This window comes from Talpa occidentalis, unplaced genomic scaffold, assembly GCF_014898055.3.
Source record: "Talpa occidentalis isolate TD23 unplaced genomic scaffold, MPIMG_talOcc4v2.1 talOcc4.9, whole genome shotgun sequence".
Lineage (NCBI taxonomy): Eukaryota > Metazoa > Chordata > Mammalia > Eulipotyphla > Talpidae > Talpa > Talpa occidentalis.
In genome coordinates this window covers 42,429,498-42,573,676 of record NW_023605305.1, presented here as the reverse complement: position 1 = coordinate 42,573,676, position 144,179 = coordinate 42,429,498, and the positions used below count along the sequence as shown (strand labels likewise).

The following is a 144,179-nucleotide window of genomic DNA, read 5'->3' as shown; positions in this document are numbered from 1 at the left end:
TTGCTTCTCTCAGCAGTGTATTTCAGTAGATCTGCCTGTTCTGCTCCCCACTTTCTCTGGTGGATCCTCTCACTATCCCCGCACCTCTAGCCTACACCCCAGTTTTTCTATGCATAAATAAAGATTTATTTATTTATACAAGCACTGGGTACAGTCAGAACAGGGAGGGTGAGAGAATTCACCAGAGCCAGAGCGGGGAGCAGAGCAGGCAGAAGGACCGAGGTACACTGCTGAGGGAGCAGCGGGTGGCAGGAGAGGTCTGCGCTCCATGTGGGACCCTCCTCGGGTGGCCAGGGAACAGCTGGGGATCGAGCGGGGGCTGCAGAGGTTGCGAGCAGTTTCGCAACCCAGCGCTCAACCGCTGCGCAACCGGGGAGGTCCTCCCTCTTCCTTCTTAATTGGACTCTTTTCTTTCCACTTGGCTCATCTGTTTCTAATATTGCTTGTTATTTGTTGTTGCTGTTGTTTCCTCGTTTTTGCTGCAAAAGTTTCTGAAGGAAATGTTAACTGTATTGGTGATATATGAATGAATTTAATATGCCACCCCACTTAAATTTGGTATGGTGTACAGTATAACAGCTCTGGAGTCACACAGCCTACCTTTGAAACTTGGCTCTATGGACCTTGAACAATTATCTGCTGTGTGACCTTGAACATATTATTTAACCTCTCTACACCACTTTCTAAACTGGAAAACAAGAATGGTAATCATAGGAATAAGATAATCTACGTAAAACAGTGAGTACCTAGCACATAAAATTTTCCCATATCTTCCATTTTAAACTATCAGAATAATAAATATTAGCTATATTAATTAATCTCATTAATTCAGAGATTGAGGAAAAAAGCAAATGTTCTGTCTGTACCACATTCTAACAACTATTTGATTCTGTGAAGAGATCAGTCTAACAGATTGCTGTAACAGAAATCAAATATGTAAAGAAATCAAATATGTTATTTCTTTGAATTGTTCCTTTTCTCCATGGTGATACAGTTTTTCAATAACAAATAAAAGTTAGTCATTTTTTTCTTCATCTCACACTTGAGGAATCAAAAGGAAATGAGATGAAGAAATATTCTCAGAGAAGAAGGTAGAGGCATAATAAGCCTTACAGATATCCATGAGGTATCTTTACAAATGCTTTCAGTACAAATGTTTCTGATACCTCAGTAAAAAGCAGACTAAAGGGCATTGTTGCACACTATTTGCACAACAAACAGGCATGAAACCCTTCCTGAAAGCAGGACTTTGGAGTTTTACATTCCCTTTCTGCCAATTCCCATGAGGCCTCAGGTAATTTATTAAGGCCTTTAAAGTTTTGATTTCCTCATCTGTAAAGTGAAGAAAATAAAGAAAAATAAAAGTATAGTTCCTTCACGGCTGAGCAGGTAGTGTCTGTTAGATCCCCCACTCCCTTGGGTCATTGTTAGCTAAACAGAATTGTGTATTCTGATCAGAGTCTCTAGCTGCTTTATTTATAGTGTACATGGTGCTTTGGTACAATGTAGGACTTTGTATCTGGATATTAGGCAGGCGGGTAGTCAATAAATATTTGATCATTTGTTTTGGCTCTCATGGAAGTACTTTTTGTACCAGTTACCTTGTCTAATATCTTCTTCATAACTTTTGTAGGTAGAGAAGTCACCAACTTCCTAAGTCTGCAGCATCCTAAACTAATCCCAAGGTCCTATTTCATTCACCACTGCTTTTTCATTTCCTGTAGTCTCAGGAGGTTTGCAGTATTTTGGCAGGAGAGCTATCTATGAAGGCGATCTTTTTTGATATAGTTGGACTGTGTTAAGCTTTCACTATATTTAATTATCACCTAACAGCTGGGAGGTATTTCCAACAGAATTGAAGGAAAAGGAGTAATTTAAATAACTGTCCTAAACAATATATTGATATCAAAGTCATAAATCTACAACCTTCTGAAAAAGGGGCGGTCTCCTTTTTTTTCCATTTTGGCTGAGAAGAGTAGGTGAGAAGATTACTAATTCATCAGTAAGATGGGGAATGTATGTCTGAATGATTATAGTCAATCAAGTGACTTTGGGTGGGTGGAGTAAGGTCTTTTAGAGAGTCAGGGGTCAATGCAGGAAAATGGAAATCCCACTCTTTTGATGGAGGACAGGAACAGAAAAAAAAAAAAAAAAACTGAAAAAGGAGGCACCACGAGACCAGAAACCTGGCTCACACTAGGAGGTGGGGGCAGAAGAGATTAGCATAACTATCAACACAGTTGCAAACTAGTATCCGCAGGCGCTGTCTAAAGACGTGGAGATTGAGCCCAACAGACCCCAAAGGTGAAGATTGGAGATTGAGCCCATTGTAGACTCTACAGTCCCTTTCAAAGTCTACATAGTTATCCAAAATTAGCAACCAACTGAAGCTCACAAGGGATGACCTCTCCCAAACAGAAGAATACTCTTACCAGTGCAGTCTCTGCACTGGCTCTGGGCAGCAATCCCACTGCCCAGCTGTGCCTCTGCAGGTGCCTCTTGTCATCAACTTTCTCCTCAGCAGGGCAGCAGCCTTCCTGCCTGCCCCCATGACCTGTCAAGGCTGCCCACTTGCAAGCACGCAGGCCTCTCTCAGCAAACCTGTCCCTTCTGGGGCAGTTCTTCCTGCCCGCTTGTGTCTATGCAAGTGTCTTTAACTGTTGTATTCCTTCCCTGATAAACTTGCCCTTTAAACGTAACTGTCTCTGCCTTGTGGAGAAACTCGCCTGGGAAACTCTCCATGTGCTGCTGAAACAGGAGCTCTGGTGATACATTTTCCAGATTGAACACAGGGACCCCTCACTCCAAACCCACTGACTCCAAAAATGACACTTTGATGCATAAGTTATGGAGGAGAAACATAAAATCAATTTTCAAATAATTTTATTACACAGATAGTTTTGTTTTGTTTTTTAAGATAGATTTATTTATTTATTTAAGCGCTGGGTACAGTCAGAAGCGCAGGAGGGTAAGAGAATTCACCAGAGCCAGAGCGTAGAGTAGAACAGGCAGAGTGATGAAGTACACTGCTGAGGGGAGCAGCGGACAGCAGGAGAGGTCTGGGCGCCAAGTGGGACCCTCCTCTGGTGGCCGGGGAGCAGCCGGGGATCGAACCGGCGCTGCAGAGGCCGCGGGCAGCTTCGCAACCCAGTGCTCAACCGCTGCTCCACCAGGGAGGCCTTCACAGATAGTTTTTTAACATAGTTTTAAAATTACCTTTTTCTTTTGAAATCGCTTTTTTGTTGTTAAAAAAGGATATATGTTTATTGGAGAATATTATAATAAATAGATAATCAAAAGGAAGAAAATTCAGTTTTTCTGCCAGAAAGCAGATCACTGGTTTCCTGGGACTGGAAACCGGGGTACAGGGAATTGATTAAAAGGCAACTGAAGAAAGTTTTAGGTGAAGATGCAAATGTTTTCTCTTGGTTGTGATGGTGATCATAGATGTACATACACTGTTAAAATTTATCAAGCCGTATACTTAAAATGGTTGTATTTTACCATATGTAAAATATACCTCTATGAACTGATGAATACTTCTCAAAATACTTCTATCATCTCCCATACAAAACCACTGTTACTATCCAATTGTGCATTTTTTCAAGTGATTTTCTATGTACCTATGTATACACATATTTACTTGCTTACACCGAAAGTGGCATGATTTTTTTATGAAATGTAATTGGTTTCATTGATTTCATTTACTGTCTTGTCTAGAAGTAGATTTTACCACCATAACCAACTGCTCCCACAAAGCTTATTAGATAACACCCAAGGGAAAAAAAAGTACTTTGGAGAAAAACAGGAAGTTATTTTTACTTTTACAGCCTCCGGGATCTCATTATTAATGATTTAACAATAACTACACACTTAATTGGCAGTGTCTTGCTACATAAAGGTTGGATAGATAGAAACGTTTGCTGTTGGCAATTTTATGGCAACGGACTGCTAAGAAGTCCACTGGTGATTCCTGCTTAACTATTCTATCAGCCTTTGAAAATATAATTCCACCTCTCTGCCCCTGACAAACAACTAGAGACCCCTGTGCTCCTGGGGTTTTACTAGACATCTTTAAAGAAGAGGACAACAGAAAATTCTGTCCACTTCTTCCCAGGCAAAGCCATCATTTCCCACAGTTGATTGTAAAGAAAGCAAAACTTTACCTCTATTCTCTTAGAGTCTCCACTGGAGTCTAAGAATTAAACTGGCATAAAATAGTTAACAGCAGAAAACCACACAGGTTTTATTTAATATAAGTCTTACATGGCATAGGAGTATCATAACAAGAGTTCCAAAGCTATGAAACCCAAATGGTATTACACTAGGTTAAACCAAGAGGCAATGGTGCAAAGCAATTAAAATATAAAGGTGGTTAAAGGGAAAAAAAGTAATTTTGACAAAGTCTGTTTGCAAAGAATTCTCTGTGCCTCAACTCCCAGCTCTGGTGGTAAAAATGTTTCTTTCCTCCTGGTACAAACAAAACCATCTTTCACTGAGGAGATTAATCTCCTGCTTTTAGGAAGAAAGGAGGAGATTGGACAACTCTTGTACCCACTATTTTTCAAAAATTTTTAGCAAAAAATAATCCTTGATCCAAAGTGGCATATTTTGGGATGACATAACCCTGGTTTCCTTCATATTTCTGAACCCTTGAGAAACAGCTCCCTCTTATCTATGTGAGACCTCAGAGATGAAGGAGCCAAAGAATATAAACTCAGAACCATCCCTTGAAGTTAATATGAACATTGGAGTAAAAGTTGATCACAGGGGAAGCAGTGGTTACCGCCTGGCTTCTGTCTCTGCTCTCATGGGTACCTGAGTGCATGTTTGTGCAGGTGGGCTATTTAACTGGAGAGAAAGGGGTACCCCCTCTGGGAGAGTTAAACAAAGATTCTCCCTACAGAGTAATCTGTCCCTGGCGTAGTTGGTTCCTAGAGTGTAGGAGAAAAAGCTATAAGAATCCTGTCACTTTTACTAGGAACAAAATAATTTGGGTCCCATGGACAGAAACAGAAAACCAAAATAAAACACTGGTCAAATTTCATGACTCATTTATAGCAGTGCCTGGTAGCTCAGGATTAAGTACAGATAAATGTTTAATTAGAGCCTCGTGATGACTCACATCACACACCTCCAGGAGAGGGAAGAGTGCCAGGGGGTGACCACAGAGAGGCCGGGCCAAGCTGCAGGGCTTGCCAGTTGTGTCTTTATATCCAAGAAGTCAGACTTGCAGTTCTCTCACCCTACTCCTGAAGCCCAGTCAGGGACCTGCAGGCAGGAAGGCCTGAGTTCCTCTGGGCAGGCTCTGCATAAAGGCACCCAGGAGACTGAACAAGCTGTCCTGTGTCTGTGTCTGCACTTTGGGGGTGCTTGCAGCCACTCTGAGGCCCTCCCACACCATGGGGTACAAAGTAAAGGCAACACATGAGAAGCAGGGAGTCGTGATAAGCTGATAATAGAAGGGAAATGATAAATGACAGGGCAGGAAGACAGGAGGACTCTAAGTGCACAGCTGTCTGCAGCCATTTAGCATCGGGCTAGCAGTCCTGAGGGCCTCAGCTGCTCCTGAGGGCACAGCGCTATTATAGCCTTGGACAGTGATTGATGTTCAAAGTGAGTCATCAAAAAAGGTCACATTATGTTCAGAACATTTTATTTAGGAGGGCAGAGTAAAATATTTTGGAAAAATCATTTTCCAAAGTAGAATTTTTTAATTGATATTTAAGTTTGGGTTTTATTAATTTAGCTAAATAATATTACCATCACTTAAAATATTAGGAATATCCCATATTACAATATTAAAAAAATCCCACCTAGAGAGAACTGATTTTTATCTATATAGTTTAACTAATATATAAATACACACACACATATAGACACGTTTTTAAAGATTTATTTATTTACGCATACATGAGCTGAGGTGTAGGTCAGAGGATTTACCAGAGACAGAGTGGGGAGCAGAACCAGCAGAGCTACTGAAATGCACTGCTGAGGGGAGCAGCAGATGAGACAGGAGAGGTCTGCTGCGCCATGTGGGTCAGCAACCTGGCCGGGCATTGAACAGTGGCTGCCAATGGCTTCATAGTGCTGAGACTTGCCCTTGCGCCACCAGGGAGGCCCCTATATACATTTTTAAATAAAATCTCTTATCTTCCTACCTCTTCCAGGACCTGACACCATTAAATATTTCCTCCCACATCTTCAGCCACTTATTCTCTACTAGGTCTTCTCTTCAGCTTATAAACATGCTCAATTCTCTCCCATCCTGAGAACAACAACAACAACAAAAACCCAAAAAACCTGTCTGGGTCCAAAAGCACCCCACCTTCTCCCAACACTGGCAGATGCCTTTACTTTACTTTCCTTCACAATCAAACAGAAAAGCTCTGAATCTTGTGGACTTTTCTCCAAGAAATCTTTTCTTGATAATTTCCAGTGCTCTCTTCTTTTAAGTCTTGGTCTTACCTTTTGCACATTTGCTTTGGCACATTTGATTACGCCCCTCCCCTTCCTAAGTCATTCTTTTCTTAGGTCACTGATACTTCCTACTTCTGCCACAACCAGTCTCCTTCCAAGTTTCCTTTGCCCCAGTGTAAATATTTCTCAGAGTTATATCCCTGTGTATCTTCTCACTTGAAACGTTCTCCCTGGGCAATCTTATCTTACTAATGCTTTGGTGAGAACCACATGTATAATTATGACAACATTCTTAATTGTGTGTGAATGAGCAGTGAACATCTCTACCTGGATGGCACTGGAAATGCCTCACATCCAAGCTTTCCTTGTGTCCATCAGACCTGTTCCTCCTTAGTTTTCCCTGTCTAGGAATCACTCTTCTCTTAACCCAACTTCAGAGACATCAAAGAAGGAAAGGGAACTTTCCTTCATTCACTCATCCAAACAATCCCTATCTCCTTTTGATTGCTCTTTCTTATATCCCAAATCTGTGCCCTCCTGCCTGCCTCCTGTGTCCTGCTTTAGCTGCACACACGGTCAGGGTATGCCTTCAGTCCTTACTTTTACATATTTATCCTCCTTGATTCCTGAACCTTTCGTTTCTGTTTCTTTGGGCTCCTCTCTGGAATTTTGTTTTGTTTTTTGTTTTAAAGATTTATTTTTTTATGCATACAAGAGCTGGGGTACAGGCCAGAGATGCTGGGGGTGACAGGATTCACTAGAGGCAGAGTGGGGAACAGAACAGGCAGATTGACCGAAGCACACTGCTGAGGGGAGCAGTGGGCGGGTCAGGAGAGGTCTGCTGTGCCTCTCTGTGGAATCTTGGATTGGATAAACTAGCTGTTCCAATTTGCCTCACCATCACTGTCCTGGAAATCTAGATTTAATCTCACTAATAATCCATGACATGACATTTTGTTGCCAGTGTACAGTCCTAAGAGACCATTTTTCCCTTCTCTTTCTACCCAACCCCCAAATAAAAAGGAAAGAAACAGGGCAATTTCTCTTGACTGAGGATACTCCCCAATTGGTTGTCTCTTATTGATGGATAGTTTTGCCTTATTTAGATGACATTTCATTCTCTAGTCTCAGATCTGAGTAGAAATAATAATTTGTTGGACAACTGATTAGTTAGGATTAAGGGATGTGTCTGTGGCCATAACAATGAGCAAACCTAAACCTCACAGGAATTAAATTTACTACTTTGACTTCATTAACACCTCCACTTGAACCTCCAGGTTGACAGTCACAGATCAAAAAGATCAAATTACACTTTACTGTGTAAGACTGTATTGGTAAAAATGAAAACATTCTATGTCCTCAGAATTAATTACTTAAAAAAAACAACAATCTTAATTTCATGTGTCAAATTATCTGTTGTCATTTAGGAAAAAAGATTTACTAAAAAAAAATCAGTCATTTTAGAAACTAAGGGCATAAAATGCACAATTTTATTGAGCTGAATTTCTTTTTATTTAGAGACCTTTTTATTATTTACTTTTTAAATTGCTTATGAAAATATTTTGTTGTCCTGCTTCCATTCAGGGTACAAATGAGACAAGGGAAAAGTGAATCAGCAAAGTGTTTAATCAGGTATATTATCAGAAAAGGGTGGGTGTGTGTTGTAAGCTTTAGTTAAAAGTATCACCTCTAATTCTTTCCTTAAAAAATGTGTATAAGAGATGCAAACAACTCCTCACCAAATAAGAATTTTAAGAAGTAAACGATTATCAATCGATTCCTAGATACTTTATTATTTCTGCCTGTAAACTATTATTATTCTCCATGAGTGAATAAAATAATTATTATAATAATTATTATTTTAGAAGGGATTGTTTTTACCTGTTTACCTCCTGTATGTGCATAGACTTCTCAACTAGATTGATATATATAGATATAAATATAGATATAAATATATAGATATAGATATAAATAGATATAAATATATCTATAGATATATTTATATAGATATAAATATATCTAATAAGATACAGACACACATATACATACAGACATCGATATATATACACATAGGATATATATACATCCATAGCCTATATGTATACAGACATAAATGAATCAAAGCAGGCCTTTCGTGTAAATTCTTATTTAGCTATATCCTGACATTTCAAGGTGTTTTCAAATCTAATGTACCACTTTTGTGTTTATAAAAAGTGTGTGATCTTAATAAGAGAAAAAAAAATCATGCTGCAAATGTTAAATGTTCAGTCCAAGATCACAGAGCAGAACTCATGTAACAGCCTAGGTACTTGGTTGTCCCTTTACATGAAACCACCACCTTTGCATGATAGGCTCCACTCCAGCTGAGCCTGGCTAGGACACCATGTCCCCATTTCAATCTCCTTGGATCAATTCACTGACACAAAAGATCATTTTAGACAAAAATCCTGTTTAACTGATTTCTTGCACTGTATTGACCAGTTTAAATAAAATGAGCAAATCAATGCCTTTGTTTCTATATCAAATAGAAACTGGCCTGTGCTGTAACACTAGCCTCCATGACCCATTTTGAACACTGTCTCCTGGATTAAACGAAACCTCTCTCTCTAATTAGAGTGAGAGGAGAAGACAAGACAGAGAATATGAAAAGACAGCAGATGACCCCTTCGTAAGCAAACATTATTGAATTGACAACGGCCAAAACGCTATTTTTAAAACTTGCAACCATAAGGGAGCACATGTATCGATCATATCACTGTTTTTTTCCTCCTTGTTGCTAGGATGTGGTTTATATTAAAGATAGTTGTTGCCTAGGTGAAACTCCTCCCAGAGTAAAGTAGTAATGCTCCCCCTGCTGGCCAAGAATCCATGTTCTGGTGTTTTGTTTTGTTTTGTTTTGTTTTGTTTTGTTTTGTTTTGTTTTTTCAATTTAAAACAAAGCAAAACATTACTAGGTAATTAGACATCTTTTGGTATAGCTTTGGGCTTCACCTGAAAAATTGCACTCCAAAGATATTAAAAATGTATTAAATGACACCAAAAATTCCTTCCCTGTTATACATGAGGAGAAATAAGGCAGAGTCTGGCCAGGTTTCTCACTGCTTGGAGTTATTTCTTTAGCTCTTCTCATTTAACTCAGGGTTAAGACCGTTCTCACCTTGATAACTTTTGGGGTGTTGTTTGAATTTTTTGGAAAGGCCCAGGGTAAGAATTTGCTTATAACACTAAGTAGTGATATTAAATATTGATTTCTACTAATCACTAGATACTTGCAATGAAGTGAAGGGAGAAGGAAAGAGAATTCTGAAAGCATATAAGATTAAAGCTGAGAAATGATAGAGATGAGGTGGTCAGATTATAGAGGGGCAGATGAGGCCCACTGAATTTGAGATACTTTCAACCTGCCAGTTAGATATTACCAGGAAGAGCAGAGTCTTTTTGGTGACTGTAACCATTTGCTATCCTGGGCAAAAGGATCATGGAAAAAAAAAAAAAAAAAAGAATTTGGCACAGAGAGAAGGGGTGGGGTGAAAGACAGAGGGGTATGCTTGACTATTTGCAAAACTAAGCAAAGACTCAGAGACCAGGGACACCAAAGGAACTAAAATGCCTATTTAGCGGAATAGTTACTTGGAAGTGGTGGTTAAAAGACACAAGTTAGAGTCTGGAAGGGATTTTGAAAATTTGGAATATCTGAAACTGAGCAACTCTTGGTCTATGGGTTGCTGAAGAGGAATGTTCACAAAGTTTACTGAGGTAGAATGAAACTAAGAGTCAGACACCAAAACCCTCAGAAAATACCTCATAGAATATGGGGAAATGAACTTAGATATCACATTATAATGACTACAATATGTTCCCATTTTTAAGCCCCTACTGATACCGGAATTGTCAGGCCTAGTCTCCCAGCCAAGAATGGATCCCAGGCTGCAGGGGCAGCGCTGAGCCCCAGCCACTAGACCACCATGGCTTGGTGTCTCACGGAGCCACAACTTGCCCTCGGATTCACTACTCTGGGCTGGGAACTCTTTGGAGGTAATTTGTATATTCTCTCATTTATCTCTGGCTTAGTTGTTGCTACTCTCTAAGTAATTACTATTACTATTATTGTCAAAAGATGAAATTGAAGCTCAGAGAGATGAAGGGATTTGCCCCAGGTCACCGAGACAATAAATGGCAAAGATGGACCATGAACCCTCCCCAGGCTATAAGCACCCAGCAGTATAACTTAGTGTTATGTCCTTAACAACTAACAACACCAAGCACATTTCAGGAACCTAAAAAAAAGGTCAAGAAAAGAAGGAAGCAAAAGCATAAATTAATGACAAAATACAGAAAGCAGGATCTACGAGCCCATATGCTATCCTCTATCTGCTCTTTGCTTCACTAGAAGGTGAGTTCTAACAGGATGGTAAAATCTAATTACCAGCAGTAAAAAAACAAAGGAGCCTTCCAGCTGCTCCCCTCCTCTTCCCTCACTACTAAGCATTGGTTTTATTTTAAATCAGAGTCCAAATCAAATTAAGTTTCCTCCACCAAGCCTTCCTGATTATCCTTTATCTGTCCTAAATTGTTGTGTGGGACCATGTAAAATATAAGCAATATGTTTTCTAACACAGACCTTCTCTCCTCCCCCACCCCAAAAAGGGATTACCATCAGCTTCATGCCAATCCTCCCTCTACTTCCATTAAAGCAATAAAAGTGGGCGTAGATCACTCCGAGGAAGAGACAATTGAAATGAGGGGAAATTCAGCTGGATTTTGCTGGTCAAAAGCTGAAGTGAGAATGAGAAATGTCTTGTGTCTTTGCAAACTCACAGGGAAGTGCTTTCTCACCACAGTCACTGGAAAGGAGAACATTTTCACAAGTCTCTATTTTTGCTAAATATTTTTAAGAGTGTAATGTTGTAATAAGAGAAAACTTAACACTTGTGTGCAGGATCTTGGAATATTTCAAGGACTCTTATCCATTAAACTTAGCCTCGTGACACTCATAGCAGTGTTTTTTGTGTTGTTTTTTTTTTTTTTCCCCAGCATGTGATTGCCAGAGGGCCAGGGGGTCAGCACTTCACCCTCCTAATAGGCAACAATCTCAAGTTCATGAGAACTGAGATCAGATCACTCTAGAGCAGGAGGAAGTACAAAATGAAGCCCCTGGGCAATCCTCACCTAGCAAATCAGGCAGTTGTTAGAGGTCTTTATAGATTAGTGTTTCTGTGGTGTCCTCAGGATGCTCTGGGAATGTGGAGGGTGAGAAGATGGAGGATGGTCCAAGACACATTGCCCCTCTCTCTTCCCAACCCTCCTCAACTCCCCCCTCCCCCCACCTATCACAGCTCTACCTTTACTTGGTTTATAGACTGGATTTCCAGATACATTCTCTAATTAAAAACAAACAAAAAACAGATAAGCTCTAAGATTCTTTCTAGTTCTAAAAATATGCTCTGATTATACATCTATTAAGCAGCAATCCCAAATGTGGATGCTATTATTTGCTGTGGTTTGAGAAGATTTACAAGGATTCAGTTGCTCTAGAATCTCTCCGATAAAATTCAAGCTGGAGGAGTGAAGGAGAAAGGAGAAACCCAGAGAGCACTAGACTGAAGGGGGCCTCCGGGGTGATTCTGAGGGTTCCACAATGAGCCTAGGATACCTGAGATCCCTCAAGGAGAACGGCCTTGAGCAAGGCTGCAACCATCTGGGAAAATACCATGCTTTAACTAACACTGGCCCTATTCCCCTTTTTGTCAAAAAAGCTTGAATTTTTTCAGTATCCAAGGAAACCTAATTACAGGGACACAGGTGCTAGTCCCTCCTAGAATTGACAAAGAAATTCCTCAAAGGCTTGAATACTGGGCTTTATTAAACAAATAAGCTTGTTTAATCACAGAGAACCAGCAACTATGATCATATAAGATGAACTAGATGTTTACGAACTTTGACCTTGAATGGGAAGTGGAAGAATAAGGAGCTGAATGTAGGTCCTTGTCTGATCTAAACCTGAGGAGGAAGATAGTCATTCTCAAATTGATGGTCAATACAGAAATGATAATGTTCTATATTTAGGATATGTTACAGGAATAGGAGTTGGTTTTAGTTTATGAATAGTAATGCTTTATGACAGGGTGAAGTTCTTAGCACAAAAGTATACATTGAAGCTAATTCACATATTAGGCTATTTCTTTTGATTTTTAAACACCTGAATCTTCCCACAGCAGCTTGTGCATAGGTGTTTAATAAAAAGATGTTGACCAAAAGAAAAAAATAAAAAGATTTTTGTGAGTATTAAACTTTGGGGCAATTGAAGAATTTTCTTAATCTCAGGACACTGAGAGCATCTTCTGGAAGATATGAGGTGGATATTGAGAGTTCCCACATTTTTATAAGCTGGATGTCATCAACACTATTATATACTAGAATATTCAATTTAAAGATTCCTGTGTGGATCGGTGATGTAAAAGATCTCTTTTAAATATAAGTATGTACTAAGCCCTTTACCAACAGTGTATATAGGATCCACAGTTTGCTTTCAGGGACTAGCTTTGGGGACAATGATGTTAAAATTTTCTAAGCATTTATTACAAAAATAAAGTGAATTGAGTACAATCACAAAATGATGCATTTAATATCATTTCAGGGAAACACAAAAAGTTGCAATCTAAATACAGACTTTGCGGGAAAGTAGGAGTAATGAGAAAGCTGATTTTCTTTACATAAAAGAAAAGAAAGCAAGTTTTTATTCTGTTTCTTGTCAAAAGGTGTTTTTAGTTGAAATTTTCAGACTAACTCTACACAGTCAAGAAAGGGTTACTCTCTCAAGAAATGAATATCTTCCTAAATGTTGTAAATTTCTTTCTGGTTAAGTCACAATTTTGCTAATTGCGATGTTTCTATCAACAGAATATTAATTGAGATCATGTTTGCACAGCTAGTCCCAAATCTAATCATTTGTTTGTCTAAATAAAACTCTCCTGGATGGTTACTGTTGAGTGAATTGTTAAATACTCTGTCCCCTGCTTAGTGCTCAGTGTTTTTATGACATAGTAACTCATTATTAATAAAAAAAAACAAATTAAATCATAGCAAGTACCCCTATACAAATTCTTAGTTCATTAGGTATTTATATTCCCAAATAGATGATAGAATGGTTATAAAATCAAAATCAGGTCTTCTAGCCATCTACTCAATTTTCATTCACTTTTGCCAGCCTTCTTTCTATTCTATTTAAAAAAAAAAAGTCAGGGCCTCCCTGGTGGCGCAAGGGGTTAAGACACAGCACTATGAAGCTCTCTGCAGCCACTGAAACAGAAGTTCAATCCCTGGGCAGTACTGTGACCCACATTGTGCAGCAGACCTCTCCTGTCTCGCCCGCTGCTCCCCTCAGCAGCATATTTCAGTCAATCTGCCTGTTCTGCTCCCCAATCCATCTCGTGAATCCTCTCAGTCCCCACACCTCTAGCCTGTACTCCAGTTCTTGTACGCATAAACAAATAAATCTTAAAAAAAAAAATCAGGGAGTTACTCAGTTTTCTTGGGTCTCTGCCATGTACACTAGATGTTATTAAATTTTTGTTTTTCTTTTGTTAAAAAGTAAAATAAGTAGGTGGGGTGGGGGAGATTAAAAAATGAAATTAAAAGAAGTGAGAAGGGGCCTCTCTGCGGGCACAGGCGTTAAAGACACAGCGCTGTCAAGCTGCTGCCAGCCACTGCAACAGGAGTTCAATCCCTGGCCAGGGAGCTAACTCACATGGCGCAGCAGACCTCTCCTCTCTTGACTGCTGCTCCCCTCAGCAGTATATCTGCCTGTTCTGCTCCTTTCACCCCCCACACCTCTGGCCTACCCCCCAGGTCTTGTATGCATAAATAAACAAATCTTTAAAAAAAAAAAAACAGAAGTGAAAAAATTTCACTCTGCTGTTTAAAACCCTACAATGGCCTAAAATCTCAGGCTTTGGTGTTATCAATGTAAACTATATCAAGTGGGAAAAAAACTAAAGTACTTTTTTTTCAATGAGGTTTGGGTTGCATAAGTTACTGAATTCAAATCAAAATACTTTTAAAAAAGACTAAACAGACTAATGAAGTAGAAGGTTGTTCTCATTACACCAGGAGGCAGTGTTGCTCAGAAAAACTAAGATGCTACTTCCTTAGCGAATCATAGGTATGAATCAACATCATACACCAAAACCACAGCAGAAAGAACCAGTGTGGTTTTTGATATGACTACTTATCCAACTTCTCCAAAACTCTGTACAAAAGTTGATGTGGCAAGAAACCTAGCATTATGTATTCATAAAACCCCACTGGAAAGTTGTATATTTATTGAGTAAGGTTGGATGTATTGAGTAATACAATCTTGCTACAGATCAGGATTTTTGCTTGCCATAGATCTTCTATAAGATTTTCTTTCAAGTACATTTTTTAAAAGGTAACTTAAATGAAAAAAGCAACCAATTAAATTCTACAGCTTTTGGGCCTCCCCTGGTGGCACAGGCGGTTGAGCGCAGTGCTGTGAAGCTGTCCACAGCCTCTGCAGTGCGGGTTCCATCCCTGCCAGCCAGCGAGAATCCCACATGGTGCAGCAGACCTCTCCTGTCTCGCCCACTGCTCCCCTCAGCAGTGTATTTCAGTCAATCTGCCTGTTCTGTTCCCCGCTCTGTCTCTGGTGAATCCTCTCATCCTCCCGCACATCACATCTGGCCTGTACCCTGGTTCTTGTATGCATGACTAAATAAATCTTAAAAAAAAAACAAATAAATTCGGGCCTCCCCGGTGGCGCAGCGGTTGAGTGTTGGGTTGCGAAGCTGCCCGCAGCCTCTGCAGCGTTCGATCCCCAACCACCGGGCGAGGGTCCCACATGGCGCGCAGACCTCTCCTGCAGCCCGCTGCTCCCCTCAGCAGTGTACTTCAGTCCTTTTGCCTGCTCTGCTCCCCGCTCTGGCTCTGGTGAATTCTCTCACCCTCCCACGCTTCTGACTGTACCCCAGTGTTTGTATAAATAAATAAACAAATCTTTAAAAAAAAAAAAAAAGAAAACATGCACCTCCTTAGCCACTACATCTTAAAAAAATAAAAAAATGAAAATAAATTCTACAGCTTTTGAAGTTGTTTCAGCAGGATGTGAAGTCTTATTTCATTTAAACTAAGTCCGCAGGTATACATGTTTTTTTGTTGGCAGTGCCAGTGCTAATGACTGAAGATTTTCCTTCTCTGCTCTAGCAGTATCTTATTAATTCACTCTTAAGAGATAAAGGTATTGATGAGGTGTGCTATGGAGATTAGAGTTGCAGCTGAACAAAGTCACAAATCAACTAGAGTAATGGATTTCTCTTGTAAAATCAACTCTCAGGTACTCCTTATGTATTATACCATTTGGCAGATTTCTCAGATGGAATGTTAATTCCATGGCATTCTCTTGCTAGCAGCATTCTCCATATATAACCTGTTCAACCCACCCCCAATCCCCACTCCTACTGGTGGATGCTTCTAGAAGTAAAGTCATTTAAAATGTCACCCACCTAAAGCAAAACATAATTAGGAAGGGCCATCCTCTACAGGATAACAATGCAATGCATCCCCAAATCAAAATGTTCACAATCTTAAAAAATTTTAATTAAAAGTTAGAACCACAGGGCCTTCCTGGTTAAAGACAAAACTATCAAGATATTGCCAGTCACTGCAGCTCGAGTTCGATCCCAGGCCAGGGAGCTACCCACATGGCACAGTAGACCTCTCCAGCCTGGCCCAACTGCTGCTCCCCTCAGCAGTGTATTTCAGTAGAGCTGCCTGTTCTGCCCTTTCTGGTGAATCCTCTCACACACACTCCACACACACCTTTAGCTTACACCCCAGTCCTTGTATGCATAAATAAATAAACCTTTCAAAAAAAAATTAGAACCACAGTCCTGTTTCCTATGATACTAAAATACTAGTTATTAACAGAATTGTACCATTTCTGAAAACATTATATTTTTAGTTATTTTTCCTAAAAACCTAATCCAAGACCCCATATGTTCCAAAAGCTTGCATTTTGATGAGTTGGTTCTGGAAAAGCACAGGATTCCTGGAATTTTAGCAGTAAATCCAAGGAGCATTCTTCAATCATTGCATTCTTCCTGCTTTTCAGTCCTCTCCTCTATTCCAAATCAAGATTGACATGTGTTTTAATTTGATGTAAAATGCTTTACAGAAAACTTTCCCAATTTCCGGATAACCTGGGCAGGGCTTACTATTAAAAAGTAGATTTTTTAAAAATTGAACACCAAGATGAAAATGCATACATTGTACAAAAATGAAAAATGATGTAAAAAATATACAAAATAATTAAAAATAAATAAATACATGAATAATTGAACACTCAAGATGCTATAAATCCATTGAGACCACATATGGCCTTTTCTATCGTGCATGAGTAAGAAAGCTTAAGGATGTACCCTTCACTAACTTAGGAGCAAAGGGGAAATTTTCACCTCTTCAGGTTCTTCTCAGGTTGGTTGAATAATCAAAACAGCATCAGTCAGATTAGCAGGTGTAAAAGATGAACTGAATTATGCATGTTCAGGATTGTATATTCAGAATAAGTTTCCAATGTCAGTGAGGGACACAAGGGTATATATCCTGAGCTAAGGAATGGAATGGAGACCGCAAGCTTCAAGGAGAGAGGAAAGGGAACTCAGATGATAAGGAAAGGGTGACTCTTATGTCAAAGATTCTCTATAATTATATATCTGCCTGCCGTATAGATAGGTTTCTCTCATAGAAAGGTTATTTGTGGAGATAACCCTAAAGCTGGAAAATGCCCCCAATTTTCATTCTTCTAGGTATTTAAGTTTCTCATAAGGCTGCACAGCTTCAGTTGACCTCAGCTTGAAATAATCCACATACCAAGTGGCACATGTGCTGAACACCTTGGGCAGACTGTTCTGAGATCATTTGCAAACAGCAAAGACAAGGAAACTAGGGATTTATTAGGAGACTTAATGCTTTGTTTCAGCAAGTGAATCAATAAAATTCAAGAAATGAATCTTTAAACACAAGAACATCCTAGTGATTAGTATGTGAGTCTAGGTTGGGTGCTCCAGTTTTTCTTAGAGATTATTATTGTTGCCCTGTGTGCCCTGACCATCAATGAATGTGTATCTGACCATGAATACAATATTATTTGCACTCCAGATAATTTTCAGAAACATAATTTCATACTTACTGCAGCCACACTGGCAGCTCACTGACCAAAAACAATTTTAAGGAGAGTTGCTCCCAAAATGTGCTGTCCATTTATTTCTCTACATCAGTGATTTTTCACGTTAAAGGAAAAGGTATCTTTCTTCAAAATAAATCCTGTTTAGAATCTCAATTTTTAAATAGATAAAACAAGACTATCCTGGCTGACATGAAAGTGAAGACTCAAAGCCCTTTTCCTACAAACCACTCTAGCTCTTGAATCCCAGAAAAACTACTGTGCCCCCTCAACTAGAGCTCTCAAGCTAAACCACCAGAGTGACACACAGTGATTTGAACCTTTATAGGATTAATTCTGATATTATTCAAATTTATTAAAATTGCATTGAGATATTATATTTTTAAATTAAATTTGATTTACTTAAAAAGTAATCCAAGGAGCAAGAGTCATATTCAGTGGAATGGCTCAAAGTAGAGGCTTTCCAGCTAGATTGCCCAAGTGTCTAATCTCAGCTCTACTGTTCATTAATGACTTGATATAATACAAATTATTTGACCTCCTTGTGTCTTTATTTCCTCAGCTGTAAAAAAGATGTGAAAAGTACCAATCAGAGAATGGAACAAATAGAAGTATATAAAGTAATTAGAAGAATTCTATTTATGAAGAGCTATGAAAAATTCTTTTCCTTAGCACTCAGTATTAAGAACATTTATATTTTACCTTGAAACATTTATGTTTATTATGAAAATATTGTGATTTAAAAAAAATTTCTTCATGCACACAAGAACTGGGGTATAAGCTAGAGAAATGGCGGGGGTGGGGGGTGGCGGGATTCACCAGAGACAGAGTGGGAAGCAAAACAGGCAGATCTACTGAAATACACTGCTGAGGAGAGCAGAGGGCTAGACAGGAGAGGTCTGTTGTGCCATGTGGGTTAGCTCCCTCGCTGCCTGGGGAGCAAACTCTTGCTGCAGTGGCTAGCAATAGCTTGATAGCTCTGTGTCTTTAGCCCCTGCGCCACCAGGGAGCCCGCAACATTGTGATTCTTATAAATGACTATGACCTCTTCTTTACTGTGGCAAAGGATGTGTCTCTACTTCCCCCTCCAGGGCCCAGGGGGGCACAACTAGCAGATCTCACCCACTGGAACCATCTAAACCTTCAGAATGTTTTTGCAAGTAACACAGGTAGCAACTACTACTAAGGCAAAACTGACCTGTAAGTAAAACCTACTATTTTCCCTGGGATTCAAATACTTTTTTTCCATTAAATCATCCTGAGGTGATATGGAAGGGATGGCAAGAACAAAATATGCAATGCATGTTTATGAATAATAAATATAAGAAGCCAACATAGGTTTCACTTCTCAAAATTAATATTGACTTATTATGTGTCAAGCACCTTTAAATATTAACTATTGATAATAAGTAACATAAACCTCATAATAACCCTTTGCGGTAGATACTATTCCTATTTTACAGATGAGGAAACAGAAGTTCAAGATCACACAGCTAGTAAGTGATAACTCAGTTGATAGTCCAACTGCAGATCAACTTTTAACCACCCTTCCATGAGGCCTCTCTGTAGGAATAAGGAAAAGGAAAGAAAAGCCCAGCATGATGAGGATTAACTTGCCGGCAGGAAGTAGGCTGGACTGGGAGGGATGAGCAGTAGTAATCACCATTACATATTGAACACTTAAGCACTTAAGCACTAGGAACTCTACTGAGTACAAACATACTGTCATCTAATTCTCACAACTTTCTGAGGTTAATACAATGGGATCCTTATCTTGCAGGTAAGATAACTGAGTCTCAAGGAAATTAAGCAATGACACATAAGTATTCATGACAAAACCAGGACTCAAACACAGTTCTGCCTGACTCCAAACCTGTGTTCTTAACTGTTTGCAAAAGATGACTTTATTTGATATATGTGGAAAAATAATAGGAAAGAAGAAGGAAAACTCTTGTTAGAAATATTGCAAAGAAGAAATCTATGGAGCTTAGCTACTGTTTCAATGCTTCAAAGAAAGGGAAAAAAAGATGACATAAGTTCGAAGTGTAACATGGAGAATAGGGATACTGTTCAAAGAGACTGAGAAGTCAGGAAGAGCTGCTCTGGGAGACACAATCAGTCCGTTTTCACACAACTCTCAATCGGAGAAGGAAATAGTGTGTAGAGCAGAGTTACTATTTTGACAGTAGTAGATGTTACTCATCTATCAGATTTCCCAACACCCATACAGAGGTTGGGCTGGATCTGCTGCTTCTTGCCAATCTGAACAGATTTTTCTGACTTCCTTTACTATTTGAACAATGATTGTAAGACTGATATTAGAACAAAAAGTGGAAGAAAGGTGTTAGTTTTTTTTTAAAAAACGGTGTGGCCTTTTTCTCCAGGAGATTCTGGCCTGTGTTTAACCCTAAAATAAGCAACCCTCAAAATGCACAGTAGCCCCTCAATATTTTGGCATGAGCTATACAGGGAATATCATGTTAGTCAAAGCTATTTTAGCAGAAATGGGAGTTCCACTCTTTGTGGAAATTTCTATTCTTCTACACCCACCACCACCAGCAAGGATTTTTCTGAGGAAAAAAATCATGAGTAATAAAAATGTGAAGTTTCTACTATTAGTTGGTATGAGTAACTTGACTTTTCTGTGCTCACTTAGTGGCCTCTTCTATAAGTAGATTTTTATAGATTCAAGGTAGCTTGGGTTTAACATTTACTGATCTGATGTTATGGTGCTCTCCAATGCTTTATATTCCGTTATTCAAAAAAGGTAGAAATGAAGGATAAAATGTTTTCAACCCAAATAGAACATTAGAGCCAAAAGTGCTTCTATAGTTCAATTCATTCTTAGTTTTGTAAGTTTAGAAAAAAATTTCTGAGTTTATAAATTACGAAAATGAGGCATAGGGCGCTCATTCTGTCTGAATAAAGAGCTGGTTAGCAACAAAGTCCAATCTAAAACTGTAATTTTTCCATTTGCTTCTTTTCTAATTGGGTGACTTGTAATTCACTGAGAATATTAAGAACATTTAAGTATTGGGCCTCCCCGGTGGCGCAGCGGTTGAGCGCTGGGTTGCGAAGCTGCCCGCAGCCTCTGCAGTGCCGGTTCGATCCCTGGCTGCTCCCCGGCCACCAGAGGAGGGTCCCACATGGCGCGCAGACCTCTCCTGCTGCCCGCTGCTCCTCTCAGCAGTGTACTTCGGTCCTTCTGCCTGCTCTGCTCCCCGCTCTGGCTCTGGTGAATTCTCTCACCCTCCCGCGCTTCTGACTGTACCCAGTGCTTGTATAAACAAAACAAACAAACAAATAAATAAAACATGCCTTTATTAAAAAAAAAAAGTTTTAAAAAAAAAAAAGAACATTTAAGTATTCACTGAGAGTGAATTACACCCACATGTACATACACACACTCACACACACACTTACACACAGCCTTGCTGACCTAAGAGAGATTTATGTGTTAGACTTCAGGTACTTATAAAATGAAATCCCATAATACTTCGACTGTAACATAAAAGTATTAGACTGTATTATGTGCTTTTTATAGCACCATATAATGGTGAAAGCCTCAAACTTAACTTCTGGCTTCTCCACTGCAGTCACAGCACAGACTTGGAACATTCACTCTGAAGTCTCAGCTCTTGAGACTACAAAAGAGTAGTGCTGGTGTCTGCCTACCAGGGGAGTGCCCTCAGCCAAGGCTGTATTTGGCTCCCACTTTGACCTTGCTGCTGAAGGAGCAAAGAAGAAAAGCATGTTCTGAGCTAGGTAGACATGAAGGAAAGTGGGTGACAGAAGATGCTGGCTGAGTCCCCCAACCAACATCCCAGATTCCCATCTTCAATTCCCCCTCTCTTTACTGGCCCTAAGAAAGATACAGAGAGTAACAGAAAATATAAAATTAAAAAACTGAAACTCTGTCCACCCCAAGGGCTGGCTTTGCTCACAATCTTTGTGCTGAGTTGCGAGGTTTAATATAACCATCAGGTTGATATTTGGGAACACCTTAGAGAAAGGCACTAAATGAACACTGAAAATGCTAACAAATAAAACTAATTTATTTTTTTAATAGACCTGCCTGAGTCTATTTATCTTCTAAACAAGAATGAAAATGAAAAGATGAAAGGAACTACGTGCTTCCTTTAAGGCAAAAACAATCTGGAACAAACAATAGCTGTCCAAGGAACATAAAGGTATATCCCTTTTCCAACACTCACAACCTTTCCTGAACAATGGGCTTCGTGGTATTCACAGTTCCAGGTCCAATGAACTTTGCGTATCTCTTACTCTAACATGAATTTCTTTAAAAAAAAAATTACACTCAAATTCATTCATTCATTTATTCATTTATCAACAAGATTAATTTAGTGTCCCTACGAACCAGGGTTTGTTTTGAGTGCCAGGGATAGGGCAATGAACAACTAGACAAAAATCTTATAAACCATAAATCTTATAAACGAAGAAATGAGACACACACACACACACACACACACACACACACACCCTCTAGCTGACCTAGGAGAGATTTATGTATTGGACTTAAGGTTCATGGAAATTACAATCTGATTGAAATCTCTCCATTTTTATTTCCTGAGTGTCCAATTTGGTTATTTTTGTTGAGGGAATGAATGATAAGTAATATCTGGGGTAATCTATGAAAATTGGATGACTTCTAGTATAAAGATGGCCACTGAACTGTATAAGACCTAAAATAAAATGTATATATTTTATTAATCAGTCCTTGTACTTTATCTCCATCCTCTTTACTTTCTTCTTTACTAGACTTCTTCACAATAAAATAGAAGTAGTTCCTTACAAAGTGGTGCTCTTAAGGGACTGAGAGTAAAACATCAACAAAGGGAAAAGAGGTTCTTACAAAGAGACAAGAAGAGAAAGCTTGCTAATTATACCCTCAGCCAGGGAAGTCCTACCTTTAGAGACCTCATGTTTCTAGTGAAGCATCAAATTTTAAAACCCCAGATGAAATGGCATCATAAAACCAACACTGAAAGAAATAATAATTTAACAGAAAACTTACTTCAAGGAGGCGCAGAGATGACCCTCTACAGTCTGGCCTTTGAGGTTCCATGAGGGTTTAAGTTCATCTGAATTCAGCAGCCTACTGCTGACTTCCAGTGGCAACTTCATTTTCATAGTGTCATGGGTGATGCAGCCTGTGATGGGATGGGTTAGACAAACCAGGTGTTTCATAACACAGTCAGGCACAGAGCATGTCCTGTACTTCTGGGAAGTAAAGTTACGAGAATAAAAGGTTATGAGGGAAATCACCTCTAGCATCAAGGAATAGCAACAAACATGGAAACATAGACATCAAAGTCTGAGTAATTATTAAAACAAATCTGTAAAGAAGGAGATGCCATCCTTGGATGAAGCCACCTCTCAACCTCCCCTTCTAAGTTGACTGGATGAAAGAAGAAAGACGTTTATTAGGAAATATTAGGAAGTAAAAAAAAAGAAAAGAAAGAAAGAAATACCAGAACACCACAAGCACATGACATTTGCTGCCATAAATAATGCTACTTTCATCTCAGTATACCCTTTCCTTAAAAGGCAAACCTATAATAAAAGGAATGAGCCAGGCTTTCTTTGCCATCACTTTGAGCAAAGTGCCATTTATATTATATAATGCAAAGTGCCATTATATTAGCTATGTTAGTATATCCAAAGAAAATATTGTGGAATGAATAAATGACAAACAATATCTAGGTGAAGTAAATTTTTTTTTTCAAATAAAACCAAGGATATACAGGGGGGGAATTATAAAAGTAACATGTAAACATAAACAAGAATGGAAAATGACTTTCTGAGGTCCAGAGTACAAGGACCTCCGTCAGAAGATAATAGTCAGAGGAAGGTTCAAATCTTGATTCTCTTCTTGAGTCATCCTACCAGGGGGTCCCTTGGAAGAAGGAGTACTTCACTGCTAGTAGTGATAAAGCAGTTAGAAATACTTTCTGTTTGATTAGAGGAACCTAAGAAATCATGAGCAATAGCTCTAAGACATATATCAAAAGAACATGTTCAAAACCATTGTGACATTTGTCAAGTGTCCTATAGCAGCTGAAAGGTCCTGTATGGGAAAGGCCAGGGGAAGGAGAGATGGATGGTGGGGGTGCAGGTAGAAAGGAGGAAAGAGGCACAAGTGGTACTTTTTTAGTATATTTGTTCACTATTCTACTCTTGCTTTGGAATACTTTCAAAATACTTTAAGTGTGTTAGTTCTTTTCTTTCAAAATTTCATTCTTTTCTCCAGCTTCCATCACTGAATTTTTCTCCTTGTATTGTCTTTTAGCTTCCTTGTATTTTCCTTTTAGCCTCCATCTTCTCTGTACTGACATCTCCAAATTTCTGTAGTAAAGGAATGATATGAGAAAAGAAAAATGAGTGTATGATCAAAATTACAGAAGGAACCATTTTCTCTCCCTTGAGCTCTGATTCCATGAGAATGTCTATACCACCAGGTGAAAATTATCAAAGAATTTGGCACAACTGGAGACTTCAGAAAGAAAGTTTACCATTATAAATTCTGGTTATGAAACATGTTAAAACACTCACAGTCATTTACTGCATCTCCATACATTCCACCCTCTGGATGTGATATATTACATAAGAGCATTTAGGAAGCTTTGAATGCCAGAGGTCAGAAGGGATACATAAAAAGGATGACTCAGGACAACACCTTGCCAATGACCCAAAAGCCAGTGTTTGGATGAGCTTTGTCCCAACCATTCCAACAGTGTGTGGCTTTCAAGAGCCCTTTCAGATGATTTGAAAAATGTACGAAGATTCTTCATCTTTGCTGGCATTATATTGACTAAAAAGAGTGATTAAGTACCCAAGAAAATAACCTGATACATCTAGTAATAAATGTATACTCTCTAGCCAAAAGTAAAATATAAAAAAAAAAATAAAGGATGATAATAAAGATATCTCAAGGTATCATTATTTTTACTATTAAACTATGGGGGCATTTTGAAGTATTACTTATTTTCTTTCCCTTTTTTGTGGCTTTTCATTTTTCTTTTACCTTCAGCCTGCTTTCAATTCAAGCACATAGATAATTATGTATTTATTGCCTCTGAGTAGCTTTGGAGTTCGGTGGAAAGTAGAAGAGGTTTCCAAATCTTTTTCATTACTCTTGCAGGATGTTAAGAGAACATAGTGGTTTTGTGAAAGGATACATATTACTTATACTAACCAAATAAATATAAAGGCTATATTTATATAACCTGTGTCCTAGGTTGAAGGTTGGGGAGAGAAGAAAAGGAGAGAGAGGAAGGTCTGCAAGTTCTGAGGTCAAAGCAAACCTGAGTCCAGTTCTCAGCAGAACTGAGCAATAGCAAGATCCAGAGAGAAGAGGGCTGCCTGCTAGATCTAGGTTAGTAGGCTTACCATCACGTAAGTACATTTCCAAGTGATTTTAATAGACAAAGGTAAGTAGAACAACCCAAAAGTGATAGAAATTAAGGTTCTTTAGCTTAGAAGCAAATGACACCAAGTTTGAGCAAAAAAGACTCCTACTGTTCCTGAAAAATCAGATGTGGCCACTTACAACTCTCCAGGCAAATGCAAGAGACAAAATAGACAAGAGGTGGGGCTAGGAAAGTGAGGTTTATTCAAGAAACTAGTGTTGTCAGATGACCAGACCATTGTCCAAAAGAAGCCATCTTTAATCATGGACAATAGAGCAAGGTTTTTATATGGGACTTTTGAATCAGAAAAGGTGAATTTTTTAAAATAAGATTTATTTATTTATGCATACAAAAGCTAGGGTGTAGGCCGGAGATATGGGGGATAAGAGGATTCACCAGAGACAGAGTGGGGAACAGAACAGGCAGATTGACTGAAATACACTGCTGAGGGAAGCAGCGGGCAAGTCAGGAGAGGTCTGCTGAGCCATGAGGGTCACCTCCCTGGCCGCGGATCGGACTTGTGCTGCAGTGGGTGCTGATAGCTTCATAGTGCTGTGTCTTAACCCCAGAAAAGGTGAATTTTCTGCTGGTCAGCATGACTATTCAAGTTCCCATTTTTAGTTGTTTTTTCACATTTTTGAAATATGGCAATTATTATGTTGGTGTCATCTGGCAGAACAGGTGGTCTGGATTGCATGAGTGTGTGTCCCGTATCTCTGTGATTCATCAGTAACAAACACTCAGCATGTGGTGGGAGTGCAAACTGGTCCAACCACTATGGAGAGCTGTGTGGAGATTCCTCAACCTGCTAAAGATGGAGCTTCCATATGATCCAGCAATTCCACTCCTAGGTATTTACCCAAAGGACACAGAATCATTAATTCAAAAGGGCACCTGCACCCCTATGTTTATAGCAGCACTATTTACAATAGCTAAGCTTTGGAAACAACCCAAATGCCCAAAAATAGGTGGCTGGATCAAGACAATGTGGTACATATACACAATGGAATATTACTCAGCAATCAAAAAGATAAACTCATGCAATTTGCAGCAACATGGATGGAGCTGGAAGGGATCATGCTCAGTAGAATAAGCCAGAATGAAAAAGAAAAATACTGGATGGTCTCACTCATAGCAGGAATTTAGAAAACCTAAATAAGGGACCAGGAGAAAGACTAATTATAATAAAGTAAAAATCAAAATCAACAAGCAACTATAAACCAGAGACACAATATGGGGGGGGGAGTCGGGAGGAGGGTCAAAATAAGGAGGGTGGAAATTGTATGGGGAATATAACCAAGATGAAAATGTATTCATTGTGCCAAAATGAAAAATGATGTAAAAAATTATATAAAAAAATAAAAATACTTCAAAGACTTGAAAAGCAGCAAAAAAAAAAAAAAACCACTCAGCATGAATGTGGGTAGAGTCTTGAAGTTTACTTAGGTCCTAAACTTGCATTAGGTTAGTATTTTAAAGTCCACAGAAAAGATAACTGAGAGAGGGTTTTTTTTTCTTGGATTGGATTTTAATAACTAGGCCTGGGTTTAATATTATTATTACACTACCTTTAGCACAAAGAGACTTTAATATCCTACTGCTGAAATTAAATATCTGCCATTTCTGGGAAATAAAGCCAATCAGTGTCAAAATATCAATGTGAATAGCAATAAAAATGGTCTAAGATCCACCTGAGCACACCATACTGTCAGATTCTTAACATTATGGAGAAGTAAACATAACTTTGTAGTCAGTCATTTATCTCTTTTGTTTACCAGAAAGTGTTGATTAAATAAATATGAGCTTTACCAGCATTGCTCATTATTTTTTTATGGTGTGTCCATGAGAACATTTGTTGTAATAATTTTTTTGGTATCACCTAGTGTGGGAACCTAGACTTTCTATATGCAGACATGGAAAGAGACCAACCTGGCTTACCATAGCCACTAGAGAAACAAGCCTTAAATTGTCTGCTTTAGATATCAAAAGATAACAATAGATTATTATGTTGGATTATTATGTTGACCACCAGTCAGATAAGGTCCTGTTAAGTCTCATTCCAAGTCTTCTGTGCAAAGGTTAAGAACATGATATAGGGGCCTCCCTAGTGGCACAAGGGGTCAAGACACAGCGCTCTGAAGCTATCCACAGCCACTGCAGCACAAGTTTGATCCTCAGCCAGGGAGGTGACCCACATGGCGCAGCAGATCTCTCCTGACTTACCCGCTGCTCCCCTCAGCAGTGTATTTCAGTAGATCCATCTGTTCTGCTCCCCATTCTGTCTCTGGTGAATCCTCTCACCCCCCACACCTCTGGCCTGTACCCCAGTTCTTGTATGCATAAATAAATCTTTAAAAAGAAAAAAAGAACATGATATATATACCCTCCATTTCCTCTGATAATCACAGTCTGTTTTCTTTTTTGCTGTGCTTTGTCAATTTGTTTTCCTTATTTATATTCTACAAACGAGTGAAACTATCCAGTAACAATTGTTCATTTTCTGACTTATTTTACTTAGCATAATCACCTCAAGAGCCATCCATTTTGTCCCAAACGATACTATTTTATCTTTTTTTCATATCTGAGTAGTATTCCATTCAGTGTACATATTCCACAATTTTGTTACCCAGTTGTCGTAGACACTAGGATTGGTTCCACAAATTAGCATTGTTCACAATGCTACTATGAACACAGGAGTGCATAAATCTTTTCATGTTAGAATTTTCCTTTACTTTGGGTAAGTACCTACCAGTGATATTACTGAACCATATGGTATTTTCATTTTCATTTTTTAAGGAGTGTCCATAGAGATTGTACCAAATTACAACACCAATTGCTAATGAGTGTTCCTTTTTCTCCATATCTAATTCAACATTTGTTGTTTCCAATCTTTTTGACATAGGCCATTCTGATAGGGAAAAGGTGATATATCACTGTGATTTTCATTTGTATTTCCCTTATGATAACTGATGTTTAACAGTTTTTCATGTGCCTGCAGTCCATCTGAATGCTTTATTTAAAGATCAGTTTATTTAGGTATTTTGCCCATTTTGATTGGATTGTTTCATTGTTGAGTTTTATGCAATCATTTAAAAATTTCTTTAACAATATTAATATCATTATAAACCAATCATAAATTTTTGCCTGAAACAAAGCCTCTGAATGAACAATAGAAATTTATGGAGGTGAAGAATATAACACACATATTTTTCCAGCAGTGTTTCTCAAATTATAATGTGTTTATGAATCATGCAGGATCTTTCATTCGGTCTGAGATTCTGCATTTGTGTCAAATATACAGATATGCCATCACCTGTGATCCATGGATCATACTTTGAATAGTATTATTGGCCTTTTGCAAGGTTCACAGCAAATAAAACAAGTTCTAGCACCTAGTGATTCCTGGAGAACACTGCATGCCTCTGTCATAAGAAATGGTGCCTTTGAGTAAGGCAGACTTTGGAATATACTCATCTGTATACTCTAAACTCTAGATTTTAGAATAGAGAGGGGATAAATCTCTCCAGTGTGTACTGAGACAAGGTGGGAATTTTTGAAACCTGATCACTTACTGAAGGTCCTTTGTCAAAATGAATGTCCATTTCTTTACCCGCTAGTAAAGAGGAGTGCTACCTTTCAGTCACTCTAGTAAATAGGACTGGCACAGGAAGAAATATGGAGGATAGGAATTTATTCCAAATCTGCAGTTATTGCCCATATCACTAGTATTAATGCTGACCTCATAAATACATCTTCATTTCCTCCAGTTCCTCCAGTTCCTCCAGACTGTTCTTTTTTTCTTTTTAAAGATTTATTTATTTGTGCATACAAGAGCTGGGGTACAGGCCAGTGGTGGGGTGGGGTGGGTGGGGGTGGGGTGGGGTGGGGTGGGGTGGGGTGGGGTGGGGTGTGGGGGGGTGGTAATGTTAGGGGGAAAGGATGTCCTGAGCTAATTCCATACAGGTTTTGTGGACTCCACCCCTACTCCAGACCAAAGCCATCAGGACATTGGGAAAGACAAATCCCATCACCACCAAAGGGAAGGTTGTTGGAAACTGAGGATGGAGTTAAGCAGCCAGATTTGGTATAAAAAACCAAACACGTGGGCCTTGGGGTCTCTCTCTCACTGGCCTCCTGGCTTCACAGCTTCTGGCTTGCGGCCAGCTCTCAGAGTGCCGTTTGGGATTCCAGATCGGCGGATCAGGTAGGACACATTTAAGACTTTATCTCCCACTTTTCTCCCTGAGTTGTACATTTCCTCATTTGCCCTTTCCTTGTAAATAACCCTTTTATAAACCTTTTGTGTGTGCCTGCAGTAGAGTGTTAGTAAGTCCCTTTAAGTGCGCGGGTGAGGACCCACAGCCAGGCAACCCGTTTTATATCAGGGCAGCCCTGTAACAGTAAGAGGATTCACCAGAGACAGAGCGGGGAACAGAACAGACAGACTGACTGAAACACACTGCCGAGGGGAGCAGCAGGTGAGACAGGAGAGGTCTGCTGCGTCATGTGGGTAGCTCCCTGGTCAGCTGCGGACAGCTTCACAGCAACGTGCTTAATCCCCTGTGCCACCAGTGAGGCCTCTCCTCAAACTGTTCTTTCACCTCCTTATCTTTCTGTCTCCAAGAGGCCCTCCTGGCTCCAGTGATGGAAATTCCAAAAAGCTACTGACTTTTGTTGTTCCTCCTAAATAAATAAGCTTTCTTTTCATTTTTGGGAGGAAAAAACAAAAAAACAAAAAACAAAAAACAAAAAAAAAAAACATTAGAGTGTAAATAAAGGATAGGAGGGCCTCCCCTGGTGGCGCAGCAGTTGAGCCCTGGGCTGCGAAGCTGCCCACAGCCTCTGCAGCGCCAGTTCGATCCCCGGCCGCCAGCAAGGGTCCCACATGGCACGCAGACCTCTCCTACCATGCCCATTGCTCCCCTCAGCAGTGTATTTCATCAGTCTGCCTGTTCTGTTCCCCGCTCTGGCTCTGGTGAAGTCTCTCACTCTCTGGCGCTTCTGACTGTACCTAGTGCTTGTATAAATAAATAAAAAAATCTTAATAAATAAATAAATAAAGGATAGGAGTCTTTTTTTAAATTTCATCTGGTTTTAATATATATACATATATAAAGTTATATACAGATAATTTCACAGAAATTGAAAACATTTGTTGATTGCCTCAATCAGAAGAGAAGAGGCTGTGAGAACACATTCCTTTCTGTAGCTATTCAGAAAAGAAGAAAACTCTTATTCAGAAGCAACAAACAGTATAAACGTTGTCTCTCCCAAGATGCTGCTTTAGTATCCATCATCTGGGGGTTTGCATTCTGCACAAATGAGTACGGTAGATTCCCAGAATAAGTAGATTCCCAGAATACATTAGAGGTTTGACAGTAAAGTTGCTCTTGTTAACTACTGGTGGCAATCTTCAGGGGTCTGCAGATGAAGGAATGTAACAAAAAGGTGGTATAGTCTAAGAAATAGCCCTGGAAAGAGACACCAACATCAGTACATACACTACACACACACATGCACACACACATACACACAGACCCTCAGCACCCACAATTCCTCACTACCTTAAAGCCCTGCCTTCAACACCTGTATTGACTTGTGGGCACTGACATTGCCAAGAAAGCTCCTATTTAAGTAAAAAATCAGAATTTTGAAAACTTGTATCCACCATTATAAACTTAACAACATACCAGTAGTTGGAATCTTTTCTAATGTGATTAGTAGTGATTTTATTATATGTGAATTTTTTATATTTATAATTACATGTGTTGACTTTTGGTAGATATACATAACTTAGCAAATCATTATACCCAAATGAATACCTGGGGTTTTGAAATTATGTGTGAATAAAAGATCCATTTAATATGCCAGATATACCAATAAGTTTTAATGTAATAGAATATAAAGAGTGCATTGATATGAATTCCGGTTACAACTACACAGTAACAAACCTTTAAGAAAATGACCACTTTTCAGATTTTGGTGTAACATTGAAGACTACCCATAACTATTTGAAAAAACTCGTAAATATTCTTCCCTTTTCCAATCACATACCTGTTTGATGCCATACTTTCTTCATATACTTCAACTAAAATGGTACATCACAATGGATTAAAGGTAGAAGTTAGACATAAATCCAGCTATCTTCTCTTATTTTTTGTTATTTTATTTTATATATTTTTACATCATTTTTCATTTTTGTACAATGTATGCATTTTCCTCTTGGTAATAGCCCCCATGAAATTCCCACCACCCATTCACCTGTGTACCATCATCATAGTCCCTTGTGCTCTTCCTATCCATTTTGATCCTACTCCCTTCTCACCTGCAGAATGTCTCTGGTTTATCGTTGCCTGTTACTTTTGATTTTTACTTTATTATAATTACTTTTTTTTCCCTGATCCCTTATTTGGATCCTCTACATTCCTCCTACAAATGAAACCATCCAATATTTTTCTTTTTTCTTCTGGCTTATTTCATTAAGCATGAGCTCTTCCAACTCCATCCATGTTGCTGCAAATGGCATGAGTTTATCTTTTTTGATTGCTGAGTAATATTCCATTGTGTATATATACCACATCTTCTTGATCCAGTCATATATTTTTGGGCATTTAAGTTGTTTCCATAGCTTACCTATTGTATACAGTGGAGCAATAAACATAGGGGCGCAGGTGTCCTTTTGAATTAATGTATTTGTGTCCTTTGGGTAGAAACCTAGGAGTAGAATTGCTGGATCATATGGAAGCTCCATTTTTAGCAGATTGAGGAACCTCCACACAACTTTCATAGTGGTCAGACCAGTGTGCATTCCCATCAGCAGTGTAGGAGAGTTCCTTTTTCTCTACATCCTCGCCAGCATTTGTTGTTTCCTGTTTTGTTTTTTTTATTCTCACTGGTGTAAGGTGATATCTCATTGTGGTTTTGATTTACATTTCCCTGATTACAAGTGTGAGCCTCTAGTGGACTCTGAGACCTGGGATGCTTATCATGAAGGACCCACCAGACAGTGGACAGCTGTCAGCTACAAGCAGTGATTCTCTATTTTTCTCAGCATGGTTATATAGGAATTATGAACAAACACATCTGCGTTTTATCAAAAGTCAGAGAAAGCCAAAACCTTTCCTCGCACACCATGTACGTGATCATACACACCACGTAGGTGAGTCCTTGGGCATATCAGACATGCCTGTCCTTGTGAGCCTCTGTTGCTAAGTTACAACCGAGGAGACTTCCAAGGACAAAGCAAGTTCAGGGCGTCCCTCCCAGGCGGTTTTCCGCCCTGGCACACGCGAGTTTTCTCAGCGGTTCGGTCAGCCCTTTCCCTTGCCGTCCTCAGGTCACCTTATGCAACAACAAGTGATGTGGGACATTTTTTCATTTGCCTGCTGGACATCTGCATTTATTTCCTCTTTGGAGAAGTTTCTTTTTAGCTCTTCTGCCTGTTTTTTGACTGGGCTATTTACTTTGGTTTTGTTTTGTTTTGTTTTTTATTTATTTATGTATACACTGGGGTACAGGCCAGAGGTGTGGAGGGTGAGAGGATTCACCAGAGACAGAGTGGGGAACAGAACAGGCAGATTGACCCAAGTACACTGCTGAGGGAGCAGCAGGCAAGTCAGGAGAGGTCTGCTGCCCCATGTGGCTGCTCCCTGGCCAGCTGGGGAATCGAACTCTTGCTGCAGTGGTTGTGGAAAGCTTCATAGGTTGTGTTTAACCCCTTGCACCACCAGGGAGGCTCTATGTACTTTGTTTTTATTGAATCTCATCAGCTCTTTGTAGATCTTTGTGATCAGTCCTTTATCATTAGTATTGTATGCAAAAATTTTCTCCCAATCAGTAAGGTGTCTCTTTGTTTTGGTTACTGTCTCTTGTGCTGTACAGAAGCTCTTTAATTTGCTGCAGTCCCAGCTGTTTATCCTTTCCTTCACTATCTTTGCTTTGGGGGATGTGTCTTTAAAGATGTTTCTGCAGTGTCAACTATCTTCTCTTAAACAAGACATAAAAAGGATTTATAAAGTATGTAAAATAATGCCACTCTTCTATTTGCGTGTGTATGTTGGAAAATACAGACATCTTCATATAGTTTGTATGCTGTATTTCAAAATGTTTATTATTAGGTACTTATACATTTTCTTAATTTTAATTTTCACATGATAAATACTGATAGATGTAAGGCATATAAACAAAAAGCACGTGGAGTTCTCAATTATTTTGAAGAGTAAACAGAGATTCTGAGACAAAGAGTTCGAGAACTGTTAGTAGTTGCTCATTACTTTATATTTTCAATATTTGTATCTCTGATTATTGTACAGAATGTGTGCTATATTTTATTCCCGTGAACGTTATAGTACAGAATATTTTATTTTACATAATAATTTTTATGTTACAGAAAATTAAGTCATAAATATGGGAAAAAACAAATATAAACTGAAAATACATACAAACAAGAAGGATACATATTTTTATCACTGGTCTGGGAAATCTAATCTCCACAAACGGGTTTATATAGGTTTATATACATTCTGAGATGGGTTTATATGCATTCTGAGATGGCAACAAGATTTACAAATATATCTACTCCAGCTTTCTGAAGACAATGAGAAGGTAGAAGTCTAAATTTGGTCAGAATTACACATGGTAACCGTTACAGAACTTCTCTCTTTTGGGATATACTTGTTAACCTCTCCCCTAGAATAATTTTTCTTCTAAATAACCAGTTTTATTTTATTTTTTTTCAGATTAGCAGCTCTTCTCTCAGGTAACTGCATAGTTTATCTCATTACTACCTTAAATCTTTGTTCAGTGTAACTTTTCCAATAACGTCTACTGAGAATCCCATTTAAAAGCTTCCCTATCACCCTCTCCTTTTCTATTATCCTATTCTATTTCCTCCATACCGTGCATTACTTTATAACTCTCCACACTACATATCTGTGTGCTCATTTTAAGTTTCTCTCCAGTAAACTCTATATGGCAAAGTGCTTTTTATGTCACTATTTTGAGAGCTCAGCACATAGTAAACGCTCAAGAAACATCCCACTAACTCATCATTTTGTTGTTCAAGAAGCTGGGTAAGTCCTCTAAACTTTCCTTAAATTGAAATTTTAACACCTTCAAAAAAAAAAAAAAATCTGTTTCTTTAAGATCTTTCCAACCCGGAAGTAAAAGCTTACGGAAGGGTCAGAGGAGGCAGCCACTTCCGTTTCCCTACTGAGGAAGCAAACATGGCGAAGGCCGCTGATAAAAGTGTAGGCAGCGGGAAGAAAGGCCTGAAACGAAAAGCCATTAATGAAGAGCCCCAGGAGGCTGCAGTCGCTGAGGATGGGACGACCGAAAGTGGGGTCCAACCCCCGAAAGCGACTGCTTTCCCCCCCGGCTTCAGCATTTCGGAGATTAAGAACAAACAGCGGCGGCACTTGATGTTCACGCGGTGGAAACAGCAGCAGCGGAAGGTGGGAGAGGGGCGGAGGCGGCCGGGCGCATGCGCACTGTCCCTCCCGGCGCTGGAGCACGGTGGGCAGCGTATTACTGGAGTGACGGCAGCTGCCAGGGGCTTCCGCTGGCGGTGATTGATGGGGACAGGCGAAATCGCGATTCTGGGTCCCAGACACCCCGAACTGCTTTGGCAGCTCTCCAGGTTCAGCTTTTTGCCTGAGCCTCAACTATTTCTTTCTTTACCAGCTGCTATGTAGGGTCCTCAACTGAGAATAAGAGCAAGCAGTCCTGCCCTCCTGATAGTGGATATTATCCTCTCCTGACCTTGAAGATTTTCTCTCTCGCTTCGTCCCTTCCACCTATCGTTAGTTAATTCCTAGAATATGTAACACAGGCAATACATACGTCGAAACTGATGCTTCTTCTTGAAGCAAATGTTACTGTGCTGTAACGTTTCTAGTAATTGCATATACTCTTTTTTTTTTTTTTTATTTGTTTGTTTGTTTTGTTTATACATGCACTGGGTACAGTCAGAATCGCGGGAGGGTGAGAGAATTCACCAGAGTCAGAGCGGGGAGCAGAGCAGGCAGAAGGACCGAAGTACACTGCTGAGGGGAGCAGCGGGCAGCAGGAGAGGTCTGCGCGCCATGTGGGACCCGCCTCCAGTGGCCGGGGAGCAGCCGGGGATCGAACCGGCGCCGCAGAGGCCACTTCGCAACCCAGCGCTCAACCGCTGCGCCACCGGGGAGGCCCAATTGCATATACTCTTTGCAACGTTATCTTCATACTGTTCTAGAAGTAGATAGGAAGAGAGAAACAGGGTTATAGATACCTTCACCAAGCCACGCTGCTCATTTGTGGTTAAATTGCCATCGGAAGCAAATATTTACTTATTCCTGCACATTATACAAGTTCACATACATGATGTTTTTACTTGCCTGTGTCTTCATACTAGACTTTTTGAGGATGTGGCCTGGTGGTGTTTTTTTTTTTTTCCATCGTTAAATGCCTGAGTTGTTGGACAACATAAAAGGAGCATTTAATTCATTCCGGTGTACTAGTATAGGGGAATGGTGTTTCTGGGACACTTCTTGGGACAGTAGTTTGTAATCTGAAACCTGATGGATTGAAGAATGGGTCTGTAGGTGCTGGGGCAGAGGTAAGGAGATGTATTGTGTATCTAGCACTCTATTAAGAAATCTTTAAAAGAGATGTTTACAGTACACACAATTCTTGCAAGTTCTTAATCGTTTTCAAAGCATATTTGGTTATAAAATTTGTGGATAGTGATAGTTTTATTGGAAACAACCTGAAAATTCATCTCCTATTCCCATTTATATTTAGTGCTTTCCAGGAGAAGCAACCAGCATAACCTTAGTCTAATTTTAGGTTGAAACTTGTTAGTAATGCAAAACAAAACAACAAAAACTTGTTGTTTTGTCTAGTATACATTTTGCACTATTCCTTAACTTGATACTTATATTAAAAAGCTAAAGTTAGTTGAAATTTTAAGTATTCAAACTTATAAATTTGTATTTTTTTTGAAAGAGCAAAGATCTTTGTTAAAGAAATGTTATTTATTGACCAGTTCATTTGATTTACAATAGCTTGCATATGAAAATCTATTTAAGATGTTTATTTTAATAGACTACAAAGATTGTTCAGGTTAAGTATTCATCGAATTAGTAACCTGTAGTTTTAGTATGTGTTTGTGATATAACTTGGTTTCTCAATTTTTTTTTTAATCCCTTTAGGAAAAATTGGCAGCTAAGAAAAAGCTTAAAAAGGAAAGAGAGGCTCTTGGTGATAAGGTAAATAAAATTTTTACCCATCTCATGCAGTGTTAGTCTCTAACTCTTGATATTCAATCAGTTATAGCAAATTTCTATCCTGATCACTATTTGAAAATAGTACCAGTTCTTGTTTCTTGGGGAAAAAAGATTACTTCCTAAAACAAGAAATTACTTAGAACTTAATATTTGTTTCAAAATCCTAAATAGTATATTTTTTTTCCCCTATCTCTGCTAATGCGCATGTGTTTTGAATTAGTTTTAGTGTGTGCTTACAATTTTGTGTTTCTTATTCTTGCTGTTTCATTTACTCAATTTTTGGTCTAAGCTGAGTATGCCTGAGTGCTGATTCCAACAGTATTTTATAATGTTGATATTCCATAATATGTTTAATTACTTTCCTGTTGTTGGGCATTTGTCTTATTTGCTGTTCATTAGCAATAGTAATACTATGTATTTTTTATATAAATTACTCCCACCTTTCATTTGTAAAAATTAACTAGAAATTGGTTCAGCAAATCGAAACAAATTTGTTGCTTTTGGTATTTATTTCTGGATAGTTTTTTGGAGGTATTGGAACAAAGTTACATATTTATGTACTTTTGTGATTTTTTCTTTTCCCCATTCTGTCCATATTTTCTTCTTAGTGGATAATTATTTTGTCCCAGTTTCTTTGCTATGTCTGTCTGGCATTAAGCTGTTTCATTCAATATTAGCAGTTCTTCCAGTGTGTGTGTGTGTGTCTGCTCACAGAGTTAAAAAGCTTGCTCAATGTTGTTAGGGTAGTGGTGGATTGAAGTGAGGTGAACAGATTGAATTTTTGGATTATGTTCAGATTTCTATTGCTCTTTACCACCCATAATACAAAATTGTTAATAGTAAACTGTTGTCATCGTTTTTTCTTTTATTTAGGCTCCACCAAAACCTACACCCAAGACCATTGACAACCAGCGAGTGCCTGATGAAACCATAGTAGACCCTAATGATGAAGAGGTAATGTTAGAAGGCTTTAGACATTTTGGATGGCCATACTTGATGAATTATTTGTTCATAAATTGATGTTTAAAGTGCTGACTGGTAAAGTTGTATAATGGACTGATTCAGCTATAATGTTGGTATGTAATCTTATTTATTGTAGATTATTTCATATTTGAATTTTCCAATAATGCTATAGAAAAAGGCAGTAGTTATTTTCTAGAAATATGTGGTTATACCTCGGTAAGTATCTATATTGATTATTTAATCTCTGAATCATACTACTAATTTTTTTTATATCACTAGAAAAGCCTTAGACTTTCACTGTCAGTTTTTATAATGTTTATTAAAGACATTTTAATATCTCAATATAACATTTGATTTTTTTTGGTTCCCTCATAAATCTCTTGGTTTTAAGTTAATCTCCCAGTTTTTGCATTTTTCCCTTTAAATAATTTATGACAGTAGAGTGAAAGAACCAAACGTTTGCTTTTTTTTTTTTTAGTTTTTGTACAGGAAACTTGGTTTTGTTAGATTTGTTTCCTTTCAAGAAATGTTGCTATTAATGTTCTTTCACATATCTATTAGTATATTCAGTAAATCTTCCAGAAAGTGTTTATTGATTGCCTGCTGTGTATTAGCATCTGTTAGAAAGATTTGGGATCCGTCAGTGTACAAAACACACATACATATTTTCGGCCTACCTAGAGCTTATGTTCTAGAAAGAGAGAATAAATATAATAATACATATGTTAGCCAATGGTGGTTTGCTAAAGGGAAAAAAAGAGGAATTCTCCTAAAGATGATTCAAGGCTACTTGGAGTAGAAAGAGTTTGCAATCTTGTATAGTTATATATATAAGGATATGTGTGTGTGTACATTTTGATTTTATTTATTTTGACAGAATTTCAGACTTTATTGTAAAAGAGAAATTTCTGTGTACTCTTCACTCAAATTTCCTAAATGTTAAATTGTGCCATACTTGGTTTTCATTTATAGTTTCTGAAAGGCATGATGGTAAGTGGCAGACATAGTACCCCTTTACTCTAGTGTATTTCCTATAAACAATTGTTTTTTATTAGGTACAGTATATAGTTACCAAAATCAGACAATTAGCACAATATATGGTATTGTTATCTATAATCCAGCTTTTCCAGCTTTCATTTTTAGCAAAAAGAAAACCCCAATTATTATGTTTCATTTCATAGTAATGACTCTTTAACCTCCTTTGATTTGAAAGAATTCCTTAAACTTTCTTTGTTTTTAATGACAAAGTTTTTTGAAGAGTATAGATCAGATGTTCTGTAGGACGTCACTTAAGTGAGTTTGTTTCTTCATGATTGTATTCAGTTTTTGGAATACCTGTGATCTTTTTCAGTGCCCCTTAACAGGAGTCATACATTGTTGATTCCCACCGCCCCCACTACTGGTTATCTTAATTTTCATCTGGATTAAAGTGTTGTCTGCCACATTTACCCTCTATAATGTCTTTATTTCTCTCTGTAATCAGTAAGTAAAGGGGAAGGAAGGGGAAAAAATAGTTTAGGATTCTGTAAAAATCTAAGTTACTCTTTAAACTTTCGCTAAAGATTTTGCAATTGTAAACAATTTTTTCCAGTCTGATAGGTAAGAAGTTATATCTCAGTGTAAGTTTTAATTTGCTGATCTCTTATTATAAAGGAGGTTGAGTATCTTTGTATGTTTTCTTTTTTTTCTGAAGCAATTTTTTGTTTATGTCTCTTATTTTATTTTTTTTTCTTTTGATTGGGGTTGCAGTTTTATTTATAATAGTCAGGGTAGGCTTCATTGAGAAGGTGACCTTTTACCAAAGATTTGAAGAATGTAAGGCAATTATCTTTGAGCAAAAAGTATTTCAGAATGAGGAAAAAGCCAGGGTAAAAGCTCCAGGGCAAAGCGTGCCTACTGTGTTTTTAAGGAACAGTGGAGGTCACTTACTTTGAAATTTGTTGGGGGAGGATTATGGAAGAGGTGCTGGGAAAGTATAGAGAGGAGAGGGGCCAGGTCAGGGACTTTGTTGACTCTTGGGAAACTATCTCTTTTACACTTAGTGAAATGGGAAACTAGTGAATGGTTTTGAAAAGAGGAATGATGTGATTGGACTGAATTTTTAAAAATAATTGGCTGCTGTCCTGAAAATAGAAAGGTAAGACTAGTTAGGGAGCTACTGAAGTAATCCAGGGAGGAGTGATCAGAGCTGTGAATGGATCTGAATTCTGAAGGTTTTTCCCCCCTGCCCTGGGTATACTTTTAAACTAGAATTTTTAAGAATGTCTTCATAGTTTGGATAGAGGGCGTGAAAGAGAGATTCAAAGGTGGTATTCAGATTTTTTAGAGCCTGAGCAGGTGGAGTTGTCAATGACAAGATACGGAAGTGTTTTGGGCAGCATCTTAACTGGGGTTGGCAAGCATATAGAGGCTACATATATATATAAATTTCTCTTAATATGTATTGAGGGGAGAATTTGTTGAGTCATGGAGTATGTAAATGTTTATATGAGAGTACCAAAATGTTTTCCAAGTGGTGATTGTATCATTCTGCATTCTGATACTATAAAAGCAATAATGTCCCTCTTCATCCACATCTTGACTAGTGATTGTTATATTCAGACTAATGCTGAAGGACTCATTGTAGTTTGAGTTTGCATCTCCCTGGTTTCTAATGTGGTTGAGCATTTTTTTCATGTATGTACTTACTTTGTTTTCAGTGAAGATATACAGCTCATGTTTTGCCCAGTTTTCTATACTGTAGTATATTTTACTGAACTTGTCTTTATAATTTGGATACTAATCATTTTTTATGTGTTAGTGTCTTCTAATTTTTGCATTCTCTTTTTTTACCTTTTTTTTTTATGGTGTCATGATTGACCAAAGTTCTTAATAGAACTGGGTTTTAAAACCTTTTAATATTTCTTTTATATTGTTTTAAAGAAATCTTTATCTTGTGATCATCTGTTTTCATACTCTTTTAAAAATTGACAACTTGCCTTTCCCATTTTATGTACTTAATCAGCAGAAATTTACTTCCTGGTGTGAGAAAGGAAATTAATTTTTTTCTTTCTTCCTTTATGCTGCCTGACCCTCCCCCAATATATAATCATTTCCCCCAGTACCATTTTTGGAGTAGGGCTACAGTCTTTCCCCACAGTGAATTGCAATGCTGTGTCATATATCAAGTATCCATATATGCTTGGCCTTTTTCTGGGCTCTTTATTTGTAGACAATTTGTCACTGTATCATTTCTTTATTTTTGTTATTTAGCTTCATGGTAAGTTTTGATATCTCTTAAGGCTAGGTGTCCCCTGCCAGTCCCAACCCCAAATCCTTCTTTTCAGCACGATTTTCTTCCTCAACCTTTGGTCTTCTATACAAAATTATAAAATGTACCTTTAACGAAGTCTTCTGATACTGAAAATGCATTTCAGTGAATTTCCTACTTTTCATATAAGTTACACATTAAATCTTGATTGTAGGGCCTCCCCGGTAGCACAGCAGTTGAGCGCTGAGTTGCAAAGCTGCCCGCAGCCTCTACAACACCGGTTCGATCTCTCCGGCTGCCGGGCGAGGGTCCCACATGGCGTGTAGACCTCTCCTGCCGCCCGCTGCTCCCCTCAGCAGTGTACTTCATCGTTCTGCCTGTTCTGTTCCCCGCTCTGGCTCTGGTGAATTCTCTCACCCTCCCATGCTTCTGACTGTACCCAGTGCTTATATACATAAATAAATAAATCTTAAAAAAAAAAATCTTATTTGTATATTATCTGGGTATCTTACCTTTTATTATCTAGATAAAATTGCATCTCTTTGAAAATATTTTATTTCCTGATTCATTGATTGGATTTTGGATAGTGATCTTCTAGCCAGTAGTTTATTGAAATTTGTTTCTTATAATTTGTCAGAATATCATTTTCATATTTCTGCAAATAAGTTTTCTTACTTTCAAACCATTAACAGTTTATTTTTGTGATATCTAGAACTTCCAACATAATGTCAGGTAAATATGAAAAGCAGTAGTAGCATCTTTTCCGTATTCTTGAACTTGAAGAGACTTTTTTTTTAAGACTTATTTATTTTTTTATACAAGCACTGCGTACAGTCAGAAGCGTGGGAGGGTAAGCGAATTCACCAGAGTCAGAGCGGAGAGCAAAGCAGGCAGACTGATGAAGTACACTGCTGAGGGGAGCGGCGGGCGGCAGGAGAGGTCTGCACACCATGTGGGTCCCTCACCTGGTGGCCGGGGATCGAACCAGTGCTGCAGAGGCTACGGGCAGCTTCGCAACCCAGTGCTCAACCGCTGCACCACCAGGGAGGACCAAACAGACTATTCTTGATGTGTTATCAATAATATGTTTTAAATGGTAGCTTATCCTATGGGTTAATGAAAGTATTTCTATTCTTGTTTTGCTGGGTGGAGGGAATGTTATTTGCTTATAATGAATGAATGTAGAATGTTATCAGATGCTTTTTCTACAAATATTAAGATGATTATGAGATTTTTCTTCATTATTTAACTAATACAAATTAAATAGCTTTTTCTAATGTTGCCTCTTATGTTTTTGTGATAAATCCAGTTTAGTTATGAAGTTTTTTTGTGGGACCCTCGCCGGTGGCCAGGGATTGGAACTGGCTCTGCAGAGGCTGCGGGCAGCCAGGCAACCCAGCGCTCAACCGCTGTGCCACCAGGGGAGGCCCTTAGTTATGAAATTTTATCCTTTTTTATACATTGATTTTGTTTGTTAACAATTTGTTCAGTCTACATACATCGAAGTTCATGAGTGAGACTGCAGCAATATCTCCTTTTCATTCCTAATATTAACTTAGACCTTCCCCCCACCCCTCCTTTTTATTAAAATGTATTGTTATTCATTGAGGTAAATATCTTGGGGAAGAATCAGGTGTGGACCAATGGGAAGTAAAGAAACTCAACGGAGACAGAGTAGAGAATAGAACAGGCACATTTATTGGAATACACTGCTAAGAAAAGTAGCGGGCAAGAAAGGAGAGTCTGTTGTGCCTAACTTGGGCTTTTTTACCAGAGATGTATCTATTTTATTATTCTTTTTGAAGTAATTTTTTCTTTGATCTTCTCCATTGAATCTTTATTTTTCCAATTCATTTTTTTCCCCTCTATATTATTTCCTTCTATATTGAGCTTACTGTTTTTATTTGATTATTAAACTCATTTCTCATCTAAGTAAATCTTTTCTGAGATAATGCTACTTTCAGTTTTGTTCAAATGAAAATATCTCTTTTAATGGAAGATTTGTTGATTTTTTTTTTTTTAGTTTTTGCTTAGCATTTTTTATTAGATTTCCCCTGATCTATAGTATATATTTACTTCTGCTAACTTTCATTTGCTCTTCTTTAGCTTAAGATGGAAATTAGGTTATTGATTTTATATTTTATGTAACGTTATAAAGCTCTGGTTTTTCCAACTCAGCACTGCCTTTTCTATGTTTTTATTTCCTTTCTGTTTAAGATATTGTCTCATTTCTCTTGTGAGTTTTTCTTTGGCTCATCAATTATTAAGAAGTGTGTTTTTAATTTCCAAATATTTGAGGATTTCCCAGGTTTCTTTTTGTTGTTGATTTCTCATTTAATTTTATAGTGCTTGTAGAACATACTTTGTTTCATTTTAGTCCTTTTAAATATCAAACTAGAAATCATCTACAAAAGAAAGCAAGGGGATCCCCTATTACTTGGAGACTGAACAACCTGCTGCTAAAATACCACAGGGCTGCTAAGAAAATCAAAGAATAAATCAAAAATTATCCTGAGACAAGCGATAATGAAGACAACCATTCAGACTGTATGAGTCACAGCACAGTATTAAGAGGGAAATATATAGCAGTACAGGCCCACATCAAGAAATAACAAAGAACCCAAAGAAGCAATCTAATCTCCCACCCCTAGAAGCTAGAAAAAGAAGACTAATAATAATAATAATAATAATAATAATAAACCCCCCAAGCCAGTAGAAGAATGGAAATAATAAAAATTAAAGTACAAATAAATGAAATAGAAATTAAAAAAGACAGTGCAAAAGATCAATGAAACCAAAAGTTGGTTCTTTGAAAAAAATAAACAGACAAACTTCTAACCAGGTTCATAAAGAAAAAGGGAGGAAATGCAAATAAATAGGGTCATAAATGAAACAGGAGAAATTAGAACAGACAGCAGAAATCCAGAGGATAATTAGAGATTGCTATGAACATTTTATATATGCAAACACTTTCAACACTCTATATGAGATGGACAAATTCTTAGAATTATACAATCATTTATGATGAAGGCCCTTGAAAAACTTGAGATTAAAGGAACATCTTAACATAATAAAAGCCATATGCAACAAACCCTCAGCTAACATCGGTCTCGGTGAAAAACTGAAAGCCTTTCCACTAGAATCTGGGACAAGATAAGGATGTCCATGACCAGGGTGTCCTCTTTCACCACTGCTACTCAGTATGATACTGGAAGTCCTAGCTAGAGCAATTAGATAAGAAAAAGACATAAAAAGGAATCCAAATTGGGAATGAAGAAGTAAAGCTATTATTTGCATATGATATAATGTAGAAAGAAAATCCTTAAAAGGCAACAGTAAAGCTAAGACAGTAAACAAGTTCAGCCAAGTAGCAGGTTACAAAATCAGTATACAAAAATCAGTAGCCTTCCTATATGCAAGCACAATCATCCTGAAGAGGAAGAAATTAAGAAAATCATGCTATTTACAGTTGTACCCCCCAAAATTAAAAACCTGGGAATAAACCTAACAAAGGATGTGAAAGACCTATACAAAGAAAATTTATAAAGCATTGTTAAATAAAAGACACAAAGAAATGGAAAGACATTCCAGTGCTCATGGATTAGAAGAATCAGCATTATCAAAATGGCCATCTTACCAAAAGCCAGCTACAGATTCAAGCAACACAATAAAAATCTCAGTGACATTCTTCAAAGAAATGGAACAAATGTTGCTGAAATTCATATGGAATCACAAAAAACCCCAGATAGCCAAAAAACTCCTGTCTAAGAAGGGTGAGAATGGCGGTATTACATGCCCAGGCTTCAAACTATACTACAAAGCCATAATAATTAGAAGGGCATGGTATTAGAACCAAAACAGACACACAAAACAATGGAATCAATCAAAAGCCACACATATGTGGTCAACTAATCTATCCCAAAGGAGCAAAGAATATGCACTGAAATAAAGTAAATCTCTTCAGTAAATGTTGCTGGGGCAAAATGGTCTGTCACATGCAAAAGAATGAAACTAGACTATCATCTCACATCATACACAAAAATCAATTCAAAATGAATAAAAGACTTGGACATGAGACCCGAAATTGTAAAATATATAGAAGAATACATAGGCAAAACACTATGACACAAACTTCAGAAACATCATTAAGGACTCATCTCAAGAAGCAAGAAAAGCAAAGGAGTATATAAACAGCTGAGACTAAATCGAACTAAAAAGTTTCTGTAGAACAAAAGAGACAGCAGCCGAAACAAAGAATTGGAAGACATACCAACCATATATCTGATAAGGGACAGATAGCAAAGATCTACAAAAAGCTCACACATTTCAACAAAAACAAACAACTCAAAGAAGAAATACAAATGGCCAATGGGCATATGAAAAATTGTTCATCATCACTTTTTATCAGGGAAATCAAAATCAAAACCACAGTAGGATATACCACACACCCGAGAGAATGGCCTATATTAAAAAAAAAACAATTGCTGGCAAGGATGTGGTGAAAAAGGAACCCTGTTACACTGCTGGTGGGAATGTAAACTGGTCCAGCCACTGCAGAAAACTGTGGAGGTTCCTCAAAACACTAAAAATGGATGGATCTACCTTGGACTCAGCTTCCTCACTCCTAGGAATCTGCAAAAAGGACACAAAAACACTAATTCAAAAGGAGACCTGCACTGCTGTGTTTATTGCAGCACTATTTACAACAGCCAAAATGTAGAAACAAAAGTACTTCATCTAAAAATAAACTTTAAAAATAAATACCACCTTTATGCAATAAAGGGGAAAAATTCTGTCCTTTTCAATTAAAGACTAATATGTCCTTGCATATGATCTATCCTGGAGTGTTCTGTATGTGCCCTTGAAAAATATGTACTCTGTTTCAAGGTTAGATGGGAACATTATATTTACATACAGAAGTCTTTACTAAATTATCCCAACAAACCTGAAATGATAGCCAACAAAACATGTCCTTGCTGAATTCTGAAAAGCCTCTAATAAAAGAAGTGCTCCAAAATAGGATGGCTTTGGACCTTATTATCACCTCATAAGGAGGCACCTGTGCCGCTTCCAAACACAGTACTATGCGTTCAGACCTGTTAAGTCAGCTAACGTATTATCTTTATTAAATCTTGTGAAGACAAATGAATCCCTGAGTGATCCTACCCCAACTTAGGGGAGTTAGTAATCAGTGGTTAGAATTCTGGGGCAATTGGTGAAAAGAGTTCTTACTGATTTTGGGGAATCATTACCTTAACATGTTTTCTCTTACCTGTGCCTGCATGGTTGCTGTGGCATCTGTCTCCAATGCAACCACTCTAAATGAGCCATTTCCCCCCTAGTAAAACCCCTTGCTGTCTGGTCAGGGCTCATTGCAGAAGAGTGGTGTGTATGAGATTGTAAAATCCAGTCAGGAAAGGTGGAATATTGGGGCTAGCCATCAAGAGAATGTGACTGCCTGTTCCAGCTGATAGCCAGCTCTGGGGCAATTGGAGACACCTCAACTCCTCCCTTGGAATGTGCATTATATAAACTTGCCACTTGAAATGCCCATATCCAGAAGCTGCTCCAAGCATGCAGCTTTGAGAAAACATGTAATGTATAATGTATATTTGGGATTATCTGGACTGCGTATGTGACTGGATGCTGTTGGTGGAGTGATGGAAAACTCTTAGGCCAAACAGGACAAACTCTACTAATTAATTTCCCTTCCTCATTAAAACTACTATCTACCAATCTGAAGTGGTCTGCCTTTTTTTGGATATCTCCTTGCCCTCTGCATATGGAGCCAGTTTTAGGTTATACCAGGGCAACCTTTCAGCTTACAACCCAACAGGTGGATTGTTATAAGAGTTGCTTGGAGTTGGTTGATTGTATTGTTCATGTTTTCTATCCTTTTTCTATCTTTCTAGTTTATCAGTCACTGAAAGAATATTCTTTCCAAGTGTAATTGTTGACTTGTTTCATTTTTTTTCCATTCCTTTCAATTTTGCCTCATGTCTTTTGGGGGTTCTTTTAGTTGCATATTCATTTGTTTTATTGGCCCTTTAAATGTCCCTATTGTCACTAGCAACATTTCTTTTTTTTAATATCTGTTTTCTTAAATACGTAATAGCCACTGAAACTCTTACCCATGCTGTTTGTATGGTCTATCTTTTTTTCCCCAAGCTTTTTCTTTCAGTGAATTTGTGTCTTTGCATTTCAAGTTTCACCTACATACAACATGTTTGGCTATATTTTTCATTTATTATTACATTTTAATGTTAATTTTTGATGTAGGTTTATATCTACTATTTAGCTTTTTTCAACATTTTATCTCTACATTTCTTCTAATCCTTCTTGACTACTTTCTTGTTAAAACAAATATTTTTAAAATACTATTTTAATTGTACTTGATTTTAAGATATATTTAGGTTTGGTTTTTTTTAAGTGGTTGCTCTAGGAATTAGCAACATGCATCTTTAATTATCATAATCTACTTCAAATAATGACTGACACAATTATGGTAAAATACAGCAATTTTGTACCACTATGACTTCATTTCCTCCATTCTTGTTTGTGCTGCTACTTTTATATATATATATCTGGCTATGACGAAACAGTGTTATAATTATTTTAAACAGTATTTTTAAAAGAAATTAGAGAATGTACACACACACAGTCTTATGTTTACCATTGTATTCATCATTTGTAGTGCTCTTCTTTCCTTCCTTTGCATCAGTTACATCTGGTGTCTTTTTTTTTTTTTTCACAGCCTATAGGATTTCCTTAAGTCTATTTTTATAGCAAGGCTATTAGGTAATTATCTGTGTTTTTGTTTATCTGAAAATGCTTTATTTAGACTTCATTTTTTTTTTTAAAGATTTATTTATTTATTTATACAAGCACTGGGTACAGTCAGAAGCGCGGGAGGGTGAGAGAATTCACCAGAGCCAGAGCAGGGAGCAGAGCAGGCAGAAGGACCAAAGTACACTGCTGAGGGGAGCAGCGGGCGGGAGGAGAGGTCTGCGCGCCATGTGGGTCCCTCTTCCAGTGGCCGGGGAGCAGCTGGCTTCGCAACCCAGCGCTCAACTGCTGTGCCACCGGGGAGGCCCTAGACTTCATTTTTAAAAGATAATTTTGCAGAATATAGAACCTTGATTCACTTTTTTTCATTTTAGTATTTTGAATATATTCCATTGCATCTTAACTTTAATTTCTGATGGTAAATCATCCATTAGTCATCATTATTCCCCTGTACATAATTTATTTTTCTCTTATTTTTAAAAATAGTTTCTGATTTTGACTTTTAGCAGTTTGATTCTGATATGTTTAGGGTTTGTTCTTTTATTATTTACTTCAGGTTTATTGAACTTTGATCTCTAAGTTAGAGTTTTTCATCAAACCTGAGGAGTTTCCCACCATTATTTCTTCAAATACTTTTTTTTTTTTAATCCCGTTCTCTCCTCTCTTGGAACTCCCTCTTCACAACTGTTGAAATGGTTAACATTGTCTTACAAGTTTCTCCAGCTTTGCTCCTTATGTCTGATTGTTTTTTTCTGTTCTTTATAGTAGATAATGTTTATTAACCTATTTCCCATATTTTCCCTTTCCTTCAATTCTTTATAGTTACTTTGAAATTCCTGTTAAATTCAACATCTGAGCCTCTCATTTGGTTTTCATTGATGCCTTTTCCTTTGCATGTCCAATATTTTGGTTGAAATCTGGCTATTTTAGACATATATGGCAGGAACTCTTTTTTTTTATGGCTTTTTGTTGCCTTTTTTTTTTTTTTTAATTAAATTGCCTAAGTATGTGGAATTGTCTTCCTGACAGCAGCAGTATGTCTCTCTGCTCAGTTTTTTAATTGTTTTTAACTTCCCTTCTTAGGAGTCAATACAGGTTGATTTAATGGGGAGTTATTTGGTCAGCGATTATGTTGGGACATGGTGAGCCCCTAAGATATACATACCTTTAACCAACTGAGCTGTGTTTGTTTGAGGAATGTATCCAGTGCTGCAGCCAGTTTTCAAGTCTTCCTTGCCTTTCATGTGCACTCTATTCTTGGGACTCTCCCTTGGGAAGTTCAATTGTCAGCCAAGGAATTGTGGAGAGAGTCTCTTAGGCCCTGTAAAGCTCATTCATTTCCTGAACTGGTCTTTACATTTCTGGCTGGTTCACATCTACCCTGCACTGAGTTTAACCACCCATTCCTGAATCTAGTCCAAACATCTGGGTTCAGGATTGCTGGTCTTTGCCTACTATCAGTTCTGAGGTTGGCAAAGTTAATTTTCACCCATCAAGTTAGTGGGGAAATGAAATAGCTCTTGGCAAGACTTCTGATGTTCTCAAGAATTAACAGTCTCAGTTTATGTCCTGAAGTTGTTTTTTACCCTTTTTTCCCAGTTTTATACTCTATACTACAGAAAGGAAATCACCTATCCTCTTCCTGTTGCCATTAATATGAGTCCCTCTTAGGCCTTCTTTAAATCTCCTAATTCTATGAAAGTAAACACTCACAGAATTCTGCTGGAACTACTTTTAAAATTCTGACCCAGAAGAATATTTGTGTGATGTAAGATTCTTTTTCTGTTTTCAGGTTGCATATGATGAAGCTACAGATGAATTTTCATCTTACTTCAATAGACAAACTTCTCCCAAGATTCTCATTACAACATCTGACAGACCTCATGGGGTAAGTACATCTATTAGTATAGTTCTTGAATTCTTAATTTCTTATATCACTCAGAGTATTAGAAGAATTCTGATCAGAGGAGTTAAATTATTAGTAATTATCTTACATAGGTGCTATAAATAAGCTAAATAAAATGCAGTTCTGATGACATGTTGTAAGCTAACAAAATATGATCTTCAGGATAGGGTTTCTCAACCCAGTACTATTAACATTTTGGATAACTTTTTTTATGGAATTATCTGTTCACTATAAATGTGTAATAGTATTCCCGGCCTCCATCTATTAGCTACCAGTAGCAGCTATATCCCCTCCACTACCACCACTCATAGTTACCAAAAATGATTTCACATATTGTAAACATACCTTGGGCAAAATTAACCCAAAACTGCATTAGAATGATTAGCTGCTGATAAAGGCTGAAGCATTTCAGATTTTATTCTTTCACTGGCATTCTCTATTTATAGCTCTATCTAATAGTAATCATTGCTCCTTTCCTTATAATTACATAATTATATAAGATTTTTATTTTTTACTTTTGAGGATTTTTGTTATTTTGTTTTACAGAGAACTGTGCGACTCTGTGAACAGCTCTCTACAGTTATACCAAATGCACATGTTTATTATAGAAGAGGACTTGCTCTGAAAAAAATTATTCCACAATGTATTTCCAGAGATTTTACAGATTTAATGGTTATTAATGAAGATCGTAAAGTACCAAGTATCCTTTGTTTTTTAAAAAGTTTTCCTGTGTCACTTTCATTCCTTTTAAAGATATATTTAAAAGAATAAGGAAATGATCCAGTAATTTCCAGTACATCATTTTTAAATCAGAAAGTATCTCTACCCAAGAGTCTATGAACTAATTTTTCCTTTTCTTTCAGCAAACATATACTGTTGGGAAGATATTATTTTAATCTTTAGTAAAAGATGCAAGATAAATAAGATAATCACCTTAAAAGAACTCATAACCTAGTAGGAGACAAGAGACATAAGTTAACAAAAATATAGTGTGGCTAGTGCAATTAAAGAGAGAACTACAGGAGACAATGAAGACTCTGCCTGGCAAAATCAGCCCTGGGTATATCAAGGAGGAAGGACTTGACAAATAAAGATGCATTAGCTCCCTCTAAATAGTTATAGTTATTATAGTTATAGAGATGAATAAGGCAAGGAAGAATGCCCACTATAGACAGATACCTTTTGGAAAGTAGGAATTATGGAAGAGCTGACCCAGTTGGGACTCTGCAAACAGTTTGATATGATTAGATTTCATCTTGCCAGAGGTAATATCACAGAATTACGTTTTCTTATTTTTTTTAGAATTATGTTTTCATATAAGGTATTTGAGCCCAAATTATATATTTGCTAGTGTTTCAGATACTAAGAATAATCTATCCTTTTACTATGAATGTCATGACTACTAATGCCTAAAGATACTAAAAGAGCTGTTGAGTATAAGAGTAGTGCCAAAATTCTACTGTCTAGAAAAGAACTTTATCAGCTCTATGTATTGTTAGCTTTGGGTCAGATAGACGCATGTCAAACAAATTAAGATTTCATTACTTCGCTAGTTTTGTGAATCAGTTGTCTTAGCCACTGTTTTCTTGTGTTTGAAATGTAGGAAGTAATACCTTTGGATTTCCCACAACAATCTCATTAAATCTATTATTTCTAAGTCATGTTGCCTGGCTGTGTAGGCATGTTAGTCAATGGTGCAATGGGAAGCATGGAGACATTCTGGACAGACATACATTCTCTATTATTATTATTATTTATTTATTTATTTATTTTTAAAGATTTATTTATTTATGCATACAAGAACTAGGGTACAAACCAGAGGTGCCAGGGTCAGGGGAGGGGGTGTGTGTGTGACAGGATTCACCAGAGAGAGTAGGGAGCAGCAGGACAGCCAGATTGACTGAAATACATTGTTGAGGGGAACTAAGGGGAGCAGCAGGTGAGTCAGGAGAGGTCTGCTGCACCATGTGGGTCACCTCCCTGGCCAGGGATCGAACTCTTGCTGCACTGGCTGTGGATAGCTTCACAGTGCTGCGTCAACCCTTTGAGCCACCAGGGAGTCCCCATTCTCTATTTTTAAATGGAATTTTGAGGCGGTATTTCTTTATGCCATATGCTGCAGCTTGTAGAGTGTTTTTGCATTCTTTGCATTCTTGAATACTAAATACCAGCTTCACCTCAGTCATTAGGATAGAATGCCTCTATACATTTTGAAATCAGGTAGCTGCCAGGCAAGAGTTTGGGCACTGGTAATCCCACCCCTGTTGAAATCTGCTGCCTGGTTCCGAAATTTGATCTGATTTACGTAACTCTTCTCAGCCTCTTCATTACTGAAATACTGTTAATGATTCCTGTTTTGCATTATTTGTGTTAGGGATTAGCTAACAAAGCTTTTTTACAATGCATGTATTCATAAATTGATGTTTAGGCTTTGTATTTTACTTTTGACACAAACCACAGTTTAGTGGGATTTTTTTAAGGAAGAATTCTAACCTTGATTTAAGTTTGAAGTAATGACTTTACCTCTCCTAAGCCCCTTAAGGATTTCATTTTCGCAATGAGCAAATGATACAGATGTACTTCTGACTATACCTCATGATGTTGATTCTTTGAATTCAAACAGTTATCGATAATCTGATAATGTGGCAGGCACTAGTTTCAGAGACAGATCTATCTTCCAAGAGCTAAGAGATTGATTGGGAAGAAAGGCCATGTACATGGTTATAACTCATACTAACAGCTGAGGTTTAAAACTTAATTTTGACTGTAAAGAGAGGTGGCATTTGAAATGGGCTTTATGGGCCTCCCCGGTGGCGCAGGCAGTTGAGCGCTGCGCTGTGAAGCTGTCCGCAGCCTCTGCAGCGCCGGTTCGATCCTGGCTGGCTGGCGAGGGTCCCACATGGTGCGGCAGACCTCTCCTGTCTCGCCCGCTGCTCCCCTCAGCAGTGTGTTTCGTCAGTCTGCCTGCTCTGTTCCCCGCTCTGTCTCTGGTGAATCCTCTCACCCTCCCGCGCTTCTGACTGTACCCCAGTACTTTTATAAATAAATAAATAAATAAATAAATAAAGTCTTTTAAAAAAAGAGAGAGAAAATGAAGTGGGCTTTAATGGATATTGCAGGTATTTCAATTAGAATGAGCAAAGATTACATAGTAGCATTTAATGTGTATGGTATATAACAGATTGTCAGTGTCATACTTATGTCTATTCTGTAGATGAGTCTCTGGTGAGAGTACTATGAAATTCACTATTGCTGTCAAGACTGAAGAAGGTATCTAGTTTGTTTGTCATGTAGGGCATTAAACTCTTACAATGCCACAGCCAAGTGCCATTGTTTATAACTTATAAGGCCTAAAATAAAACTTATTTGCAATCTGTGTTAGATGTACTAGCAATGGTAAGAGGCCATTTTGTATTTTAATAACATAGACAGAAAATCTCAAGGACTTCGACTTAGACAATGAGAGTAAAGGTAAAGAGGTGACAGTAAAGATAAAGAGGCTATAGATGTGAGGAACTTACGAAGATGAAAGCAGTAAATAGGAATTGCTGGGAGAGGAAGAAAATGAAGACAATCATAGATTCTAATTTGGATGAATGGGAGACTATTCATGCCATTATAAGAAGAGGGCAACATCTGTTTTTTAAAACTCATTGTATAGAGATTTAAAAGTCTGATCTCTGGCCTACTTTTTGAGGAATATTATATAAGTAGTAATCTTACTTTGCTACATCCAGAACTTGAAACATCGTTTGACTGCTAACTCTGTAGATGTCTTATACTTGTAGTTTATAGTCTAGCACAGTTCTCTGTTTGTAGTAGATAACCAGTAAATAGTTATTAATTGGGTGATTTTAATTTGTGGTACAGTAATCCCAATAGTAAGCACTGTTCTCTTGAGAAACACTAATAACCCTGACTTCAAAAAGGTAGCTTAAGACTCTCCTGTGGAATGATATTCAAAGCTGACAGCATATTCTGCCCTTGCAAATGTTAAAAAAAGTATGCATTCTAGGGGTTGTAAGACCATTTTATTATATCAATAATAAATTTATATCAGCAATTTTACTTGTAATGCTACATATTCTATAATCCTGTCTAATTTCTATTATGGTAGTGGGCATTATTTCATCTACTTAAGTTGAATGTCCTATATGCTCTGTTGAGGGTGTCAGCTACTTCTTACATTATGAAAAAGTAGGACTGTGGTTCCAGATTTTAGGGGCTTTTAGGCATAGTGCAGCAATTATTCAAACAATTTAAGATTTAGGTTACAAAATTCATTTGTTTTCTTAGTTTTTTGGGTTTTTTTAAAAGATTTTTTCTTTATCCATACAAGAACTGGGGTATAGGCCAGAGGTACAGGGGGTGAAAGGATTCACCAGAGGCAGAGTGGGGAGAACAGGCATATCTACTGAAATACACTGCTGAGGGGAGCAGTGGGACAGAGGTCTGCTGCACCATGTGGGTTAGCTTCCTGACTGGGGAAAAAAACTTATGCCATGGTGGCTGGCCATATAGCTTGATAGCTCCAACACTTTAACCCCTGCAGCCCCAGGGCGGCCCCCTTAGCCTTTTTCTTAACTTTATAAACAGATGGATTAATTTTGAGTCACTTGCCAAATGGCCCAACTGCACATTTTAAAATGAGCAGTGTTCGTCTACGTAAGGAAATTAAGGTAAGTTTTATGCATTCCTTGATTGGCACTTGTCTCTTTGCAGTACTTGGTTACTAGATGCTATAGATTACTGATCTAGACATTTGCTCTCCTGAGTAAGCATTTGTCTATTAGTTTTAAACTTTATTACTATGAAACATGTTGCTTTTCTACTAGGAATTTTTTTGGTGCATACACTGCATATTAAAATTATTTTGGATGCATCAGAGTTCATGGGCTTGATAAGCCATGTGGTAGTTTGTCATTAAGAAAGAGAACTTAAAAATTTTTCAAACTTACGTAAAACCTGGAACTTAACATTGCAATGACTATTTTGCCATTTAGCTTGCATTCATTATTGTGACTTCCCATTTTTTTAAGAGAAGAGGCAAAGACCCCACAGAACATATACCTGAAATAATTCTAAATAATTTTACAACGCGGCTGGGTCATTCTGTTGGACGTATGTTTGCATCGCTCTTTCCCCATAATCCTCAGTTTGTTGGAAGGCAGGTTGCCACATTCCACAATCAACGAGATTATATCTTCTTCCGGTTTCACAGGTAAGGAAGATATTTAACTCCTTGGACTTCCTGGTTTCAATTGTGAAATACATTTTCAGTATAAGCCTGTTTTCTAAAGTATGTGACAGGTATTGTAGATGAGGAGTTATCTTTTGAATCTTGTTATAACACTAAAGAAACAGTTGGGTCAACTGAGACTCATGTCCTTAATTCTTATGTTGTCTTTGAAGATACATATTCAAGAGTGAAAAGAAAGTGGGAATTCAGGAACTTGGACCACGTTTTACCTTAAAATTAAGATCTCTTCAGAAAGGAACCTTTGATTCTAAATATGGAGAATATGAATGGGTCCATAAGGTATGTACTTACTCTTTGAAAAGTCAGTTAGATAATTTTGAAAGTATCAAACAAGAAAGAGATCATGTACTTTAACTTTGGGGTGTTCATACCTTAAGTTCTGCTTCTGAATTTCTTCCCACATGAGCTAGGAAGAACCAATCTTTGGTTCTGATGATTAACTCTGGTTTATTAGCAGGATCCTAAACCTTATAGTGGTTCTCAGAGAGGAACTAACAATATCACAGGAACCTTTAGGAAAGCAAATTTGGGGGCCACAGACCTACTGAATCAGCAACACAGTGGAGCCAACTATCTAAGTTTGTTAGACCATGATTCTGTTGCATGCTTATTGAGAACTATTACTGTAGATGTTTTGTAAGTTTGGAGATTTTAAAATGGTAAATGAAAACCTCAGTATTTCAAAACATCTCATTTAAGCAATAGTTCACTTACCATTTTACTTTAAAATTAAATTACACATCTATGAAACAGTAACTTCATATAGACTTGATACAGACCTAGACTTGTCTCAGAGACAAACCCAATCTTTTTTTTAGCCCATAATGTTACCTATAGGTTGTTTACTAACTTATTTTCCCCTAATTTTCAGCCCCGAGAAATGGATACAAGTAGAAGAAAATTCCATTTATAAAATACTGAGGAGCAGTATTGGATTTTGCTGAACACCTATCTTGAATTGGTGACAGAAGACCATTTTCAAAAGAGCATTTCCTAATTTTTTAAACCTTCTTTCATGTCTGGACAAATTACCAAGAGCCTGCCACAAATTCCATTTTTGTTTATGATACAGCAAATACAAATAAAAGTCATTTTGGTGCAAGTTTAAAAGTTGCAATTTAGATTTCCTATCTTATTCTGGGTTATCTGTGGTGGTTGGAATCAGGATTCAAATCAACGTTTTTCCCTTTGCACTTTCAGGAAAAGTGGGTTGGAGAGATTTATGTGCTTGGTAAATACTGTATAAACTTGCATCTGGCATAGGGTTTTCACCATTTTTGAATGAATATGTTAGAGGCCATGTTTCTGAGATATTTTAACATTACCTTTAGCCTTCCAGAAAGGTAAAAAATTTTACAGCAAAAATTATTTACAAAGAACTTGAAGCAAAGTTGGGAATTACTGAAGGTAATCTTTGGTTCCTATTTTCTTGCTACTTTGTACCTCACTGTATTTCTATAATATTCCAGAAATTTCTCGGGTCTGAATTTTTCGTACATCTTCTAATGGAGTTCTTAAACAGTCTTTTCTCTATACAGCTGTTAGGAAAGCGCTTATGAAACAAAATACCTTTTAGGTGTAATGGTAATACCCCAACAAAGAAATTAGAAATATTTATTACTAAAACACAGCTTCCTCCTGACTTTAAAAGTATGTAATTTACCTTTAAATCTCTAGCACTCTTATAAATGTATGGCATAAAATCATGTGAGAAGACTTGGTGGAACAAGTAAGTGCTAAAGCTTTAAAACTCCTTATAAGAAGGGGGAAATTGTCTTTTAACTTACTTGTTCAAAACAGATTGATACGGTATATTTAACACCAATAATCAAACAAGAAACTAACTTTTATACTACATTTTTTATTGTATGCTGCTGCCAGTCTATATAAAATAGTTAACCTTGTGAAATAGAAATTCATGAAAATTCAGAGAGGTAGATGTTAAGAACCGACAAAAGTAGGAGTTTATATAGTATGGCACGTGTTACAGGGATAAGCTTTTTTACAGCCTCAAATTTAGTTGGCTTTCGACCAGTCACGGGTTCATCAAAAGTGGTTTGCAAAACCTGAAATGGAAAAGAAAAAATCAATTAGGGTAAAGGTCAAAGAACAGATTTTTCTGACTAGCATTACATCTCATCACTTTTAGGGCACTAATTTGAATGTCAGTTTATGGAAGAGATTTAAATTAAACTAAGCCTGTGTCCTAATTTTTTTTCATTTTAGGCAAACAAATCACACATATACATACAAATCAGCTAGGGAATGTCTATGGTGTAAATTTAGTAACTTTCTCTTAAATTTTAACCACCAGCCTGAATGAAGTATGTATAATTTATGTTTTGTAAATAACCAGACTTAATGATTTACAAAGATCACTTCCAAAACACATTCCACCATAACATAAAAATATATGTAAGAATCTCCTAAATTGAGAAAAATCTGAATATCCCTAAAAGTGAGCAAGAGTTTGGCAATAATTTACTAGGGTAGAAGATAATAGTTATACTATTTGCCCTGATAAGAAACATGGGTAGTAATTGCTAGTGGTGGTTTAATATCAAAAAAATGGCAATAGCCTAAATGTAACCTAATGGGAATAAACTAATATTTATATAGATGATGACACACAGCAACTAAACAATCTACATGGCTTAATACAAATATCAAAAATAAAGCAATAACCATTATGCCTTAATATAAAAAACCTGCTGCTTTAAAAACTATTTAAAAAAAAAACCCCAAAGAATTAAAAACATGGGTATACCACTTAATCTTTTTAAATACCAACAAAGTAGACAATTTAATTCAGGAAGGTAGATACATGGTTCATCTTTATACTTACATGATAATTAGATAATAGTCAAGAGATATGAACAGAATCAATGCTTACTCTCAATAATGATACTTGAATCAGTGCAAATTACAAAACAAGCAAGGAACAAAACAGCAAATAGGTTAAGATCTGGTTGGCAAGAGCTCAGCAAAAGAAGCACTGTCAAAGCTCCAAGTAGAAAAGCAAAGTACAGTGTAGGGATTATTTAATTTTATTTATTTTAAATGTCGTTTCTTACTGACCAAATTTACTTCTAGAAATTTACCTAAAGGAAACAGGTGGAGAGAAAATGCTCCAAGATACTGGCCTCAATCTTCAACTAATTTATAGTACAATCATTAAAATCTCATTTACAGAGAGTATTTAATGGGAATAAGAAAAGCATTAAGTGTTTTTAAAAAGCAGAAAGAAAAACTACATATTATGATCCTTTTTTTTTAAAAAACAGGAATTTTTTTCTCTTAAAAGGAAATATGTCAGTGGTTATTTCTAGGTGTGCTGGTCATAATTTCTACTTTCCTTGTACTAGCTGTTGCTAAATTATGCTGGTTTTTAATGATGAAAAGCCGCACTCAAGTGCATATTCTTTGTATCCATGCCCCTTAAGTGTGGGTTTAGGAACATCAGCATCAGTATAACCTGGGAACTTATAAGAAGTGCAAATTCTACAGCTTCACCCCAACCCTACTGAATTAGTGTCTTAAAAGATATATCTAAGTTTGGAATAATATTCATTTCAAAGCCCAAAGCATTTCAAATCATAATATCCACAAGGTGTTTTTCTGTACTGCTGGAATTATTAGTCATTTCTTTTTACTCTGAAATCAGATATATTTATAACCTTTAACAAATCATTCAACATCTGTAAATCCCTATGAAACTAGTAACAGAAGCCACCCAGACTTCCTAACAGTATTTTATCTTAGATGAAAATAAACCACTTTGTAATGTGAACACAGCAGAAACAGGTTTAAAAAAGGATCTTTAATAAATAAATTCAAAAATAAGAAATTTTGAAAGACTACTATAAACTCATACTTGCCAGAAGCAAGGAATTTATTCAACTCTTAAATATGAAGGTGCTAGACTACTAAAGAATTACTTCCTTATAGAAAACCTATTAGTCAAAGGTTGGTCGTCCTGTCCCCGTCTCCCAGAAACCTTAACCAATCATTTATTTTATTTACTGGAAACTTGTTATACTTATCCACAGACTTCCTGGACACTCCCAAGTCTACAAAGCTTAATTAGAGAGGGCACAACTACGTAAAATGGTATTTTAGGAAGCAGCTTCCTGGACTTTGAGGAGTTAGAATGTTTTTAAAGGGTGTGTGCCACAGACTTTTTTAAAAAGCATTATTAGTTTAATATTGCTTCTTACATAATATTAGTGACCACACTCCCTGTCTAAAGTACAGTGATTTATAAAAGGTAGCACACCTTTGGATTACATTTAAACTATTCACAGTATATTCTGGGGTTACCTCTCTTTTGGACTAACACGTTACTGCACACATTGACATCTGATCTGACAGGTTCAGATTAGCATATGTAAGTGTGCTTCAAGCCAGATAGTCATTTAGTTTCTTAATCCTCTGAAATTTGACTCACTGCCACCATGAACTTGTTTTATCATTATGTAACAAACAAGAATAAAAATTAAAATCTGTTATTCCCAACCACCAAGTCGGCCTATTCAACTACCTCAAATTTTATCTTTCATTCAAACTCCCATTTTTGCGTCACTGCCCTACTACTGGGTTAATCCAAAATCAACTGGTACTACTTTAAAAGTCACAAACTGCAGATTTAACTGTCTAACCATCTGCTGAAACTTGTATTTGGGGACCCCAAAATAGACCATTAGACCAATGCTATAAAAAGTAACATGGCTTGTCACAGCAAAGGAATTTTCTAGTAATCTACCCCCTTTATAGTTAGCAAATTCTCTAACCCTCTTTATGGTAAAATAGAAACAAGTAGTTGTCATGACTACTAAATCAAATTTCATCAGTCCTCACTTTCTCACAAGACAAAAGACTAGAAACTTAAAGAACCATATAAAAGTGTAAGGGTTAAACTTGGTCAATTTGTAAGTGCTGTGAAAAAAGACTTGACAAGTTGTATCTATTATGTGGGATGTTGTTTTAATTTAAGGAAACTTACCTTCCAAAAATTCATTTTACTACAAAAAGGAACAGACTTTCTGGGGTCTGAAGGGATTTGTACTTGAAGACACTCCAGTCAGCAAGGGGTCATGTTGAGCATTCTGCAGACAAAACTGTTTCAAATCTGCAGCTGCCTGGGAAACCTATACATAACAAAGGAAAGAGGGGGATAGAAGGCGATAATGTTTTAATGAAGGTTTCTCATGTCTTTCCAAATTACCAGCAGTAAATATTGCTCTTAACGCAAAAGGAAATATCACATGCTAATGAAGGCCAACAGTCACATACTGACTTCATACTTAAAACACTCCTTGTAAATATAAATATCACAGTCCCTGACTTAACATGGTTAAGAATTAAGATTTTCAACTTTAAGATGGTGTTAATGAAAGTTTTCTGAGAACATTAAAGGTAAGCTAGATGTATTACAGTGCATTTTCAAGTCACAATATTTTCTGTAAATTATATTTACTGAAATGTAATCCCATTGTAAAGACCTGTGGTTTGTAGTGTGTTCTATTTTGCCTGCTTATTAGAAGAATTAAATGATTCAGTACAAACAATACAATTTCATTAACCTGCAAAAGCACAGCAATCTCCGCTACTTTATTAAATGGCTCAATCAAGAGCAAACTTGAGGGTAATTAACATAATGTTTTTCATTAAAGCAGTACCTACGGGCCTCCCTGGTGGCGCAGGGGTTAAGAGGCAACTTATGAAACTATCCCCAGCCACAGCAGCATGAGTTTGATCCCTGGCCAGGGAGAAACCCACATGGAGCAGCAGACCTCTCCTGACTCACCCGCTGCTCCCCTCAGCAGTGTATTTCAGTCAGTCTGCCTGTTCTGTTCCCCACTCTGTCTCTGGTGAATCCTCTCACTCCCCACACCTCTGGCCTGTACCCGAGTTCTTATATGCATAATTAAAAAAAAAAAAAAACAGTACATACAATATTAGAAGTTAAACAATAGTGCTAAAATTCTAGCAAACTAATGCTTTGTCTTGCAGTATTACTGAAAAATTGCTACTGTAAATGATCATAATGTAGCATACTTAGCCTAAGATTCAGAAAACCAAATACTGTAAGAATATGTACTGAGTATAATGTTCTTGAAATTTAGAGTCCATATGCCCTTGCAGCTAAACTAAATCAGATTAAAAGAGAAATGCATTCATTCATTGAAAGATCTATTTGTATATTTTATGGTAAGGTTATTCAGGATATCAGAATTAGAAGGCCACAGAAGAAGTTCCTTAAGTCCTGTTTTGATGGCATTGCTTACAAAAAATGAAAATTATTAAATCACATTTAAGTTTCTTATAGTTTTTTAAAGGGAAGCTCCTTTAAAGTGCAAATAAACTGAGGTTTGCTATCATCCCTTTTCAGGCAAAGAAATGGAACAGCAAACTGTCACAGTCTAGTTTTTTAACATTAAACAGTTGCTGGGACATTAATACCAAAATAATGACTGGTTCAGATGCAGAACATGAAGAATGAAAAAATTTCCCAATAAAAAATCCCAAGTCTTGAATTGAGATTTAGGAAAATGGGAAAAATGACTAAATTATATTTTCAGTTTTAACTATTTCCAAGAAGAGTAAGGGCAGTTGTCCAGTCCAGCTGGGTATTTGGCCTCTGAAGAGCATCGCAAAAATTGCTCTCTATAACTAGAACCCCTGCTGATTACAGCTGCACCCTGAACCCTACCTAAGGATCCATCTCCCCAGGATTTAGTTTCCTCAGAAATTACCTGTATGATTGGCTTTTACCACAGTCCAAAGTAATGAGTTCCAAAAGCTTCTTTAGTTTCCATGTAAGGAAGCAGTTTATAAATCCTAGTACCAAATGCTGTGACAAATGGCTTCCCTCTCTGCCTCCAAAAAAAAAGTGTAGCTAAGGTGGGGGAATGGGTGGTACCATTTTTCCCAATGTTATAACTTCATTTTACATTAGCCAGTAGTAAGGTTAGTGATTTATCTGTTAATTTTCTGCCTAACATGTAAGGTAAATTTAACTTTTACAAGTTTCAAGCGTGACTATGTATGTGCCAAACTTAGTTCCAGGCACTGGGAATACGGATGAATTGCCAAGCTCCTTATGTTATGAAGCTTGACAATAAAGAGGAAAAGACAAGATGCTCCACAGAAAAGTGATCTGTTCCATGATCACAAGACCTAACTGAAGCTATCTGAGGAGTGACATTTAAAATGAGATCTAAATGACAAGAGATTCAGTCAAGAAACCATCAATGAGAAACTTATCTTTGAGAATTCCCGACAGGAGAGAGAGCTTAGACAAAGACTCTATAACTGGAACAAGCTGCTTGCCCCCAGGCCCTGTATTAATCACTATCCAGGAGGCTGAAACCCTACAATCCTGGCATAATTATTAGTGCCCTCTTTCACTCTCAAAGTTTTCTGATTGGTAATAAAGGGCATGATCTCCGGCACAGGGAAGTTTGTCAAGCACTCAAACATAAAGATTTAAAAAGTAAACTTGTGCTAGTTGAAAATACCACCCAAAAAACCCACATTTTGCAACCACGTGTAAAAAAAAACAACAACAAAAACTCATTTAAAGTTCTAAGGGCAGGGATGGGGGGGCCAGGAATTCCCTACCCACCTTACTACACTACAAGCCTAGCATCACACAAATTGAAAGTTTAAAGTCAAATCACTGGCGGTGGCTTTTATGATCCCAATCAGAAGCCTCCTAAAGAATCAGATATACAAGCAGCAACATGCTGCGGAGTTTTCGGTGGTTGTCTCCGGGTTTTCACAGTATCTTAGCCTTAGGTTTCAGAGTAATTCGTCTGAGGACTCTTCATTTTCTTTGGAAACTAGGGATAAGGAATCCTACTTACTCTCACTTTCAGCCAGCCCTTTCCTGCCTCCTGCCCCATTTCTTGTTTCCCAGGCCACGTCAATCTAAGATAAAGGCAAACTAAATAATGTAACAGTTGAAGAAATGTATGATTTCAAATTTCAGAGTTATATTCAGGCAGGACTAACCATAAACCAATAGGATGAAGTAAAAATGTGCAGGTAAGAGAAATGAATACCAATAAAGTATGCAGCACTTAACAGACTGGGAGGGGAATCCCATACGAAGACAGATGGGAATTTCCGTTCCCTCCCTAGGTGAAGACAAATAAATCCCTGACATTTCCACTTAATGAAGTAGGTAAATGGAAGACAATCTTACTCCACAAAACATTTAAGGGAGACTAGTCTGATGAATACAGAATCAAGTCATCTTGAAAACTGGTTGCTTCTGTCAGCAGAATACATGATTTCCATTCTTCAGTTTCTGTTTCCAATTACAAAAAGTGTTTGACGTTTGAATTGATCTCTTGTACCCCCAAGAAAGCCAATCCATTTGGGATTTTAAACTCAAAAGAAACTTGGCATAGGACTTGAATGCCTGATTGTCATATTAACACAACACAAAAGGCTTCTCCCCACAAGTAAATACCCCAAAACAAGGTCAGTGCTGACCAAATGCCAACATAAATTCAACAATTCCACCCTAATCACGTTCTCCGGCGTGCGGACCAGTAGATATCCCCAAGGTCAGAGCAAATCGTGCCAAATGGGAACGAAATACACGCTTTGTACGAGACTGTACAGGGCCCCGGAGGTAACCTCAGACTCCTTGAAAGTTTCACAAAAATGACTTGCTCCTTTATAATTTAAGCACTTGTTTTCAACGAGGCGTTTAATGCTTGAGAGGAGTTGGCGGTAATAATCTACCGCTTAAAGGGCCTGGGCTTGGGAAAGTCCTGACATGAAAAGTAAAAACAAGTCTCTTCTCAATCACAAGTCGGAGTCCCTGTCCCAGCCACAGCCAAGAGGGGAGCCTGGCGGAAGGGGCCGGGCAGGGTGCGGGCCGCGCGGGGCAGCCCAGTTGGCGCCCCCGGCCAGGCAGCGCAGCGGAGGGAAGGCGAGAGGGAGGAGGAGCGGAATGCGGGAAGCCGCTGCCCAGCTGAGGCTGAACAGTCCAGGGGCGGAAGGGCGCACCAGCCGCTTCCCTCCAACAACAGCGCCGACCCGCGCCGCTTCCCTAAAGCGGGCCGCTCCCCGCGCCGCCGAGAGCGCCGGCTCTCCCCGGGGGAAGCCGCGCCAGCCGGACGCGGTCCCCCCCAGTCGCGGGTCCCCCCCGTCACCGCCGCCCGACACACCCGCCGACGCCGCCCTCCCTCCCCCTCCCCCTCCCCTCGGCCGGTCGGCCACCCCAGCTCACCTTCACGCGGTTGAGCCCAGCCTCCAGCCGGAGTTGTTGAACCACTTTCTTCATAGCCGCGACGCTGGAGGAACCAGACATGGCGCACGCGAGAGCCGGACCGATTCGTCTGTCGGTCGGTTGGTCGGTCGGCGGGGGCCAGACGGCGGGACAGCGCGGCGGGGGCGGGGCTCCGAACTTTGTGTCTAAGTTTCCGGTTCTTGGCGGAGCCGTCCCACCCTCGGTGCGCATGCGCGCGCGCCGTCCTGCGCTCTCGGTCCCAAAGCCTCACCCCCGCGGGAGCGCGAGCCTGAGGGAGGGGCTGACGGGAGCGAGAAGGGGCGGAGCGGAAGGTGGGCGAGGCCCCTACCGGACGCGGGAGCGGCGGGACGCCCAGCCTCTCCTCCCTCCCTCTCGGGAGAGGCTGGCTCTGTAGAGGTAAGGGAAGAGCTCGAGGCCAAAGAGGGGCGCTGAGGAGTCGGGGGAGGGAAGTCAGATGCTGGTGGCGGGGCGACGGGGAGGTCCCCCCTTTCTTGGTGGTGTTGGCGGCGGGGGGGTGACCGAAGAGGAGGGGAGAGCCCGGCCGAGGCGAAGGCTCGAGAAGTACCGGGGCGCAAGTCCCCCCATCCCAGTCCCCTTAGCTGTCTTGAGCCTCGAGAGTTTGTCCTACGGGCGTCCCGTCCGCACCCCGCTTCCCGGTCGCCAGACCGGGCCCCCCAAGGCAGAAAGAGGGTGCAGACGGGACAGAAACCGCCGGGGGAAGTCGGGGGCCGGGGAGCAGTGGCGCTTCTCTTCTCGGGGTTTGGCTTCGGTGACCTCTTACCGGTTTTGTTTTTGGGGAGGGCTGTGAGGAATCCAGCACGATGGTGGAAGTTTACACCCGTCGTTCTTGGTGTCCATTTCATTTGGGGGTTAACACCTGCTGTACTTCTAAAAATAAAACTTTGTGCGTCGGGAAAGTTTGTTCTTTTATATTTCGGTTGTAATTTAGTACATGCTACTTGAAATTATCCCTCAAAGGAACCTTCTGGAGAGACGGGAGGATCTAAACCAACAAAATCGACTCAGCCCATTAGTATTTCTCCCATGAAACCATGTCACAGCCCTTAGGACAAATGTTTCCTATTCTCTTGGGTTAGTCCATCTCTGAATACACCACTGTTTTCTAGAAACACGAATAATTCTGTTATTAATAAACTCAAATTGTGTGTATAGTGAGAAAGTCCATTTACAACTTGATCTCTGTCAAAACCTAATTTATTTACTAAAACGTTTAAATCATTTCATAAAAATGTACAATGTAGTTTAGTATTGTACTTAATTCATGTAATAGATTCAATGACTAGAATTAGGTTATAAACCAGAGTTTGAATTATGCCTCTATCATCTTGGTATCCCTGGACAAGCCACATATAAACTTCATTGAGCCTGTTACCTTATTTCAAAATGAAATAATAAAGCTTACTCCCCAGAGTTGTTTTTGAGACTGAAGTGAAGTCACGTTGTATATAAAGAAAATGACAAGTATCTCAATGTCATTTCTTCTTCCCCAGTCGCATTTTTGTGTTAGTGCCTTGTTGATTCATTCATAACAGCTTTTTTAAGATTAAATACCTTTACTCAGAGTGTTCCATTTCACAGGAGGAGTTACAGAATATGCCTCTTAAGAATCATAAAATATTAGTACCAAAAGGAATTTCAGGTAATATGTATGTAATTGAGTCCCCTCTCCTGTGAGGAAGAGTGTTGAGAAATATGCAAAATCTATAATGTTGTACATTTAAACATTGTCAGAAAAAATTTAAAAAGGTAGTGCAGAGAGACAATAGTGTCTACTAAAGGACTCATTTAAGACAGGATAAGAAAAACACCACTGAGTTCATTTTTAGTATCATTCCATTAGAAGTGATTAACAATACAGTTTATGAATCATCACTATCTCCTAAACAAACCATGTTCTTTGACATTATACAAAAACTTAATAGCCACACAGACACAGAACTTCAGATTTCCTATGGTTAAAGATTGTCTGTTGTAAAAACAATTTGACATCAAGAAAATCTTATGGCAATGAATAGCAAGGAAACAACCAAGAAATCTGTCATTTCCTGTTTTAGCAGTGGAGCATAATCAACTTCAACTTTTTTGGGATCTTTACCTTATTGTTAGTAACCCAAGTTCTTTAGTTCATAGTTTCTAGGGACTATAAAATTCATAGGAGATCTGGAATGCCACTAAGCTATTTGAGTCTTTTTACCTAAAACAGGAAACCCTTTAAAATACATTAGAGGATTTCATTTACATATTAGCCATGAACTGAATTGAATAGAACTCTCAGGACATATGAAACCTGAATTTATCCTGGTAAATAGCACTCATACTTTGGTGATTTAAGAATCAGGCATTATGTCAAGAATTTTAGAGTTGTGTATGATGTTAGAGTTCAAGCCACTTTGCAGAAACTGAGACTTAGAGTGAATGATGATTTTATAGGTTATACAGGGCTAAAACCTGCTTTTCTGCTCTCAATCTCATTACTTTGTGCCGGATTCTATATTGTTAGTGTGTTTAAACAATGCAGTTCAAGTTTCTAATGTTAGCATTTATTTGAAAAATCAGACATTCTTAAACTTGATTTTCAGCATTGCCACTCACCCAAAATCATTTTGGGATAGTGCAGAGAAAACATGGAAGTTAATTTTCCTTAGAGACTTGATCGGAGATGACAGATAGCTAATACCCCTCCCATATCCACAGTAGACTATGATAACCCATTTCTGCACTGTTTCTTACTGAGGCCAGATGTGACCTTGTGATCCTTTCAGTAACTCATTTTTTTGGTAGTCTGTACCAGTAGATGGGATTTAATATGCCAGATAAAAACAATTTTCCATTCCTGGCACGGGAGTTTTATAAAGCAAAATTATGCAGTAAATGAGAAATTAGACTTCTGTAGTCATTTCATCTTTGGCAGTCAGCTTTTGCTTGAATTGTTGCCATTATTTTGTCCATTAGCTTGTTAATAATAGGTAAAGAATTTGAAAATCCCATATTATATATAAAGAATTTGTATGTGAAATATGATTTGATTAAGATCAACTGCAATTTCTAAACATGCCTACAAAGGCATAGGAAACCTTTTTTTGGTTTTCATAACAAAAACTACTCAAGTTATGTCCAGCTATCAGGAGATTATTGTAAAGATTAGCACAGAGCAGTAATGGAGACAATACTCCCAATGAATAGCAACTGTTAAACTGGTAGACCAAACTAGGAAGTAAATACAAGATTGGGGACCACAGGAGCAAAATTTCTGGACTCTTCTCTCCAGTGCTTACCTATAAACACGAATCATCTATGTGTGGTCAGTTTGTTTCTCAGACCTACCAGTTCACTTAGCCGTTTCTCTCTATTCTTTTCTCTCTTTTCCTAGCTGTTTACAAATAAGTACAGCTTTCTCATTGCATAGGCTTACCTCATTGCTGTGATTACAACTTCCTGACTTTACCTTTGTATCGTTCTTTTTGCTTCAATATCTGCTAATGCCATACTTGAATTCTTCTCACAATTATAATGCCTATGATCTACTCTTTTTAAAAAATACTAAATTTTTAAAGAGCCAGGGCATTTTATTTGTTTCTGGGCAGCCCAGGATTTAATCTCAATATTGATTCAGTCTGTGCTTTTTTAGAGATGAATGTTAGTATAATGGCAGAAAGCCTTTGAGTAGATACAGAATATCTGAGTGTTTTCTTAATGTAACATATTTAAAATAGTGCTTGAGAGAGTGGAAATGACAAGTCACACTTTAAGTCACACCTTAAATTTTAATTATATAAGAAATTGACACAGGCAGTAAATGTGAAACAAATTTGATTTAGATTATATGTCCCAAATGTAATATTTAATTCTGATACCATTTAAACAACCAGTGGTCTTGCAGGATTTCATGGAGATGTGACTAGTACCATATCACAGGAATTTTAAGGCTTGTGGATTTCAATCACTATTTTAATATAAACCAAGGTGGAGCAATGTTTTGTAATCTTCAAAAAGCTTCTGGCATTGGTGTGATTAGTGTATCTTTTAAGAATTGTCCCACTTTGATATATTTACTTTTAGAGTGATAATTCAGCTAACTTATTTTTCAAATTTTAATTAATTAATGAATTTATACAGTTTTTCAGATTTTATTGTGCATTCCTATAAACTCTGTAAATTCCCTAATGAAAAATACAGAAAATAATACACAAACATAGTCTGATGTAGTTAAAGAGTGGTGTTTCATCTGGAATGATTGTTCACATTTATTATTATTGAGGCATCCAAGTCCAGGGAGAAATACATATAAAACGGTTTACCCTATAGCTGTATAAATTCAGTCTTTGTAATTCAGCTGTATAAATCCAGTCTCAGGGTATTTATACTTTATGTAAAGTATATAGATATAAATATATGTATGTATTTTTGACTACAAGAAAAATTGCCCTGATCACAAGCCCATTATAATGTGACTTACCACTTCACTTAGTTGTATAGGATATATGTTCAAGTCTTTCCCTTTATCAGCCCTTTTTTCTAATATCTTTTTTGAATTAGAATAATAGATTGTATATATTCCTCGGTTTATTTTAAGTTTTTTTTTAATTGAGGTAACACTGATTTACAATATTGTATATGATTTAGAGACACAGGATCATGGCCTTTAGTAGTATGTTATTCTGGCATATCCGCCACCAAGACAGTAAAAGTCTGCCACAGTCCATTGTGCCCCGTCCACACTTGAATTTATTATAAATTCTTTTATGTTTTTCTTTTCACTTTTTGAACAAATCAGAGACCAGAAATGAGTGGAATCTATTTTAAACAAGCCAAAAATCTGTTATAACTTTTTATTAAATGCTGCTTAAATGAAGAAAGATAAACAAGTCCACAAAATTCCAGCTGATAATTGCCCTGACCAAACATTGGTGAATATGTACCTCAATCCAAGTAGACCTTCCTCAACAGAGGTAAGAAGATAACTTTATTATGAAATATAAGAAAACCTTAATGTTTTTGAAAAGTTTTGACAAAACTATAGAGTATATATAAGGTATATATTGAATCTCCTGTGAGCCTAACTTTATGTATTCCTTTGTCTGATTACAGCTCTTAAATCTCCTCTAAGAACCTTAATTGGACTGGGACCACCAATATATTAATCCACTGTGTGTGTGTCCTCTACGGGTTGCTTAGATTCTATAAAGCAAACACATTACTCTCTTGCACATACTTTTGACTCCTTGTCCCACTCTCATTTTTAAGGCACTCAATTGCAAAACAAAAACTCTACCTACTCTTTACTACCTTCTTTCCTTCCTTCCTTCCTTCCTTCCTTCCTTCCTTCCTTCCTTCCTTCCTTCCTTCCTTCCTTCCTTCCTTCCTCCTTCCTTCCTTCCTTCCCTTCCTTCCTTCCTTCCTTCCTTCTTCCCTCTCCCTCCCTCCCTCCCTCCCTTCCTCTCTCCCTCCCTCCTTCCCTCCCTCTCTTTTCTTTCTTATTTATGCATACAAGAACTGGGGTACAGGCCAGAGGTGCAGGGTGGGCATGGAGGGGGTGAGAGGATTCACCAGAGACAGAGTGGGGAACAGGCAGATAGAATGAAATACACTGCTGAGGGGAGCAGCGGGCAAGTCAGGAGAGGTCTGCTGCACCATGTGGGTAGCTCGCTGACTGGGGATCAAACTCATGCTGCAGTGGCCTCGGACAGCTTCATAGTTTGTGTCTTAACCCCTTGTGCCACCAGGGAGGCCTACCATTCTATATTTAAAACTGAAAACTACTCCCTCCCTTTCCCCATTTTTCCTTATCATGCTCTATTTTTTTTTCTAGTAGTTGCCATTTTTGAATGTACTATATAAAATAGTGCTTTATACTTACTATTTACTGTCTGTACCCCTTACAGAATGAGGACTAGTCTTAGGCAAATGACATTTGCCATGGGTTCAAAACTTAAGGTGTCACAAAAAAACTCAGTAATCAAGCTAAATATTTTAATACCGTATTTTCTAAAAAAAAAAAAAAAATCAAAAGTCCATGATGATCAAAATATCAACAGAGACAGAATCCCACAGTGCCATGCCTAGACATTTTGGAGCCTGAGGCAAAGGAAAAAATAAGTACCTCTCTGTGACTTTTAATATATTCTTTTTTTTTTTTTTTTTTTTTTTTTTTTTTTTTTTTTTTTTTTATAGAGGCATGCTTTATTTATTTGTTTGCTGGTTTGTTTGTTTGTTTTGTTTATACATGCACTGGGTACAGTCAGAAGCGCGGGAGGGCGAGAGAATTCACCAGAGCCAGAGCGGGGAGCAGAGCAGGCAGAAGGACCGAAGTACACTGCTGAGGGGAGCAGCGGGCGGCAGGAGGGGTCTGCGCGCCATGTGGGACCCTCCTCTGGTGGCCGGGGAGCAGCCGGGGATCGAACCGGCGCCGCAGAGGCCGCGCGCAGCTTCGCAACCCAGCGCTCAACCGCTGCGCCACCGGGGAGGCCCTTAATATATTCTTTAAATGATTATTGGTTTCATAAAAATATTATTGGTGAGTTTGCATCCATTAAAGCCAGGAAAATAAAATTATAATAAATTCAGGTATAAGTAGAATATTTAGCCTTAAAATAATGGCATGTATTTTAATATATATGTACTTAAATTTTTCAATATTTTTCCAACAACTTTGTGTTCTGGAAAAAATTAGTCATAAAAAAGTGTATTTTTTTGAAACATATCTATAAGGGTTCATTAGTTTTCCTTTTTCCTCAGGTTCTAATGTTACTTTTCTGTATTTCAGCTTTTGTCATTTTATTCATCGTAAACTTCTGGATTGAATAGATTTTTAATATATTGATTTAATTAAGTTAAATTTATTGTATTGAATAATATATATTATTTGTGTTGATTACTGAGGTTTTTGGATACCCCCTTAAATTTTCCACCTGAATGGAGTGCTTCACTTGCTTCATCCTTGTTCTTGTCCAGATACCTCATTAGAATGTAAATTACTTACAGGCAAAGATCTTTGTCTTATTCATTAATACATCCCTAATGACTTGAAAAGGTTGGCATATAATAGGCACTCAGTAAATATTTGTTAAATGAATGAATAAATACAAACTCACCATAATTAATATGCATCATAAAATGTTTGAAAGCTGAGAGATGCTGTTGGTGTACACTTTCTTTGTATTGCCTCCTCATTCAATTGTTGTATTAAAATTTATACAAACATTTTGTATTGTGATTCATGAATTGTTATTAAAAAAATCAAAGTAATTTATTTGGTTTATTAAAAACAGTAAAATATTTAGTTCAAGAAGTTTTTTTCTGTAAAATAATAACATTTATATAAAGGATAAGGTCATATTTGCTTCAAGCTTCTTAAGATTTTGTAAATATTATAGCATTAGTACCATAGTATAGTATTATTTATAATATATACTATAGTATAACTAGGGAATAATTTTAAATGCTCTAATGTTCAAAATGCACGCAGCATATGGCAAACTTCCTATCGGATCTCTACGAACATCTTAAATTGTTGGTTAATATTCTGTCATCAAAATATAAAAGGAATTTACTTGATCTATAAAAATAACTTGAGCAAAACATTCAGTTCAAGAATCACTTTTATCACCTATGAAATTACTAACTACTAACATGAATAATAGGTCACATTTATTTCAAACTTTTAAAGTTTTAAAATATTTAGTATTTTCACATATTAAGTACATAAATGTATTATCATTTAAGTGCTTATAACTTTTAATATGCTATGAATGTGAAACTTCTTAAGACTAAAAGATAATACTGTATTTCTTATAATTGTCCTGTGTCTGTTGTAATCTATATATTCTTCTAAATACAAGAATTCTATTTGAGGTCATAACAAATCATTAATGCAAATTAAGATATCAAATATAAGCAGAGACAAGCTCAAGATATGCCCTATGTAAGAACGATCATTCCTTCCCCCTTCACTGGGGGATCTATCTATAGTTTCACTGATCGTGGAACTATCAGTTAAATACTGTTTCAATAGAAGTTGTTAACGACTTCATTTCAGCTGGATTTATAAGGCAAGTATTTTGTGGTCCTATTACAGGGTGCCTAAAAGAGCATTCTTTACTTCACAGGGACTTCCTGGAATTCTGGGAAACAAAAATATTGCCAAAACCACAGTAGTCACACTTTTGCAGGTGCTGAGAATTTGCAATTATCACAGCTGTGTTAGGGAAACAGTAAAAGATCCTAATAACCTAATGGAACTGAGTAGGTAGGATGCAAGCAGGGGGAAAGAGTGGTGATAAAGAAAACTGATTTTGGTGGTCTACCATTCTTAGTGCAGGTAGCAGAAAGAATACTGTATGTGAGATGTTAGCGTAGCCTGGGACCACATCTATGACATTGTTTGCCAGGGAAAATGTACTCCAAGTGCCAGAGACCAACTTAGGAATGGGTTTTTGGCTCTTTTTTCTGTTTTTTGTTTGGTCAAAGGCATATATGTGTTCCATGTTGATTTTGATTATGTTTCTTAAAATTCTAAAGGTCGTCAGTTGATTTTTTTCATTTTAAAAATATTCTGACATTCTTCTCAATTTATTCAGCTGGTGGAACTTCATGTTTTTTATGTCCCTGAAGGATCGTGGAACTATCAGTTAAATACTGTTTCAATAGAAGTTGTTAACGACTTCATTTCAGCTGGATTTATAAGGCAAGTATTTTGTGGTCCTATTACAGGGTGCCTAAAAGAGCATTCTTTACTTCTGCAGAGAAAAATGCTTTCTGGAAATTTGAAAATTATTTGTGAAAAATATCTTGTCCTTTTGGTGGATCCAGTTAATAAATACTATCTATACTATTGAATGAATGAGTATTGTCAATACTAACTTATGAATACTATTAATAAACAGTTCCATATAGTTAGATCAAATAGCATTGTAGGAACAACTGTCACTTAATCATCGTATTGCCACCCAGACCAAAAAAAACACTAAGAGAAAATTATTTGAATTAGAAACCCGTTAAGGAGCTGTTGGAAGTAGTTAAACCAGAATATCTACAGTGACTTTTTCCTGAGCTGTTTAAAAATGGAAACAATATATGTAAATGTATTACAAACATCAACAGATACATCAAGATTGAAATCATACCAACCATCTTCTCTGACCATGAAGGCATCAAACTAGAAATAAACCATAAAAAGAAGACAAGGAACTCTCCTACCTCATGGAGATTGAAACCCACACTACTGGAAGACCACTGGACTAATGAGGAGATCAAAGAAGAAATTAAAAAATTCTTTGAGTTGAATGACAAGGAGGACACCAATTTCCTAAATGTATGGGATGCAGCAAAAGCAGTAATAAGAGGAAAATATATAGCAATAGAGGCTCATATCAAGAAACAAGAAAGAACTCAAAGACACAACCTAATCTCAAAGCTCAAAGAACTAGAAAAAGAACTAGAACAAAAAACCCTAAAACCAGTAAAAGAAAAGAAATAATAAAAACCAAAGCAGAAATAAATCAAAACTAAAAAAAAATCCAAAAGATCAATGAAACCAAAAGCTGGTTCTTCGAAAAAATAAATAAAATAGACAAATCCCTAGCCAGGGTCACAAAGAAAACACGGGAGAAAGCACAAATAAACAGGATCACAAATGAAAGAGGAGAAATCACAACGGACACAGCAGAAATCAAAAGAATAATCAGAGACTACTATGAACAGTTATATGGAAACAAGTTCAACAATCTAGAAGAGATGGACAAATTCCTACAACTCTACAATCACCCAAAGCTACATAAAGAAGAAATAGAACACCTAAACAGACCAATTACATGCAGTGAATTGAAATGGTAATCAAAAACCTCCCCCAAAACAAAAGCCCAAGACCTGATGGATTTACAAATGAATTCTACCAAACATTCAGAGACAAATTAGTGCCTATCCTTTACAAACTCTTCCAAAAAATTGAGAAGGAAGGGATAATACCAAACACATTCTATGAAGCCAACATTACACTAATACCAAAACCGAACAAGGACAACACAAAAAAAGAAAACTACAGGCCAATCTCTCTAATGAACACTGATGCAAAAATCCTCAATAAAATTTTAGCTATCAGAATCCAACAATGTATCCATAAGATAATTCACCACCACCAAGTAGGATTCATTCCAGGAACACAAGGATGGTTCAACATCTGAAAATCAATCAGCGTCATCCAACACATCAACAAAAAGAAATATAAAAACCATATGATAATATCAATAGATGCTGAAAAAGCTTTCAACAAAGTACAACACCCTTCATGATAAAAGCCCTTGAAATTCTTGGGATACAAGGAACATACCTCAACATTATAAAGGCCATATATGACAAGCCAACAGCCAATATCATTCTCAATGGTGAAAAGCTGAAAGCATTTCCATTAAGATCTGGAACAAGACAAGGATGTCCACTCTTACCTCTGCTTTTCAATATAATACTGGAAGTCCTAGCCAGAGCAATAAGACAAGAGAAAGACATACAAGGAATCCAAATAGGAAAAGAAGAAGTTAAACTATCACTGTTTGCAGATGATATGATAATATACATAGAGAACCCCAAAAACTCCACAGAAAAACTAATTCAACTAATCAATCAGTTTAGTAAAGTGGCAGGATACAAAATCAACACACAAAAATCAGTAGCCTTCCTATGCACAAACAATAAATATGAAGAAGAAATTAAAAAAAACATCCCTTTTATTATTGAAACAAAAAAAATCAAATACTTGGGAATAAATCTAACAAAAGAGGTAAAGGACCTATACAAAGAAAACTATAAAACACTGTTAAAAGAAATAGAAGAAGACACAAAGAAGTGGAAAGACTTCCTCTACTCATGGATTGGAAGAATTAACATCATCAATGGCCATCCTACCAAAAGCAATATACAGATTCAATGCTATTACAATAAAAATTTAAATCACATTCTTCAAAGAAATAGCACAATTATTGATGAAATTCATATGGAATCACCAAAAACCCCAAATAGCCAAAGCTCTTCTGAAAAAACAAAGAAGGGAATGGAGGCATCACACTCCCAGACTTCAAACTATACTACAAAGCCATAATCATCAAAACTGCATGGTATTGGAACAAGAACAGACACACAGACCAATGGAATCGAATAGAAAATCCAGAAATAAACTCAACAGATTTATGGCCAACTAATATTTGACAAGGGAGCAAAGAATATGCACTGGAGCCAAGAAAGTTTGTTCAATAAATGGTGCTGGGAAAACTGTGTCGCTACATGCAAAAGAATGAAGCTAGACAACTACCTCACACCATGCACAAAAACCAACTCAATGGATTAAAGAACTAGACATAAGACCTGAAACCATAAAATACATAGAAGAAAATATAGGCGAAACACTACATGACATGCATCTTAAAGACATCTTTACAGACACATCACCCAAAGCAGTGATAGTGAAGGCAAAGATAAACAGCTTGGACTACATCAAATTAAAGAGCTTCTGCATAGCAAAAGAGACAATAACCAAAACAGAGAAACCCCACCGACTGGGAGAAAATTTTTGCACACAATACTAACGATAAAGGACTGATCACAAAAATCTACAAAATGCTGATGAGACTCAACAAAAACAGAAAATAATCCAGTCAAAAAATGGGCAGAAGAGCTAAAAAGAAACTTCTCTGAAGAAGAAATGCAAATGGCCAACAGGCATATGAAAAAATGTTCAACATCACTTGTAATCAGGGAAATGCAAATCAAAACTACCATGAGATACCATCTCACACCAGTGAAAATGGCACATATTAAAAAAACTAGCAACAACAAATGTTGTCGAGGTTGTGGAGAAAACTGAACTGCTGGTGGGAGTGCAAACTGGTCCAACCACTATGGAGAGCTGTGTGGAGATTTCTTGAACTACTAAACATAGAGCTTCCATATGATCCAGCAATTCCACTCCTGGTTATTTACCCAAATGACACAGAAACAGTAATCCAAAGAGCACCTGCACCCCTATGTTTATAGCAGCACTATTTACAATAGCTAAGCTATGAAAGCAACCCAAATGCCCAAAAATAGATGACTGGATTAAGAAGATGTGGTACATATACACCATGGAATATTACTCAGCAAACAAAAAAGATAAACACATGCAGTTTGCAGCAACATGGATGGAGCTGGAAGGGATCATGTTCAGCAGAATAAGCCAGAATGAAAAAGAAAAATATCGGATGGTCTCACTCATAGCAGGAATTTAGAAAACCTAAATAAGAGACCAGGAAAAAGACTAATCAATACAAAGTAAAAATCAAAATCAACAAGCAACTATAAACCAGAGACACACTACGGGGAGAGGGGCAGGGAAAGGAAGGACTAGAGTCAAAATAAGGGGGGGGGTGCAACTGTATGGGGAATATAACCAAAATGAAAATGCATACATTGTGCAGATGAAAAAAGATGTAAGAATTATATAAAATAAAATATTTAAATTAAATATGTAAAAAAAGTATTAATGTACATATATAAATGTATGTGTGTATATGTATGTTATGTATGTATTTTTTACATTGACTGAAATTTACATGGCATTTTGTCATTTATGTCTGTTGAGTATACTTCAGTCTTCCTAATCTTCCCCATCACTTTCTTTTTTTTCTTTTTTTCTTTTTTAAAGATTTATATATTTATGGATACAAGAGCTGGGGTACAGGCCAGAGGTGCAGGGAGGGGGTGGGGGGGTGAAAGGATTCACCAGAGACAGAGTTCCCCATCACTTTCTTTAAGCACTCTAATCTCCTTCTGTTCTGGAACACGTAAGACATGACGCTACCTCAGAACCCTTGTGCTGTTCCTTGTGTTTAGAACACTTTCTGACTTTACATGCTCACTCTCACCTCCTTTAGGTCTTTACTCAGCTATTACTTTTTTGTTTAGATCTTCTCAGATCATTGTATTTTAAATAGCAGTTACAGTGCCTTTCTCCCTTCCCCACTTCATTTTTTTCTGTAGCACTCAGCTCGGTGTCTTAGAAATTTTATTTTAGTCTTATTTTGTTCATTTTTCTCTCCCACCCCTAGACTATAAGGTCTTTATGGGCAGGAATTTGTGTCTTGTCTTGTTGATTACCTTATTCCTATCCCTTAGAACATCGCATATTGAGTCAGGTGCTCAGTAAATATTTGTTGATTGAACAAATTATATGTTTCCCACAAGGTCCTAGAAAGACAAGAAATCAGAACTATAGCATAAGTGATGGCTTTAAATTTTTAGAATTGAGGAATGAAGTATCCCTAATGAACAAAGATGTGGATTCTGACATTTGATCATTGAAGAACTATGACTAAGTTATTATTTAATAGATGTAACATATTAACATAACTAAGTTTGTTTAACATTACAGCTTGGAGGTGGTTGAGAAAAGAGAGCATTTTCCTTTTCAGTACAAAAAAAAAGACTTTTATAAACTGTTCATTTGCTTAATTTTCAAAGGCAAACTTCCAGTTATTTATTTTAAAAATATTTACTGAAGGCTTGCTTGCAAAGTGCCAGGTATTGTAGAAACAATATATTAAGCTATGTATGATACAATAAATTAAGCATTTCTATTTGAGGTAGTTGACTAAATTAGTGGATCTTCAGTATAGCAGACAACTATTTCGGTTTACATTATAAGGTAATGTTATGGTATTTCAGAGTATCTCCTCACCTTACTTTACAAGACCTGAGGACACGTCTTGGTGAGTTCCTTGGTGAAGATGCTCTTGCAGAAAAATTTTTATTTCTGAAATGCATTGGAAATAATCTGGCTGTGGTAAGTTTCATATATTTCCCCCTTTGATTAAAGAAAAGCATACTTTGATGTGGCTGATTAATATTGGGGTGAGGCTGGAGGTGCTGGGGTGAAAGAATTCACCAGATAGAAGATGGAGAACAGAAAAGGAGGATTTATTGAGATACCCTATAAGGGAGCAGGAAGTGAGGAGAGGTCTGCACTGGAAGGAGCATTTGAGATTGTTTTATACTCTATTTTCATGGGCTTTCTTACTTGGGGTCCAGTTTGCTCCAGTTATCTGCTGGGATGACTGGCCTTTGACACAGAATGTGTCCTGGCCCTGCTTCTGCATTCCTGGAGCTGGGCTGGTTTTTCTTGTCTTGGTGATCTTGTCTTACTGCCCAGTTCCCCTGGCAACCTTCCAAGCTTTTCTGCTGGGCAAGGAGTTGGGGCTTAGTTTTTAACCTTATTAAATGATACCTGACCTTATTAAATGATACCTGACACTTAACAAATTGTGTTACTTGTTTATCAACTCAGCTCCTTAACATGTTATGGGATTTAATCATAATGCAAACATCACTAAGCACACAAATCTTCAAGAAAAGATGAATCAGATTGGCATGTTACTGGACACTGAAATGGTGGGAGTATTTTTGCATGTCAGTGTCCTTGGGAAAAAGGAAAACAAATTTAAAATGTGCTCAGACAAGTAGTATGTATTTCTCAATTTAAATGTAGTGTTTTTTAACCAAGTACTTATGTCCTAGAGAAAAATACTTTGTTTTTGTTTTTTTAATTTTTATGTCCACAACTGGGCTTGCTTATGCTGTGAACTTGTTTCCAACTTATATATTTGGTATCAATTGAAGGCTTTTATTTGTAGTTTCTGTGATTTAATGGTAGGATTTCTAAGTAGAGAGAGTTCCTAGCTGAATTCTCAATTCAACAGCCTATCAGATGTCAAACTTTCTGGTTTTTCATATCTATGTAAGGTTTATTTCTTTAATTAAGATTTTCCGGGCCTCCCCGGTGGCGCAGCGGTTGAGCTCTGGGTTGCGAAGCTGCCCGCGGCCTTTGCGGCGCTGGTTCGGTCCCCGGCTGCTCCCCGGCCACTGGAGGAGGGTCCCGCATGGCGCGCAGACCTCTCCTGCAGCCCGCTGCACCCCTCAGCAGTGTACTTCGGTCCTTCTGCCTGCTACTTCGGTCCTTCTGCCTGCTCTGCTCCCCGCTCTGGCTCTGGTGAATTCTCTCACCCTCCCGCGCTTCTGACTGTACCCAGTGCATGTATAAACAAACAAATAAAAAAAAAAAAAAAAGATTTTCCATACTCAAACTCTTTAACAGGCATTATATTCTGTTCCACCCTACTTAATATAGTTTGTTATTATTAAGTACTTATATATGTGATTATTTGTTTAATATCTAATTGTGTGATTAGATTTAGCTCCTATGTGCAGGGACTTTATTTTATTGACCACTATGTTTATAACCAGTATTTAACAAAGTGCTTAGTACGTAGAGGCATTTAGATGCTTGTTAAAATAATTAAATGATGAATGATAATGGGAAAAGATAAACATTTTCTTCCAAAGTAATCCTACAGAGGAATTTGCAGCATGGAAATTTTAAAATCAATAGCTACATTTAAAGTTTTCATCATTAGAGTTCTCTTTAATATGCCAGAGTATTAACTTACTGATCTTTAAGTTAGTGTTTCTCAAATGGGAAGAAAATAAGCAATTTTCGTGTGTTTCTGTCCTTTTTTATGATGTATAAAATTACAAATTATCAACCATAGGATTCTATGGGTTGAATGTATGGGAAATAAAATTTACAAGGTTGATCTCTAGGGCCAGGTTACCTGATTTTTAGTCCCAATTTGAAGATTCTACTTATAACATTTTGAGCAAGTTACTTAACTTGTTTTTGCCTTTATCTCATGGTCTGTGATCACAGAGTATATACCTGGCTATCACATGAAATCGTGAGTTTTAACTGATTAATATACATAAAGCACTTAGAATACTAGCAGCTGCAGAGTGAGTCTGTGCAAGTGATAACTATAATTATTATTAAATTATATTAAAAAAATTTTAAAGATTTATTTATTTATACAACAACTGGAATACAGGCCAGAGGCGTGGGAGGGTGAGAGGATTCACCAGAGACAGAACGGGGAACAGAACAGGCAGACTGACTGAAATACACTGCTGAGGGGAGCAGCAGGCAAGACAAGAGAGGTCTGCTGCGCCATGTGGGGTTCTTGCCGGCCGGCAGGGATCGAACCCGCGCTGCAGAGGCTGCAGACAGCATCACAGTGTGGCACTCAATTGCTTTATATTTGAGTAGATAGAAATAGGATTATATTTTACATTTTCTAAAATCTAGTTTTAGTTACCAGCTTTTAGGTTTGATTTCAAAAGTGGAGGTGAAAATAATGAAAAATGTTACAAAAGCTTTACATTTTTTCCTCATTCATTTATTTTTAGGTGAAGACAAAGCAGGAATCAGAACTGAGACTCAAATCATTTGTTCCTCCATATGTATGTAATGTAACATTTTAAGCTTAAGATAATTTTTAAGTTACTTTTGTTTAAATTGCAAAATAATTTTTTTATTTTTTTCTATATGTTATAGGCTCTTCAACCAGAATTATATTTGCTTCCTATAATGGATCATTTAGGAAATATTTTTTCATCAGCAGCAGCAGATTCTTTAAATGGGCCACAGATCAATAATGGTGTTGCTGAGGCTAATGGAAAAATCCACATACCAGTTAGTGTAACTTTGTCAAAGGAAGAACCTGGAACAGATCCCAGCTTTTTAGAAAACGCTTTGAAAGAAATTCTTAACAAGAATCAGGAAGAAGGTGATTTCAGCTGGATTGGGAAAGACAAAGAGACTATTATAGTTCATTTTAGCAGTCAGGTCTGTGAGAAAATTCTGGGCAAATATAGTCTTACAAACCTTTTCTTCTAATAGTTTAAGAGGAAAGCTACAATTCAATTTGGGGATTTTAAAAAATTGTCTTTCCAGGTATAAGGAAAAAAATTAAAGGCCATGTTAAAATAAAAACCAAATCAAAATACTTACAGCACTTAAATAAACTGTACCACCTATACTTTTATAATAGCCTCAGATTAAGTTGAAGCTAAACGAAAAGAGAAAGGAAGTGATTACTGCATAAAACCTTGGTACTGTTATAAGTACAGAAGGATCTTATCCATGAAAGCAGTGCCAAACCAAAGCAAACAAGCTTTAATGTTGAGAGACATTTGTATTTCAATGATTTAAAAATTTTTATATGACTATACCTATCAATTTACTGATAATATGGTTCTTAAAAAGTGGTAAATCGTTAAAAGATCAAAATTAAACATAACTATACCAATACAGCTGGCACTGTGCTCTAAGAATTGATTGGAAAAAAAAGCTGAATTTTTTTTTTACCTTATTACATACCGGAAATAAACTGTGACAGAAAAGTAAATATACTAAACATTTATAAATGAAATGGAATCCTCTCCAAACTAATGACAAAATCCATTACAGTTGCAAAATACACTTGTTCTTAACAAGCTCCGTTTTTCCCCATCTTCAATTATAGCAATTCCTTTTTGACGTTTATATTGTACCCAGTAATATTCCACGTTTGACACTTTCTTTAATTTTAGGTGCATATAGTGTTTACTGCCCTCATGTGATTACTATTTCCAATGAGGCATACGGATTTTATTGCTTGATGCCAGTGAGAGTCTTTACATCCTCCTTTATTTAGGCATGTCTCTGCAATGTTAAATATTGCTTTCCTCTCATGCTATTATTTAAATGTTAGAGAAATGAAAACATCTGGGAAACAAAAATGCAGAATAGAATCCCCATATTCCTGAAAAGTGTAAGGTAAAGTGGTTAATTATGAAAGCAACTGCCCTACATAAATCTGTAAATAAAGTCACATATCATACCCTGGGCTGCTGAACAAATTGCTGGACAGTACTACTTGCACAAAACCTGAAAAAAGTCTAAAAAAAAGTAGGAGAATTAATTCTACTAATTTTGTACCAGTTTTAAATGGTATTAATTTCTTTGTGTCTTTCTAAAAAAAAATTGTATGTGGAAGGTCAGTGCATGCACACTTAAAAAAGTTCTAGGAACTTCAATAAATACAAAAAAGAAAAAGATTAACAGGGCCTCCCCGGTGGCGCAGCGGTTGAGCGCTGGGTTGTGAAGCTGCCCGCAGCCTCGGCGGCACCGGTTCGATCCCCGGCTGCTCCCCAGCCACCAGAGGAGGGTCCCACATGGCGCGCAGACCTCTCCTGCCGCCCGCTGCTCCCCTCAGCAGTGTACTTCGGTCCTTCTGCCTGCTCTGCTCCCCGCTCTGGCTCTGGTGAGTTCTCTCACCCTCCCGCGCTTCTGACTGTACCCAGTGCATGTATAAACAAAACAAACAAACAAATAAATAAATAAATAAAACATGCCTCTATTTGAAAAAAAAAAAAAAAAAAAGAAAAAGATTAACAATAATTCCACCTTCCAGATATACCTTCTGATATATTCTTCTACTTATTTCATATAACAAGTATTTTTATTTTTTAAAAATGGAGATATAAAATTCTTTTAAAGACTCTATGTTAGATCCTTTATATCAGTAAATACAGATCTTCATCACTGTAGAATTCCTCTGCAGTATCATTTACTTATCCAATACCATATTAAAGTTTTTGTTATGAATAGTACTGGGAATGTTTTTCTCAATATAAAACCTCATGCACTTATCTGGCTATGTTTTAGAAGTTTAATGAATGTTTCTAAAATAGTTTTTTTTTTTTTTAATTCTTTTGCGAAAGAATATTCCAGCATTTCATGTCTGTCTCTGGTCACATCCTTTTCATTCCCCAGTAGATGTAACTGCTTCTTTGATATTTTGAGATGGTTGTTTTCTTGCTTTTCTTTATAAGTTTACAACCCAGATGTGTTTTCCTAAATAGTTTAGTTTTGTCTATATTGAATTTTATTTAGATGGAATCATATTGAAGATATTTATCTTGTACTTGTTTCTTTTATTCAATGTTGTGATTGTAAGATTCAATCATGGTACATATATTTCATTTCTTTTCATTGTATAATATTCCATTATATGATTACATAATAATTTACTTACCTATTCTGTAGATGAATATTTGGTTTGTTTCTTGTTAGGAATTATCACAAATGTGATATTAGACACATTCTTATATATGACTACTAAATGTACATGTGCAAGATTTCAAAAGAGTATATCTAGGATTGACATTACATGCACATGTTTAGCTTTACTAAATTACATTCATGTGTTTTCCAAAGTGATTATATCCAGCAATAATGTCTGAAAATTCCTATTGGACTATATGATGCCATTTTCCTGGGCATTTTCTATCTTCTTGTTTCTTTGCTTGATATTCTGGTCAATATCTTCAGAAATTTCCGCTGGAAAGATTTCTTCCAGATCTAACTTGCTGATTTTCTCTTTAGCTATATCTATTCTTCTGTTAAATCCCTACACTAAAATTTTAATTATAAATATTTTTTTCCTAAAGATTCTCTGTGGTTGAACTTTTTCCCATATGTTTAATGATCATTTGTATTTGCCTTCATTCATGTGTTTTGCCTATTTTGTTCTTTCTTTTAAAATACTGATTTGTTTTGTATACGTACATATTTTTTCTAGCATATGTGTATGAGTGTGTATGTATAATTCATTGTAGGCTTTAGTTGTGTTTTCTCTATTTGTTCTCTTTATAATTCTTGTGCTGAAAGGAATTCTTAAATTTTGTCAGCATGCTCCTAACAACTACAGGAAAGGACTGTTGATGTCTTTACTTATCTATCAGGCTTTGATTTATATATTTTGAGGCTCTGTTATTAAATGCATGCACATCTAGATATATTAAGATGTTTTTATCAACCTCTATATTATTATGTCATTTTCTAGGCTATATATTACATAACTTCAGTTTATTAAAAATTTGAGTGCATATGGTCAGTCACCTTTTGTTGGTATCTCCTAAAGTTAATGTTCTACAAGTTTAACATTTTACTAACAGTGAACATTAGAATTGTTAAAAAGATATAATGGAATCAAATTTAAGATATTTTATGTGCCACTCCTTTCTGTATAATGCAAGACCACATGCACAGGTGAATCAAAGAACAAAAGAACAGTGAAGAAAGTGGGGTGGCACATGTATTCATTATTAAATACTTTAAGCCACTCCCATTTTCAGAAATATTTTTGTTGAAGTTTTGTTATCACCCCTCTGAGAATCAGAAATGTCAGTTTGACATATTATTTCCAAATATTGGTATATACCTTTAATTTGAAGTTTATATTAACCCTCATTATTACCATTCCTTTCTGCTGGAAAAAACCTCGTTTAACATTTCCTTTAATGAAGATCTGCTGAGAGTTAATTCACTCAGCTTTTGCTGTTTGAAATGTCTTTTTTTTTTATTGTAACACTGTTTTACAACATCTATATCATTTAGAAGTATAGGATCAACCCCTTTGGGTGTATATTGCCACACGCACCTACCAGTAAGATACCCATAGTTCTCCACAATAGAACATTATGCTGTCTCCCCACATTACTCTCCCTGCCCCCCCCATCCTGCTTCTGGCATCTCACGTCTACAATCAGATTGCTAAGATACGTTATTAGTTTGGTTTTATCTGACCCTTTCTTTTGTATATCTGTATTCCACATATAAGTGATACCATCCAGTATTTGTCTTTCTCCTTCTGACTTTTTTCACTTGGCATAATTCCCTCCGTTTGCCTTTGTGTTGTTGCAAATGGCAAGAGTTGTATCTTTCCTTTTTCATGGCTGAGTAGTATTCCATTATGTATCTATATATACTAGGTCTTCTGTATTTATACCCGCATTTCCCAGAAAAGGTTTTTCAGAATACTACTTTAAAAGATGCTTTCAGCAAAAACTTTCTGAAGACAATTTATGTAAAACCTCAGTTGCCTCCTCTTGCATATTCATATTGTACATAAAAACAGAAATCCTGAAGTAGAGGGGATAGAGAGATGTTGTTTCCCTTTTAAGGTTGCTTAATCCAGTTTTTCCCAAACTAAATTCACTAAAGAATTCTCCTTGCACATAACCTAACGTCTCTTGAAATTCACTTTGGAAATTGTTGTGTTATATCACGTATAATAAAGTTCGTAAAGATTCTGAAACAGAGGGCAAGATTATATTGTATACATATAAAAGAAAATTTTTATTCTAATATTTTCTTAACCTTATAAACTTTATTTGTCATGGATAATCATCAGCATCAGCTGGGGGAAAAACCACTCCAAAAAATCAGACTACAAAAAATCAAGAAGGAAATTCTGAATTGCCAGGATCTTCAGGAGATTCAAACAATAATCATTTTAGCAAAAAAAGGTAATTAATAATAATGTTGAATCCACATTCCTTAATCTAAACTGTAAGAAAAAGAGTGAGATAACCAGAGTACTATTCTAAGGAATTCTGATTAGAACAAAACTATGAGTGAAAGTAGTGATATTTTTCATAAAATTACCTTGATTCTGATCTCTACTATTATGTATCAACATTCCTCTCCAGTATAAGGGATATTTTCTTGCTTAAATTTATTTCTCTTGGATTTTTTTGTCATCATGGGTGACTTAGTGACAAAAGGAATGTGACAAAATGTGGCAAAAAGAATTGCCTTTCTTAGAATTAATTGTTCTATCTCTTAGATTCTTGGTTGTGTGTAAACTAGTCAGTGTGTTTGAGTTTCACATTGATATTACTTCTTTCAAAATCATAGTACTTAGACAACAGGTTGGCAAACACTCTTAAAATTAAGACAGGGGATTTTATAAGTAGCTAAAAATCAAGTCTAACAAAATATGCTTATAAAATTTCCAGTTATTGCTATAGACATTGGACTGTGTTTTAAATTTAACTATATAGTGTAATGAAATGTTAGTATATTACTCATACTAAATGTAGCTTACATTGATCATTGAGTTTGAAAGACAATGCAATGGTAGTGGGTTGTCATTTTAAAAATCTTAATGTTATATGTGAAATATAAATAACCAAAGCAAACAAACTGGCAAAACACAAGACTTAGACTGTGAAAAATATGGTGGTTACCAGAGTGTAAGGCAAAGTCAGGGAGGGAGGGAAAGTTGAGAAGAATGGGTAGAGGGGTCAATTTGATAGTATGATGGTACTGAAACTTTGGGGCAGGTGAGTGAAGCATATACACACATCAAGGTATGAAGCTGTACCCCCAAAATTACATCATAATGATATTTTTAATGTTATATTTGTATTTGCAGAATATCAAATAAAATATATAAGATATGAAAAATGATTCATAGAATCATTTTTAATATGACTTTCGAATCTGTCATTCCCTTTAAGTTATTATCTTTGGAAAAATGAAGATGATAGAGTTAATGTAATTAGAAGAGAGGAAAATCAGGTATGATTAAAAATTTTTTAATGTGGTATTGCAATGTAGTATTTACATAAAAATTAAGATGAAATTGCAGATTAAAATATCTAAGTTTTTTAACTAATGGGTGAGAGATAAGCCAAAAAAAATTCAGGAGTTTGCTAATTCTGTGAAATTTCTGGGAGTGCCATGATCTGGAACATTTAAGGTACCCCTTTAAAGTGAAATTCAAGTGTTTGTATCTTGCTTCAGTTACCACTGAAGTGAGTCACCTGATGAACTTCTTTGGAATTTGGAGAGTGATGAGAGATTTTCAGGACTTGGATGTGATGCTCCAGTCTTTTTTTAATCAATCAATCTAAAAAGACATAATTTTAAATGATGAACCCAAATTAAAAAAAAAAACTAAGAAAATAAATTTGCATTATTTTAAGACAAAAATAAAAATCTTCCAACTTTGAGTGATTCCCATGCCAGCCTCTGTTAATAATTGTTCTGTGGTTGCTAGGGTTTGATAAAGCATGATATCTTCACACGTTAAAATTTTTTTGTTAGTCTAGTGGATGCTTATGATACTTTACTGTGGTTTGAATTTTAATTTCTCTGATTACCCATAAAGTTGACTGTTTTTATTGAGGTATTTTTTAAAAGTATTTCTACTGGTTTGTCTGCCATATATTTTAGATTCTGTGCTATGCTTCTAAGGGTATCCCTCTCACCTGTTGTAGTCTCAGATAAATAACTACAATATGTTCATCACTAACTGCCAGCTCTTTGCAAAAGATTTTTAAACTTAGGGCATCCTCTGGTGGTGCAGGAGGTTGGATGCAGCCCTGTGTAGCTGTCCACAGCCTCTGCAGTGCATGTTCGATCCCAGCCAGCTGTCGAGAATCCCCCATGGCATGGCAGACCTCTCCTGTCTCGTCCGCTGCTCCCCTCAGCAGTGTATTTCAGTCAGTCTGCCTGTTCTGTTTCCTGCTCTGTCCCTGGTGAATCCTCTCACCCTCCCGCGCCTCTGGCCTGTACCCCAATTCTTGTATGCATGAATAAATAAATCTTAAAATAATAAATAAATAGATCTGATTCATTGTTTCGTTTTTCTTTTTCAGGGAACTCAATTAGTCTTAGGTTAGATCTTTACCTTTTGTATCTGTCACTTTCTCTGTGATCTGTTTTTACTATTTGTTTCACTTTCTTTGATCCTTTTGTTTCTATTCTTCATTATTCTCACTGTATTTTGCTCATGTCTATTACTTCTTAGACATCTGCTAATTTTTTCTTTTCTGAGAACATTTAAAAATTTTTCTTTCTTTTGTTTGGCTTTTATTTCACATCTTCCTGTTCTTTTCCATTTTTATTCTGAGTTTAAAATTTTCTGACTGTGGTGTTTGTTCATATCTGCAAATGCCTGTTTATTTATATTTGCTCTATGTCGGGAGTATTAAGTTTTTCTCTGCTTTGTGATTAGCTGTTTTTCTTTTGGTTTTAGTTCTCAATTTTTAGTTGTTTTTTTTTTTTAAACAACTATGTGGATTGTAAATTATTCTGTAGATGTTGCTCATGCTTGTATTGGATTTTCTGTATCAGTAACAACAGGCAGTATTATAGCAGAAGAGGGAGAGGTGTTTTGGGTTACTTAATCTGTTTCTTAGATCTGGAGCACCCTCTCCTGCTGCTGTAGTGAAATTCAGTTATTTATTTATTTTTGCATAAATGAAGTCTTTTGGAAGGGAAGAGGTATATATTATTTAGGTTCTTCTTTACTAAATTCAGCAATGCATTTTTTATCTTAGCCATTTTTTTCTTTTTTCTCTTACTACCTAGTCCCTAAAGAACATTTCTCACTTTCACAGCATTTTCCTCTCTCCAGAAGCAATTTCTTCCCATGATTGCTGCCTCTGTCCTTATTGTCAGGACCTTCTCTTTCCAGACTAAACCATGGTTGATATTTAAATCTGTGTGTTGTACTCTCTAATGCATGGTTCACATCTGACTGTTCAAATGTGGGCTGCTGAGTATACATACTGCTGGCCTAGAGTATTTATTTCTCCCACTTACATGTAAATTGAACTATATGTAAATTAAAGGATTCTGTGTCCTAGGTATGCCATGGACAATATATGGGTTATTTTATTTTCTTTTGTAAGAGTTTGGAGATATGTGTGGAGAGATTCCAGTTTAGGTGAGTACCGTTGTCCTTTTGGAAACTGATGTTAAAAGTTAAGAAAAAAATAAACTATTGAAAGAATAATTAAACAAAAATAGAGTAAGGGGGTCTCCCTGGTGGTGCAGGGGTTATGTCTCAGCGCTATCACCCTATTGCCACTATGATCTGAGTTAGATCCCTGGCCAGGGAGCTAACCCACATGGCACAGCAGACCTCTCCTGTCTTGCCCGCTGCTCCCCTCAGCAGTATATTTCAGTAGATCTACCTGTTCTGCTCCCCACTCTGTCTCTGGTGAATCCTCTTAGCCCCTACCCTGCACCTCTCGCGTAGATACCAGTTCTTGTATGAATAAATAAACAAAAATAAATCTTTGAAAAAAATAGGAGTAAGGGCTTAATGAAGATGAAAGTAGAAACTAATAAATTACACAAGTGAAAAACCTAACAGAATTAAATGCAGTTTAAAATCTATAAAGTGATAGTATAATCCATCAATGTGGTTTATCAGAAAAAGAAGCAGCACAGAAATTAGGGAAGATGAAGTTGACATATAGGCAAAGATACAGAGGACATAAAATATGAGAATAGAGTATATGCTAAAATTTGAAAATGTGATGGAATTTACAGTTTTTTAAAGCAAACAAATTATCCAAATTAATAACCATTTAAAAACTTAGAAGTTATAACAAATAGCTAAGATCAGAAGTCTTGGAAGAAAAGCATGTCAGAAAGGAAAAATTAACTCTATTATTTTACTGTTAAGTTTGAAGCACCTGTATATAATGTTCAAGTAATAGTAGGATGGAGAAGCTGGAGCATGTGAGAAAGACTAGAGGTATTAATACAGATTTGGGAGTTCATCACCATATATGTAAAAAAAAAATACATTGTTATTATCCATTGCCAAGTGCTTATAGATGGTTGAAAAATAATGTCACTCTACCAGATCTTACTGATTTTAGTGTTTGCTCACAGATGGTTAAAAAAGAGTACATCCCCCTACCAAGTCTTGATTTTTCTTCACTGCCTCATCAGCCAGGAATAAATGATATCTCTTTATTACAGATTGAAAGTAAGTATGATGGCACTGTAAATACAGATATTCTGGGAGGTCAATTTAAAGAATATTAATAGGTAGTTATTGTTTAATGGTGAAGAGTTTCAATTTGGGAAGATAAAAAGGGTCAGAACTTTTTTTAGAAGGGTGGTAGTTATGGTTGCACAACATGTGATTGTGCATGCCAGCGTACTATACCTTTCAAAATAGTGAACTTTATGTATACTTTACCCATAAAAAAGTTATCTGAAAGCATATGAATTTTGTGTTGATTACCACATGTTTAGACACTAATAATATTTCTGCTTAAAAAAAGCACTAAAGTATGTATTTTCCATGTCAGATTTAAATACTATAACTTTGGGCCCAAGATAAATTTACCAAAATAATTAAGCTAAGAAGTATAACTACTTGAGCTTTATGTAAATACAGAAGAGACATACCGTTTTCTTTATATAGATATAAATTTCCATATGTTTCACTCTTAGAAACTGAAATAATTCCTCAGTATTTTCCATAGTGGCAAATGGTTATTCTATAGCAATAAAAATAGAGTTTTGTGTAAAATTTATTCTTTCTGTGTTACATACTCTTAAGTTTTATAGTCCACATTTTAGTATGTGAACCATTTTTTAGCTTTCAGACGTTGATAAATGTGAGCTGTAATTTTTTTAGGAGAGAAGATGACTGAACAAATGAAACAAGTAAAAAAAGAAAGAAGATGCCTGGAAAGAATTAGAGAAGAGCTACTAAACAAAATTGAAAAGCTATTTCAACAAAGCAAATTAAAACGATGTCATGGTAAAGTTTACTGCATATCTTTTTTCACTATAAAGGAAACTTAAGTCTTATAAAAATTATGGTTTTGGAATAAATAGTAAAATTATAATTAATATTTACTGTTTTATAGTTACTGTCTAGATTATACTATTGATATAAGTTCAATACAGAAAACATGAAATCATGTTCAACTTTATTTATACAATAAGCACAGCATACTTTAGTCTTTTTTAAACTGAAATTTATTTTTATAACAAATTAATTTACTTGTTCATTCATTTTCCCATTCATTTGTTTAAAAAAGTATTTATTAGGTGTCTGCTGAATTTAGCCATTGTTCTATGGGCTGAAAAGGCAGTAATAGGCGGACACAAACTTGTCTCTGCCTTTAAAGCTTATAATCTAGTGGGAAAATGATAAATTAAGCATACATCGTGATGAATGGTCTGGTAGAGGAATTACCATACTCCCATAGTTTGTGCATTGGGGTACAGAGAAGAACACTGAATTGAAAGGAATAAGTCAAGACAGACTTCTAGGGAAAGTATTGGATACAGTAGAAACTAAAGTGTGCCTCTCTTGGCTACAGGACTTTTCCTTCTTTTCTTCCTGTCTACTTCTTTCCCTGTCCTCTCATTCTATCCACTTCTTCCCAGTTCACCTGGCCGTTTCCAACCAATCATTCAGTTTCAGTTTAGATATTATTTATTCTACAGTCTTTTTTAATTCCTTGGTCTCCGCTAGGTGCTTAAATTTTTTGATATGTTTATCTCTGTTTTGCCAAACTGAATAAATGAATGAATGAATGAGAGAAATTAGGAAAAATGGGTTGTTTCATTGCAATAGAATTAGAAACAGTGTTGGTGGAACTGGTAGAAATGAAAAAAAAAAAAATGAGCCAGAGTAGAGAAAGTATCGGATAATGGTTTGAGAGATGAAATGCTTTGAGAAGCCTGCAAGGATTAAGGGTAAAAGGTGTGTATGGAAGTAAATAGTTTTAGTATTCTCAATATACAGCAAAGTCATTGTTTTAGCACTAGAACTGACTGGAGGTTATAGACGATATTATGAGATATTTCTGAAGGTTCTACCTCATTATAGTAAAGTGTTATTCTGAAAGTGGTGGCAATGACTCAGCCTTATTATACTGTTTAAAAGAACAATTTTATCTCAAAAATTTGAACAATAGTCTAGAATCACAGAATCAGGATTCAGGATACCAGATCAATTTTTCACTTAGGTAAGTTATTTCTCCTCTTTGAGTCCTGCTCTTCTGATTATAAAATAATCATCATCAATCACTTTCTATTTCTTTTTTATGTTTTTTAGTGAAGTAACATTGCATTATAATAGTATATAAACTTCAGTGTGTATCATTATAGCTCAATAGTCATTTTCTATTTCAACAGGAATGTTTCAAGATAAAAAGCATGTATAAACCATAAAATATTTATTGAGCCTATTGCCTACTATGTGCTTCAATTTCCAGCATTGTTTTAAATGCTGAGGATGTAGCCCTAAGGACAGATTTGGCCTGCTCTTAAGAAGTTTGCTTCTAATGGGAGAAATAGACAATAAACAAATAAGGCAATATCAGCTACTGATTAGAACTGAGAAGTCCATTACAAAGCTCAGTAAAGAGTGGTGGGGCTGGAGAGATGCTTTGGTGAGGATTTTCAAGGAAGATAACTTTGAAAAGATATTAAGACTTGATTAATAAGGAGATAGGCATGTAAGAAGATGGGGGGTGCGGAAGGGGGGAACAGACTGAACTAAAGGAACAATAAATGGTTTAGAGACAGGAATTAACCTGTGGTATTGTGGACCTGAAGTAAGGACAGTGTGGCTGGAGCATGTAAATAAAGAGGAATGTAGATCAGCAAAGAATAGGCAATTCGAGGTGTTTCATTTTATTCTAAGTAAGATGGAAAGCCATTGGAGGATTTTTAAGCTAACTATTTACATGAATTTAAAAATATTTTTAGAAAGATCAGAATAAACCTTTAGAGGGACAAGAATGGAAATACAGAGACCAGTAAGTAAAAAAAAAAAAAATGCAGCTTTTTTGATAGAAGATGATAGTGGTTTGACAAGAGATGTATCACTGGGATGTGCCAGATTCTGGAAGTATTTTGGCAGTAGTAACTGTAGAACTTCTGAGGTATTGAATATAGGGCATGAGGAAAATAAGTAAATAAAATCCCGAGGTAAAGTTCTATATATCAATACTTATGTAATTATAATCAAATCACTTTACATATAGAATTTTTAATTTGAGGTTTTCATTTCTATAATCATCTAAAAGAAAAACAGAATTAGAGAAATAGAGTAAGTGTATTCTGATATACTACCATGCAGTTTGTGTTTCTAAGTTTGTATTTAGAAAACTCATCAGTGTCAAAGTGATTACTAACAGTGTTTAATTTCTAATTTCTCAATCAAGGGTCCCAGGTTTAATAAATTCTGTCCTGTAGAAATTTGGGGTGTATTTGGAGTAATTTTGATAAATGATGAATCAGAATTGGCTGATTATACAAAAGAAGTCATTTTGGGGAATGAAAAGATAAAGAAAAATGTGAAAAAATATATCATACTTTTTTCATAGTCATATAATAATGAATTCAAATCAGATTCTGGGAAAAAGTAAGCAAAATAAAAAATATAAATATTTCATGTAGGTAATTTTTTTGAAATTTATTTAGTTGTGCATACAAGAACTGGGGTGCAGGCCAGTGGTATGGGCTGTAACACCAGAGACAAGAGTGGGTAGCAGAGGTTGATCTACTGAAATATATTGCTCTCATGCCACAGTGGCTGGTGATAGCTTGACAGCACCAAGACTTTAACCCTTGCACCCCTGGGAAGGCCCTTGTGTAGGTAATTTTTTTAATAAAGTTTTTTCAGAAATAATTACGAGCTAAAGGAGAACATGGTTCCTATACTTATCACAATTATATTTGTAGGCAAGTCTTTTATTATCCAGTAAACATTTCTCTTGGCTCTAATTTCTTCAGAATACAAAGGAGAAAGAGGAGAGAAAAAGAAAGGTTTAAATTAACTCTAGGTCCCTTTCCAGGTTGAAAGTTTAATCATTTAGTAAGACTCAAACTTTGCTTTGCTTGTAGGCTTTGGTGGTTGGAAGAAAAAGTACCTTGAAACAAAAAAAATCACAGCATCATTAGATGAATCTTTAAAAAAACTTCAAGAAGATTTGGAACTTTACTATAAAAAATTGCTCATGCAACTTGAAGCCAGGGAAATCAGGATGAGACCCAAGAATCTGGCAAACATCACAGACTCTAAGGTACTACTAAATGTGTTCCCTTTCTGTTAGAGAAGTTCTATTGAAAATACGTGCTTTGTAATTGTTAATGTTATTATATTTAGGAGATTTGGGTTACAGGTAATGAAACTTTGACTTAAAGTGGTTTAACTTTATAGAAATTCACGTAATGGATGCTGAGGAGATAGAATCAGCAGCTTAACGATGTTCTTCAGAGTGTAGGTGCTACTGATATTCCTCTGTTATTTCTTTCTTGGCTTTATTGTAAGGCTGCTTTTCCTCCTGGTAGCAAGAGTTGCCAGTGGCTTTATTTTCTGGTGGGGTATCAACTAGGTTTACCCCCGAAATAGTAATGGGCACCAGACAATACTATGTGCTAACTGTTTTTAGACTAATTAGGATCTACCTCTGTATCTGAGGGTAGGGTCACATTGTTTGATTTTATGGGAAAGAGATGAAATATGGCAGTAAACTAACATTGTTCATTTGCTACATTCCTTTTTTCTCTCTTTTAGTTGTTGGTTAGTAACGCACATGAGTGCTAGAGGTATTAATGTTTAAAAGAAATTATGATGTTAAACTTCCATCAGTTCCTTTTTTTTCTTGAGATAGTCATGAATGTTGATAGATCAGAGACATGAAGCTTATTTCTAAATGAATAATTCCACCATATAATTAAACAATAAGGACAATTTCAGAGGTCAATTATCAGTTTAACATCTGTTGGTTGATCCCACTTTTACAAAAAGATTTTGTTCATGACTGAGCATGAATTTGACTTTAGACATGATGAAATATTGAAAGTTTACTACTGTTTTCCAGTTTTACTGAGATATAATTAACATCTAACATCATTTTAGTTTGCCGTTATACAACATAATGATTTTATTTGTTTCTATTGTGAAATAATTACCACAATAAGTGATAATCACCTCACCTCTCATCACTACAAAATTTTTTCCTTGTGAGACGTTTTAAGATCTACATCCTCGCCAACATTCAAATATATAAAATAGTATTAACTTATGTATTAACTATATATAGTATTAACTATAAGTACCATGTTGTATAGTATATCCCCAGAATTTATATTTCTTGTAACTAGAATTTTATACCATATGACCCATTTCCCCTGTCCCCTACCCCCGCCTCTGGTTATTCTATTTCTGTGAGTAAAAGTTCACCATTTTAGATAAATTTAATACAGAATGCAAATAGACTCAAGTTATGGTTTGTCCATATTAGTGGATATGTAAATGGTAATTAGTAATCTACTCCAGAGCAATGTGTTTATGTTATGGAATAGGTTATAGTCATGATTTGTTCTCTTGATATTATCACTTCGCAGTTCATTTTCAAGGTAGTTAAAAATAAAAATGTATAGATGTTATTCTACATAAAGATATCTTTATATTTCCCACACAGAATTATCTTATAATCCAGATCACTGAGTTACAACATGTAATTGACCAACTTAAGAGAAAACTGGATACTGACAAAATGAAACTCATAATAGAAGCTAAGGTAGTTTTCATTTCTTCTAATCAGATTATAATATTTATCATGAACTAAAATATTTTGGCCTCTTAACTTCAATTGTTAATTTCATAGCGATAGTAAGAATGGACCGTCTTAAAATTGTTTCCTTAACAACAAAGAGGATGAGTGGAAAAAAACAGCAAGAATAACAACTAAATCATATGAAAGATGCATGTTATAACAAGGTCAAAGTAAAACTTCATAAAATTTCACTAAGGATTAAAGGAAAAGGGCACGGGGAATCAGTATAAATAAAATCTTTATACTGATTCCCCATGCCCTTTCTTGGGTAATTATCACATTCTCTCTGGAGATACACACATATGTACATATACACACATATATACATGTACATATGTATACACACATTAACACATGTATTTTTTTTTATAACTTACTGGTCTTTTACTAGATGTTTTCTTCAGAGCAGACTACACCTTAGTTAACTTAGTTTTTCCCATAGAACCATCAGTATAGTAAGGATAGAAGGCATACTTATTTGATAAGAATTATATATAATTATTTTATCATAAGATAACTGAAATATAGATATCTTAACCCTTTTGTTGAACAGGATACAGAAAAGGATTATATATTTTCACACAAATATCCACACAGGGCAGGAAAACAAGAATGATAATTACATGAATGCGCTCAGTTTACTTCTTTATCAGAAATAGCTTTAGGACTTAGGATTTGATTCCTTTCTGGAATCAGCATAATTCCAACAGAATCCAATAGAACTTTCTGTGATAATGGAAATGTTCCATTCCTTCACTGTCTATATGATATCTACTACCCACATAAGGATATTGAACACTGGAAATGTGGCTTGTTGTGTGACTGAGGAAGTAAATTTTAATTTTTATTAATTTTAGTTAAGTTAAAGTTACATGTGCAAGTAGCTCCTGTATTAGTACTGCAGTTCTAGATTCTTTTCACTAGCACTGTTCTTATTTCACTAGTACCTTGGTTGAGCATTGAGAAATTTAAAACTTAAAATATAAAAAGAAAAGGGCAAATCATGAGTTACTGAACATTCATATACAGTGTGTACTCACGAAATTATTCAGAGAATGAAAACTCTGTGTATTCAAACATGTAGAAAGCCAGTAATAAAATATAGTAATAAAATATAGAAAGCCAGTAATAAAAATAAAAAAATAAGTCATAGCTTTCATCTATGACTGACTCAATGCTCTTTTCTTTTGGAAAGCATGTACATTAGATTGTACCATTTTGTATAATTTAACATAAATATCACTTCTGAATGGTTTGAACTCAAGTTAAAATTACTGGTACAAAAAAAGGAAAGACATAAAAGAACTAAAACTAGATTACAAACAAAGGGTGGGGGGTCCTACATTTAACCATAGTGCCTACTTGGCATATAATAAACATAGGTATTTATTATTGACTTCTGAATGATTTACCAAAACTACCTTTAAGATTCAGAACTAAGTGGTAGAAAACCTACTCTGAGTCTATTGGAGCAATATTCAAGATAGTATAGTATAAATAATACTTCTCAAAGCTTAATGTAATAACACCTTAGCAGAACCTAACTTAGGACTGTGGTGAAGTTTGAGAATCTTCAATCCTAATAAGTTCTTAGATGATGCTAAGGCTATGGTTCACAGGCAATACGTTAAATAGCAAGTGCTCTGGTACCAGATAGTTTTGAGTTTGAATTCTGACTGAGTCACTTAATAGGTTTATACTTTGAGCAAGTTACTTGATTTCTAGATATCTCAGTTTCCTCAGTTGTAAAACAGGCATAAATAATAGTAACTACTATTATAATTTTTGAAAGCATCAAAGGGGCTAATACACTTAGAAGAGTGCTTGCTACAGAATAAACATTATTATTTCTTTTTTAAAACATTATTATTTCTTAAGTATGCAGTTTCTAAGGCCTAAAAATTAACACTTTTGTTATTTATTTTGTTATTGTTTTCTTTATATACACAGATAACAATAGATTTTGAAACTTGAGCAAGAAATAAAATTCTTTCCCTAGTTTTTTAGAACAGTTTAATTTTATTATGCCTATATACTAATATATAAAATTATTTGATGGCCTATAGAGCAGTAAACAGGTTTATTTAATAGAACTATGACTGATGCAACACTGATGTAGTAATCCAGTAGGACTGAATATTGAAGGCAAGTGAAAGAAGACAGTTAAAGCAGTTACAGAAATCTGTATTTGCATGATAATTATATAATTTTAGAAGGGTAAGATGAAAGTTCCTTTTTGAAAGATAATTCTTTTTATAGATGAGAAAACAAGCAGTTACAGATGTACGCACATTGAAATCTTCATTGGCACAGAAGAAAATAGATATACCTGTACAGCCCCAATTAGGTATGTTAATTTAAAATGTTTATTTGTCAAAAATTTAAATATTTATTTGAACAGATTAACTATTATTCTCCTTGGCAATGTTTTACATGTAATAAGTTTCATATATTTTCACTTTTCATGTAGATATTACAAGTTGTTTCAGGAAATATTAGACATAAAAAACAAAATAGTGCTTATTGGCTATAGTTTAAGGTTTTATTCCATTACCTGTTATTTCACAGCACTATATTTTATAATTTTTTATTAAAAAGTCAACAATAATAGCTAATATGACTATAAAATTTAATTATAAGGAAAATCCACATATTTTAATAAATATGAATACATTTACAAGTAAATAGATGATTTAATTTGTTTATTGTATTTTAGTTAAAAGCAATAGGGAAATATAAAAGCACACAGGTACTAATCTTGCATCCAGAACTAGGACAAAGATTAATATCTAAGTATTTAAATTTTAAAGATTTATTTAGAAATACAAAGACAATAGTAATTCAGCAAATACTACGGGGAACTGGTTGGTTTTAATCTCCCATACATAATTTTGCAAGTAGGAAATGAAGTATTATCATACTTCTCATACATTATCATAGATGACTGAACCATCATTGAATTTGAAGGGCAGGAAATGTGCAAGGAAAACAGGATTTATGTATATCCATAGTTTGAGGATTACAATTTTTAATCCAAGTATTTATAGAAAGTCATATAAGTATAGACAATGTTCTTAATTACCTCGAGAAAGCAAATAGAGACCTCTGCATATTTAGAAAAGTTCTTTGCACAATATTTCTCTTTTAGAAAGAGAAACTAGTTGAGAAACCAAGAAATTTAACCATGACAAGAAAATAAGCTCAGAAATAAATGTTAGATGTCCAAAAGAGAAGTAATATTAATAACTGGAAGGATAAATGACCATTAATAGTATCAAAATTAACACCAAATTTTTCCTATTGCAAAATTTCAGATGTAACCTCTAAAATTTAGTTGAAAAATAAGTAGCTCTGACCTACTAATATAAATATTACTAAATTATCTAATTATCTTCTTGTATCCTGTATTTTAATCCTTTGTATTCTTTTCTTCCCTCTGGATGCTTATGTGAATTTAATTCAAGTGCCTCTGAAAACATGATTACTATATAAAGTCAAGAAGCAAAAAACTTACTTGCATTAGTTGATAAACCTAGAGAAAAGACACTAAATTGCAGATTTTAAATATATATTTATTGAAATAAAAATTTATTGCAATAAAAAAGTGCAGAGCAAACTGCTTCTCAAAACCCATGTTTCAAAATAATCTATTCTAAGCAAGCAATTTTCTCTCAAATTATACATATTTTAAACATTAGCACTAATTTATAAGTATATATTTTAATATCATGGGGGGAAATTTAACATAATAAAATTCTGAAAGCAATTGCGCCTAATGATGGTATTAAGATATAGAAGAATATTTACTATCATACATTGACTTATTTCTTATATTTCTGGACACTAAAGATAGAAATATTTATGTATTTTCAAATTCAAACAAAGCATTTTTTATTCTTTATCTAGCTTTGAGTACACTAATAATTAAAACATATAGCAACATGTTCAAGAAATTAGCTCTATTTATACATATCATTTTTCTAAATCTTAATAGTTTGACAGACGATGTTCACCTTTGTCACAGCTTTGGTTTTAAGACTTTCCACATTTCTTCAGTTTGCTCTTTGGCTTCAGCATCTCCAGAGTAATCAAGACAATTTGCATTCCACATGCCAATGCCCAGTAAGCCATGATTTAGGATGTATGCTGCCTTTAAAGAAATGCTCGCAGGATTGTCATACCATACTTGATGAAAATGGCCAGCATGATCCTATACAAAGAAATTAAAATGGAAACTTAAATATTCAGTGCAACAAGAGAGAGTTTCCTAAATCCAATGATTCAAAAAGGATATAATCAAATAATAAAAGCTTAAAGACACAAGGCTTTCCAGCTCTGAGATGATGCTTTTTGGTTTCATTGCTTGTGGCATTTTTCCACAGCAGCAATTATATATTGCCTCTTAACACATTCTACTGAAGGTTCTTCTCATTGCCTTGAGTCTTCTCTTGCTCTGACCTGATGATTATTAAACAAGATACACATCTGAATCATTTGTGGGGCTTTTAAAAATAGATTCCTGGGACTCATACCACATGAAATCTACTGAATCAAAATGTTGCTATGTTGGTGCTAGGATAAATATTTATTTTGGGTTTAATGTTCCATTAGGTATTTATGATATGCAGCCAAGGTTAAGGAAAATCATTATTATAGTCTTCTAAAACCAGCTTATACACTTTTTTTGTAATCCTTACAGTTCCTGGAATTGTGCCTAGTTAAGAGCGCAACAGATGATTTTGTTTATGATAAATCAGCCAAGTCAAAAGGTAATGGCAATGGAGGAGGAAAGTAACTCCTTTCCTAGTTCTTACAGAATTGATTCTAAGAGCCTTTCAGGCCTGGACTACATAGGTGACTTATGCCTACAAACACCTGATTAAAACCATAAACAAGGAAGAAAATGGTCTTATGCTCACCCTCCACCCTGCAGCGTCCTCCCCATCCTCCATCTAGTACTAACAGTCTCCCTTAGATGGTACATAAGCTATTGGTTAAGAGCCAAATCAAAGAAGAAAGAAGCAGATTTAGGCAAAAGGGTAAAGGAAAGAGGAAAGATAAGAGATAGAAGTAGAATGACCTGGGCCTCCTTGGTGGCACAAGGGGTGAAATCTCAGCACTATGAAACTATTGGCAGCCATTTGCAGCACGAGTTCAATCCCCAGCCAAGGAGCTGACCCACATGGCTCAGCAGACCTCTCCTGTCTTGCCTGCTGCTCCCCTCAGCAGTGTATTTCAGTAGATCTGCCTGTCCTGCTCCCCACTGTCTCTGGTGAATCCTCTCACCACCCCACACCTCTGGCCTACACCCCAGCTCTTGTACGCATAAATAAGTAAAATAAATCTTTTTTAAAAAAAAGAAAGGGCCTCCCTGGTGGCGTGAGGGGTTAAGATGCAACCTATGAAGCTATCCACAGCCACTGCAGCAGGAGTTCGATCCCCAGCCAGGGAGCTGCCCACATGGTACAGCAGACCTCTCCTGTCTCACCCACTGCTCCCCTCAGCAGTGTATTTTAGTCAATCTGCCTGTTCTGTTCCCTGCTCTGTCTCTAGTGAATCCTCTCACCCCCCCACACCTCTGACCTGTACCCCAGTTCTTGTATGCATAAAGAAATAAATCCTTAAAAAAAAAAAAGAAATAGAATGACCTGTAATTAGAAAGAATTTACTGAGTTTTTACATATATCCCGGAAACATTTTAAAGGCAATTCTCAAAAAATGTTTTTATTACTGTAATATAACACTGCTGGAATTAGATTACTTTGAAGTCAGTTGGTAATTTAGTAAGCTGTGACATATTTAAATATAATAGACATTAATTACAAGAAACAAGATCTAGAGACAATTGTGGTTTGCTATTAAAAGGCAACTTGCAGTACCTGTACCTAAATACAATAAGATTTCTTTTTGAAGATTCAGGGCAAACCCAGAGACACATACCTTTGAATTTTGCCATAATTCTAACTAGTAGCTATGAGCTATGAGCCTTTTTGATTCAGTTAAGAAATTGCAAATGCCTCAAAACAGTGAACAATTGAAGGATAAAAAATTAAATATGTAAGATTGATAGATGCATGATTACGGCATATATACTTTCAAGAATATCAAGTACAGGATGAAGCTGCTATTTTAAGACAGCAAAAGAAGGCAGCATGATCTTTCCAATCAGAAGAGAAACTTGATTTTGGTTGCTAGAGAATTTTCCAATGAACAGAAGAAAAAAAGAAAATAGTTAAAACTAGCTTGTTGTCTAGAGTACCATTACACAAACTTTGGTGTAGGGTAGTTAGGTGTGAAGTTGTACTCCTGAAATGTATGTAGTATTGTAAATCAATAAAATTGTATTTAAAAAGTTAATAAAGTGTGATTAAATGAATGGCCTTCAAGGCTCATTAAAATGTGTCCTGAATTCTAAGATCTTATAAAAATGTGTCTTCTAACTCATTAAGGAAAAAACATAAGTGAGGAATTACAAAAAATAGTACATCATAGTTAACTATCTATATCACACTTCTTTTTTTTTTTTTTAAAAGATTTATTTATTTATTTATTTATACAAGCACTGGGTACAGTCAGAAGCGCGAGAGGGTGAGAGGATTCACCAGAGACAGAGCCGGGAACAGAACAGGCAGAATGACGAAGCACACTGCTGAGGGGAGCAGCGGGCGCGGCAGGAGAGGTCTGTGCGCCATGTGGGACCCTTGCCTGGCGGCCGGGGATCGAACCAGCGCTACAGAGGCTGTAGGCAGCTTTGCAGCCCAGCCCTCAACCGCTGCACCACCAGGGAGGCCCCTCTATATCACATACTTTTAAATTATGCCTAGTTGGTTACATATAGTCTTTACCAAACTTACATTCCAAAACATGTCCCCTCCGATGTTTCTAAGAGTGCTGTGAAACAGCATTCTATATTAAACAATTAAACGATTCTATGTACTGCAGCACTTCTCAAATTCATTAAGATGATTGCAGTACATTATAAATCTCTAGGAGTGATATTCAATAAGCTGTGTTTTCCATATATTGTTGGTCAGGGGCACTGTGTGTGTCTCTGTGTAATATTAACAGTTCATTAACAGTTCTGTAGAAGTGAATTCTATAGAGGAGCGTTCTAAAAATACTGTTGGGCTAAGACTGGTTTACAATATACCTTTTAATTAAACAGAAACTGTACATATGTATCTTAGACTCTAAAGGTTAGAAAGCTCTATACTAAAAGCTTTCTATATTGTTGGCATGCAGGCATGTAAATGTCTATCAGTTATACTTTATTAAATATGTATGTCTATAGTCATTCTTAATAAATGGATAGCAGGCCATTTGTCAGAAATATAAATTCTTGTAGGAATTTATATCATTTTAGGGTTGCTTTTATAGCAACATAATCCAAAGTAAATTGAGAGATGATTTGTACCTAGATTTTTGAGTTATTAAAAAGTTTTTATTATGCTAAAAGTAAATTATGATAAATACTTACCTCTTTGGTATGGAAGTTCCTATTTTTCAGTGGATAAATTATCTGACAAGTTTGCTAATCATTTACTCTCAAGTTTTTTATGTGTAATATTTTTCTGTCTCTAATTTTTAACATTGTTTATAATTTGTCTGATACCATATACTTTGACTGAATTGTGAAATTTAAATATATATTGTTTTCCATTGTAAAGTCTATGATGATGTTTTGATCTTCATTCCTCCCTATACAAGAGCTTCATCAGAATCTGTAGGCTACATTGAAATGACGGTTGTAGAGCTAGTAAGCTATTTGGCCCAAAGCCTTTTCAAAAGCCACAGTCAACCATACATAATTGTTAGTTATTAAAGAAATACTGTTTGTGAAGGGCATGTATCTGTAGTTTTGTCTGAAATGACAAGGGGCCCATGCACAGCAGTTCTACTACTGGCATAACTTGACTTGCTCATTATGGAAGTCAAGTTCGTGATTCCAGAGATTTAAAGACAAGTTTTTTCTTAGTGTTCTGTATGTTTACCCTGATAGATATTATTGATATCAAGTACATGAAAATATATAATTATGAACACTTATAAAGTGTTGATAATTTGTAAAAAGTCTTACTTTATAGTTATAATAAGGAGCCTGCTGATCTTTATCCCACTGGCTTCCAGAAACAGAAACGTTTACTTGCTTCATAATCACTTTATAGGGCACCTGTCGTCCAGCAGCATCACTACAGGAGCACCCCGGAAAGGGATTTTTGCAATGGTACAAACATCCTTCTAGAAATGAAAAAAAGGGCATGTTATAAATTATCAACTCAGAGATCTTAAAAGACAAATCAGAAATTATAGTAAAATACTACTTATTAGAAAAAAATATATATACTATAGATCAATAACCTAACTATGCAGAAGAAAGTTAAATTGAATTCCTAATGGCAAATATAATATTTAGGCATTTCCATGGGATTAAATAATTTAAAACCAATTCTACTTTTCCATCTCAAACTGTTTTAGAAATTCTAAATAAAGTTCATATGTTCTATGTAGAGAGGATAATAAATTTGAAATAAAGTCTATATATATGAAACAAAACAGGCTTTAAAAAAACACAATAGAAAGAGAAAAAAATTATCTAAGAAATTTCTGTTCTTACCTCTGATAGATTCAGGCAGGTATAATCATAACCATACCAGGGGATACCCATAACAAGTTTCTTAGGGTTAATACCCAACTTGATGTAGTCATCATATCCTAGTCAAACAGGGACAGAAAAGGCATGTCTTTCTCTTGATATGGCTACAAGTGTGTTCACACAAGCTATGCAACCACTCAGAATCTTAAGTTTGTAAAATCATTCCTTAAGAACTACAAATTCAATATCACTTTCTAAACTATTTCTTTTTGAATAACAGATAACATTCAAAGCATTTAAAATCAAATTAAAGCCAAATCTCTCAGAATTTAATCCAGAAAGAATAACACATTTCAGGAAAGTATGTTGTGTCTATTAACTATTAAGATAGGATCTATATAATATACTAAATTCTAAAGTTTGAAAAGTATTCTACAAGTCAAATTTTGCAGAGATGGTCTCAAAATTGCTTGTAGAAAGCACAACTGTTCCATGTTTTATAAATATCCTGTAAGTATGAATTATAGCTAGAAACAGGAAATGTCCCCCCCCCCTTTTTTTATAGGAAATAGAGAAAAAATGAAAAAAATCCCTGGTATTATCAATCCTTGTTCAATGCTGCAAAATATGTTTTCCCACCATGAGAGGTTCCAAGACTACCTAGAGTGTTAAGTAAGTTTGCTGCTTTCCAGGGACTTTAAAGTTATTATGTACTGTTAAGTATTAAGGGGAGAGGCACGGTGTGCATCATTTCCCAAACATTTTTGATGATGAACCTTTGACTGATAGAATAATTCCATGAAATACAGTTTGGGAACCGTGTTTAAAAAATTACCTTGTAATTTTAACAGGATTAAATTATTTTTCAAATTTAAATAGTATATGCTTATGATCAGATCATTCTATCCAAACAATGTTAGGACATGATAAAATGAAACCAGATTTTACTTCTAAGATTTTACTTCTGTGTGAAAAAGAAGAGATTATTGATTGATTATTATTTATTATTGATTTATTCACCAATCAACAATTAAGCTAACTGCCCCAGAAAATTTCAGTTGCATTCAAAATATAGAAGCAATCTTTTATTCAATTGGCTGATTGCATACAAGCCAACAAAACTATGGAAAGGATAATGCATCCATATCATATGAGTCAGAGATCAGAACTACTCTTATTTTTCAGTATAGCATGAATACTAATATTAAATGTCAAATAAGATAAAGCCAATTCTGTCAATCATGTAGTAGGTACTCACATCATAACTATCTTTGCTATTAAGTTATCTGATTAGTTAAACAAAAATAACCTGTCAAATTCTAGATAAGCAGGTATCTTCTTCATGTAATTTTCTGGCTAGAGTGTTGACTTGAAGTTAGAACACCAGCTAGAGTCTCAGCTGTAATACCTGTGCAGTTGCAATCATGTTAATGTCAATGAACTTTCCTTCACCTCACCTATAATAGAGGGCTAATAATAATATATGTATTCCATAATATTTTTGAAGAATTAAGGAAAAACAAAACTTTTAAAACTTTAAAGCTCTTCAAATTGATTTTTATGTTTCAAGCTAAGCAAATGACATTGAAATATTTACATATACATAGAACATATATATTGCACATATATTACATATATAATATATTACACATATAATGTTACACATATATCTATGACACACACATATAAAACATATATATAATATATTAAATAGCTCTTAGTGTTTGAGGTTCTGAGATAAATATTACTAATAAGTTATCATTTTGTGGATTCTTACCAGTTAATGTTTGATTGTAGGGAGCATTGGCTGCTGCAATACACTCTGACCAGATCTGACTTTGTTCATCATAAGACATCACAAAGAGAAAGTCACAAGCATCTGCAATTCCAGTATAATTATAGCACCTTTTGTCTATGCACTTTGGAGACCAAGCTACATCAAAGGTTACCTGTGGGAAAATACATGCCATTTTAAAGTAATATGATCAAATGTGCATATTATATCAAATGTTTTATTTTTATATATTCTCTGGCATCATATTATTCAAGAAAAAAAGAACTGTTAACATGTATGAACACAGTTTGACATATGTAGAACTAGAACAGTTCTAAGAAATATGTTTTTTGCCTACATGAGCTGACCCACATATGTATTTGGACAATGTTTTGGATATATGCAATGTCCAGGAGCAGGGCATTATGAAGAAGAGAATTTTTTTTAAAAAGATTTATTTATTTATATAAGAACTAGGGTACAGACCAGGGGTGCGGGAGGGTGAGGAACTTACCAGAGACAGAGTGGGGAGCAAAACAGGCAGAAGGACCGAAAACGCTGCTGATTGGAGCAGCAGGCGAGACAGGAGAGGTCTGCTGTGCCATGTGGGTACCTCCCTGGCCTGCCAGGAATCGAACCTACACTACAGAGGCTGCAGAGAGCTTAACGGCGCTGCGCTCAACCTGCTGCACACCGGGAGGCCCGAGAAGAGAAATTTTAAACTTAAATGTCTTTAGAAACTAAACTTAAATATAACTCAACTGTCTGAAAGAAACAGGTATAATGATAATAGGATGTGGTAGGGCCCTTAAATTACTAGAAAGAAAAACATATTAAAATAATTCAAATATTAAGGTTCTTAAATATTGTGGGTTACCTCTTCATACGCTGATTGGTCTATGGTGGGAGTTTGTGCCCCCAATTTACAATTATGTTACATGGTGTTTTATGGCAATAAGTATAGATTAATCAACTCAAACTATCGAATAAACCACTTAATTGGTCTTATTTTAAGGAAATAAAATGGGTGGTAAATTATCTTTCATTTAGCATGAAAGTCTTCAACAAGGATGAGTCTCTTTAAAATATTTATTGCCTTATTGCCTTAAGCACATGATAATTAGCTTTATTTTATATATATGCAAAGTGTTCTAAAGCTTTGTTAATGTTTTATTTATTAATTAGGCATTCAATAAACACATGATTATTACAAAAATTGAGATATTTTAGTAAAAATGTTTATACTTTAGCCAATGTATTCTCTTTTTAGAACTTTCTCAAAATTCTATCATTCTCTGCGTACCTATCCAAAAGGCAGTTCTCCTTTATTAGTACAGCTTTCCTCAATAGCTCTGCAGCAAAATATGTTATAAAGTGAAATGTTTACATATTGGATCCCATTTTGTCCACTATCTCCTATTAAAAAATGGGAGCTATAGTAGAGAAAATAAATTGTTACCTCTAAGCAGAAAATTTCAAATCCATTTTATAAGTCCTTATCTCCCTCCTTAGCATTAAGAGTATTTTCACCTGGATTTCTTATCATAATTAATCTCATTTTTGAGAAGGCAGTATTAAACAAGAAATCAAAAGACTTGGGTTTGTAGTCATGGCTCTATTTTAACTCCATCTATGTCACTTAAAACATCTAAATCTGTTCCCCCACCTATAAAAATGAGGAGAAAGAACTCTTCAGGAGTATTTCCTGCTCTTTTCTTTCAATTAATTATTTAACACTTGCCTGAGTATTACAGTTGTGCCATCATCCCAATCCAAACCATAGATTCCAAGGTATTTGGCTCCGTTAGTTCTTACTGGTCTCCCTTTTTCCTCTAAACTATTTTACATACTACTATAGAATAGTCTTCCCCGAACTCTTTCTACACATATAACCTACTAGCTGCAGAATAAAATGCATACTCTTCGATGTGACATTCTGGTTTTCCACAATCTAGCCTATCTTGGCAACTGTGTCTCCCACTAGTCTACCTCACATGAACTGGAAATAGTGACCTAAATTGTCCTACTTGTCCCTCAAACATAGAAATGGATATTTCTACTATAAGATCTCTCTGCTATCTCTTCATCCTTGCCCTTTGACTATAGCTTAAGCACCACTTGCCCACACATCAATCTATTTGAGACCAGAATTTATAGTGGCCTGCTATTCTTGATCTAAACTGTACTCATCTGAAATGTTGCATAAAAACAGAGATGTCAATTTTTTTTAATCATTTTGCCAATGATTTTCAAACTCATGTTGACCAACTGTACCAGAATCTCTTGTTCAAAATATAGGCTTGATCACAAGTGCACTTGCTCAAAATATAGTTCTTAGGTTGTAACCCAGAGCTATTGAATCAATCTTTTGGGATCATTTTTACAACCATTCTCAGTTGATCCTAAGAGAACGTTAGAGCACCAGTTTATACTACTTGAGATATAGACAGATACTTGTGTGTGTGGGGGGGGGGGTATGTGTGTGTATATTTTCTTAACTATATTTTAAATTTTTGAAAGTCAGGCATCATTCATTCACTCATTAAACAATCTTTAAACACTGTGTTAGTCATCAAGGGTAAGGTCACTGTCTTTAAAAAAAATTCACTGCCTAACCTAATAGGTATTTTTCCAGGCTTATTTGGGTATAATTGAGAAAATTATAATGTTTATTTAAATATATTTAGCTATACAACATAATGATCTAATATGCACATATAGTGTGAAAGGATTTCTATCACTGAGTTAATTATCTCTGGGGAAAATGGCAGTCACTACCTTGATGGTGGTAACATTTAAGTTCTACTCAGCAAATTTCAAATATATAATAAAGTATTATATCTAGTCACCTTGCTATATAGTAAATCCTCAGACCTTACTCTTCATATTGTTGAAAAGTTATACCCTTTTACCAGCCTCTCCATATTTCCTCATGCCCCCTCCCCTAAGCCCTGAAAGCTACCCACTCTTTATTTCTATGAGTTTGAAGTTTTGTTTGTTTTTTCCAGTCCCTCACATAAGTGACAGCATGCTTTATCTGCTTTGTGTGGCTTATTTTACTGAGTAAATTGCCCTCCAGTAAATTGATCATCCATGTTGTTAAAAATAGCAGGATTTCCTTCTTTGTTAAGGCTGAATGTTATTCCATTGTGTATCGTAAATAAATATACCATGTCTTCTTTATCCACTCATCCATTGACTTACACTGAGGTGGTTTTCATATCTTGGCTATTGCAATTAATGTTGCAATGAACATAGGAGTGTAGATCTCTCTTTAAGATCCTATTTTCATTTCCTTTTGCTATATAACCAGTAGAATTGCTGAATCATATGATAGTTTTATTTTTAGTGTTTTGAGAAACTACCATATTGTTTTTCATAAAGTGGTCACACCATTTTACAATACTATAGAGAAGGGTTCCCTTCTCCACACTTCCTCAGAGCTGATCACTGGGGGATAGGCATGGAAAATGCTCACATACTTGCCCTTTTAGAACTGCTTCCTACAGTATGTGGGACTCAAGAACATATTCCTGTTTGCTTTCAGAGCTATGTGTTTTGGGGGACCATTCCTTCACCTGGTAGTTGTAAAAGTCGGGGTAAATGTTGGATGTGAAAGTTGGATGTGGGCTCCAAACTCTTTGCTCCTCAGGAAGAAACTCCCTCCCAATTATATTATTCTGTTCCCAGGCTAGGAATTAAGGCAAGAGTGTGTCTCAACCTTCCCTACCCGTTTCAATATAGTTACTTCTCCAGTAACCAATGTGTAGAAGTCACTCAGCTAACTTCTGGATTTCCCTCAAAGGAAGTTGCTCTGTGTTTAGCTATACATTCTGTGCATGTATGGGATGAGGGAAATTCAGGAGCCTCTTATATCTCCATTTGTTCCAGAATCTCTTAGCCTATAGTTCTTAGCCATAATCACCTATGAAACTTAAAAAAATATATAAATTCTGGGCTCACCCCAAACCTTCTAAGTAATAATCTCTGGCAGTGGGTTTCAGTGTATGTACTTTTTAAGACTCTTGGTTATCTTGCTAAGTGGACAGATTTCCAAACCACTGATCTGGGGCTACGTCGTCCTAGTAGTGTGATCTGCTCTGGCCATTCTCATGATGGCAATGGGAGGCACACTTCCTTCTTTGTCACAACTCTCCCGAGTTCTGTGGAATTAGTCCTCTGAGCCTTACTGGATGTTAAGTGCTTTCCAGGTAACTCAGTCTATAAAGCAAGTGAGCCCCATCTATGAACTAACTACTGAGAGTATTAACAAGAGCTGTTTCTTTCCTACACTGGTGAAAGCAGTGCATGGTCAAAGCAGGGCCTGGTAAGCTAAGCCCTTCCTGATTCTGGCTGATCCGCTTGCTTATCTAATATTTCTAACCCTAATGCAAGGCAGGTAAGTGCCAGTAATCCAAGTGTTTTATTTTGATGTGAATAGATAACAGGTTTAGCACATTAAAATTCCTTAAATCTTCTCTAATAATAACCTCAATAATCCCCAATTATTTTTTTAGGGATCTATGTGCTGAAATTTATTCCTATTCCCTTACTAGAAAACTGAACTTCTATTAGTCATGCCTTCATGAATACATTTTAATAAGGAAAATAAGGGTTTCCAAAAAATAACAAATGAGTTTTTACCTGTGATCCCTCAATTTCATGATGGAAAGCATCTGTAGTTTCTTTGACTAAGGCAGTTAATGCATCATATTCAGGTGATGAATAATTAACTTCTTGCTCTATGTCTATGTTAATTCCATCCATATATTGTGTTTTGGCCAACTTAAGTTTTTCAGCTATCCAGGATGCTCTAAAAGAAGGGTCAACGATGTCCTTCAAGGGCACATCTCCTAGGAAGATATACACATCGTTTGTGCATATATGATTTTCATAATTTAATGACATGTACTTCACAAACCCATCCAAAGAGATCAAAATGTCTTTAAGAAAGCTCATTATTTTGGGATCTAAACCCCCCAATTTAAGTTTTCCAAATGGAGAAATAATATACAAAGATAATAGAAAGGCATTATTCATTAATCTCTAATATAACCATTATGAATCATTAGTAAAAGTTATTACCATATTAAAAAGCAGAAATTGTGGAGTGACTAAAGGTCATCATGCTAATTAAAGCAACATTTTGCCAAAAACCATAGGGGTTTATTGAATTCTTAATCTGTATGTGTGAAATTATAGGCTCTGTGAATTTAGCTGGATCTAAAATTAATTTTAGGATGCTAAAAATACATCGGATAAATATGAAAAGGGAACTTTTGGGGGAAGTCAGGATGTAAGTAAACTTCCCTAACTAACTGGACACATCTGATGAAAACTAACTCACCTTTTAGCACTACTCTCGCTCCTTTTGAATGAGCATAGCACATAAGTTCTGAGTCATATTTTCCAAAAACTGCCACAGTTGTAATCTGTGACCAATCATAAGATTTCCAAGTTTTCTGTCCAACATCAAACACAAAGACCTGCCAAAACAAGAGGGATAAGCACTTAAACAATGAAGCATAAAATAACATTAAACACCGACCCTTTGCCAGGCACTGAAGGGCAGTGAGAATACAACCGTGAACAAGGGATCCCAGTATAACTGCTGGTAAGGGAAATGAGCTAGGCCTGTGTAGGGGCAGGAATGGGCCACAGTGCAGGTTTTCTGATTCAACAGACCGGGTAAAGGAGGAGTCAGAGTCCACAGTGGCTTTTGCAGGTCTTTTATTTAGATTTACCAGGCATATGGCAGGCAGGGGTACTGGGGAGCCAGGAGGCTGGCAGTCCCCCCAGCCCCCAGCAAATCTTCACTCTATCTGGACTCTCTGGCGTTCTCTCTGCTTCTCTGCTTCTCTTCTTCTCTCAGCTTCTACTCATCTTCTTGGCTTCTGCTGGCAACCCCGTGATGCTGCCCTTGTAGTCTCTCAGCCCAGGTGTACCCACTTCAGGTGCCCGCCATCAGGCATGCATTCAGGACCGCAGGGTTCCCTCATCTATCCTAATGGCGGGAGGGCAGAAAAGACTGATACTTTTACCTTACCCTACAGCCTGGAAAGTAGGAAAGGATAGGCCAGAAAGGATAGTGGCAAGGCCAAGGCCTAGAGACAGCATGGTGGTTGTGTAATTAAATACTGAATATAGGGCCTCCCCGGTGGCGCAGCGGTTGAGCGCTGGGTTGCGAAGCTGCCCGCGCCTCTGCGGCGCTGGTTCGATCCCCAGCTGCTTCCCAGCCACCGGAGGAGGGTCCCGCATGGCGCGCAGACCTCTCCTGCAGCCCGCTGCTCCCCTCAGCAGTGTACTTCGGTCCTTCTGCCTGCTCTGCTCCCCGCTCTGGCTCTGGTGAATTCTCTCACCCTCCCGCGCTTCTGACTGTACCCAGTGCATGTATAAACAAACAAAGAAAGAAAGAAAACATGCCTCTATAAAAATAAAAAAAAAATAAAAAATATAAATAAATAAATAAATACTGAATATAGCTGACACCTAGAATTTGGAGGAGACAGCAGTGAAGAAGCAGAGAATGGTAGGCAAGGTTAAATCATGAAAGGCCTTAAGCCCTCTTGAGATATCAGTACCTTATCTGAGGGGAAGTGTTTAAAAGGAAGAAAAGTAAGCATTTTAAGTATGAGTTTATGTAAACATTTCAGAAAAATTCCTTCAACTGAATGGACAATGGATTAAAGAGAGGCAAAAACTGTAGACAGCATATACAATAGGGAAATTGTTGAAAGAATCCAGGCAAGAGATGATGGTGACCTCAACTAAAGTTATGGAAGAACAGAACAGTAAGTGAGATAAATGAACCAATCTGGAAGCTCCTAAGGAGGCCAAATTAACAGGACTTTGTTGCTGAATAAGAAAGGTTAAGAGGAAGGGAAGAGATTATAATATTCAAGATTCTAACTGCTGCAACTGGAGCCACAGATACCTCATTAACTGGGAGTGACTTTTGGTGAACCCAACTTCTTATAAAAGTACTCAAGTACTCAAGTTAAATTCTAAGACAGCTGATGTTATGCTTCCCCAGTATCTTTCCTGCCCACATCCCACCCCCTGAAAATTCTAGAAGCACAGAATTTTTAGTGATTGTTTTTATTTTACTACAAATAAGCCTTAATTCACTGATTCAGCAAATAATTACTGAATTCCAATAAGGTATAGGGAGGGCTTATCCTTAGGCATTAGTGACACAGAGGTTAAAGGAAAGATCAGACACATTTGTTATTTTATTGCACTAGTGTTTAGGGTTACATGGGAATGCTGGGGACATGACAGCATAGGGGAATCTGTTAGGTGGTAGGGCAGAAAAATTTTCCTGAGGACTGCACACTTAAGGGAAGGACTGAAATCTGGGCAAAGACCTTCACAGGAAGGAGGACTATCTATGGACAGAAAAGCATTCTCAGCAAAGAGAACAAAAAAGGGCACAGTCTGAATATATCAAGAGAATTCCAAATATCTGAAACCAAAAGAACAATCTCACCGGTGCACAGAAATCCTGAAAACGTGACGAATCATAAAACTAATAATGTAGGTGGTGGCAAGATCAAGTAAGGGAGATTTTGTAGACCAAGAAGGATTTTGTATTTTATCCTGAGATCAGTGGGAAGCTGGTTTAAACAGGGTAGGGCATAAGCTTTGTGTTTTAAAAAAAGAGGGGTGGGGGAATAAAGAAAGCTCTACCTTGCTGGGCAACTGTGAAGAGAATAGATTGGGTTAAAGTTTAGAGGGTATCTAGCTAAGAAAGTTAAACGAGGGCCTCCCTCGAGGCCCAGGTGTTAAGTCTCAGTGCTATCAAGGCCTGAGTTCAATCCCCCACCAGGGAGCTAATGCACATGGCACAGCAGACCTTTATTACCTGTTGATCCCCTCAGCAGTGTATTTCAGTAAATCCACCTACTGTGCTCCCCCTCTGTCTCTGCTGAATCCTCTCACACCCCCACACCCCCACCTCTGACCTATAGCCCGTTCTTCTATGCAAAAATAAATGTTAAAAAAAAGTTAAACTAGACATTTTGAAATTTTCTCAATGTCCATTTTGTTTACATTTCAGAATTAACTATGCATGGCTTACTTTTCTCCTAAGAAATTGCCAATGAAATACAAACTACAGAATGTGAAATAGAATGGGCCATTGTTTTTAGACTCATATTTCCAAACCTTATCCCCTATTTTAATTCCAATAATTAAGATTTGTTACTAAAAAATACTGAGAGCTGTGACCTAATGACAGTCCTAAGAAATAGCTGGGCAAACCAATTGAAACATAAAAGGATAAAAGCAGGGCCTCCCCGGTGGCACAGCGGTTGAGCGCTGGGTTGCGAAGCTGCCTGCGCCCGAGGCGCCGGTTCGATCCCCGGCTGCTCCCCGGCCACCGGAGGAGGGTCCCACATGGTGTGCAGACCTCTCCTGCTGCCCGCTGCTCCCCTCAGCAGTGTACTTCGGTCCTTCTGCCTGCTCTGCTCCCCACTCTGGCTCTGGTGAATTCTCTCACCCTCCCGTGCTTCTGACTGTACCCAGTGCATGTATAAACAAACAAATAAATAAATAAAGCATGCCTCTATTAAAAAAAAAAAGATTAAAAAAAAAAAGGATAAAAGCAATGTAGTTTAGTCTTTCCATTGATAAATACATAGCAGCCAGTAAAGAAAAACCCCATTTGCCATTACAAATGGACAAAATTTTGCTTCTTTGCATATTTGATTTTCAAATGCAACATATACTGCCTAGCCCATGTTAGCCAAGCTTCCACACTAGGGAAGTTCACGAGAAGCACTTTCCCCACTTTTATTTTTTCTCCTAAACAAGGGATATATGTTTTTATAGGGACTTAATGGCCCCTGCGTCAAAGTTAATCAGCTAGATTATAACTGACAGTTCTCCCTATCTTTACAGAAGAACTGCTCTTTAGACTAAACTTTTTGACCTCTCAGAACATCCAATTGCTGCTGCAGTCATAAACTCTAGGTAGTGAAGGTGGCTTTCATATTACCTCCTAAATAAAGCCTTTTTAACTAAAATTGTCAAAGGCCTTACAAATTGGTAAGTGGGTAGAAGAAAAATTACTGAAAAGATCTATCTTTACCACCCTTTTGGGGTGGTTTTGAGATGCCTACAGGAAAAGACTACTAGCAACAAAGGTAAAAATTCTGCCTTCCAGTATACTATTGGCGTGTTGAGATTCTTTCAAATTAAATCCTTATTCTCTTGAAAACCAATGGGTATTGCTATATAGGGAATTCATCCTAACCCCTTGCTTTTTTTCTTTTCTTTTTTAAAACACCGAGTGTCTCCGAAGACAGAAGGGTAATGAGAGGCGCTTGTGTTTGCATTCAGATTTGGGTTGAATACTTGTCTCCCTCTTTCAGGCAGGCACTAACTGTGTCACTGGGGAAGAGTTACTCCACCTCTCTGAACCCGAGTTTCCTCATGTATAAATGAAGGCGCTCTGTAAATGGAAAGTCCCTCAGCGAGTGGTCAAAGTTGGTCTCAGCCCCCATACCACCTCTTTTAGGGCTCGGTTCTACTCTAACTTCTCTTAAGGCCTTGAGAACCAGAGCCAGGGGAGTAAGGGGAAGGCGCTGACCTCGAAGTCGGGGTAGTGGCTGATCGGACGGCACAGTGAAGGATCCTGACACGGACAGTCCGCCCCGGCCCGGACCGGCAGTGCCAGCAGCAACGTCAATAGCAGCGGAAAGAGCCCTGGGGTGCCGCGCGGCGCAGGGGCCAGGAGGAACCTGCATGGGGGCGGCTTGCGAGACATGTCTGCTGGTCACCTGGCGTGGAGCGGGTTCCTGCGGTGGGCGGTGGGGGGCGGGGCCGTGGGCGGTGGAGGGCGGGGCCAGGGGCGGGGCGGGGCCGGACCAGCCGCGGGGCGGGGACGGGGCAGCCGCCGGGAGGGGCGGGGCCAGCCGCCGGGCGGGGGCGGGGGCGGGGCCAGCCGCGGGACGGGGCGCGAAGCGGGTATATGGGGCAGAAAAGCTGCAAAGGTCATCCCAGCCAATCTCGGGCGGAGAAGGCTGGTTGACTCAATCCAGTAGATTTCACTTATACCACTTATATTCCACCACCCCGAGCACTGTGCACTTCTTTTTGCCTCTGCGTGATGGTTTTTGTTTCCTCTTCGTGGTGTCTGAAGGTGGAGGGAGAACCCAAAATGGAGAAGCAGAGTTTCTTGGAAAGGGTGACTGGGCTACACAGCTGGGATAATAAAAAGATTTTTAAAATAGGGATATTCGTTCTGAGCTAAGATGGTGGTTTCAACACAGTCGGCTAAATTCGATTCCTCCTGTATTTAAACTTCAGTAAAAAACTTAAACCCTCAAGGACAAGGAAATGACAGCAACGTTTTGGAAATTGAACGCGTCAGGGTGATGTATAATGCCCCAAGTCTTAGCAGAGGGGATCCCTGAGAAACGACCCAGCTTAAACCACAGAAACTTCAAAAGGTTCAGGACCTGCGGCAAGAGGTGCCTCGGGAATTCGGAGGAGGGTGGGGAAAGCTGCTGGAGAAGCAATCAGAACTCTAAATCCTTTCTCCAGCCCTGTGTCTGGGCAGCTCGCTCTCCCACCAGGCCAAATTTTGGAGGTTTAATTGTGGAGGGTAAATCCTGTGGTGTGCGTTTTAGTACTATATCTAAAGGGGAAAAAAGTGACTTTGTGCCAGACCGAAGACACTGACATAAGGTTTTTCTTGACAAACCATATCCAGATCACCCTCTAATGAAATTCGAAGTGAAAAGCACCAGCCATCCATTCAGAGATACCTGCCTTTTACTTTTTATCTTATACTTTTAATCATGGACAGCAAACTAGAAAGTGCAATAATATAAAAGAGGCCTAAATAACAAAGAAAGGACTACAAGGATTAGACACTGTAGGGAGAGCGATTGCAAAAAACTCAGTAGTATCCCCAGAAAGGAAGAGAAAAAGAAGCCACAATAAAATTAAAAAAAAAAAAAAAAGGAGGGTGCAAAATGGGGGATTAAAGGAGTGGTTGGAAATTAGAAATAAGATAGCAGGACTGAAAAAAATCAGATCTGAGGAAAGGGAAGAGATCATTGATGAGGTAACTCAGTACAACTCCCTGAAGGCTCAGATACTGGTTAGCAATTTTTTTTCTTATCAACAAAGTATTTTTAAATTAAAGTATGCACTCTTTTTTTTAGACTAAATGCTCATTCAAAGGACTATCATATAGTGTAAACACAACTTGTGTATGCACTAGGAAACAAAAAATTTCGTATGACTTGCTTTATTGCAGTGGTCTGTATTGGAATCCACAGGTTCTCTAAGGCTGCCTATAACTTCTGAAATGTTACAGAATGTTTCAGTCTTACAGTTTGTTTGAATCAGAATCTGAAGAAAGTCTACAACATTAAGACTGAAAAAAAGATTTAAGTAATTCAAGAAAAGCTTCAAGTACTGAAAGACATGAATTTTCAAAATGAAAGGGCAAAGAACAGATCCTAAAAGCTTTCAGGGTAGAAAAAAAATCACAAAGGATCAAGAATCAGAATAACATCAGATTTCTCAGCAGCAGTATCCAAAAGAGCAAAGAAAATATACATTTGAAATTCTAAAAGAACATGATTTCCAATTTTAAGTGGACATTAATATGAAATTATAGGCTTTTAAACCTTGTGGACTTAAAATATATATAGGGAATTTGGGCATTGTATGGGGACTATAACTAAGATTAAAATGCATACATTGTGCAAAAATGAAAAATGATGTAAAAATATATAAAATAAAATAAAAATGTTCACAAAAAATAACTAAAGATTCTTGCCTATTTAAAAAAAAATTTAAAAATCTAGCCTTGTATTAAAGTTCAACTTACAGATTTCAAAAAAAAATATATAGGCATTTAAGTGGACTTAAAATTTTGCCAAAGTATTAGTCAAGAGGGAAGGTCATATAGCATTTCATAATACTTGCATACCATGCACTGTTTCTCAAGAAGTTTCTAAAACAAAAGCAAAGGAATAAACAATGAAAGATTAAAAGGGAACAGGAAACAGGAGATCTAAAATGGGAACGTGAACATGGAATCCCCCCAGCTGCCAAAGATGGTGAATCTCATGGTAACTGCAGAGCTTCAAAGAGCATCTAATCCAGACTAGATTCTATTGGAAAGAGTCTAAATGACACGCAAAGCCATTTATCAGTAGCCAAGTCAAGTTCTCTCCGAAGTGAACAGTTAGTCAAGATGAAAGTCAGAGAGGGCCTCCCCGGGGGCGCAGCGGTTGAGCGCTGGGTTGTGAAGCTGCCCGCAACCTTGGCAGCGCTGGTTAGATCCCCGGCTGCTCCCCGGCTGCTCCCCGGCCACCAGAGGAGGGTCCCACATGGCGCGCAGACCTCTCCTGCCGCCCGCTGCTCCCCTCAGCAGTGTGCTTCGGTCCTTCTGCCTGCTCTGCTCCCCACTCTGGCTCTGGTGAATTCTCTCACCCTCCCGTGCTTCTGACTGTACCCAGTGCTTGTATAAATAAATAAATAAATCTTAAAAAAAAAAAGTCAGAGAAATTATTGTCTAATTAATGTTCAATAATGGTGATAAAGGACTTTGATTGATAAACCTAATAAATATATTCTTAATATGAATGGATTCACTGAGCCTTGTTCTCTATTAAGAACGCCTTTGGTTCTCAGTCAGGCTATTCTGTAGTATAGGAGAGATCATACACCTATCTGCTTTGGGGGTTTGCAATACCTCCTCCAGGTTCAGTAACTCACTAGAAGAACTCAGTTCTCAGCAAATAGTTGTATTCACAGCTAAGATAATAGCGAAAGTATACAAAGCAAACTCAGCAAAAGGGAAAAAATACATGGAGACTGGAGGAAAGTAAGCACAAACTTTCACGAGCTCTCTTCCTATGGACTAACTTAAGACACGTTTATCACTCCAACATGCCTGAAATGTCTGCCCTGGAAACTCAGCACAAACTCAGGGATCAGTGGGAACTCACCAAAATCCAAGTTCCAGGATGTCAGCCAGGGACCAGGCTTGCAAGCAGGCCTCTCCAAAGATAGAACTCTCACACTGTATATCAACTCTTTTGCACACCATCTAAATGAAGAATTCTTACATATTTATATGTGCATCTATTATGTATGCTTGTATATGCATAGACTTTCTGGAAGGATAAAGAAAAGTCCACTAATAAAAGCAGGAGTAGGTACCTGAGAGAGAGTGAGTAGACTTACTTTTCATCATTTTCCCTTTTGTTCCCTTTGAATCTCATATGTATTATTAAAGCAAGGTTGAAAAGCTTATAATTTCCTATTAATTAAGTACATTTATTCTTTATTTTAATTAGGTAATTTTAACTTTTTTTTAAAAAAAGATTTATTTATTTATACAAGCACTGGGTACAGTCAGATGCACGGGAGGGTGAGAGAATTCATCAGAGCCAGAGTAGGGAGCAGAACAGGCAGAAGGACCAAACTACATTGCTGAGGGGAGCAGTGGGCGGCAGGAGAGGTCTGCCACATCATGTGGGACCCTCGCCGGTGGCCGGGGATTGAACCGGTGCTGCAGAGGCTGCGGGCAGCTTTGCAGCCCAGCGCTCAACCGCTGCGCCACCAGGGAAGCCCAAGTATTTTAAACTTTATATTAATTACCTTTTGCCTTTAATTTTATTTTTGTTGCTTCTCCTCTAGATGTGGGCAGAACAAAATACTATGATTTGCCCCAAAGTGGTTCTTACAATGAAAAGCTCCTCCAGGGCACATACAGTTCTGTCTGGGACTTGCAGCTAGAGAACTTTGACATTCAAAGCTCCAAGCAGTATTTTCTATAGTGTTTAATTACTATGTTGTGAATAAAACCACTTGAATACTTCTAATAAAATTGCTTTGAACCCGTAAGTAGCCAAATTATTAACAGTTACATAAAAACCATATGAGACTGCTCAGATTGTTTCATGTGGTCTGTTGTGTCATCTTCCAATTTCTTGAACTCTAGTCTTTACCTCTTTTAATCCCTCCAGAAATATGTTTTTCAAACTGTCTTCTTGATAAAAATCACATGCAAAGCTCAATTACAGAGTCCTGGACCCCGTCCCACAGATTCTGATTCACAGAATCTGGATGGAGTCTGTGAATGTGAATTTGGAACAAAAGCCTCAGGTGACTGCAGGTGGTTGTGGCATATAATTTGAGACACAGTGCCATAATTAGAGCTTTGTAATCTTTGTAAAGTACAGGTGTTTTTTGTTTTTTGTTCTTTTTTTTTAAATCTCACTGCCCTTTAAAAAACCTTTCTCCATTTAGTCTGGCAGAGTTTTATGGGAACTGGGAGTTCTTTTTGAGGATCAATAATAGCTATGAACTCTTAAGAGGAGTGCATATCCATGTTTATTCTGTGAACAGTTTTGAAATTCACAGAGGACTACTGGGGTACTTGATCTTATATATAAGACTAAGAAGTAATTATTCACAGATGCATCCTTCAACTTCATTATATTTCTTTTGCTTGACACAGTTCACCCAGGCTCCATTTTTTCTGAAACGTCCTAGGTCTAATTATCCAAACTTCCTAGGTCTAACTATCCAAACTGGTCCTGAGCCTCCCAACCATTTACGAGCCTTTTCTACATGGTGCCCTTTATGTATTGGAAGACGGACAGCCAATATCTCCTCCTCCTCTGCATCTCAAATCATTCCCTTTCTAGACTAAATCAAATTTTCCTCATATAACAGTTTCTTGACTTTTTAGCATCTCACCCACTGTCCTTTTTGATGAGCTTTAAGGACGTGGTGCAACGCTAATTCACACGTTCCAGGAAAGGCATCATCTAGCCAATTCAGGACACAGAAAAATTGTTAGGTCCTGTGAACTGACATGCTTAATGCTCTCTGGGCAGTGATACCCCTGTTGGCTTACAATAAATTCACGATGAGCTAAAACCCTTTGCTGTGCCTGCTTGACAATGTTATTGTTCAGTCAGATCTTTTCTCTTTTAGTCATACATTTGATTTGTTTAACTAAGACAGAACTTTACACTCAGCTCTTGAAATTGTACCTTATTTGAACCAGTTCCATCCTGAGTGCAAAGACTCAGAGATGTGTCCTCACCAATTCCATTATTTACAAAACAAGTTGACAATCTATAAATATAACAATTCAAGGCAGCTTTTGTTTGCATGCAAGGACAACTACTAGCAGGGTATTCAGCTACAGAGGTCAAACACAGCAGTTTTTGAGCAGGCTGCTGTCGACACCCCAGAAGTGAGAAACCAACATAAGTGAGAAACCAGTAGAAGCCACTTGTCCATAGCTGACATGTAGCTCATCTTTATGACTTTTTTTTACCGCAGCCCACATACTAGCGTTCTACACACTGTTTCATTTGGCAGTCGTATTAGTTGCTAGACCTGCCATGACAAAGCGCCATAAACCAAGTGACTTAAACAACCGACATTTATTGTTCAATAGTTTTTAGAGGCTAGGAATTCAAAATCAAGGTATTGGCAGGGGGACAGAAGAAATCAACCCAAACCAGTATCTCTGTACCAGCACCCACCTGGCTGTGTCTGTTTCTTCCATAGGACTTGAGACACAGAATAGGAATCCCCTGTATTACGGTTGGGTTTTTAAATATGAGAAATTTGCTTTCATTATCGTGTACACTAAGAAGATGGTCACGTTATGGTGATGGTGACTTTGGTGGGAATGGTAGTGGTGGTGGCAATTTTATTAAGAGCTGCATTTCAGGACTGAGGTTTTGCTGCTGCTGCTGCTGCTGCTGCTGCTGCTGCTGCTGCTGCTGCTGCTGCTGCTGAGGCTGCAGCTGGCGCTGTTTGGCTGTGGCGGCGGCTGGTGTGTCCTTGGTTTTGGGGCGGCTGTCAGGGGGCTGCCTCTGTGGCTAAAGTCAGAGTTCCAGGTGTCACTGAGGCTGATGCTGCTTTGGCTACTCTCCTTACCCTTGGTTTCTCTCATTTCTGAATTCCAAATCAACCAGAATAAACTTCAAGAAGAAAATAGATGCAAAATCTTTTCACAGAATTCATTCGAAGGCCTCTCACAGTCTGCAAGGGTTTTCCTGACACAGCTGATGTGTGTATGTCAGGGAGGCAGTGGTTTTTAAAGCTTTGAGAATGTAATTTTTTCTTTCAAAAGAAGACACACTCTTAAAAAATAACTGGGCTTTTACCTGATTTGAGGTCAAAGGTTTGTAATTTATGTTGCCTTCACTGGGCAATAAAAATTGTTGATAATGTTATACTTTTATATTTCAAAAAAAATTTGTTGCAAAAACTAATTTTAAAGCTATTTTTTATATTTGAAAATTCTAAATAAAATAATAAAATGTTCAATAGCTGTTTTTTGCTCCCTAGTGTTCCTTCTCAGTGCAAGAAAAAAGACACCAGACTTGTTTTGGCATGAAGAGAACCAAACAGAAATGACTGATTGTACATTCCCTAAGTCCCATCTCTACTGCCTGGGTGATCCTAGCTACAGCTTGCTTTCTTCATCAAAGGGAGATGTGTTTCTTGCAGAATTAGAATTCACTTGAGGAGTAAGACCTATCTTATATTTGTGGGGTGATTTGAATTTTAATTGGGAGATCTCTGGTATTTTGATGACACTACATTATCAGGACAGATAATTTATGAACTTTTTATAAATTATTTTTAACATTTTCATAGGTCATTTGAAGTTAAAAAGGGATTACAGAAGAATTGTGTCAAATTAACCAACATTAAGAGAATCAAATTATGACAATTTGCTTAAATAAAGGACCTTATCAGAAAGTAGCACAAGGGGCCTCCCTGGTTGCACAAGGGGTCAAGCCTTAGCACTATGAAGCTATCCACAGCTACTGCAGCACGAGTTCGAACCCTGGCCAGGGAGGAGATCCACATGGTGCAGCAGACCTCTCCTGTCTCACTGCTGCTCCCCTCAGCAGTGTGTTTCAGTCAATCCACCTGTTCAGCTCCCCACTCTGTCTCTAGTGAATTCTCTCACCCCCGCCCCCTCCTCCCCCACTCCCCCTATCGCTGGCCTACACCCCAGCTCTTGTATGTATAAATAAATAAATCTTTTTTTGAAAAAAGTAGCACAAAATCAAATTCCCAACAATAAAAACATATTAAAGTTTTTCTCAGTTCATTTAATTTTTTTATCCTCAAATTCCTCAAATGTCCATTTAAATGCTTACATTTCTTAATTGCTTTAAGAAATACATCCTTGAAGCAATGAGCATAAATTTGCAATCTCACATAATTTTTAAAAATATCTTTTGTTTTAAATTACCTGTATTACCCCTATAGGCACAAATGAAATTAACGCAAAGCACACATGAGTGTCTCCCTGGTGGAAAAGGGGTTAAATCTTAGTGCTATTATTTCTTTGGCCTGAGTCCAATCCCCAACCAGGGAGCTGACCCACATGTGGTGCAGCAGACCACTCCTGTGTTGCCTGCTACTCCCCGCAGCAGTGTATTTCAGTAAATCTGCCTGTTCTGCTCCCCACTCTGTCTCCATGAATCCTCTCATCCCCTGCACCTCTAGCTTACACCCCAGTTATTCTATGAATAAATAAATAATCTTTAAAAAATAAAAGCACACATGTGCTTTACAGATGTTACTTTGTGCCTGGATTGTACAACCTCCAAACCAACCCTAACTCACAATCTAGTCTCAAATCTTGAATTACATCTAGAAACTGGGTTACCATTCTCCCCAAAGCTGGCTCAGAATCCTTCACAATGCCTGACACATTCATCTATTTTGATTACTAGTAATTACCAACTGTTCCACACCAAGTACTTTCCATAGTTACATCATTCAACCCTACCAATTTAGTGACTGTGCTCTTCACTTCATAAATGAAAAGTCTGAGACTCAAGGATATGAAGGAATTGGAAGCAACAGTCAGGATTTGAAAACAAATATATCTGCCTCCCCGCCACTTGGCCATAAAAAGTATCTGTTTTAATCACCCGGTATGGCAAGCTCACAAGAAAGGACATGATTTTTTTTCTTTGCTAGAACAGTCTAGCAGATTGGATGCTCCTGTTCAATAAAGCCTGGTGGCTAATGTAGTCTGTAAAGCATGGAACCAAAGTTTAAAAACACCTTATGGAGATGTTCAGTTCACATGTACTAGTTATAACACCGTTGTGATCTGTAGATTTATGTTCTTGTGTTATGACAAACATAGAATCTGCAATTTGCTTATTATGCCTTCTCTCATTATATCTACTACCTTAGTAGGTAGGAAAGGAATGTATCTGGGTAAATTTCACACATCACTATACCATCAAAAGTTCAAATTCTGAATTTAATCCAAGGTTGCTGTTTGCTTTTTCTGCTCTAACAATCTCTGTAGATTGTTAGATTGGCTGATTTGAAAGGACAACGTTGACAACTCTGTTGTCCTCTGTAAGTCACTTGTCAAAGCAGTGGGTGTTTCAGTTTAGAAATATGTGGCCAGAAGTCATCAAAATTATATAATGGTAGCATGACTAATTTCAGTTTCTCTAGACAGTTAAGAGTAAGGCTTTCAAGTTCAAGGTAAAACATTAAAAAAGTAAATACAAAAGTAAAGGTTAAGGAGCTGAAGCTGCATAGAAAAAGCTCTTGAGGCATTGCCTTCTAAATCTGGATTAAAAAAATCCATAAGCATCTACAGCTTCATGGTACTGGGGTAAAGCTTTAAGTGAACTGTTTCTTCTTATAAATGTAACATATATCTTAGTTTAAAATAAATTCTTTTTGTTGTTGACTATTCATTTTTCCAGTAGTACTGAGAGTATTGACTAATTCTCCGGAATTAGTGTAATTTCAAATTGGGAAGTTAAAACTGTGTATAAAGTTCAAAAGAAACAAGAAGAATGATGACTAAATTCTTCCAAATGACTCATAAAAAGAAATAAAAAACAGTCTGATCAGATTTATGCCTCTTTTTGGGTGATCTAGAATACCAATAAGCCTGCCAAAGGAGAAGAAAACCTTTTGAAGCTGTCACTGTCTTACAATGAGAATGCTGGTAGAACTGAGTCACACTTTACATTTTTTTTTTTTAAAGATTTATTTATTTATTTACACAAGCACTGGGTACAGTCTGAGGCACGGGAGGGTGAGAGAACTCACCAGAGCCAGGGCGGAGAGCAGAACAGACAGACTGATGAAGTACACTGCTGAGGGGAGCAGCGGGCGGCAGGAGAGGTCTGCACGCCATGTGGGACCCTCGCAGGGCTGCCGGGGATCGAACCAGTGCTGCAGAGGCTGCGGGCAGCCTCGCAACCCAGCGCTCAACCACTGTACCACCGGGGAGGCCCCACACTTTACATTTTAATCAATGAAGAGTAAACATAATGTAGTAAAACTTATTTAGAGTAAAAACGGGAAAATTTTGATTTTGAAATTAAGATTTTAGAGCTGTAGTGGCAGGATAGGCACGGTGCAGGTTTTCTGATCCAGCAGACGGAAAGAGAGTCCTGGAGCCCTCGATGGCTTTCTCAGGCTTTTATTAAGCTTTTACATGTAGTGCAGCAACCAGGTACACGGCAGGCAGGGGTGCTGGAAAGCCAGGAGGCCCACAGGCCTCCAAACCCCTGGCAAGTCTTCACTCTGGCCTTCTCTAGCTTCTCTCTCTCCATCTCTCTCCTGCCTCTGCTTCTCTTGGTGACTATCTCAATATCTCTCCCATGGCCCACAGAAGTAAATAAGAGTTTGCAACAATGTAACAACTGCAGGCGCCCCATCAGGCCGGACAGTCTAGCCTGAAAACCCTTTACCCTACAAGAGCTCTCTTCCCAAATCCTGAAAGGTTAAGGAAAGATCATTAAAAAGCACCACATAAATAACCCCCTGCTGTTCTTAGCTTAGTAAAGGTGGCAACTCTAGCTGTGGATCAGTTGTGCAGTATTTCTGAGCTGTTTGGTACTGAATATGAATTGGCTTCTACATGTGTAAATTGAGGGGGAACTGCTGTGGAAATTAGATGAGACAATGATTGAGCATTTGGTAGAAAACAAGGGAGGAGAATGGGTGTGGTGCAGGGGCGGGCACTCCCTTTACTTGATCCCACCCCACTACCTGCAAAGCCTTAGGTGTTCTGACCCCTCCAGCCATGGCCGGTGTGTAAGGACAAGCTATGCTGCCTGTCCTGTTCCCCGTGACTTTCTAACAGGGTGGTCCCTGCCCTGCCCAAAGAAAGGTAAAGCTGAGCAGGGAGGAGAAGAAGCTGGAGAGGAGACTGGAGAAGAAAGGAAGCAGGATGGAGAGCCAGAAGGACACCTGGAGGAGGCACATGGAACAGAGAGACACATGAAAAAATGCACTTGCCTCTGGGTCCTGGACTGGGTGAAACAGATGTGGGTGAGACCGGTGGGGAGGGTAACAGTGGCAGCTTTGATTTTGATTTTGTTCTTTTTCTCCCAGACTTGTCTGGCTGTTTCTGACTCTTTTCTATGGGTCTCTGCCAGAAGGTACTTTAGAATTGTGGCAGGCCTTCAGGCCTTGCTCTGGGCCAATCCTGTTTGGCTGGACTTTTACCCTCCAGGGGACCGGTAACTTTGGGTGCTTGATTTGGAAACTATGTTTTTTATCTTTTCTGTATTGCACACTAATTGTATTAAAGTTTCTTTCCATTAAGAGTCTATATATTTTCTTTTGATGCAGTGGATGGCAGAATGTATTTAGAAGCGGGCAGGTTTGGGGGTTCTGGGATGTCTCTCTCCCTGTCCTGTAACAGCTTGAGAATAGTGGTCGCCTCCCTTCTTTGTGCCCACGAATTTCATCCCTGCAATGACTGCCAGATGAACACAGACCCCAACATCAAACACTCCAGGAGACCCTCATTGTCTAAATCCAGTTTCTTTTTTATCTTTGTTTTATTAGCAACATTGTATTATAACTTGATATTTTAGTTGTGCATCACTGAAAATTATGGTGTATATGGACTACCTTTGTCTTACCTCTAAAGACCAAGTTTCCTCGGCAAGCCAATGCAGGCTGTCCACAATGCTGCCCCAACACAATGGCCGTATCTTTTTCTACAATTCTCCATCACATCCCAGGATTCCAGACAAACAGGAGTATTTACCATTTCTTGAATATATAACTTTTATTTTTCTCTCCCTGATTTTCAGAGGATTTCCTTCCTCTACTTCTCTTCCAAATCCTCCACATTCTTTTTTATTTTTAAAGATTTATTTATTTATGTATACAAGAGCTGGGGTGCAGACCAGAGATGCGGTGGGTGAGAGGATTCACCAGAGACAGAGTGGGGAGCAGAACAGGCAGATCTCCGAAATACACTGCTGAAGGGAGCCGCGGGTCAGACAGGAGAGGTCTGCTCCTCCCTGACCAGAGATCAAACCTATGCCGCAGTGGCTGCAGATAGCTTCATAGTGCTGCCTCTTAACCCCTTGTGCCACCAAGGAGAACCCCCTTGTAGGGTAAATGGTCTTTCAGGCTTTTCTGCCTTCCCACCTTTGGGATTGCCCTGCCTGATGGGGCACCTACAGTTGTTACATTGTTGTAAGCTGCCTGTTTACTTCTGTGAGCCATGGGAGTTGTATAGAGATAGTCGCCAAGAGAAGCAGACCCAGGAGAAAGAGGTAGGAGAGAGGTGGGGGAGAAAGAAGGCCAGAGAAACCCAGAGTGAAGACTTGCAGGGGGCACCTCCTGGCCCCCTGACACCCCTGCCTGCCATGTGATCTGGCTGCTACAATGCATGTAAAAGCTTAACAAAAGACTGAGAAACCCACAGAGGACGCCAGGACTCTCCTTTATCTGTCTGCTGGATCAGAAAACCTGCCCTGTGCCAATCCTGCCCCTACACCCCTCCATACTCTTTAAGGAATAACCACCACTATGCTTCACTCAGAGGCCCATGCTGCTTGCTTCTTCCTTGTCAAGTCCCTCCCTCACCCCTACTCAAAAATTCCCTGTGCAAATCCGGTGTGGTGCTGGTGTTCTAAAACACATCCCATCGACCCTGACCAGGCTCTGGCTGGTAAAAGTAACTAGAAGCAAGTAGAAAGGAAGTAAAGAATCTGTTATTTTTTTCCTTTCTGCTAAATAGGGTTTCTAATCACAGCTATTTTCTTCTCCAAACAAATCTTGGAAGCCGTGCAGGGTTGAGACAAAGTTTCAAAGTTATTGCAGAGATCTTGTGCAAGTCCCCACTGCAGCTAGAAATTCACAGGGTCAAGGGGGAGTGAGAGAGGCAGGCTGGCACCTAGCTCCTTTACCGCAGAAACCAAAACTGAGGGCCCACAGTGGCTACCTGGGCTATCTGCATCCCAGCTTTCATAATATCACTTAAAAGTTTTACTTCAATTTCATAGTTAGACTTGAAAAGTTTTAAATTAAAAAAATCATCACTTCCAACTTCATTTTCAGTCCTCCAAACTGACAATACTACATAGCCACATGGTAAAGGTAGGTGACAGAGGGGGCGTGTGTATGTTGTCTCTAATTGGCAAAGGTCTCATTATTCCCCATTTTTTTTTTATTTTATATATTTTTTACATCATTTTTCATTTTTGCACAATGTATGCATTTTCATCTTGGTTATAGTTCCCATAAAATACCACTGACCTTGTCTTGATCCTACTCCCTTCCCCCCACCCCCAACCCAGTGTGTCTCTGATTTATAGTTGCTTGTTGATTTTGATTTTTACTTTATTATAATTAGTATTTTTCCTGGCCCCTTATGGAAACAACCCAAATGCCCCAAAATAGATAACTGGATCAAGAAGTTGTGGTACATATACACAATGGAATATTACTCAGCAATCAAAAAAGATAAACTCATGCCATTTGAAGTAACACGGGTGGAGTTGGAAGGGATCATGCTCAGCGAAGTAAGGCAGAAAGAAAAAGAAAAATACCAGATGGTCTCACTCATAGCAGGAATTATTCCCCATTTTCTTAAACCCAGACATCCTTATTCATTCCCCAGCTTAGCCAAGTAGGCATCTCACCTCACTTCCCCCCCGGGACCTACTCGAATGGGAACTAACTAGATCAGCTGCATCTTGTTCTGTGGGGAGGAGAAAACAACTGAAGTGACCCCCTCCAATCCTGTGCATGTATCTATAACAATATGGGGCCTCCCTGGTGGGTCAAGGGGTTAAGCACAGCACTATGAATCAGAATCCGCAGCCTCTGCAGCACAAGTTCAATCCCCAGCCAGGGAACCGCCCACATGGCGCAGCAAACCTCTCCTGACTCACCCTCTTCTCCCCTCAGCAGTGTATTTCAGTCAATCTGCCTGTTCTGTTCCTCCCTCTGTTTCTGGTGAATCTTCTCACACCCCACCCCCCAACTCTGGCCTATACCCCAGTTCTTGTATGCATAAATAAGCAAATCTTAAAAAAAAAAAATGTTTTTCTTCTATGAGCCAGAAAGTAAATATCTTGGCTCTGCAAGTCACCTCATCTCTGTTACAACTACTCAACTCTCTCACCGCATCGCCCGAGCAGCTATAAACAATATGTAAATGATGAGCATGACTGTGTTCCAATAATGCTTTATTTTAAGGCACTAACGTTTGAATTTCATATAATTTGCACATCATAAATACTACTTTCCTTTTGTTTGTTTTAATATGAAAAAAATGTAGAAAGTATTCTGATGCATCCTCTACGGTTTACAGGCTTTAGAGGATGTGTTTCATCTGTGGGTGGTAGTTGTTATTTTCTTAAGGGAGTTTCTCCTTTGCAGCTTATATTATAAATATTTATATATTGTATTTTACCCTTTGTCTTATCATCCATTGCTGTTACATAATACATTTCTTAAGCTCTAAGACCAAGTCACATATATCCTTGTAACTCTTCACGGATTCTGCTATAAATAATGCCTTGCACAAAACAGGAATTTGATTAATGTCTATTGAATAAATGTGTGCCACTTATTTTTCAGTATTTCCAGTATTAACTTCCAACTTAAAGGAACTCTAACTGCATAAATACAATCTTGCAGGTTTTCCAGAAAACATGTCGTGTTACTCAATTTACTTCATCCAGGTTTTGATAATATGTGCAACAGAACCTTTGTTCATTAGGCTCAAATAAATTGATTTCTCTTTGCTCTTCCAAATTTGTCTGAAATATATGCCTTTGTCTTCTTATAGCGAGGACCTCTAAAATCTTGCTGAACGAAATTCTAAGATTTAAAATTTGCATATCCCTTTATTTAAAAAACAAACATTTTGGGTCTCCCTGGTGGCACAAGAGGTTAAGCACCGCACTACGAAGCAATCCACAGCCTCTGCAGCACGAGTTCGATCCCCGGCCAGCCAGGAAGCAACCCACATGGCGCAGCAGACCTCTCCTGTCTCACCCGCTGCTCCCCTCAGCAGTGTACTTTGGTCAATCTGCCTGTTCTGTTCCCCAGTCTGTCTCTGGTGAATCCTCTCGCCGCACCCCCACATCTCTGTCCTGCACCCCAGGTCTTGTATGCATAAATAAATAAATATTAAAAAAAACAAACATTTCCATCATGAGTGGGTAAAATTCTGAAAGGCTTATGCTATCAAAACTTATAGAAAATACTTGTGTCTTTAGTAAAAAATTTTTCTCTGATAGACCTTAAAATGAAGTAAATGTAATTTTCTCTCTGGGTGGAAAAATCAAATGTAATTAAGAATTTATAAATAAGTATTTAAAGAGGAATAAAATGGGGCTTCCCCTGGTGGTGCAGCTTCCTGCAGCCTCTGCTTGCTGCTGGGCTGCAAGCTTCCTGCAGCCTCTGCAGCGCCAGTTCAATCCCCGGCCAGGGTGGGCGAGGGTCCCACATGGAGCGGCAGACCTCTCCTGCCGCCCGCTGCTCCCCTCAGCAGTGTATTTCATCAGTCTGCCTGTTCTGCTCCCTGCCCTGGCTCTGGTGAATCCTCTCACCCTCCCGCACTTCTGACTATACCCAGTGCTTGTATTAATAAATAAATAAATCTTAAAAAAAAATAAAGAGGAATAAAATGAAATGCATCAATATTAATTTATTCACTCCTTTATACATACTATTTAATGCATATGTATTGAGTATCACAATATCTTGAGCTTATTCTAGATTAACCTCTTTAAATTCATTGCTGATTGTCGAAATGACTGCTTTAGGCTGAGGCCTGGAAAAGGACCACAGGGCTTAGTGGTGAGAAGAAGCCCTTCCTAGGGCCTAGCTTCTACAATTCCCGGGGCAACAGTCAAACAAGGAAGAGGCAACTCCTTTTCAGTCTTCTTAGCTGGACCCCTCATCTTCCTGACCTCTATGCTGGAGTGCTCCAGGACTTAATCACTGACCTTGCTTCTTCTTAAACAAGGTCAATTTATATGCTCATGATTCCTAATTTATACCTTCAGCCTAATCTCTCAGCTGAGCACTCCATTTGCACAGTTAATGGCCTACTTCCTATTTCCATTTGGACATTTAATAGGCACTACAAATTCACCCTGTTAAAACTGAGCCCCTGATTTCCATCCCGTAACTCTAATTGCTCCAGTAATTCCCACAAGCTCTGGTCAAAGATGATCTCGATCTCTCTCTCTTACTCTCTCTCTCTTGCTCTCTCGCTCTCTCGCTCTCTCTCGCTCTCTCTCTCCCCTCTCCATATTTAACCCACCATATTCTAACTCTACCCAAATTATTTCTCACCTCTTCCATCATGACCAAATAATAATTATCTTTCTCAGTGCTCTCTATACTAGCTCCTTATTTGAATCCCGACTTTCTTCTAGAGCAGCCAAACTTATCTTTCAGGACTATAAATCACATCTTATCACTTTCCAACATATTCTGAATAAAACCCAAAGTCCTCATTGTGGCCTCTGACATTCTTGAGCTCTGAATTCGGCCTGTCATTGACCTCTAGTCCTTGTACGTGAGTGACCTTCTTTCTACCTTTTGATATCCTGGTCTTGTTCTTGCCTCAGGGGTTTGCAGTTGCTCCTCCCTCTGCTTGGAACTCTCTTCCCCAATCTTAAGACTTTTTTCATCCCTTTTTTTTTTTTTTTTCAGATGTCTGCTCATCTTTCACCTCTTCATGGATCTCCCCATCAGCACTTCTGGAATCAGCCTCTCCTCCTCGCTTCAAATCATCTTACTTTTGTTTTGCTCCCAAGCACTCATCTCTGAATTCCTGGTATTTAGAATAATGACCGACATATAAAAGGCTTCGATAAATATTTGTGGAATGAATGAATCGATGATTCTACGTTCTCCTTCCTGGAAAACGCAGTACCATTGGCAGGTTGAAGTTCCTTAACTTTTGGTAACATGTATTAAGCATTTATTTGCTAGACACATGATACTAAAGGTTGTTTTAAAATTAATTATTTTATGCACTGCATTCAACCTTACAATGTAGGTGTTATTATTGCATTTATTGCTAACATTTCCTATTTATAGATGAAGAAACTGAACCCAGCAAGGTTTGGTATTTGACCAACACTATAAGTGTTGGGAAGAGAAGTCAGTGTCTAGACACTTGCATGGCTGCTGAAAAGCCTACCTTGGGTCTGGAACATTTCCTTATATGGAGATAAGAAGACTTCACAGTCTATGCTTGGCTTATTGCCTTGTTTGAGAATATCTTTCCCTGTTCTGCATTTGATGTGTACATCTTTCTTCTGCTTAAAGCTCATGCATTCTATGGCAGGTGGCCAACCCCACCGCAATCTCTGTTCCTGGAGGGGAAAGAAAGAAGCCTGGTCTCTGTAGCACAAAAGGGATGTGTGCAGACCCTGCATTAGCTGCAGAGGAAGACCTGCTGCCCCCCAGGCACGGATGCGCACTGCTGGAGCTGATCTTGCTGTTTCTTCCTGGTGTGCATGGTATCTTTCTTGAAGGCCCTGAGAGCCGCAAACCATGCAGTGGATGGCCATCCTGGCACTGCTGAGCTCTTTGTGCTCCCCTAGGCAATAGGACTCCTCCCCTGGAGGTGGTAATAGTTGGAGTAATACACTAATATGTAAACTTTGAGTGACAATATCTCCTATTTCAAAAATTGCGCAAAACTATTGTAGGGTAAGGAAAAAGTATCAGGCTTTTCTGCCCTCCCGCCATTAGGATAGAGGAGGGAACCCTGTGGTCCTGAATGCATGTCTGATGGCGGGCACCTGAAGTGGGTACACCTGGGCTGAGAGACTGAGTTTATAAGGGCGGTGTCACGTGGACGCAGGCAGAAGCCAAGAATGAACAGAAGCCGAGAGAAGAAGAGCAGAGAGAACGCCAGAGAGAGCCCAGATAAAGTGAGGATTTGCTGGGGGCTGGGAGGCCTGCCAGCCTTCCGGCCCCCCAGCACCCCTGCCTGCCATATGCCTGGAATATCTAAATAAAAGACCTGCAAAAGCCACTGAGGACTCTGATTCCTCCTTTACCCAGTCTGCTGGATCAGAAAACCTGCACTGTGTCCGTTCCTGACCTACAACTATTATGCTATATTTCCTTCCTATCCTTCTAATCATTGTTGATTCTTTTCAGTTGCGGCAGTCACGTTTCATAAAGCCTCAACAGACATTGAATTAGCGAACATCAAACTGTTGCCCTTAGGGGAAACATAGCATCATATTCTGGCAAGCCTCTGGTCACACTGTCTTCAATCCATCAATACATAACCTTGTTTTATGTGTGTTTCTATTTAAAGAGAGCTTTCTGAACATATTAATTGATTTATAAAGATTGAACTCCTGGTGAACAAGCATATACTTCATGCCATAACTAAGCTTACCTGACACACATATTTTCTTCGTAAGGCACATGGCCACTTTCTTGTGCTTGGAGCACTGAAGCATTATGCTTAAATAGATCACCAACAGAAAGCACACAATTTGGAAAATGAGGCACTAAGTAGGCAACAGGACCCAGTGTGAGAATGGATGCAAGATGGCGGATCATTGGCTTGTTTGGCCTGGGCTGGGAATGTGCACATCACACGACTCAGAATTTTCATGGATATCTGTTCATGATTGTTAAAGTGCTGTGAGTATTGATTTTGAAGGTTCCAGATAAATTTTAGCGAGTAGGTGAATTCACAAATATGGAATCTAAAAATAATGATCAACTGTAAATGCCTCGACCATTTTAGGGTTACAGATTCCTTTAAAAATTTGATGAGGGCCTCCCCAGTGGCTCAGCGGTTGAGCGCTGGGTTGCGAAGCTGTCCGCAGCCTCTGCAGCGCCGGTTCAATTCCTGGCCGCTGGGCGAGGATCCCACATGGTGCGCAGACCTCTCCTGCAGCCGGCTGCTCCCCTCAGCAGTGTACTTCTGCTCTCCGCCTGTTCTGCTCTCCGCAGTGGCTCTGGTGGATTCTCTCACCCTCCTGCGCTTCTGACTGTACTCAGTGCTTGTATAAATAAATACATAAATCTTTAAAAAAAAATTAAAAATATAAAAATTTGATGAAAGCTTCTAGCCAGCAAAGCACACTGTGTAGTATACACATAAGCCTCTCATGCAACTCATTTGCCTACCTCCAGAGGACCCCGGTTAAAACTCCTGTCTACATGCATTTTGTCTGGTTCATCTTTTCGGCATTTCTCTGAATTTGGTAGGGGTAGAAGCACAGTGCAAAAGTTCATTTGTCCAGATTACATAATCAGTGACAATTATGTAATTACCCAGGATTGCATAAATAGCCTTACCGAAACACTATTTTAAGGGAACTTGTCTTTATTATAAGTAGTATCTTGAACATTTCATCAAGTCCTAGAATTGTCTGCAATTTATATGCATCATGTTACTTTGGGAATCATGATCACTTGGTCTCACCATCAAAAGGGGACAACTAGATAAGTTTGAAGTGTTCTGAGACCCAAATTTTATATCAGATTCAGCATTTTCAATTTTACAACCTCTAAAATTTGCACACCAAATACAAATATTAGCAAATAATCAATCTCTCTGAACTTTCTCTTATTTTTGCTAATAGGAAGTGGGATAATACAGAGGAAGGGACAAAAACATTTGCTCTATTTTTGCAGCTTATTTTAAAAGTTGGTTCCTTCCCTAATTTTTTCGTGCAGATATGAGTAGTTTAATGGGTGTCTACTCCTTAGAAACAAACCACACAGGCAGAAGTAAATCATCTCATTTTTAAAAAAGATTTATTTACTTATTTATTGTGTAAAAGAACTGGGGTGTAGGCCAGAGGTACAGGGGGTGAGAAGATTCACCAGAGACAGAGTGGGGAGCAAAACAGGCGGATTTACTGAAATACACTGCTGAGGGGAGCACCAGGTGAGACAGGAGAGGTCTGCTGTGTCTTAAGTGGGTTAGCTCCCTGGCCAGGGATCAAACTCAGGTTGTAGCAGTGATAGTGCTGAGACTTAACCCCTAGGCCACCAGGGAAGCCCTAAATCATTTCATTTATTAAATAAGGAATTGAGTTCAGAGTTTCAGCTTTCTCTTCTGTTCTAACATCTCATGGCTGTCTGATTCTGTCTCAGCAGGGATTTTGGAAGGCAAAAAGAAGCCCATCAGAATCAAACATGTTATTCTGACAATCAACTCTTTGCACTTGAGTAATTATGAAAAACTTGTATTCAGTCTGTTACCAGTTTTCACCAGAACAGTAAGAGAATGATTTCCAACAATGTTGTAGAAAAGTAGATGATCAAGAAACGAAATAGTGAGGTCTTATGTAATGGAGCACATTTGCGAGAAAATATGAATGACTATGTAAATGACTTTCCAAGGGCAAAATGACAAAGAACCTCTTCACCAGAATCAGAATATTTCCTGAACACCACTAACAGCAGACACACGTCATTGCATTGAGTACATTTTGGCGATGACAGTGCTATTAGCATCCCAAGAAACAACAAGTGTGAAATTTTAAAAAACAGCAGCAATATAATCAATGGGTACAATACTATTGAGCTTTTCTCCTATTTTTCTTCTGCTTGCTTCTTTTTTGAGAAGTTGATTTCACTAACTTAAAAGGATCATCCAAAATACTATTTTTGGATGCTGTCAGAAACAATAAGTGTTTTCCTCTCTAAATCCAGTCTTCTAAGTTCCCAAAGATAGTATAAACTATATAAACAACCAGCTGGTTCACTCACAGGGTAACAAATATTTGAGTTAATTCTCCACATGTTCTATGACTCACTTTGTAACAGTAAAAAAATCATACTTATAAATGGAAAATCTTAGCACTGAGGTAATGGAGTCAATCAGAGTCTTGACTGAAGAGTTTGCAAGATATCATTAGAGCTATTTTAGAGACATCATCCCCCAACCACCTTACCCAGACACACACACATGTGATAAATAAGGATCCTGACAAAATAGGAAGAAAGTTTCTGAGATCACATCGGTTCTTGAAATGCTGGAGAAGCCAACAATGGGCACAGCTTGGAAATCACACACACATGTGTTATGAATTGTTTATGGAAGCATCAGAAGTTCCCAAACTGAATCATTCTCCACTTTGGCTGGCCCACCAAAGAATCCCCTTTCTGTCAGCACAAAGAGAACCAATATCTCTTCAGAAAACAGAGTTTCTTTAGCTATCACCATATCTTCCCTTCCATTTGTTTCTTTTTTTTTTTTAAAGATTTATTTATTTATTTTTTTATTTATGCAAACACTGGGACCGAAGTACACTGCTGAGGGGAGCAGCGGGCGGCAGGAGGGGTCTGCGCGCCATGTGGGACCCTCCTTCAGTGGCCGGGGAGCAGCCGGGGATCGAACCGGCGCTGCAGAGGCTGCAGGCAGCTTTGCAACCCAGCGCTCAACCACTGCGCCACCGGGGAGGCCCCCTCCATTTGATTCTTATTATCGTTTCTTGACATCTGCACTGACCCTTTTTTTTTTTTTTTAAGATTTATTTATGCATACAAGAACTGGGATACAGTCCAGAGGTGTGGAGGGTGAGAGGATTCACCAGAGACACAGTGGGGGAACAGAACAGGCAGAAGGACTGAAGTACACTGCTGAGGGGAGCAGCAGGCAAGTCAGGAGAGGTCTGCTGCGCCACATGGGTAACTCCCTGCCCGGGGATCGAACTCATGCTGCAGTGGCTATACATAGCTTCATAGGCTGCATCTTAACCCCTTGCACCGCCAGGGAGACCCTGTGCTGACCCTCTTAACTTCTAATTCAAGTTGGTGGTAAATATTAGAACAAATGACATTAATATGGGTTATTACTTTTTTTAAAAAAAAAGATTTATTTTATTTTTGTACAAGAACCAGGGTAAAGGCCAGATGTGCGGGAGGGTGAGAGGATTCACCAGAGACAGATTGGGGAACAGAACAGGCAGACTGACCGAAATACAGTGCTGAGGGAAGCAGCAGGCAAGACAGGGGAGGTCTGCCTGCCATGTGGGTACAGCTGGGGCCGGTGGGGATTGAACCGGCACTGCAGAGGTTGCAGACGCCTTCACAGTGCTGCGCTCAACCGCCTGCACCACCAGAGAGGCCCAATATGGGTTATTAACCTAACAAATATATTGATACTTGGAGTATCTTCCTGGGCACTGTGCTAGGCAGGGGTGGAACAGTAACACCGCCAGTCCTCCATGGTAGAGCCGGACCCAACAAGGGCCAGGAAGTGGGCCAGGACAATGTGGCCTGCTAGAAGAGGGAAAGCCTGGTGCACCGGGCACGCACAACAATGCCTAATTTACTCAGTCTTAAGAGGCCGATAAAAGAAAAAAAAAATTAATAAACATCCCTTATATAGCACTCACTGCACCCAGACACTGCGCTACATGCTTTGTTTCACTGTGTAGCTCACTTAAGTGTTTCCACAGTGCTGAAGAGGCATTTTGCAAGGTAAGGAGAAAGGTCACTGGAGCATTCCAGGCAGAAGTAACAGTAGATCAAAGGCCCATCTGGAGAGATGGGGGTGGGTTGTGGGAGGTGGGCAGAGGGGGGGCACCAGAGGTTGCTCATGCCAGCTCATCAGGACTAACTGTTAAGTAACCAGAAATTTTACAAGCCAGTTGGTGGTTCACTCAGCCACAATGCAAGTATTTTGGAAGGAGGATAGTTGATGGGGGTGACCTCATCAACAAAGAACCATTTATTTATATTATATTATGGAAATTGGCAGATATCACAGCTCAGTCAGAATTGTTTATTGGTTTTTTTTTTTTTTGAGAGCTAGTTTACCACCACACCACTGATATGGCCCTTAATCTCTCAGATGTGAGTCCCAGCAGAATTGTTGAAGAGCCTTTCCCAAAGCTTTGATTCTTATATCCTGGGGACCAACCAAATGAGGGTTACTAAACAAGGGAGTATCACCAGAAATACCTCACACCTTGACGCCATTAACTCCACTTTATACTGAGTTGTTGACACATCCAACTTGAAACTCTTTGCATGTTGATCTTGACAACAAATACCATGGTCAAAGATGCCTGAATTGTTTTAAATGAAATTCAAGGCCATTTTGTTGACAGACGTGGTTACAATGATGTGGCAATGTAAACTTCAAGGAAGAAAAAGGACTGTCATGTGACAGTGGTGTGTGAAAAGAATTGAACATTTTACTGGCATTTGGATCCGGTTTAAACTGAACAACGAGATCCCTGCATCATACCTCACACACATTCCTCTACTTCAGTATTTTCAGCTAATCTAATCCTTGCAAATGAGAAAACCACGCTTGTCACAGACAATAGCAATTCTATATCCAGAGTAGGTATACAGTCAGTGAATAGGGAACAATGTTCCTAAAACTCTTAGGAAATCATCCAAGAGCAAGGACATGCCTCCTTCTCATCACCTGGAAGTAACATTAACTGCGTATCTCTGACACAAACAGCCCTCAAGGCAGACATTTCACTGATGGAGTGTAATGTCTTAAATTTTGACTGGGGAGGGGGGCGGTGGAGAACACTGTGTAAAAGTGGCAACACTCAGGAGCAAAGAAGTGCTGTTTCTCCTGGATACCCATTTCCCTGTTGCTGACTAGAATCTGACAAGCCTCCTGCAGGGAGACCTAAGGTGTCGGAATTGTACACTCCCTTTTGAGCCTTTTCCATGGCTGTCTACACAGCAAGAAGAGGCCTTCATGAGGACTGTTCACTGACAGTCTGCTTTTCCATGGGTTTCACACTGTCTGGAGGAAGATTCTACACCAGGTTGTTTATGTGTCCATTCGTTCGTTCAGACGTTTATACTGCGGGACTAGTTCTCCATTTTGTTCAAGTTCCTATAAATACACTTACGGATTTTAAAAATAACTCACTGAAAGACCACCTTGTCATGTTTCCCAAACAGAACTCACTTTTTCATAGGATCATTCTGGTTGGTCTTCCTGATACCATCACAGCCTCTTCCTGAACCCCCACAGGAAGGTCCAAAGCAGCAGGTGAGAACCCAGGCAAGGTGGAGGGTGGATCATCCTGACTCAGCAAAACCACTGGAAACCACGAGAAGATGCATGCGCCCAGTGAACGGCTGACCTTGGTGTTGCTGGCTACTGCCAGGTTCTTCACTGCCTGGTTCTTTGTCTATGAGGTCACCTCCGTCAACTACACTCGTTCCACATGTGCATCTGCAAAGATATCTCTCTCCGTGATGAGCTTGCTCTTGGGCTTTGGAGTCCTCTTGCGGCTGCTGTTGGTGCACTTGTACGCGTGGGCGCCCAAGCGTCCACCAGGGGGCAGCACTGAGTCCCAAGTTTTGTAAAAAATTTTTTTTCCAGTTTATTACAATCAATATAACCAGTGTAAGTAACTTCAAAGTGAGAAAAATCACAATTCCCAAAACTACCTAAAAGTAAAAGATGAGGCAGGAGTAACACATATCAGAATGGAAAAGACAAAATGATTATTATTTTCTGGTAATTATGTATCAAAACAAAAGAATCAACGGAAAACATTTACCTATGTTTTATGTAAACATAAAACATATTAATGTAAAATTAATATGCAAAATATTTTTATAATATATTGAAAACAGAATAATCCCTCTATAGTAACATCACAAAAAAAAATGGAAACGCACAAGTGTTGCTAGTAATCTAATGTGAATTGTGCAAATCTAGGTAAGAAGAAAAAGATGAAATGCAATCAAACAGCAAGATATTGAGTTCAAATGAACGGATAAGTTATCTGTTTTGAATTATAATATACAGTTTACCAACTAGGGCCTCCCTGGTGGCGCAGCGGTTGAGCGCTGGGTTGCGAAGCTGCCCGCAGCCTCTGCAGCGCCAGTTCGATCCCCAGCCACCGGGTGAGGGTCCCACATGGCGCGTAGACCTTTCTGCCACCCGCTGCTCCCCTCAGCAGTGTACTTCGTTGGTCCGCCTGCTCTGCTCCCCGCTCTGGCTCTGGTGAATTCTCTCACCCTCCCGCGCTTCTGACTGTACCCAGTGCTTGTATAAATAAATAAATCTTTTTTTTTTTTTAATTTACCAACTAATTTATAAATGTAATCAAATCCCAACCAACAGATTGGGACAATTTTAGAGAAACAGATAAAATTTTCTCATTATATTAATTAAATTTCTAATTTTAAACTAATCTTGCAGTCTTAGAATAAAACTGGAATGTAAAAATATTTTTTGACTACTGGAAATGTACCAGCTGCTGCGCACCAAAAAAAAGAGAGACAGGAGGAAGGGAGAGAGAAGGAAGGGGAAGGTGGAGAGGGAGACAGAGACAGAGAATGAAAGAGTTCCCTGTCAGGAGTGAGCTCCCTGACGGTGGGGTCCCTGGAGAACCCTGTTTTCCTCAGAGTGTTCCACAGTGTTAAGGGACACAGCTGCAAAATCATGGAAACCTGCAAGGAAGTCTATTCTCATCATCAAGCTTATGAATAGATAATGATGATGATGAAATAATTATAGTACTTATTTTGTGCCAGCGACTATTCATTTAGTCATTTATAAAAGTAGATGCTATCACCACCTATTAGAATCACCTTAACAGGCCCTAAAAATACCCATAGGTAATAGTACATGGATCAGTATTTATTCAAAAATAAATGTTATAGGCTACCTGTTAGCCACGGTCAGCACCCCATTAAATACGGCCTTACTCTTGTTGATGATACAACTAGTCATTAGTTAATTCCAGGGGGAAGAACCAAGCCAGTGTTCGGGATCTGCACTGATAGAGGGATGGACTCGCATTTAGAATCCTTTCATGCCATGGGTCATTATTTTGGCTACACAGAGGGGAGCCTAGATAGAAGACCCCAGCGCTCATATCCAGAGCTCTTCTGTGAGTGAATTATGATTAACTTGCCCTGGATAATATTTCGATAGTAAGAGAGTCTACCAGCAGGTTTCTGAAGTTTGATTAAATTTTGGAGAAGGAAGATAAAAAGAATGTTGGAGAAATAAAGGAAGCATGAGGCAGACACCAAGTGATGTCATACTTTAGGACCAAATCCCAAATTCCAGGCAGCAATTTGAAGTGAGCAAGAGAGGGTGTATATGTTTGTGTGTGTGTGTGTGTGTGTGTGTGAGAGTGCATTTTCATGTGTGGGTGTAGCCATGTGCTTGTGCATGCACACACATGCACTCCCTCCCCCTCAACACATATAGAAGAAAGATATAACAAAGAACATTAAGAAACATTTAGAGTTGTCATAAAACAAATTGCAGAAATATAGCTAGGTGCAATGAAAATATAGATAAATACAAAGCACCTTAAAACTTTTGAATCCTCTGCTTTTGTTTGATGTTCATAGAAATTTGTGTTTACAGCCCAGAAAATCTTTGACTGCATGTATCTTAGGTTAACCTCTGCTTCTCTGATTTTCTTGGCATAGAGAGCTAAAGATAGATTCAGAATTAGTTTAAAATGGGGCAGTGTAAATTGCCTATCATTGAGTGAGGGCCACACAGATTTGATAGGACAAAGAGAACATACATGAGCTTCCAGTTTCTGGAAATTATGAGCAAAGTCCTCAAAACTATGAAGTTCTGGATTCCAAGTTTGAATTTCCAATGACTGTATCTAACATTTATATGGAGAAGCAAAAGACATAAAATAGCCAGCACAACACGGAAGGAGAAGAACAAAGTTGGAGCACTGGGATTACTTGACTTACACACAGCTTCAGTAATCAAGAATGTGGCACTGGGGAAAGAATAGACAAATGGATCAATGACACAGAATAAATCAGAATAAAACTCCCATAAATACAATCGATTGCTCTTTGACCAAGAGGCAAAGCCAATACTGCAAAAAGACAGCCTTCCTGATAAATGGTGCTGGAACAACTGGATAAGCACATGCAAAACATGAATCTAGATATAATCCTTATATCCTTCAAAAAATGATCTCAATATGGATCGCAAACCTAAACATAAAATGCAAAATGGCACCCAGAACATAACAAAGGAGGAAACCTAGATGCATACAACACTAAAGATGCACCCATTGAGGAAAGAATTGATCATCTGAATGCCATTGAAATTAAAAACATCTGCTTTGTAAAATAAGTTAGCAAGAGAATGAAAAGATAAGTCCGAAACCGGGAGAAGAAATAAACAGGTAAGAAGAACACTTGAATTTTACTAGACTGTCTCAAGTGTAAAATAATGTGGCCAATTCCCTCTTTTTGATTTGGGGGTGACTGGTAGAGTTGCAGGGACAGAGAACACTTCTCTTTCCCTCACACTCCAGTCCCATCTCACTAGGCTTCTTGTCCAATGACAAGAATGCTTGTCCTTCCCTTCAGGAGTGCTGCAAGGCTTAGCTCTGCCTGCATATTTGGGGGTGAGTCACCCCAGTGTGAGTTAGGGAAAGGGGAATGTCAGAATTAAGATCACAGGCTTTCTGCTCTGTGACTCCTAATCAAATAAAGTAAAGGGACTCCTTTCAGAAAAGGAGTTGCTTGCTGTAAAAAGTGGAAGCTTATAACTCTGGAAGATTCTATTAATCATGAAAGAATCGCTGATGCTTTCACTGATTTAAAAAAGTAAAACCAGGGCCTCCCCTGGTGGTGCAGGCGGTTGAGTGCCATGCTGTGAAGCTGTCTGCAGCCTCTGTGGTGCCAGTTAGATCCCAGCCTGCTGGCGAGGGTCCCACATGGCGCAGCAGACCTCTCCTGTCGTGCCCGCTGCTCCCCTCAGCAGTGTATTTCGTCAGTCTCCTATTCTGTTCCCAGCTCTGTCTCTGGTGAATCCTCTCACCCTCCCGCGCATCTGGCCTGTACCCCGGTTCTTGTATAAATAAATAAATCAATCTTTAAAAAAAAAAAAAAAGTAAAACCATTATTTTTGCTTCCAGGGAAGTATATGAACAGTTGAGAGAGCTATGGATTTTTTGCAAAGTCACAGCAGGAAAAGTGAAGAAAAATGTTAAAAGAAGCAAACTTATTAATAACAAATGAGCCTGTCTGGTCTCTATAACTTCCTAGCTCTTCTAACTCACTGACATTCTGAAAGGCATCCTGTCTGTGCCGGAAATTTATTTTGGAATTATTGCTGCCCACATGCTGTTGGGAGGTATCTGTGAAAAACTAGACAGCATCAACCATTTACAGCAGAAACATATATGGTCCAAAAAAAAAAGGGACAGTTTCAAAACTAAAGTGTGAGATTTTGGCTAAAACTAACTGACTTTTCATGAAATAAACCAGTCCCTGTTACACATCTAAGAACTTGAACTAAATTCAATGGCTGTTGCATGTTTGTTTACCATGTTTGAATGAACTATGGTTAAGAGTAGGCTTTGCTTTGCTCTCAGTGTCCAACAAACTCCATTTTTAGTTCAAGTCTTTAAAAAAATTAAATGTGGAAAGAAATGATGGGCAATTCATGAATGTTCCTTTATAATAATTAAGAAAGGTGGATCAATTCTGATTCTAAGGAGCAGAGAGGCAGATCATGTCTGTATGGAATTACATTGACATAAATCCAGGTTTTGCCTTAATTTCATCAGTTTAGACAAATTGGGTTAATGTTATCTAAGTGAGGAAAAGTAATAGAGTCCCACCATGTATGGGTTTCCTGTGAGCTTGTTTGAAGTAGAAAGATTAAAAAAGACTTAGCAGGGGCCCTCCCTGGTGGCACAAGGGGTTGAGCACAGCACTGTGAAACTACCCGCAGCCTCTGTAGCGCAGGTTCGATGCCTGGCTGGCCAGGGAGATACCCACATGACGTGGCAGACTTCTCCTGTCTCGCCTGCTGCTCCCCTCAGCAGTGTATTTCAGCCAGTCTGCCAGTTCTGTTCACCACTCTGTCTCTGGTGAATCCTCTCACCCCCTGCACCTCTGGCCTGCACCCCAGTTCTTGTATGCATAAACAAATCTTTGAAAAAAGGGGGACCCTCCCCAGTGGCACAGCAGGTTGAACACAGTGCTGTGAAGCTATTCGCAGCCTCTGCAGTGTGGGTTCAATTCCCAGCCAGCCAGGGATATACCCAAATGGTGCGGCAGACCTCTCCTGTTTCGCCTGCTGCTCCCCTCAGCAGTATTTTCGGTCTGTCTACCTGTTCTGCTCCCCGCTCCTTCTCTGGTGAATTCTCTCACCCTCCCGTGCCTCTGGCCTATACCCCAGTTCTTGTATAAACAAATGCATCTTAAAAAAAAAAAAAGCCTGGGCCTCCTCACTGGTGCAGTGGTTGAGCGCTGGGTTGCGAAGCTGCCTGCAGCCTCTGCAGCGCCAGTTCGATTCCCGGCCACTGGGCGAGGGTCCCACATGGTGCGCAGATCTCTCCTGCCACCCGCTGCTCCCCTCAGCAGTGTATTTCATCTGTCTGTCTGCTCTGTTCCCCACTCTAGCTCTGGTGAATTCTCTCACCCTCCTGCGCTTCTGACTGTACCCAGTGCTTGTATAAATAAATAAATAAATCTTTAAAAAAAAATTGTTTTAAAAAAAAGAATAAAAATGGCGATGACAATGATGTAAGAAAAAAATAATAAATAAAAAAATCAAGACTCAGTTTAAAAAAAAAAAGCCTTAGTGACCTAAAATTTCAATTCTGTGGCATTTTTCAAAACCTTTATTAACTATTTTTACTGGTGTTTTCCGTGTGTGTGTTTTTTTTTTTTTTTAAAGACATTTGGTAGTGGTAGGGA

General features: G+C 37.7%; 4 protein-coding genes across 6 annotated transcripts; 2 read left to right on the top strand and 2 right to left on the bottom strand.

The window, feature by feature from the left end:
* The first annotated feature begins 34,206 nt into the window (after window positions 1-34,206).
* Window positions 34,207-55,575, top strand: RPF1 (ribosome production factor 1 homolog). Its single transcript, XM_037500925.2, has 9 exons — window positions 34,207-34,499; window positions 36,237-36,293; window positions 37,185-37,265; window positions 49,103-49,198; window positions 49,763-49,916; window positions 53,813-53,895; window positions 54,256-54,437; window positions 54,629-54,755; window positions 55,348-55,575. Exons 1-9 carry the CDS (start codon window positions 34,272-34,274, stop codon window positions 55,387-55,389), a joined length of 1,050 nt encoding a protein of 349 aa, XP_037356822.1. The 5' UTR covers window positions 34,207-34,271; the 3' UTR covers window positions 55,390-55,575.
* A 750-nt stretch (window positions 55,576-56,325) lies between these two features.
* GNG5 (G protein subunit gamma 5) lies at window positions 56,326-63,916 on the bottom strand. Its single transcript, XM_037500926.2, has 3 exons — window positions 63,724-63,916; window positions 59,479-59,623; window positions 56,326-56,542 (listed from the first exon to the last, which is right to left on the bottom strand). The coding sequence occupies exons 1-2, from the start codon at window positions 63,802-63,804 to the stop codon at window positions 59,498-59,500; spliced, it is 207 nt and encodes a 68-aa protein (XP_037356823.1). The 5' UTR covers window positions 63,805-63,916; the 3' UTR covers window positions 56,326-56,542; window positions 59,479-59,497.
* A 104-nt stretch (window positions 63,917-64,020) lies between these two features.
* SPATA1 (spermatogenesis associated 1) lies at window positions 64,021-106,431 on the top strand. Of its 3 annotated transcripts, XR_008550321.1 has the most exons (16): window positions 64,021-64,140; window positions 68,540-68,714; window positions 72,342-72,448; window positions 77,455-77,572; window positions 80,026-80,079; window positions 80,174-80,405; window positions 84,858-84,972; window positions 85,969-86,029; window positions 89,144-89,240; window positions 89,901-90,026; window positions 93,131-93,309; window positions 94,714-94,812; window positions 97,108-97,195; window positions 99,548-99,617; window positions 104,007-104,113; window positions 105,239-106,431. XR_008550321.1 is itself a non-coding variant. In XM_037500927.2 (15 exons), exons 2-14 carry the CDS (start codon window positions 68,613-68,615, stop codon window positions 99,568-99,570), a joined length of 1,401 nt encoding a protein of 466 aa, XP_037356824.1. In that variant the 5' UTR covers window positions 64,021-64,140; window positions 68,540-68,612; the 3' UTR covers window positions 99,571-99,617; window positions 105,239-106,431. The 3 variants fall into 3 exon arrangements, 2 of the variants coding, with proteins under 2 accessions (XP_037356824.1, XP_054547361.1); XM_037500927.2 differs by lacking the exon at window positions 104,007-104,113; XM_054691386.1 differs by lacking the exons at window positions 84,858-84,972; window positions 85,969-86,029; window positions 104,007-104,113 and having other exon boundaries at window positions 80,174-80,464.
* On the bottom strand, window positions 98,858-115,024 carry CTBS (chitobiase). The gene is given in 8 exon segments (XM_037500924.1): window positions 98,858-99,058; window positions 102,926-103,044; window positions 103,047-103,086; window positions 103,463-103,560; window positions 105,219-105,390; window positions 109,860-110,068; window positions 110,563-110,701; window positions 114,808-115,024. Coding segments are annotated over 8 exon segments (1,155 nt in total). The 5' UTR covers window positions 114,985-115,024.
* Between the last annotated feature and the right edge of the window lie 29,155 nt (window positions 115,025-144,179).

Bases quoted from the DNA above. Each gene is read 5' to 3' on its own strand.
- RPF1 (XM_037500925.2), top strand. From the start codon at position 34,272: ATGGCGAAGGCCGCTGATAAAAGTGTAGGCAGCGGGAAGAAAGGCCTG. The intron at 49,917-53,812 runs GTATCCTTTGTT...CTTTATAAACAG, and splicing joins TGAAGATCGTAAAGTACCAA to ATGGATTAATTTTGAGTCAC. The intron at 54,756-55,347 runs GTATGTACTTAC...CCTAATTTTCAG, and splicing joins AATATGAATGGGTCCATAAG to CCCCGAGAAATGGATACAAG.
- GNG5 (XM_037500926.2), bottom strand. From the start codon at position 63,804: ATGTCTGGTTCCTCCAGCGTCGCGGCTATGAAGAAAGTGGTTCAACAA. The intron at 59,624-63,723 runs GTGAGCTGGGGT...TGTTATGTATAG, and splicing joins CTGGGCTCAACCGCGTGAAG to GTTTCCCAGGCAGCTGCAGA.
- SPATA1 (XM_037500927.2), top strand. From the start codon at position 68,613: ATGAAGAAAGATAAACAAGTCCACAAAATTCCAGCTGATAATTGCCCT. The intron at 84,973-85,968 runs GTAATTAATAAT...ATTCCCTTTAAG, and splicing joins AATCATTTTAGCAAAAAAAG to TTATTATCTTTGGAAAAATG. The intron at 89,241-89,900 runs GTAAGTATGATG...TAATTTTTTTAG, and splicing joins CTCTTTATTACAGATTGAAA to GAGAGAAGATGACTGAACAA.